Below are 113,913 nucleotides of genomic sequence, written 5' to 3'. Positions count from 1 at the left end.
CTTGGCTGCTAACCGAAAGGTCAGCCATTCGAACCCACCTGCTGCTCCTCGGAGAAAGATATGGATGGTAATCTGTGTCTGTAAAGATTACAGCCTTGGAAACCCTATGGAGCAGTTGTATACTCTACTATAGGGTTGCTATGAGTTGGAATCTACTTGGTGGCAATTCTTAGGAGTCCCTGGGTGGCTGTTCGAGTTGGCAGTTCACACCCAGAGGCACCTCGGAAGAAAGGCCTGGCAATCTATTTCCAAAAACAGCTATGGAACGCAGCTATAACAAACATGGGGTTGCCATGAGTTGGAACTGACTCTATGGCATCTGACTTTTAAAAGGTCTCTGTCATGGATTGAATTGTGTACCCCCAAAATTTTTGTTAATTTGCCTAGGCCATGATTCTCAGTATTGTGTGATTGTGCACCATTTTGTGATTTTTCCCTGTGTGTTGTAAATCCTATCACTATGATGTTAATGAGATGGATTAGCGGCAGTTATGTTAATGAGATCTACAAGATCGGATTATGTGTTAAGCCAATCTCTTTTATAAAAGGGAGAGGCGAGCGGAGAGACAAGGGGACCTCATACCACCAAGAAAGCAGTGCTGGGAGCAGCACATGTCTTTTGGACCTGGGGTTCCTGTGCAAAGAAGCTCCTAGACCAAGGGAAGATTGATGATAAGGACCTTCCTCCAGAGCCAGCAGAGAGAGAACGCCCTCCCCTGGAACCGATGCTCTGAATTTGGACTTGTAGCCTACTGGACTGTGAGAGAATAAATTTCTCTTTGTTGAAACCATCCACTTGTGGTACTTCTGTTATAGCAGCACTAGATAACCAAGGCAATCCCTTATGTTGGTCAATCATCCTCGGGACCCCGATCTGTGTGAGAAGGGTTGAAATGGATTAGGGGCCTGACTTCTGCTCCCTGGAGACAGAAAAGGCTTTGAGGGGAAGCTCTTCCTATCCCTCAAGGCAGGATTCTTAACATTTTTTTCTGAATCAAGAGGCCTTTGAGATTTCAGATGGGAAGCCATTGTCCCCTCAACCCAGAAAAGTACGTGTACAGCTCATATTGATATAGTTATGGGTGGGGAGAATGAGCCTTGGTGACACAATAGTTCAGTGCTCCGGCTGCTAACTGAAAGGCTGGAGGTTCGAACCCACCAGCTGCTCCAAGGGAAAAAGACCTGCCGATCTTCTTCCGCAAAGATAAAAAAAAAACCATTGCCGTTGAGTGGATTCTAACTCATAGTGACCCTATGGGACAGAGTAGAACTGCCCCACAGAATTTCCAAGGAGCAGCTGGTGGCTTCAAACTGCCAACCTTTTGGTTAGCTGCCAAACCCTTAACCACTGTACCACCAGGGGTCCCCATAAAGATTACAGCCTAGGAAACCGCATGAGGCAGTTCTAGTCTGTCCTGTTGTTGTTGTTAGGTGCTGTCAAGTCGCTTCCGACTCATAGCGACCCTATGTACAACACAACGAAACACTGCCCGGTCCTGCGCCATCCTTACAATTGTTATGCTTGAGCTCATTGTTGCAGCCACTGCGTCAATCCACCTCGTCGAGGGTCTTCGTCTTTTCTGCTGACCCTGTACTCTGCCAAGCATGATGTCCTTCTCCAGGGACTGATCCCTCCTGACAACATTCACAGGTAAGCATCCTTCTGGTATTCTCTGCTTTCAGCCAGGATCCATCTGACATCAGCAATGATAGCCCTGGTTCCACGTCCTCTTCTGAAACCAGCCTGAATTTCTGGCAGTTCCCTGTTGATATACTGCTGCAGCCGTTTTTGAGTGATCTTCAGCAAAATACTCTGTCCTATGAGTCAGAATTGACTTGACCACACACAACACAACAACAACAGAGGTGAGGAAGGGCGTGGTGGTGTTTCAGTGGTAGAGTTCTCGCCTTCCGTGCAGAAGACCTGGTTCTGATTCTCCGCCAATGCGTGTTGCTATGATGTTGAACAGGTTTCTGGGCAGCTTCCAGACTAAGGTGAAAATCAGCCAGTGAAAACCCTATGGCTCACAATGGTTCAATCCGTAACCAATCGTGGGGATGGTGCAGACCGGGCAGTGTTTTGTTCTGTTGTGCATGGGGGCCCCATGAGTCGGGGGCCAACTGGATGGCAGCTACCAACAATGACAAAATTGGTGGGGGGTTCACAGATTCCGTGAAGCCAATCGAAGATTAAAACTCGCTGCGGTTGAGTGGATTCCTACTCATGATGACCCTATAGGAGAGAGGAGAATGGCCCAAGAAGCAGTTGGTGGATTTGAACTGCTGACCTTTTGGATAGCAACCATAGCTCTTAACCACTATGCTACCAGGGTACACAGTGGTGGCCAAAACAGTCCTGGTCTCCTTTCTCATGGGGCTGTCTGTGCAGTGGAGGAGACAGACCTGTCATGAGACACTAAAAAAAAAAAAAAAAAAAATCAGCCATGGAAAACCCTACCGAGTGCAGTTTTTCGCTGAAACACATGAGGTCGCCACCAGTCAGAACTGACTTGAAGACAACTTTTTTTCTTCTTTAGTTCCAACATTAGGTTTACTTCTGGGGAAACCGAAGTTCAGCCCTGGGCAGGGCTTGCCTAAGACATTTTTGTAGACTGAGGTGGACCCAGGATTCTTCAGTTCCTAGCCAGGCATTCTCCTCACTAACCAATGCATACTTGTCAAGCTATGTGGCGTTCTGAAATCCAAATTTGGAAGGTAGCTGTCAGTCCCCACCCCTCAACCTACAGAGGGAAGAAACTGGGAGCCAGATGTCTTACAGCTGTCTGGTACAGCAGCTAGTACAGAGGCCAGGATCTGTGCAAAACTCTTTTCTTACAGGGCGATTCTAAGGCCTTTTAGGTCCAAGTTACTCCATAAAAAATTTATATGCCATAAAAAAAAAAAAATAGTGTGTCATAAAAAAACCCAGTGCCGTCGAGTCCATTCCGACTCCTAGCGACCCTATAGGACAGAGTAGAACTACCCCACAGAGTTTCCCAACACCCCAGTGACGTGGAGATGATTGTTCCCATTTTGCAGATGTGGAAACTGGGGCACAGAAAGTGGTCAAGTCTTCGGCCCACGGTCACCTGCAAGGAGGAAATTCAAATCTGGGTTTGTATGGCTTCAGAGCCTGAGCTCTTAACCATTACGGACAACCTGAAAAGACAACCTCTCCTAAGGCCCGCTCCCGGGCTCTTTAAGAGTCTCGGGTCCTTCCTTGAGTAAAGGCCAAAAGAGAGTAAAACGAGATCAAAGCGTATGTAAATAAGGACCAGGGGCTGCCGGGATACAATCACTTCGGCTTCCTTCACGGGAAAGCCGGGGTTGGAGTCCCACTGCGCATGCGCAATACTGTCTCGCTTTTCGGTCCTGCACCTGCGCAAGGCCCTTCTACCCAGGCCGGCCCAATCTTGCCTAATGTACGCAAGCACCCTGCTCAGAGCTAGCGCTTTGTCTCTGCGCTTGCGCTCTAGCACGCTCTGACCCCATCCCTCGCTCTTCATACGTCAGTTCCGGTTTGTGGCTGGAGAAGGCGGTATTTCCGACCAGAGGGTGGGAGGGGGCGGTAAAGTGGGGGCTGGGGGGAGGGGGCGGGGGGGCCGCGCCGCGCGAGCCGTTGGGCCTGGCTCTGAGAAAGCGTCGCCTACTGCCGCCGCCGCCGCCGAGGGACAGAAGGAGCGGGAGCAAGCGCAGCGTGGCGATGGGCGGGAGTAGAGCCCCGCCGGAGAGGCTGGGCGGCCGCCGGTGACAGGTGAGTGCGCCAGCGCGTGTCCCCGAGTCCCCCCTCCTTCCCGATGGTCGCGTCCGGGTCCCCCGCGGCGCCGCGCTGGGCCGTACCACCGTGCCCGCCGGGTGGGGATCTCGGTCCTCGAGCCCCCCCGCTTCCGGGACTAAGTGGGGTGGCTGGGCGGGGGCGGTGGGACTATCCCTGAGGGGCTGGGGCCGGGGCCGGGGGCGGTGGCGGCGGGCCGTACCATTGAGGCGGTAGGGGACCTTAGCAAGAGTGAGGGGGAGGACCGAACCACTGAAGGCCCGTGGGTTCAGATCCAGCGTGTGCGGGCTGGAGGCTGAGCCAGTAGGGCGAGGGGAGGTCGTGCCTGGTGTGCGAGGGGTGAACCGATGGCGGGGCGCGCCGTACCAAGTGGAGCAGGGGCTGTACCTTTTTGGGTCTGTGAGAGTCCTTCTAGGATTGTTTTTAGAGGGGAGGGGGCTGTACCAGGTGTGCCCTATGGAGGGCTGTCGGGGTTATTCCACTGAGGCGCTGGAGAGGGGAGCCGTCGAACGCCGAGGGGCGCAGTATCAGCGGAGGAAGGCTGTGATAATTATAATTTTAGAGGAGTTGGGAGGGGGCAGGCCTAAGTGGGTGTTTACTCAAAAACTCATTGCTGTCGAGTCGATTCCAACTCATAGCGACCCTATAGGACAGTAGAACTGCCCCATGGAGTTTCCAAGGAGCACCTAGTGGATTCGAACTGCCACCAGGGTTTCCCAAGTGGGTGTTTAGGGGCGTTTTATGGGAAGTGTTAGGGGCTTATGTCTCATGTATTTGATGGAGGACTAGGGGTTTACATTAAGCTGCGGAGCGGGGATGCTTACCCATTATTAAACTTTTCAATGATTTTTGGGGAAACTGAGATGGTTACTGGGGTGCTTTGGAGCATGGTGTTGCCTGCTTTTCCCAAATTATTTCACCTAATTTTAAGGTGTGTGGGACACCCCTCTGGCAAGTTCTTTTCTTCCAGAGGCGGGTGGGCAGAGTGTTTTAGAAGCCACTGTCTGAAGTTTCCTGAACTTTCATCTCCATAGTACTCTGAATTAAGGAGGGGAAGAGTATCAGGCTTGGATTTGGGGAGCTGTGCTCTCCTGACTGACTTAAGGCTTGGGGCCACTTTTCCCCCATGGCAGGGCAGCTGGGGACCTCTTGAGACTTGAGATTCTGAGGACCCCCTTCCTCTCCTGGCATGGGGTTCAGTAGGCCTGGGATGGAGTAACTAGGCAACCTATGGGCTGCTTTTCAACCTTGTCTAGTCTTCCCAGAGAAGCAGCGGGTGGCCTGGCCTGGTCTGGCCCAGGTTGGCAGTGCCCTGAAGGGGCCCGGCACCAACGCAGACCACTGCAGGTCCTGCCATCATGGGTCACAAGGCTGTTTGTGTCTCCAGGTTACCAGTCCAGCCCATCATGTTTACGCTCACCACCAGGCGGTAACAGCTGGCTGCACCATTAGCTGTTTTCCCAGCTGTTCCTCTCTTCATAGGCCAAGGGGACTTGGGGTAGGGGGCGGTACCCCTGGTCCAGCCTGGCTCAGGGAGAAAGGCCAATCTGAAGGGCTTGGGATAGTTAAACTCCCCACAGGTCTGGTTTCTCAGTGAGCTAGCCACAGACATGAGGCCACCGCCCCCTGCTCCCAGGCCAGCTTTTGGCCTTGCCTTGCTCGGTAACCTTTGCCCGGGGTCTGCAGTTCCCGGAGGGCTGGCCGCAGTCCCTCATTGACCCAGTCAGTGTGGGTTGGTGTTGTGGTCAGAGGGAACGTTGCTCCTGGTCTGCAGTGGCAGCTTCCAAACTGGCGTGCATGGGTCGTGGTTCTCTGGGAGACAGTGGTGGTTCTATGGAATTTCTCTTCACTAGAGGCTTGTTCCCCTGTTTTCTCCCTCTGCCAGCTTGTAGCAGGTTTGCCTGGTGATGTTCACAGCGGTAATAAAAACAGTAATCATGACAACAATGGTTGGCATTTATTGAGTGCATTTTGTGTGCCACACACTGTTCAGAATGCTTTATGTGGATAACTCGCTGAGTGCTTACATCCTAGAAAGGTAGGTACTGTTGTCATGATCTTTGTTTGAGAAGGGGAAGCTGAGGTACAGAGGCAAATTAGTTCATAGCTAGGGAATAGCTGTTGTTTTTGAGCTTTTACCCCATACCAAAGGCACATGATAGGGCTTTTGCACACATGGATTTATTTGAATCTCAGAACACACCTATGGGTTAGATATGGTTATGCCCAATGTTAACACTCTTGGCTGCTAACCAAAAGGTTGGAGGTTCAGGTCCACCCAGAGGCGCCTCAAAAGAAAATTCTGGCAATCTACTGCCGTAAAACCAGCCGTTGAAAGCCTTATGGAGCACAGTTCTACTCTGACACACGTGGGGTTGCCATGAGTCAGGGTTGACTCAGCAGCAGCTGGTAACTGGCATGAGGCAGGTAGGGGTACTCATCTTACCAGTGGGGAGACAGTCGCTGTAAAGCGAAATGGCTTGCCCAGGGAAACTGGAAATGGTCATGCTGGTATGTGAACCACGGGCCTGGCTTGGCCTCAGAACAATCCTTGTTCACAAGTAACTGGAACTGTGGCTTCTGTTTGTGAGCATGTACTCTGCCCGGCCCTGGGCTTGGGGCTTTGCACAGCTCGTTGCACTCGGGGGGTAGATATGATGGTCAGAAGTTGAGGCTTCGAGGGGTAATCGGTCTGCTGGAGGTCTCTCAGACCCCAAGGGGCCAAGCTGGGGTTTGAACCCAGGTCTACTTACCCCTGGTGTCACGTGCCCTTTGCTTACGAGGTCCCAGGCTGGAGTGGGTCTCTGTCGCCCTGAAGCCCCTGCCGTGGGCCCTGCCAGCTGTAGCTCACCCTTGGCATGCTTGCCCCGTGTCCCCCCCACGTGAGCACCTCCGTTGGCAGCCAGTCCAGCAGTGATGAATGTCCCTCCACAGAGTAGAGCTAGGACATCTTCTAACCCTGGACAGGGTGTGTGCTGGGAGCAGGGAGAGGACAGACAGCAAGGGAGACATGCAAGAGTGGGCACGGCTACCAGGGTACACGAGTTAGAGGCAGGGTGGTGTGGTCGGTACATGTGCGCCCTCTGACGCTTTTCCAGCTGGCTGTGTGACCTTGGGCCACAGTGTCCACCTCTGTACAGTGGGCTGAGGGGCACCTCACCACCTGTGAGGGTTAAATCTGTGAGTCCATGAGAAGCTCCTGGGACAGTGCCTGGTGCCAGGTAGGTGCTCAGTCAGTACTCGGGATTGGACGTTACAGACTGGGCATCCGCCCTCGCCTTAGCCGTCTCGGGGGTTCCGGTATCCAGTCCCCCAGCCAGGATCCAGGAATCTGGTGTCCTTGTTTCCAGCTTCTAAGGAGCTGCGCTGGAGTGATTGGATGCACAGGGCTCCAATGCAGCCCTGCCCTGCTGGCTATGTGATCTTGAGCAGGTTCCTTAACCCCTCTGAGCTTGTTTTATCTTCTGTGTCCTATAGGGTCACTATGAGTCAGAGTCCACTCAACGGCGATGGGTTTGGTTTTATTCGGTATCATGCAGATGATGATAATTCTCACCTGACAGGCCTGTAAGATTAAATGGATTAATTTGTGGAAAGCATTTATACCATGGTGGCATAACAGTAAGTCGACAGTAAATGCTTACTGCTTTCACTTTTTAAGAAGAGTGCCTGACACATGGGGAACCCTCAGTATGTCTTCTTGTTGTCAGGTGCCGTCCAGTCGATTCCGACTCATAGTGACCCTGTGTGTAACAGAACGGAACACTGCCCGGTCCTGTGCCATCCTCATAAACCGCTGCTCCATTTGAACCCATTGTCGCAGCCACTGTGTCAATCCATCTCATAGAGGGTTTCCTTTTTTACTGACCCTCTATTTTACCAAGCATGTTGTCCTTCTCTAGAACTGTTCCTTCCTGACAACATGTCTAAAGTATGTGAGACCCAGTCTCACCATCCTTGCTTCTAAGGAGTGTTCTGGATGTACTTCTTGCAAGACAGATTTGTTCGTTCTTCTGGCAGTCCGTAGTATATTCAATATTCTTCGCCAACACCATAATTGAAAGACATTAATTCTTTAGTCTTCCTTATTCATTCTCCAGCTTTTGCATGCATATGAGACGATTGAAAATATCGTAGCTTAAGTCAGGCGCGCTTTAGTCTTCAAAATGACATTCTTGTTTTCTAACACTTTACAAAGGTCTTTTGCAACAGATTTGCTCAATGCAATACATCGTCTGATTTCTTGACTCCTGCTTCCGTGGGTGTTGATGGCGGATCCAAGTAAAATGAAATCCTTGATAACTTCAGTCTTTTCTCCATTTATCATGATGCTGCTTATTGGTCCAGTTGTGAGGATTTTTGTTTTCTTTATGTTGAGGTGTAATCCATACTGAAGGCTGTGGTCTTTGATCTTCATCAGTAAGTGCTTCCAAGTCCTCTTCACTTTCAGCAAGCAAGATTGTGTCATCTGCATCATGCAGGTTGTTGCTGAGCCTTCCTCCAATCCGCTGCCCCGTTCTTCTTCATATAGTCCAGCTTCTCCAATTAATTTGCTTAGCATACAGATTAAGTGTGGTGAAAGGATACAACCCTGACACACACTTTCCCTGATTTTAAACCATGCAGTATCCCCTCGTTCTGTTTGAATGACTGCCTCTTGGTCTATGCATCTGAGCACAATTAAGTGTTCTGGAATTCTCATTCTTCGCAGTGTTATCCACGATTTGTTACGATCCACAGTTGAATCCCTTTGCGTCATCAGTAAAACACTGGTAAACATCTTTCTGGTATTTTCTGCTTTCAGTCAAGATCCATTTGACGTCAGCAATGATATCTCTTGTTCCATATCCTCTTCTGAGTCCGGCTTGAATTTCTGGCAGCTCCCTGTCAGTGTACTGCTGTAACTATTTTTGAATTATGTTCAGCATAACTTGACTTACATGAGATATTAATAGTATTGGTCAATAATTTTTACATTACGTTGGATCACTTTTCTTTGAAATAGACGTGAATATGGGTCTTTTCCAGCTGATTGACCGGGTAGATGCCTTCCAGATGTCTTGGCATAGGCGAGTGAGTGTTTCCAGTGCTGCATCCGTTTGCCGAAACATCTCAGTTGGTATTCCATCAATTCCTGGAGCCTTGTTTTTCACCAATGCCTTCGGTGGAGCTTGGACTTCTTCCTTCAGTAGTATCGGTCCTTGATAATATGTTACCTCATGAAATGGTTGAATGTCGACGAATTATTTTTGGTACAGTGACGCTGTATATTCCTTCCATCTTTTGATGCTTCCTGTGTCGTTCAATTTTTTGCCCATGGAAGCAGTACGTATTATTGATTGTAAGGAAGTCTTATTATTTCTGCTAGGACTTTGAGGTGGCTGGCAGCTACTGAGCCTTGTCAGTTAACACCAGGAGGATGGCAGGGCCAAAATTAGCACCTCCATTCTCCAGATGAGGAAACAGGTTCTGGAGGGTGGGGTGGAGGGAACATATAAGCAAGTAAAACTTAGCAAACACAGCTTCCAGACAGGTCCTCTAGCTTCCTCTCTCTCCCACACCACTGGCCTGAGCCCTCCAAGGTAGAAATTATAGATCCTTTCCAGATGTCAGGCTCTGTGCTAAAGCGAACCCCCTTTCTACAGGTTCTTTTATTGACTCTCTGGCACTGCCTTGGGAGTGATGGGAGGGCCTTGACCCAGGTGGAGAGAGCAGTGGGGTGGGAAGGGTTGGCTGGAGTGGGCGAGTAGCAGGAGAAGGGTTTGTGGGAGGTGGCAGGGCTGGGTCTTGCAGGGCCTCATAGGCCTGGACAGGGAGTTTGGATTTGATCATGAAGGCATTGTGGAGCTGAGGAATGGTTTTCACGCATCCCATCACCATTATTGAGCACCTTCTGTGTTCTTCGTATTGCTCCAGGTGCTGGGGATACAGTGGTGCACCTGGCAGGGACCCTTATGGAGCCGGAGGAGAGCCAACCCCTCAACCAGGTGAATAGACAAGGAGCAGGATAGAGGGGAGGTGCTAGGCTGGGAATGAAAATCAGGTGTAGTGCTAGAGACTAGCTGGATGCTTCTTTCAAGGGGGTGGCAGGGAAGGCCCTTGAGCAGGTGCCTTTGAGCTGATCCCAGAATGACAAGATGAGCCAGTCATGTGGGCTGTGAGGAGCAGGAACAGCCTCCCGGGCAGAGGGGACCATGGTGCAAAGGTCTGAAGGGAGGACTGAGCTTGGTAAGGTGCAGCAGTCAGGAGGCCCAGTGAGTGAGGGAGCGGGAAGGAGGTGACCCTCCCCATCCTGTCACTCGGAGCCTTGTAGACTGCCCTGTGGAGCAGTTTGGTGTTTAAGCGGGAGCGACCTGGTCAGGAGTCTGGGTGGTGCAGATGGTTAATGTGCTTGGCTGCTGGCCAAAAGGTGGGAAGTTCACGTCTACCCAGAGGTGCCTGAGAAGAAAGGCCTGGTGTTCTACTTCAGAAAAATCAGCCACTAAAAACCCTTTGAATCACAGTTCTGCTCTGACACACATGGGATCACCAAGAGTTGGCGTTGACTCGACAGCAGCTGGTGTTTCACCTGGAGATTCAGGGTTTGGATGGTGACCCTTGCTATTGGGGCAGGCCTTAGTATTCTGCGGAGGGCAGATTCTGCAGAGCTGGTCACGGCGTTTCACACCTCTCCCATGTCCCCCGGGTGAGAATCGCTGCCTTAGAACCAGCAAAGGCCCACATGCTGGTGGGCCTCCCCTTCTGTGGTTCTCATACCGTGTTCCTGGAGCCCCTGGCTGTCACCTTTAAGGAGAGATGTTGGGGGGCCTCAGTGGGGTGAGTTTCTGACCCTTCTTTCCCAGCCCAAGCAGCTGGGCCAATAACAGATATCCAACAACAACGCATAGCCGCAGTGGTGCCTGATAAAAACAGCACCTGCTGGTTCTGCCTTCCGTTCAGCTGGTGGGCCTGAGCCGAGGGCCTGCAGCTTTCCCGCTGGAGAACTGGAAGGAGACCCGGCCTCCTGAGCCTACCCGCTAATGAAAACAGGCCTGTGGTGACAGATCTGTGGTGGAGCGTGGAATCCTAACGGGTGTCCACCCGTTGTCCTCCAGTGAGTTCCGACTCCCGGCCCCCCCGGGTCTGTGGTGACAGATCTGTGGTGGAGCGTGGAATCCTAACGGATGTCCACCCGTTGTCCTCCAGTGAGCTCCGACTCCCGGCCACCCCGGGCCTGTGGTGACAGATCTGTGGTGGAGCGTGGGATCCTAACGGGTGTCCACCCGTTGTCCTCCAGTGAGTTCCGACTCCGGCTGCCCCGGGCCTGTGGTGACAGATCTGTGGTGGAGCGTGGAATCCTAACGGATGTCCACCCATTGTCCTCCAGTGAGTTCCGACTCGTGGCCACCCCGGGCCTGTGGTAACAGATCTGTGGTGGAGCGTGGAATCCTAACGGGTGTCCACCCATTGTCCTCCAGTGAGCTCCGACTCCCGGCCGCCCCGGGCCTGTGGTGACAGATCTGTGGTGGAGCGTGGAATCCTAACGGATGTCCACCCGTTGTCCTCCAGTGAGCTCCGACTCCCGGCCGCCCCAGGCCTGTGGTGACAGATCTGTGGTGGAGCATGGAGTCCTAACGGATGTCCACCCATTGTCCTCCAGTGAGTTCCGACTCCCGGCCGCCCCAGGCCTGTGGTGACAGATCTGTGGTGGAGCGTGGAATCCTAACGGATGTCCACCCGTTGTCCTCCAGTGAGTTCCGACTCCCGGCCGCCCCAGGCCTGTGGTGACAGATCTGTGGTGGAGCATGGAGTCCTAACGGATGTCCACCCGTTGTCCTCCAGTGAGTTCCGACTCCCGGCCGCCCCAGGCCTGTGGTGACAGATCTGTGGTGGAGCGTGGAGTCCTAACGGATGTCCACCCGTTGTCCTCCAGTGAGTTCCGACTCCCGGCCGCCCCGGGTCTGTGGTGACAGATCTGTGGTGGAGCGTGGAGTCCTAACGGATGTCCACCCGTTGTCCTCCAGTGAGTTCTGACTCCCGGCCGCCCCGGGCCTGTGGTGACAGATCTGTGGTGGAGCGTGGAGTCCTAACGGATGTCCACCCGTTGTCCTCCAGTGAGTTCCGACTCCCGGCCGCCCCGGGTCTGTGGTGACAGATCTGTGGTGGAGCATGGAGTCCTAATGGATGTCCACCCGTTGTCCTCCAGTGAGTTCCGACTCCCAGTCGCCCCGGGCCTGTGAGGGGAGAGCTGCTCTGTGGGGTTTTCAGCGGCCAATTTTTTGAAGTAGGTCACCAGCTCTTTCTTCCGAGGCACCTTTGGGTGGACTTGAACCTCCAACCTTCCGGTCAGCAGCCTAGCACATCAAACCCTACACCACCCAGGGACTCCTGATTGATGTTATGCAGGCAGATGAAATGGTGGTCAGGGAATCGAGAGTGGGGGTGCTCTCATTCTGGTTGGGATAGCCAGGGAGGGTCTCTCTGAGGAGGTGACATCTGAGTTGAGACTGGAAGGCAGTGAGGGAGCCACGGAGGACCTGCGAGAGACCTGCAGACCGAGGAGGAACGAGCTCTGGTTCCCAGTCTCCAGCAGTGAACGCTACGACCCTGAGAGGCCCTGTAACCTGGGCTGAGTCCCCAGCCAGGAAGTGTTGGGGATGGGGTCTCAATTTGGGCTGCCTGGCTGCAGAGTTCCCCAACACCTGAAGGCAGTCAGCGAGGGTTGCTTTTGAGCCCGTCATCAGCCATACCCTCAGTGCTTAGCGCAGTAAGCAGCAGGAGCTGGGCTTTTGTTTCTCCAAGTCCTGTTCTTGGGGGTTTTCCTAGAAGGAGCAGGCCTCTTTAGAACAAACCTAGGGTCTCCAGAAGTCCCCTGGGGTGGGGGGAGATGGAAATGAGTGTCTGTCTGGGTTGATCTCCAAGCCTCTTAGAGACCCAGGGACACCCCGCCCCGGGCCCCTCTCCTCGGCTTCCCAGAGCTCTCCGCGGAAGGTGCTTCACCACCAGGCCTCTGGGCTGCACGGTGGGGTGGTTCCGTGGCAGGCTCTTCTGGACAACCAGCCAAGCAGTGAGAGGCCCAGCTGGGGGAGCAGAACCAGGAGGGAAGGAGGAGCGTGGGAGGGGTGGCTGGCTGGGATCTCAGCCTGGCCCCCTTGGGGCAGGACGGGTTGCCAACACTGCACCCATAGCAGGGCCCGGGCGGGCTGGGTGTGTAGAGCCCGGGTCAGCAAGCTGGGGCCGGCCGAGGGGAGACCTGCATGTCAGAGGTCCCTGCAGGAAGTTTGTCGAGCCCAGTCATCCTGCCTGAGAAGCCCGTCTGCAGATGTTTCTAAGGGTGAGGCCAGAAATCCAAGCCTGCCTTGCTTTGCCACCTCATGGGCCCTTCTCTGAAGGAAGTGGAGCAGCTGCCGCTCCCCTGCCCTTCCCGGCCTGGCTTTAGGATTTTCTTCGTCTGGTGGTTAGTTGGTCTACCCCCACCCAACCGGATGGGGTCAGGCTGCCACTGTTGAGTAGTCCAGGCTGGGGGGCAGCCAAGGTGGGTTTGAACCCTGCTTCGGGCTCCTCCCAGTTGCCGTGGGTGCCTTGTTTCATACATGTGTTTTGTATATGTATTTCATCTCTCTGAGGTACGGTTTGCTTAGCTGAAAACGGGAACATTCCTGCCATGTGGGGCCGTGGGGCGCATGCGGGGAGTGAATGTGCCGCAGGGTGCTCATCGCGGGGCCTGATGAGGAGGCACGGGTGCCTTTGAGCTGCTGCCACTGGGGACGCAGTCAGGCTGGGACTTGACGGGCCCCTTGAGAGCCGAGAAGGGGCTCTGGGGGACCAACCTGGGCTTGGTTGGCAGAGTGGGCTCCTGTCTGGGAGAGGGTGGCAGGCCAGTGAGCTGAGCTTCCTGCAAAGAAGGGCTCTGGACAGAAATATTAATCACTTCTGTTCCTGCTTGGCCAGACACTGCCCTGAGCACTGTGTGTCTTAGCTCTGTGAAATAGGTAATAGTGTCGTCCCCATTTTGTAGTCACAGAAAGATAAACTGTTATCCCCATTTTACAGGTGAAGAAACAGAGGCACAAGGGGGTTATTGGATTTGCCCAAAGTCAAAGTGTTAGTAAGTGACAGAGATGGGAATTGGATCTAGCCATATCTGGGTTCTGGAGTCTTCCTTTTAAAGACTGGCTTTTCTCACCCTGACTAATAAAGTGGTCACCGTGACCATACATGCCATTGCTGCTGTTACAATGATTTCTTCCTTGCTTTTTCTTTCTAGACAGAGCTGGCACAAAATAGGCCTCAGTCATTGGGAGTGATTGGATTAGCCACTCGAGTTGGGGTGTGCTGGCCTCTCTCCGCCCTCTAATGGAGACCTGGCCTTGGCCAGCGCCTTCCCTTCCCCTGAGAAGGGAGGAAGGGATGAGCGTGGGAGGCACCCGCCTCCCCCTGCCTTCAGGTCTGATTCCTGAATGGACTCAGACTCAGGAGCCTGCCCTGGGCTGATTTTGTCCTTGGTGTATTCCATTTGTTCACCACATATTTGTTAAGGGCCTACCTCGTACTGTGCGCCCTTCTGGATGCCGGACAGTGGAACCCAGTCTAGCTGAGGAGCAGAGAAGTAGCATTTGCCCTGCCAGTGCTCAGTGCAGCCAAGGAAAGGAACAGGGCTGGGGGGCTTGGAGAAGGCTCCTGAGGAGAAAGCATTTAAGGCGAGATATGAAAACCGAAGGAATAGGCCAGGCAGAGGTATGCCATGGACAAAGGCCCTGAGGTGGGAGAGAGCCAGGCAGTGGAGTGGGAGCAAAGTTGGAGGCCTGTGAGCGGGGCGTGAGCCATGTGTGAAGGTGGGTCATAGGGGCCTAAATGGGGGGCCTGGAGCCCAGGGAGACGGGAGAGGACGGGCTGGACTCAGGTGATGGCTGTGGGATGGAGAGAAGGGCGAGGAGCAGAGAGACCGTAGCGGCTTTGGAGCTGCATCTCTCAAACTGCCGTCCACAGGCCTCTGGGGGAGGATGTGGTGTGCGCTCTCTGGTAGTGTCTGCAAGGTGTCTACTATTTTTTAGCTGTGTGTTTTCATTTGGGTGATCGTCCTGAAACGTTGATACAGGCATGTTGTGAGTCAGCTGCATGGTTCCTTTATGCCCACGTGGTGACAGTTTTAATGTGAGTTGCCCCTTCCGTGGCCCTCGATTTCACAGCTTGCCTCTGTGTAGCTGCAGCCTCTCTTCCCACGTGCTGGCGTTACCCCAGCTGTGTACGGAGCACCTCTGTAGGGTCCCCAAGACAACCCTGAGCTGCCAAAAAAAATTATCTTTTGAGGTAACGTAAGTATGTGCTTGATCAGGTTGGTATTAAGAGCCTAGTTACTGACGAGGAAGCTGAGGTTCAGAGAAGCTGAGGTGCAGCCAGGAAGCGGTAGAGTCAGAATTTGAGTCGACCGGGCCCAGAGGTGTGAGCCTGGGCCTCCCAGCCCTGTTCGAGCCTAGCCTCAAGAAGGGAGGTGGCTCAGTCTCTTGAGAGCAAGGTCAGAGCGGGGTGGGAGAGCCTCAGGGTTCAGATAGACCTGAGTCAAGTCTGCCTGCATGGCCTTGGGTACCCACTGAGTCCTTCTGGTTCTCGGTTTCGTCATCTGTAAGATAAGGGTCGTCATGGTACCATGAAGGAGACCCAGGTTCTGTTCGTGGCTGCATCTCTTGTGCAACCACCACCCATCCATCAGTGGAAGCTTGCACGTTGCTGTGATGCCGGACAGGTTTCAGCAGAGCCTCCAGACTAAGATTAGGAAGAAAATCAGCCATTGGAAACCCTGTGGGTCATAGTGATCTGATCCACAACCAATCACAGGGATGGCACAGGACTGGGCAGTGTTTTGTTCTATTTTCCATGAGTTGGGGGCTGACTCAACGGCATAGTTCGCAAATGAGCTGGATGGTGGGAGTGTCAGGCTTTGCCAGCACGGGGCTTATTTGGGGGATAACTCCTGGAGAAGAAGGTTGTGACCCAGCCCCTGCACTCGGTTGAGGGAGAGGATTCCATGTGTTGCTTCCCTCCTACCTCAGCCTTACACCAATAGCTCCCCATCTTGCTCCAAGTAAAAGCCACAGCCCTCATGGGCCTCCAGGGCCCTGCGCAACCAGGCCACCTGCTTCCTCGGAAGCCATCTTACCTGCCTAGTTCCCCCTCACCACTCCTGGCTGCTCCTCAGGCTGGCCACACCTCAACCCTGGCCCTTCCCTCTCCCTGGAACCTTCTTCCCCTAGGGCTCCACATAGCTCCCTCATCTCTCTCAGGTTTCCCTCAGATGTCACCAGTTCAGTGAGCCCCTCTGACCACTCCTTCCCACATGCCTAATCCTCCACATGCTACTTTATTTTTCTCCGTAACAATTGTCAACTTCATGTATAGTGTATAATTTGCCTATTTATTTTAATGCCTGTCTCTGCCCCCTCTCGTTGCAGGGAGGGGCAGTCAGGGAAGGCTTCCATGTCTGCTGGAACCTGAAGGGAGAGGGGGATGTGGTAGGTGAAGCTGGGTGGGGGAACAGCATGTGCAGAGGGCCTCGGGTGGGCGAGGACCAGGGGTCTTCAGGGGACCCAGGGAAGGGGAAGGGCAGCAGGGTGTGAGCTGACTGATGAGGCTGGAGAGCGAGTGGGCAGGGGCCGGGGAGGTGGACCCGGCAGCCTCCATAGGGGTCTTGGCTGGGATCCTGGAGGTACTCGGGGAGGGGCAGGAGCAGAGCTGTGTTTGCAGGGGTCCCTCTGCTGGGGCATTTGGAGTCTGCAGCCAGCCAGACAGGAACATTTGACATGATCTCTGTGGGTGCCATAAGGCCCTGCGGGCAGTGGCTCCAGGGGGAGAGCGTGGGGTGGGGGGTCAGGGAAGAGAAGGAAATCTGTTCCAGCACTCATTCCTCTCCCAGTTTCTTTTACAGCCTGCCCACGTCTTCAGCCTGCCTCCAGTCCTACCTGCTCCAAGTAGACAGATGGGGGCAGGTGGGAGGGGTGTGATGTTTAAGAGGCCAAAAAAAAAAAAAGCAATGTCCGTAATGCTGTTTTCTTAAACTGGGATAGGTAAAAATTCACGTGCTACAGAATCTAAAATGCAGGGAGTGACATTCCCCCCATGACTCCACCTACCAGAGGAAATTAATATATGTTGGGTGTCCTGGTGGTGCAGTGGTTAAGAGCTGAGCTACTGACCAAAAGGTCAGCAGTTTGAATCTGCCAGCTGCTCTTTAAAAACCCTATGGGGCAGTTCTACGCTGTCCTATAGGGTTGCTATGAGTTGGAATCAGCTAGATGGCAGTGGGTTTGGCTTTTTAATGTGGGTTCAGCAATTCATGTGTTGGACTCTGTTCTGAAGCTTTACGTGAATTCACTCATTTAATCTTCACACCAGCCGTAGGAGGCATGGATCGGTACTATGCCTAATAGACAGACAAGGAAACTAAGGCGAAGAAAGAAGTGACGTGTTCAAGGCCACCTAGTCAGCAGGTGGCATAGCTGGGACTGAAACCTTGGCATTTGGTTTCAGCAAGGCCACTTGGCTCCTGCATCTGTTATTTCGCTTCCCTTAGCTCTTTGGCACAATTCCTTCTGATGTTTTTTCTACGTATGTGACCTTTACACATACATGTGGTCATGTCCTCAAGTCTAAGACAACATTCCCCAAAAGATCCCTTACTGGTTGTGTGGCTGATTTCCGAAAAGAACACTGCATATTATGGGTATACGTGGACCGCGAGACACATGTTGGCTTCGGTAACGCCAGCATGTGGAAACTTAAACATGGTAGAATCCAGGTGACGTGGTTTGTATCTGTGCTTCAGAAAAGGGGTCACGTTGTACGTTCTGTTGTGCAGTAAGCCTTTGTCACGGAATGCTCGTGACCTCAGTGTTGGCATTCTAGGTTGATTTTTGTCCTTAGGGTGGTTGTGGTGTGTTCTGTTGAGTGATGGACCCTCTCCACGGGAGGGGGTGTGTGTGCTGTGCTGAGCCCTTCACATGCGTGAGCCCCGAGATGGAGGTATTGCCCTCGTCCCCACCACACAGAAGAGGAAACTGAGGCTTGGGGAGGTGATAAAGTGGTGGAGCTGGCACCCAGATTGAGGTCAGCGTGACTAAAGGCTGTGTGGTACTGTGAGGTGAAGCCAGGACCCTGCAGCCAGGCTGCCTGGGACTGCTTCCAGCTCCATTCTTCCTGACCAGGTTTGGGGCAAGTAGTTTAACTTCTGTGCCTCAGTTTCTTTATCTTTAAAATGGAGACAGTACAGTACCTACCTCATAAGGTTGCTGTGAGGGTTGGATTTGTATTTATAGAGCCCGTAAATGTGCATCCTACAAGGATTAGCTCTCTTCAGTGTAATCACCATACTCCACCACTGCTACCAGTCACTGTCTGTCGATCCGACTTATGGCACCCCCATGCGTGTCGGAGTAGAACTGTGCCCCATAGGGTTTTCAGCGGTTGATTTTTCAGAGGTGGGTCACCAAGCCATTCTTCTGAGGTGCCTGTAGGTGGACTTCAACGTGTTGTTGTTATGTTGTTAGGTGCTGTCGAGTTGGTTCCAACTCATAGCGACCTGTGTACAGCAAAACAAAACACTGCCTGGTCCTGTGTCACCCTCACAGTTGTTATGCTTGAGCCTATTGTTGGCAGCCGCTGTGTCAGTCCATCTTGTTAGGGTCTTCCTCTTTTTCGCTGATCCTCTACTACCAAGCATGGTGTCCTTTGCATCGTGCTTGGTCCCGCCTGATAACATGTCCAAAGTACTTTCCATCCTCACTTCCAAGGAGCACTCTGGCTGTACTTCTTCCAAGATAGACTTGTTTGTTCTTCTGGCAGTCCATGATATATGCAGTACTCTTCACCACCACCATAATTGAAAGGTGTCAATTTGTCTTCGGTCTTCCTTTTTCCTTGTCCAGCTTTCACATGCATGTGAGGTGATGGAAAATATCACGGGTTGGGTCAGGCGCACCTTCGTCCTCAAAGTGACATCTTTGTTTTTTTAACACTTTTGCAGCAGATTTGACCAATGCAATACGTTGTTTGATTTCCTGACTGCTGCTTCCACGGCTGTTGATTGTGGATCCAAGTAAAATAAAATCCTTGACGACTTCAGTCTTTTCTCCATTTATCATGATGTTGCTTATTGGTCCAGTTGTGAGGATTTTTGTTTTCTTTATGTTGAAGTGCAGTCCATACTGAAGGCTGTGGTCTTTGATCATCAATAAGCACTTCAAGTCCTCTTCACTTTCAGCAAGCGAGGTTGTGTCATCTGCATATCGCAGGTTGTTGATGAATCTTCTACCAATCCTGATGCCACACTCTTCTGCATATAGTCCAGCTTCTTGTATTATTTGTTCAACATACAGATCGAATAGGTATGGTGAAAGGATACAACCCTGATGCACACCTTTTCTGGTTTTAAACCATGTAGTATCCCCTTGTTCTGGTCAAACAACTGCGTTTTGGTCTATATACAAGTTCCTCATGAGCACAATTAAGTGTTCTGGAATTCCCATTCTTCGCAATGTTATCCATAATTTGTTATGATCCACACACAGTCAGATGCCTTTGCATAGTCAAAAAAACACAGGTAAACATCTTTCTGGCGTTCTCACTTTCAGCCAGGATCCATCTGACATCAGCAATGATATCCCTTGTTCCATGTCCTCTTCTGAATCCGACTTGACTTTCTGGCAGTTCCCTGTCGAAATACTGCTACAACCGCTTTTGAATGATCTTCAGCAAAATTTTACTTGCGGTGTGTATTAATGATATTGTTTGATAATTTCTGCGTTCTGTTGGATCACCTTTCTTTGAAATGGGTGCAAATATGGATCTCTTCCAGTTGGTTGGCAGGTAGCTGTCTTCTAAATTTCTTGGTATAGACTAGTGAGCACCTCAGCACTGCATCTGCTTGTTTAAACATCCCAGTTGGTATTCTGTCAATTCCTGGAGTCCTGTTTTTCGCCAGTGCCTTCAGTGCAGCGTGGGCTTCTGCCTTCAGTACTGTGAGTTCTTGATCAATATGCCACCTCCTGAACTAGTTGAACATCCACCAGTTCTTGTTGGTGTAGTGACACTGTATATTCCTTCCATCTACTTTTGAGGCTTCCTGCATCAGTCAATATTTTGCCCATAGAATTCTTCAGAATTGCAACTGGAGGTTTGAATTTTTTCTTCAGTTATTTCAGCTTGAGAAACGTCAAGCATGTTCTTCCCTTTTGATTTTCTGTTTCCAGGTCTTTGCACATTTCATTATAAAACTTTGTCTTCTTCAGGTGCCCTTTGAAATCTTCTGTTGAGCTGTTTTGCCTCATCATTTCTTCCATTTGCTTTAGCTGTTCTGCGTTCAAGAGCAAGTTTCAGAGTCCCTTCTTACACCCATTTTGGTCTTTTTTTTCTTTCCTGTCTTTTTAATGACCGTTGGCTTTGTTTTACGTGTGATGTTCTTGATGTCTTCCCACAGCTCGTCTGGTCTTTGGTCATCAGTATTCGGTGTGTCAAATCGATTCTTGAGGTGGTCTCTAAATTCAGGTGGGATATACTCAAGGCTGTACTTTGACTCTCCTGGACTTATTTTAATTTTCTTCAGCTTCAGCTTGAAACCTGCGTGTGATCAATTGATGGTCTGTTCTATAGTCGGCCCCTGGCCTTGTTCGGACTGATGATACTGATCTTCTCCATTATCTCTTTCCACAGATACAGTCGATTTGATTCCTGTGTTTTCCATCCGGTGAGGTCCACGTGTGTAGTCACCATTTATGTTGTTGAAAAAAGATATTTGTAATGAAGAAGTCATTGGTCTTGGTTGTCATACTGTAGGTTCCTCTTGTCTTTGAAGTTATTTCATGAAAAAGCCCTCCTCTGGGAGCTGTAGGTAAGGCATGGATTAAAGGGCAGATGGTAGAGGCTCCTGGGGGGCTGCCACCACCTTGGCAAGCCTTAGCAGCACCAAGAAGGAGGCCTCACCCCAACTAGTCTCCTGCCCCAGATCCTCTGCCATTCCGCCTGCCCCCGTCCCTCCTGTGCTGCCTGGCATGGAAACTAGGTTGGTGAGAGGGGGCGACAGAAAAAAGGAGTCAGTGGCAAGGAAAGGAATTGAACTTACTTTGAGCCTGTGCTGTGTTCTGGGTGCAGGGGACCAGTGTATACACATTCATCCCACAACTGTTTATTAAGCACCCACTGTGTACCCAGTGCTGCGTGAGCTCTGGGGATCCAGCAGTGACCAGGACAGAGGAGACACTGCCCTCATCATGCTAACCTTGTAGTGGGAGAGAGGTAGACAGTGAACCAACAAACAAGTAAACGTGTACAGGTGATCCCCAGACCCCCAGCTTCCAGTGTATCTGAGTTATAAGCAACCACACTTACGACCTTCCTCCGCTCCCTTCTGTCCTGAGCTGCTAGTCCAGGCCCTGCGGCATTATGTTAGTTGCCCCTCGAGAATCTGAGATGAAGCTTCTGAGGGGGCCGCAGTTCTAGACCATTGTGAAATAAGACCCCAGAGTCAAACAGATGGAAAGAAAAATGTTTTAAAATCATTTGCTGTAGAATGTTTGAGACAGATGGAATAAGTTGGAGTTGCCTGTGCGCTCAGGCCCAGTGCCATCAAGGCCCCTCAGGTGCCCCTATTCCAGGCACCCCCTCCCCGCTCAGAGCTCCCTCATGGCCAGCATGCTTGCGTTCCGTTCAGCTTTATTCCCGCCGAGGCTGATTGAGGACCATGGCTTTGGCCCGTGGCTGGTGTGCTGCCAGTGCTTTCCTTCCCATACTCCAGCCTTCCCCTGGTCAGGCTGCAGGCAGGAAGCGTCATTGCACAGGTAAGAACACAGTGGGTGTCACTGACCGGGCCACACAGCCAAAAAGCAGAGCCTGAGGCTGAAGCTCATTTGTTAGACTCTGGATTTCTCTCTCTCACCTGCTAGTGACAGCCTTCTTGATGGGGACATCGAGGCAGGTCAGCCTTCCGGGGATGGGACGAGCACAATTTGGGCGCCCCCATATCTTCTGGACTCTTAAACTCATGTTATTTTTCACGGTTACTTTTTTTGTCATAAAATACACAGAAATCCACCAAACACATTGTGCGTGGTGCAGTATACTGAATAACTGTATAGCGAAGCCCCGTGCAAACCGCCACCCAACAAATAGAAATGGAACGTGTCGGCTCCCAGAAGCCCCTTCTCCTCCACCCCTCAGTACCCTCCTCCCAAATATAGCCGGTCTTCTGACCTTTGTTTTCTTGAGTTTCTGCACAGTATTACAAGCCAGAAGTACATCCCTGAAAAAATAGTGTAGTTTTGCCTGTTTTGAGCTTGATACAAATAGACCTGTACTCCATGTGTTGTTTTGTGCCCGGCTTCTTTCTCTCAGTGTAATGTTCCTGCACTTCACCCCTGCTGTGATACCAAACTGTAGTTTGTTCTTTTTTTATTGCTGGGTAGTATTCCACCGTAGGAATTGAGCACAGCTTGTTTATCCATTCACCTGTTGGTAGACATGGTGAGTGTTCCCAGCTTGGCGTCACCGTGAACGTGGCTGTGTAGACATTCTAGTGCGTGTCTTTTGGTAAACGTATTTACACGTTTCTGGTGGGGGACTATAGAGTAGGTGTATGTGGTGCTTTAATGCTCACTGTTCTCACAGTGACTGTGTGAGTGTGGTGGTTTTCACTCCCACTTAGCTTCATTTCTGGTAACACTGCCCCCAGTAGTGAACAAGAGTTCTGGCTCCTCCACTTCCTTGCCAACACTTGGCATTGTCGGTTTGAAAAATTTTAGCCATCCCTGGTGGGTGGTTTTTGGAGCCCTGGTGCTGCAGTGGTTAAGAGCTCGGCTGCTGACCAAAAAGTTGGTAGTTCGAACCCACCAGCTGCTTCTTAGAAACCCTATGGGGCAGTTCTTCTCTGTCCTGTAGGGTCATTATGAGTTGGAATTGACTCCACAGCAACGGGTTTGGTTTTTTTGTTCTGTTTTGGTGGGTGGTTTAATTTGCATTTCCCTGTAACTAATGAGATTATGTGTGTTCCTTGGTTGAGTGGGGGGGTGTCCTCTCCTGGGAAGCATCCTTGGTCCTGTCACATTGCCTCCCAGGCTTCTTGCTGCTAGCCTACAGCTACAGCCCAGGCCCGCAGCAGACTCAGGGCCGGATGCCCTAGGAGGCAGCGAGTGGGGTCAGAGCCTCAGAGCCACTCCCTGCCATGGGGCATGCTGCCCGCAGGCTGGGCGGCCGGGGCGGGCCCCTGCATGCTGGCACCCAGACTCCAGAGGCAGCGTCTCCTCCAGCCTGGGTGCCCTCCGTCCCCCACCGGCAGCTCCCCCGTGAGCAGGCCATCATCTTGGCCGCAGTGCTGGTGTTTCATCATCGCAGGACTGCGTCACAGACACCTCCGTGGAGGCGCCACCCTCAGTGGGAGGACAGAGCAGGATCCAGGCGGGACACAGGGGATCTTCAAGTTCCTCCTTCTGCCCTTGCCTCAGCTGCCGCTCGCTGCTTTGTGGCCGAAATAAGAGTGTGAAAAGTAGCTCTGGTGCATCAAGCAGTGGCCAGGGCCTCCGCCACTTCCCGACTGGGCGACCCCAGGTAAATAGCCGCCCTTCTCTGAGCCTCCGTCCTCACTTGCACCTGGTCAGGGCTCCTCTGGCTGGGTGGTGGGGCGCTCTCAGGAGAAAATTGTGGAAGCGACCGGCACCCTGCCCAAGGCCACCCAGCAGGCTGGTATCTCTTGGACTCTGGAGCCCTAGCCACTCTTGGCCACACCCACTGCCTTCACATCCATCTTTGTGATGGTGGCAGCCGTGTACCTGGGTGATTACCAGGTGCCAGGCCAGAGGCCGAGCCCTCTGCTTACAGTGTGTGGCTTGGCGCTGAGGGCAGCCCTGGCGCCGCAAGATACACGGAGACTCCGAGAGGTGAAGTCACTGGGCCAGTGAGACGAGGGGTGGGTTGAGACGGGACACCAGGCCCTGCTCCCTGCCTCCCAGCCCTTTGAGAAGTAATCCCAGCTTGTACCAGGAAAGTTTTGTGGTCTGGGGAGGAATCCCGTCCCTCCTGACCACAGCCCACAAGGCCCTGCGTGCTCTACCCTGCCCCCCACCCCTCACTTGTCCCCCTGTAGCCACACGGGCCTCCTTGCAGTTCTTGAGACTCACCCAGCTCCTTCCTGCCTCAGGGTCTTTGCATTTGCCGTTCCCCTGCCTGAAATTCTCTTCCCTGGATGTCTACCTAGCCCCCTCCCTCCGTTAATTCAGGCATATGTACAGTGCGGCTAAAACAGCACCGTTCCTCACCATCTTTTTACCGTTTGACTTTCTTCTCCCCCCCGCACGCCCCGGACGTTGTGACGTGTGCATTGGTGTGCTGGTGCGTTGCCTTCCTCCCGCTGGAATGTGAGCTTCTGGAAGGCAGAGGCTGTCTTAGTGACTGCTCTGTCTCCAGCACCCAGGACAGTGCCTGGAGCTCTGGAAAGATTGGTGGCGTGAATAGACTGGACGTGTTTCCGTGGCTGCATCTGGTCCCAGGCCGGGCATCTGTAGGGGAGATGTGGGCTCATTCCTTGTGTACTCAGCAGATGCCCAGCCGTCGTGTTGGCCCGTTGGATCTGTGTTGGAAGGTTACAGTGGGGAGAATCGTCCTGAGCAGGGGTGCGCAGAGAGCACCCTATCGTGAGTCAGGAAGGCTTCCTGGAGGAGGTGGCTGGTTCACCAGAGACCCCAGGAGGAGGGAGAAGAACCACAGAAGGTGCAGGTGGCAGAGGCCAGAGGGAAGGGGCTGAGTGGCACAGGCTGAAATAGAGAGTGGGGTGGGGGGAGCCAAGGCTGGAGAGAGGATGGCCAGGGTGTGGGGTTCTGGGAGCCAGGTGCTGTGCCACTCAGCGTGTGATCTGGGCTCACGCAGGGCCTCCTTTGCGGTGGGGAAGACTCGGTCTTGTGTTGCCAGGGCACTGGGGAGCCATGGAAGGGTCTTGAACAGGCAGGACAGGGCCACATTTCCATGGAGTACAGATTAGAGGGATGGAGAGCAGAGTCTGGGAGTCCAGGGAGGGGTGGGGTTTCAGGCAGTCCAGTGGACAGGCCACAGGGCCTGATGGGCTGCGCAGGGTGGGAGGTGCGCAGGGTGAACAGGCGGGAGGTTGCTGGAGAAAGCCAGCAGAGCCAGCCCCTGAAGGGCCTGGAATCCAAGCTGAGGAGCTTGCGTTTTTTCACTGCAGATGGTGGTGAGTTATGGGAGGTTTTTGAGCAGTGAAGGCGGGGCCAGACTTGAGGGTCCCTCTAGCCACCCAATCGGACAGGTTGGAGGGAGTGAGAGTGGGCGGGGGGGGAGTGTACAGGAGGAGGTGGGGGTGAGTCAGGCCTGAGGAGGAGGGGCAGGATGGAAAGAGGTCACAGTAGAGAGAGAGAAACAGATGGGCTATTTATGGTCGAGGGTTCTAATTGGGGCACAGAGTGAGCCCATCAGGGTGCCAGTCATGCCCAGGGGAGGAGGGAGCCCCAGCCCCAGGTCCTCTCCTTTGTCATCACTCGGAGTCCCGTCGTGATTTCTCACCCTGGTTACTTCCCGACACAGTCTGTCTTGTCTTCCCACCCACTTCCTCCCACTCACCTCCCTTCCCTCTGCCCGCCCGGGCAGCCTGCCACTGTCACATGCCAGGCAGTAGCGTGTCCGGCCCATGAGCTCCCCTGGGGCACGAGAAAAAGCTGATGCCCACGGTGTCCCTGGAGCCAGCTGCTCCTTCTCAGGGGCCGAGGTAGCTCCTGACCTGCTGTCTGCAAATCACCCCAGGCTGGGCAGGTGAAAGGCCCTGGGGGCTCATTCTTAGTTATCTAGTGCTCTTATAACAGGTATACCACAAGTGGGTGGCTTTAACGAGCAGAAATGTATTTTCTCACAGTTTAGGAGGCTACAAGTCCAAATTCAGGGTGCCGACTCTAGGGGAAGGCTTTCTCTGTTGGCTCTGGAGGAAGGTCCTTTTCCTGTCTGAGCTTCTGCTCCTGGGTGATCTTCACATGGCTTGCATCTCCTTTCCAGCGTCTCTGCTCTGCTTGCTTTTAATCTCACTAGTATCTCAAAAGAGATTGACTCAAGATACACTTTGCGCTAATCCTGCCTCATTCACGTGACAAAGACAGCCCGGTCCCAAATGGGTTTATAACCACAGGCACAGAGGCTAGGATTCATCGTGTATATTTTTGGGGAACACACTTCAATCCATAACAGGCTCCGTGGCCCCTGTCCAGGCCCGCGGCTCCAGGTGGGGGCCCAGCTGGCAATTGCCTGGTGCCCTTCTCTCCTCCACTCTGGAAACCTGACAAGAAGCAGTGGCCTTGGCGTCTGTCAGTCTGTCGGCTGCTGGTCCCCGAGGACGGAAGCAGAGGTTTTGGGGAAGGGACCAGGGCCTTGGTCGAGCCCCCAGGACTGGCTCCTAGGCCCCAGACAGATGCAGACGCAGTAGGTGGCTTTCTTGTTCCCGATCCTGGCGCATCTGAGGCCTGTCTGTCCTCGGTCACCTGGTGGGGGCAAGGAGGGAACTGTGGTTCAGGGAGTGACATGGCATGGGGGAGGGCACTTGGTTTGCTGAAGGTGGCAGACTGGTGGCTCCGTGGCCTAGAAAAGAGTGAGAAAGAGAGAGAGTGTGTGTGCTTTGGGAGCAGGGTGGGGAGGAGGGCGGTAGGGACATGTTGGTGGCTTTGAGCACCTCCCTCGGGTGCCCAGGGCTGTCTGATTCATCCTGGGTTACCTCAGCGCTGGGGCACGGGAGTGACGCAGGGGGCAGAGCCGAAGCCACCTTGACATCGCCCAGTCAGACGTAAGGGGGGTGGAGGGGGCGCATCCCCTCAGCATGGGTGTTCTGAGTGCAGGGTCTGGCCTGTGCAGACCCCAGGGAGCTCTGCTCCCCTCAGACTGGGGCCCTGAGAGCAGGGTCATGTCCGTCCATCTTCCCCACAGACTGGGGCCCCTGAGGGCAGGGCTCTCCCCCACCCTCATGGCTCCACCCTGTGCAGAGCACAGAAAAGCAGCCGGAGCAAGGATGTCCTGAGGGAAGGGGCTGGGGCGGAGTCCTGCGTACTCTGACTGACGGGCTCCCCTCTTGTCTTGCAGATTCTTCTCTGTGCACAACGCCTCCTGCATGTCGTGCTGCCTCAAGGTGCCCTGAGCTAGGTGCCAGCGTGTCACGCTGCCACCATGAACGAGGTGTCTGTCATCAAAGAAGGCTGGCTCCAGAAGCGTGGTAAGGGGCTGCTTTTGCCCACAGGCTCGCCTGTCTCCCCCCAGCCCCGGCTCTCCTTTTGGCAGCTGGTGCCCTGAGAAGCAGAAGTGTAGGGGCTTCACCAGCATTCCACAACGTATGCCTGCCCCCGGGCCAGTAGCTACCTGCAAGCCCATTTCGTGGAACCTTTCAGAGGTCTCAGCAGGGAAGCTGCGGCTCTGCCTGGGGCAAGTACCTGGACACCCGGTGTGAACCCACAGGCCAGGCCTCAGGCTCTGCTTTTGCTTTAGTGATCACTCATAGCCCCATTTTATAGATAAAGAAGTGAGGCTCAGAGAGGGGAAGTTACTTAACTAAAGCTACACAGTGAGCATATGTGGTGTGCTGGCCCTCCGAGGCTTTGAGAATACGATGGTGCCCTCGTGGAGTGTACATTCAGTGAGGGGGCAGGGGGCATGAACCGTTAGATAGGTAAATAAGTAGACATATAATGTCAGGTGGTGATAAGCGCTGAGAGGAAGGATAGGAACTATGTGAAGAGGAAGGGGCTAGAGAGAGATGGGAGGGTGGGGGGGGGGGTGGGGTGACATTGAATAGAGGCCTGGAGCAGGTGAGGGAGTGAGCCAGACAGGGCCGGGCAGGGCTGTCCCAGGGGGAGGGGACAGCAAGGACAAAGGCCCTGAGGCAGGAGTGTGTCTGATGTATTCTAGGAACAGTGAGTTGGCCAGTGTGGCTGAAGCAGAGCGAACGAGGGAGGAGTGGAGGTGGAGGGACGGTGTGGCCCTGCAGGCCCCAAAAGGTCCTTGGCCTTGACTCTCTGTATAGTGGAAAGCCCTGGAATGTTGTCAGCCAGGGTGTGGTGTTTTCTGATTGTACAGATGAGGAAACTGAGGCCGAAGAAATGAAGTCATTTATAGGGAAGAGATTCAAACCCCCAGGGCTGTCTGTCCCCAGAACCTCTGACCTGCCATGGGACACCAGCCAGCTGATAGCAGTAGCCTGGGCTGAGAGTCGGCTTTGTCCTGGGTCCCAAGGAGTGAAGGAGACAGCGTTCTGGTGGGGAAGGGTGCCAGGCCCAGTGGTATCTGCTCTTTGTGCCAGTCACTCATTCAGCAAACATTTATTGAGTGCCTCCTGTGTTCCAGGCACTGTCCTAGGCCCCAGGGACACAGCAGTGAACCAAACAGGCAAGCACCCTGTCCTTGTGTTGCTCTTGTGTTCTAGTGGGGAGGGCAGAGAGAGCTCGTGTGGACAAGGGTGCTGGTGAGGAGCTATGGAGCTCAGTCAGGCAGGAGTCCGAGGCAGGGGCCACTCTGAGAAGTAGGATGTCAGGGAGGGCTTTGCTGAGAATGATCTGAGTAAGCAAGGTACATGGCTAAGTGGGAGAGAGCATGTGGCCAAGGCCACGGCCAATGAGCCCTGGGCGGGTTGGAGAGGGCCAAGGAGGCCCTGCAGGAACCTGGGAATTGTCCTCCCTCCTGCCCTGTCCCACCCCGCAGACCCCAAGCAGTGACAGAGGGGTGGAGATGACTCCCTGGGCCCAGGTCTCCCTGTCAGACTGAGCGGAGGGGCCCCATTCCTTCTGCCCTTGCCAGGCAGGCGTGGCATTCCAGGCTCAGGCTGGCCTTAGGCCCCCAGACTGAGCCCTGAATTTGGGGCTGTTGATGGAGCTCTCTCAACCTCGACAGATGTCAGGGTTCCAACCCTGGGCTCTGCCACTTCCTCTTGGTGTGACCATGAGCATGCTTCATCACCTCTCAGAGCCTGGTATTTGGTTTCACATCTGCAAAATGGGTTAATGATGCAGGCCTCTTCCAGTGTCGGCTTCATGAGGGTGGGGGCTTTGCTGGCTTGTTCACCATTGTAGCCCCAGTGCTTAGGAAAGTGCCTGGCACCCAGTCGGCACTCAGTAAATGTTTGTGGAATGAGTGAATAGGATTGTGTGGGTGGGTGATGTTAGGGTGTGCGGAAGGTTCTCAGCTTCCAGTCCTGCAGCCTGAGTTTCCTGAGACACTCGGCTCACTAGGCTGGGTCACCAGGAGCCAGGGGCCAGCACGAGCGCTGTGAGGTAGGGAGTTTGTCTCTAGTCTAGGCTCAGGTGCTGCTGTGGGGTGGGTCTTGGCCCCTCTTAGAGCTTCACTGTCTCCATTCGTGTTACAAAGGGCCAGATGTGTGAGCCACAGCCTCCCCTGTCTGCTGCGGGGGCCTAGCCTGGATACAGCTCCTTTGGTTTGCACCATACGCAACGGCGTGTGGGCATCCTGAGCAGCGGCTGGCAGAAGTGGGTGAGGCGAAGCAGGCCCTGCTGACTGCAGTGGTTTGGGCACCTGTGCCAGCCCCCTTCCATGGTTATAATTGCAGCTCCTGTTTCCAAGTGCCCGCTCTCTGCTGGTCACTGGGCTGTCCTTTAGGCCAGCCTGACTTGGTTGAATTCTCTGACGCCCTGCAAGGCGGGTACCGTTTTACCCCAGGAAACCAAGGCTCAGCAGGGAGGATGACATGTCTGTCCAGGGTTTCAGCCAGCTGAGGGCAGAGCTGAGGCTTGAACTCAGGCCCTTTGACTCCTGAACCCGTGTTCTTGAGGCCCAGCCCACATGCTGCTTCTGCTGAAGGAACAGGCATAGCCAGAGCAGGACTAACTGGGGCCACCCATGCCATGCGCCAGGCCGTTTCCTACATGACCTTTAGTGGAACCCACGTCCTGTGCCCAGTCCCTGCCTGGCCCTATCTGCCAGTTTAGAGGCAGACAGCTGGTGGCCCAGAGAGTGGCTCTGGACTCAGAGCAGACCTGGGTCCTAGTTCCAGCTCTCCCTGTTCAGAACTGTGAGCCTTGGGCAAGTGATGGAACTGCTCCGTGCCTCAGTTTCCTCATTTGTCAAATGGGTGCAATGATAGTATCTGTCTCTTAAGACTGTTGAGAGGATGTTTTTCTCTTCTGGGTTTCTTTTTGTTCCTAGCTTGTTGTTGATAGAACACATACAGACAAGTGCCAGTATCATAAGTTCACCCCCATTAAGCCAGCACCAGATCAAGATGTGGAATAAGACAGCCCCCAGAAGTCTCCCATGCCCCTCCTAACTTCATAGGTGATTTGCTAGTTTTTTGAACTTTATATGAATGAAATCTTCAGTATTTACATTTGAAAGACTCTAATAAGTTAAGATATGTAAGACACTTAGTGCCTGGCACATACAAAGTAACACTGTATCATCATCAATTAATACCAATTAGTAGATACCCCCTTAAGAGGAAACTAGGGCTCAGAGAAGGGAAATGACTTCCTGGAGGTCACACAGCAAATACAGCTCAGAGCCCCTGCTGCCATCCTGCCTCCCCGGGTACCATGTGAGTCAAGGGTCTGGCACACTCTTTGCTTGCACAGTGGACCAGTGATAAAGAACATTATTGGAAACCGTTGATAGGCTGGGCCCTGTCCTGGCTGCCTCATGGTTGCCATCTCTCTCTCTCTCTCTTTTTTAATAATATTTTATTGTGTTTTTGTTGAAGGTTTACATAGCAGTTTAGGTAACCATTCAACAATTTCCACACGAATTGTTCAGTGACAATGGTTACATTCTTCACAATTTGTAAACATTCTCAATATTTCCATTCTGCTTCTGTTTTGCCATCTCATTTTTTTTAACCACTTTATTGAGATACATAGGAACTAAATTGACTGTGTCTGTGGAGAGAGACGATGGAAAAGCTCAGTATCATCATTCACGGTAAGGCCAGGGGCCAACTACAGAACAGACCATCAGTTGCTCATATGCAAGTTCACATTGAAGTAGAAAAAAATTAAAATAAATCCACGAGAGCCAAAGTAGAACCATGAGTATATCCCACCTGAATTTAGAGAGCATCTCAAGAATAGACTTGACTCAGTAAGCAATGATGACCAAAGACCAGACAAGTTGTGGGATGACATCAAGGAAATCATACATGAAGGAAGCAAAAGGTTATTATAAAGATAGGAAAAAAAGAAAATACCAAAACGGATGTCAGAAGAGACTCGGAAACTTGCTCTTGAACGTAGAGTTGTAGCTAAAACGAATGGAAGAAATGATGAAGTAAAAGAGCTGAACAGAAGATTTCAAAGGGCAGCTCCAGAAGACAAAGTATTATAATGACATGTGCAAAGACCTGGGGATAGAAAACCAAAAGGGAAGAACACAGTTGATATTTCTCAAACTGAAAGAACTGAAGAAAAAATTCAAGCCTCAAGTTGCAATTTTGAAGAATTCTGTGGGCAAAATATTGAATGACGCAGGAAGCATCAAAAGAAGATGGAAGGAATACACAGAGTCATTATATCAAAAAGAATAGGTCAATATTCAACCATTTCAGGAGGTAGTATATGATCAAGAGCCGAAGGTACGAAAGGAAGAAGTCCAAGGTGCACTGAAGGCATTGGTGAAAAACAAGGCCCCAGGAAATGACGGAATACCAATTGAGGTGTTTCAGCAAATGGACGCAGAGCTGAAAATGCCCCCTCATTATGCCAAGAAATTTGGAAGACAGCTCCCTGGCCAAGCAACTGGAAGAGATCCATATTTGTGCCTATTCCAAAGAAAGATGATCTACCTGTATGTGGAAATTATCAAACAATATCATTAACATCACCTGCAAGTACTTTGCTGAAGATAATTCAGAAAGCAGTTGTAGCAGTACATCGACAGGGAACTGCCAGAAATTCAGGCCAGATTCAGAAGAGGATGTGGAACCAGGGACATCATTGCTTGATGTCAGATGGATCTTGGCTGAAAGCAGAGAATATCAGAACGATGTTTACCTGTGTTTTACTGACTAAGCAAAGACATTTGACTGTGTGGATCGTAACAAATTATGGCTAATGTTGCGAAGAATGGGAATTCCAGAACACTTAACTGTGCTCGTGAGGAATCTGTACTTAGCTCAAGAGGCAGTTGTTCGGACAGAACAAGGGGATACTGCGTGGTTTAAAGTCAGGAAAGGTGTGTGTCAGGGTTGTATCCTTTCACCATACCTATTCAGTCTGTATGCTGAGGAAATAATCTGAGAAGCTGGACTCTATGAAGAAGAACGGGGCATCAGGATTGGAGGCAGGCTGAGCAACAGCCTGCAACATACAGATGACACAACCTTGCTTGCTGAACGCAAGGAGGACTTGAAGCATTTACTGGTGAAGATTAAAGACCACAGCCTTCGGTATGAATTATACCTCAATATAAAGAAAACAAAAATCCTCACAACTGGACCAATGAGCAACATCATGATAAATGGAGAAAAGGTGGAAGTTGTGAAGGATTTCATCTTACTTGAATCTGTAATCAGTGCCCATAGAAGCAGCAGTCAAGAAATCAGATGCCATATTGCATTGAGCAAATCTGCTGGAAAGACCCGTTTTGAAGTGCTAAAAAGCAAAGATGTCACTTGTAGGACTAAGGTGCACCCAACCCAAGGCATGGTATTTTCAGACACCTCATGTGCATGTGAAAGCTGGACAGTGAATAAGGAAGACCAAAGAAGAACTGATGCATTTGAATTACGGTGGTGGCAAAGAATATTGAATACATCACGGACAGTCAGAAGAACCAACAGATCTGTCTTAGAAGAAGTGCAGCCAGAATGCACCTTAGAAGCAAGGATGGAGAGACTTTGTCTTGTACTTTGGACCTGTTATCAGGAGGAACCAGTCCTTGGAGAAGGACATCATGCTTGGTAAATTACAGGGTCATTGAAAAAGAGGAAGACCTTGAACGAGATGGATTGACACAGTGGCTGCAACAATGGGCTCAAACATAGCAACAATTGTGGAGAATGGTGAAGGACCGGGCAGTGTTTCATTCTGTCACACGTGGGGTCACTATGAGTCGGAACTGACTCAGTGCCACCTAACAACAGCAACAGTTGAGGTATAATTCACATATCATACATTTCACCCATTTAAAATATATCATTTCGGTGGTTTTTATTTCGCAGAGTTGTGACCATTTCATTGCCCCATAAAGAAACCCTGTACCCCTTAGCTGTCACACCCCGCAGTTTCCCTACTTCCCCCAGCACTGTCTGCTCTCTGTCTCTATAGATTTGCCTCTCTGGACATTTCACATAAATGGAATCACACAATATGTGGTCTTTTGTGACTGGCTTCTTTCATTTATAAATTAAGGTTCATCCATGTCGTGTCCTGTATCAGTACTTCATTCCTTTTTGTTGCTGAATAATATTCTATCGTATGGATGGATATACCACATTTTATTTTCCATTCATCAATTGATGGATATTTGGGTAGCTTCCACCTTCTGGCTATTAGGAATAATAGCCACAATGCTGTGGACATTTTTGTACAAGTTTTTGTGTGGACACAAGTTTCTCTATCTCATTTTTTTAAAAACTTTTCCCCTTTAACATTTTTGCTACACATTGTTCTGTTCCATTGGCTACAATTTTTACAATGTGTCAGCATTCTCATTTCCATTCTGTTTGTTCTGTTTCTATCGATCTACCTTCCCTCCCCGTCCTTGCTTTCTCCTCTTTGCTTTTGGGTGAATGTTGACTGTTGTGGTCGCATATAGTTCATTGTTTAAGGGAGCACATTACTCACAAGTGACATTGTTCATTTCATAAGCCAGTCTATTATTTGGCTGAAAGGTGACCGGCAGAAATAGCATCAATTCCAAGTTCAAAAGGTATCTTGGGGTGATAGTTTGGGGCTTCCTCTAGTCCCTATCTATTCACTAGGTCTGACCTTTTTTAGGAATTAGAGTTTTGTTCTACATTCTTCTTCCATTCTATCTGGACCTTCTTTTGTTTCCCTGGTCAGAACGGTGGGCAGTGGCTGCTGGGCACCATCTAGTTCTTCTGGGCTCAGGTTAAAAGAAGTTGTGGTTCAAATTCTCTTAAAAAGACCAGACTTAATGGTCTGACTGAGACTAGAGGAATCCCGGCGGTCATAGTCCCCAAACCTTCTGTTGGCCCAGGACAGAAACCATTCCCGAAGACAACTCATCAGAAATGGAAGGGACTGGACAGTGGGTAGGAGAGAGATGCTGATGAAGAGTGAGCTACTTGTACCAGGTGGACACTTGAGACTGTGTTGGCATCTCCTGTCTGGAGAGGGGATGGGAGGGTAGAGAGGGTTAGAAACTGGAAAAATGGTCATGAAAGGAGAGACTGGAAGGGCTGACTCATTAGGGGGAGAGCAAGTGGGAGTACGGAGTAAGGTGTATATAAGCTTATGTGTGACAGTCTGACTTGATTTGTAAACGTTCACTTGAAGCTCAATAAAAGTTAATAATAAAAAAAAAGAAGTTGTGGTTCATGTGGGCCGTTAGTCCCGTGGACTAGTTTCTTCTTTGAGCCTTTGATTTCCTTCATTCTCTTTTGCTCCATATGGGTAGAGACCAGTAGCTTCACTATCTCATTTTAATCCTTAACACCCCGTGAGGAGTGGGTCCTTGTAGTGTGTGTGTGTGTGTACATATGTATAGTCAGAGTGACACAGCTCCCATCTAGTCAGAACCAATGGAACAAATCCTGGAGGCCTGCTGGTCCCAGGTAGGGCCGAGGGGGCACCCGGAGAGCCTGGCCCAGAAGCGTTTTGACGTTTGATCTCCCACACAGCTTCATTGCTGTATACCAGCCCTGCTGTGAGTCTTGGGGCTGTGATTTGGCAGTTAGGAACTGAGAATGTCTGAGTTCTGGCCTGAGCCTTTCAGCTTCCCACCCCGCTTCTATCTCTTAAGCCTCTCGTCCTCACCACACCCCCTCCCTGGGGTTCAGACTTAGAGGGCCACAGGGCATGTGTGTTCGGAAGCCTAGGCCTCCCCCAGGACTAGGCCATGCGCTGGCAAGGAAGGCGTGCTGCTGGCCACAGGCCGAGGCTGCTGGTGCCCTGGGGCCCTGTACCAGGCGCCTTCTTGCCAGGCATGACCTCTGGATCACTGGGCCCAGCCCAGCACCCCAGCCTGCGTCAGCAGGGGCTGCCTCGAGGGTTCCCTGGGAGAGGCGCTCTCCTTCCCACCCTGTTGTCCACCCTCCTCCCACCATGGTCCTCTTGTGAGCCTGGCCTTGCCTTGACCTTTTTTTCCCCTCCTGCCTTGTTTCAGGCGAATACATCAAGACCTGGAGGCCTCGCTACTTCCTGCTGAAGAGTGACGGCTCCTTCATTGGCTACAAGGAGAGGCCCGAGGCCCCCGACCAGACCCTACCCCCCTTAAACAACTTCTCTGTCGCAGGTGTGTCTCAGGGCCAGGGGCCAAAGTTTGGGCGCTCAGCAGGTCTTGGGGGCACATGGGACTTGGCTACTCTTGAGAGCTGGGGTCCTGTCCTGGAACTGTCTGCCCTCAGGTTCATTTCCTGCCCTGCCCTGGCCTGCGTGGCCTGGGTGTCGCTGGGCCTGGATGGTGGGTGATAGAGAGCAGGAAGAAGGGAGAAAGCCAGGGTTTTCCCACACTCTGCCCTGGGCATCGTGTCCTCCGTGGCTCCAGCTCCTGTCATCCAGGCCCCTGTGGTTCTAGCTGGTGGCAGCTGCCTCCGGCTTCTGGGCCTGCTCACGGCCTTTTTCCTGCTGCCCCTCAGCCCAGCTGCTCACGATTCTGCTTCCCACCCGAGCTGACCTCGGGATTGACCTCACAAGATCTTGGGCTGGACCCAGCCCAATGGAGACATCCCAGGCCCCCAGCCCTCCGCCTGGGCGTCTCCCAGTGCCCAGCCCTGTCTGGGTTCCCCTTGTCGTCCGCCCTGGCAAGGGAGAAAATAATCATAATTAACAAGAGCCTCCTTCCTGAGCAGTTACTCTGCACCAGGCACAGTCTAAGCCTTCACACAGGTTATACCACTTAGTCTCAGAGCAGTGCCACTGAAGAAGCTGATACTTTATCCTCATTTGACATGGGCAGCCATGAGGCTCAGCAAGGTGGAGTCATTGGCCACAGTTACTAAGTGGCAGAGCCAGGGTCTGACCTGGAATCATGGTCCTGCCTCCCAACTCCCCACCCTCTGCTGCCCTCCTCTCCTGCTTAGCCTATCAGACACCAAGCCCTCAGCGCACTTCAAAGGCCACCCCTCTCTCCTCGCCACTCCCTTAACCCAGACCACCGCCTTCATCCACCAAGGTCCCTGCTCCTGCTGCTTCCCAGCCTCCCCATCATGGCTGTCTCAAGAAGGCTGCCCAGTCACCTCTCTGTCCTGTGTAAGGGTGTCCTCCCTGTGGTCCCCTTGGCACTGGTTACCCCAACATCTCTTACCAGCCCCAGCTCCTCACCTAAACTCTTGACCTGTCCCAAGCAGCTCACTGGACGTCTCTCCCTGGGTGGGATATCCTCTGGGCCCCTTAGCCCCATCATGTCCCAAACTGGCCTTCTCATCTCTCCTCCTCTCCCCCAACCTTGTCCTATGCCGTCTCATCTCAGGGTCAGCCCTACCTGTCCCCCAGCTCCCAGACCAGAGACCTCCCCTGTGGCCTGTCTGCCTTCCCTTCCTTCCCTTCCCCATGGTCCCATGCTGGCCCAGCCCCATCCTCTCCTGCTGGGTCCCTGCCTGGGCTCCTGGCTTCCCATTTCAGCATCTACAGGGCAGCCAGAGAGATCTGTCTAAATCCGTTTGTGGCCCCCCCTGCATAAAAGCCATCCACAGCTCCCTGCTGCCCTTGGGACAAAGTCCACATTCCGCACTGTGGTCTCCAGATCTCTGCCTGGGCTGGCCCTCACCTCTGCAGCCTTGTCTCACATCTTCCACCTCACATTCACGGCATAATTAGCCATTCACTGAGTATGTCAGGCCCCTCTCACCTGCAGGTGTCTGTCTGACTAATGAAGTTCCTTTTTTCCTTCAGGGCTCAGCTCAGGTATACCTCTTCCTCTGAGAGGTCCTCCCTGTCCCCCAGGCTGGGTTGGGTGCCACCTCTGGGCCGCTACATGCCTCTGGGTTTTCCCTCATCATAGCCTTAACAACTGAAAAGTCCCTCTCTGGTGACAGGCCTGTCTTCCCCACTGTACCTTGAGCCCCATGAGGGCCAGGCTGGGGCTGTCCTGGTCACCAAAGTGTCCCCAACAGCATCTGGCACAGGTCTGGACCCATAAGAGGTGCTCGTGGAATGTGGGCTGCCGGCTGGCAGGGCTGTCTCTCACCCTGCCTCTCTCTTCCCTCTGCCCACAGAATGCCAGCTGATGAAGAGGGAGAGGCCACGGCCCAACACTTTTGTCATACGCTGCCTACAGTGGACCACCGTCATTGAGAGGACCTTCCACGTCGACTCTCCAGATGAGCGGTGAGCCGGGGCCCCTGTGGGCTGTCCTTTGAAAGCAGCGAGGCCTGGTGGGAGGAGAAGGGGCGCGGGAGGACAGATTCCCCCAGGACCGTGCACAGGAGTTTCCGGTCCATGCCCTCTTTCAGGTGTCTCCCAGCTGAAACTGAGAAGAGCTGGGGTGCTTAGTCTAAGGACCCCACTCCACGTCTTCGGAATCACTGTGGAGCTTGTCAGCAATACAGACTTCCAGGTCCAGCGTCCGGCTCTGGCCGCCTGGGTGCTGCCAAGGGCCGGGGGCTGCATTTGTGATGGGCATCCCCGTCGATTGTGCGGCAGGCCCAGAGATCTCCTTTCAATTTAGAAAAGAGAAAAATATCGGGATAGATATATATTTACCTAGGTAAAAAATCATACGGTGTAAGGAGGTTTATGGTGGAAAGCTTCATTCCCACCTCTGCCCTCTGTCCAGTCCCCCCACAGAGCTAGCTGCTGTTCTTGTGTCCCAGCAGAGTCTCTCTGTGCAGGCTTTTGCCCCCTCCCCCCTTTTTTCTGTCTACACAAAAGTTTGCGCTTACGCACATCATTCTGATTTGTTTTTTGCACTTAACAGTCTGTCACAGAGAACCTTTCCGCTTTAGAGCTTTGAGAGCTGCTCCTTTTTTTTTTTTTTAACAATTCATTTAGAAGGTTTTTTTATTGTTGTGAAACTATATACATAACATAACATTTGCCAGTTCAACCTTGTTTTACACATCAAGTTCAGTGTCACTAAGTACATCAGTCGTGTTGCGCCACCCCCGCCAGCATCTGCGGCCAAGTTTTCCATTTCCATGAACAGGAAGTCGCTGCTTCGTCAACAGTGACTCTGCTTTCCCCGCCCCCTCAGGCACTAGTACGCCGTGGTTTCTATACGTTTACCTCTTCTAGATGGTTCATGTAAGTGGAGTCACACAGTATTTGTCCTTTTGCGATTGACCGACTTCACTCATGGTGTTTTGGAGGTTCTTCCGTGTTGTGGCATGTATAAGGACCTCATTTCTCTTTACGGCTGAGTGGTGTTCCGTTTTGCGTGTGGGCCACGTTGTTTATTCCCCTCCTCAGTTGTATCTACCTTTTGGCTATTATGAATATGCTGCAGAGAGTATTGGTATACATGTGTCTGTTTGCATTGCTGCTTTCACGTCTCTTGCGTGTATTCCTCAGAGTGGAATTGGTAGGTCATGTGGTAGTTCTGAGGAGCCCTCGTAGTGCAGTGGTTAAAGTGCTCAGCCGCCAACTGAGTTAGTGGTTCGAACCCACCAGCCATACTGCAGGAGAAAGAAGTGGCAGTCTGCTTCTGTAAAGATTTACAGCCTTGGAAATCCTATGGGACAGTTCTACTCTGTCCTGCAGGGTCTCTGCAAGTTGGACTCCGCTTGATGACATCAGCTCAGGGCTGTTTCTAGCCCTTTGTTCATTTCAAGCAGTGCTACAGTTAAGTTCCTTGTTCTAACCTTGTTTTATGTGTGTGCAAGGAAATCTGTACAGTGAATTCCTAGATTGCTGGATCACAGGGAATATGCATTTGTAATTTTTTTTTAATAATTTTTATCGTACTTTAAGTGAAAGTTTACAAATCAAGCCAGTCTCTCACACAAAAACCCATATACGCCTTGCTGCACACTCCCAGTTACTCTCCCTCTAGTGAGACAGCCCCCTCTCTTCCTCCACTCTCTCTTTTCGTGTCCATTTCACCAGCTTCTAACCCCCTCCACCCTCTCCTCTCCCCTCCAGGCAGGAGATGCCAACATAGTCTCAAGTGTCCACCTGATCCCAGAAGCTCACTCCTCACCAGCATCCCTCTCCAACCTAATGTCCGGTCCAATCCATGTCTGAAGAGTTGGCTTCCGGAATGGTTCCTGTCCTGGGCCAACAGAAGGTCTGGGGGCCATGACCACCAGGGTCCTTCTAGTCTCAGTCAGACCATTAAGCGTGGTCTTTTTATGAGAATTTGGGGTCTGTATCCCACTGCTCTCCTGCTCCCTCAGGGGTTCTCTGTTGTGTTCCCTGTCAGGACAGTCATTGGTTATAGCTGGGCACCATCTAGTTCTTCTGGTTTCAGGATGATGTAGTCTCTGGTTCATGTGACCCTTTCTGTCTGTTGGGCTCGTAATCACCTTGTGTCCTTGGTGTTCTTCATTCTCCTTTGATCCAGGTGGGTTGAGACCAATTGATGCATCTTAGATGGCTGCCTGCTAGCATTTAAGACCCCAGATGCCACTCTTCAAAGTGGGAATGCGTTTGTAATTTTGACATGTTTCTTTTAGGAAGGTGCTCTGGTAGCATGGTGGTTAAGTGCTCGACTACTAACTGAAAGGTTAGTGGTTTGAACTCACCAGCTTCTCCACAGGAGAAAGATGTGGCAGTCTGCTTCTGTAAAAATTTACAGCCTTGGAAACCCTATGGGGCAGTTCTACTCTGTCCTGTAGGGTCACTATGAGTCAGAATTGAGTCAACAGCAGTGAGTTGCGGGTTTCTTTTAGGGGTTGTGCTAGTTTATATGTTCACCAGCAATATCTGAGAGAGTTTTCACAGTTTTGTGTTTTTAGACATTTGGATTTTATCAGTGTGATGGGTGGGAAAGTTTTAACTTGCCTTCTCTATTTCTCAGTGCGTTTGAGCATCGTCACATATCGCAAGGGCTTTTTGAGTATCCTTTTCTGTGAACTACGTGTTCATATCATTTGTCCATTTTTCTGCTGGGTAGTGGTCTTTTTTTCTTATTTATTTCTAAAAGCTCTTTACATATTAGGGAGTTGAGCCCTTTGTGATGAGTGACAAATGCTCTTTTCTCCGCTTTGTCTTTTGGACCATGTTTTGAGAAACATTCCTCTAGCAAGTCTGTTGGACGAGGCTTCAGCTGACTCTCTGGAGATCCCTAGAGCAATGCCAGCCGATAGAACTTTCTGCTTTGGTGGCGATGTTCTGTATCTGTGCCATCCAGTACAGTAGCCACTGGCCATATGTGAGGACTGAGCATTTGCAATGTGGCTCCTACAACTGAGGAACAGAATTTTTTGTTTTATTTATTATTTAAATTGCCACATGTGGCTGGTGGCTACTACCATCTTGGACAGTGAATTTTAGACCATATACAAAATGATATTGCGAAACGTGTTACTACATCTATACTCTATTGTTTCATACCTTCCCAAGGTTAAAAATACGCTTGCCCCACCAAGGGAAACAGTCCCCTCTCAGGCAGGCCTGAGGTATTAGTTGAAAACTGGGCACTACAACATGACTACCATTAAAAGCAAATTGAAACCTGATTGGGTGTATGTATAGGGGAGTCCCTTGGTGGTGCAAGTAGTTCACACGCTCGGGTGCTAACCCACAGGTTGGCGGTTCAAGTCTACCCAGAAGTGCCTCAGAAGAAGGCCCTAGTGAGCTACTTCTGAAAAATCAGCCACTGAAAACCCTGTGGAGCACAGTCCTGCTCTGACACGCATAGGGTCGCCGTGAGTCGGAGCTGCCTTGACGGCAGCGGGTGGTGGCGGGTGTGTAGGACCTGGCGCTGGGCTGAGTTTTGAAGAAGGAATAAGAATCGGCCCCACCAACAGGAAGGGGAGCATGCCCCCAGGAGAAGGACTAGCATATGCAAAGGCCTGGAGGCATGAGACAGTGAGTGCGTTCCAGGGACCACAGAGGGTTCCCTGTCACCAGAGACTCAAGAGCCTGGGGTCTAGGAGCAGGGCAAGCAGGGAAGCTTGGAGCTGGGGATCCCAGCAAGGGCTTGGACTCCAAAAGGCAATCCCCGCAGGGCCTGGCAAGTGGTTAATAAAGTTGGGGTTTGTCACAGGGTTATTAGAAGATATAGGGGGTGAGAAACAGGAAGCTTGATTCATAGGACCTGGCACACAGTTTGAAAAAGGAGCAGTGGGGTGCCAGCTGGGTGTTCTAGTAGGCGAGAGACACTCTTCAGTATGGAGAAATTCCTTCATTACCCCTGCCTTTCTCCTTTTTTTAGAAATTGTACTTTAAGTGAACGTTTACAATTCAAGTCAGCTTCTCATACAAAAACTTAAACACACATTGTTATGTGGCCCTAGTTGCTCTCCCTACAATGTGACAGCACACTCCTTCTCTCTACCCTATATTTTCCGTGTCCATTCAGCCAGCTCCTGTCCCCCTCTGCCCTCTCATCTCACCTCCAGACAGGAGCTGCCCACTTACTCACATTCGTCTACTTGAGCTAAGAAGCACACTACTCACCAGTATCGTTTTGTATCTTATAGTCCAGTCTAATCTTTGTCTGAAGAGTTGGCTTTGGGAATGGTTTTAGTTTTGGGCTAACAGGGTCCAGGGGCCATGACCTCTGGGGTCCCTCCAGTCTCAGCGAGACCATTAAGTCTGGTCTTTCTGTGAGAATTTGAGGTCTGCATCCCACTTTCCTCCTGCTCCATCAGGGATTCTCTGTTGTGTTCCCTGTCAGGACAGTCATTGGTGGTAGCCCTTTCTCCTTTTCTTAGCACTTGCTGCCAGGAGAAAAGCCTGCTAGGGCTCCCCTGAGAGATCAAACCCCAGATTCCTGCCCTTAACCCGCAGCCAAGACGTAAACCAGAAACCCAGCAAGAGGGAGCCACTCTGCTCGTGGCTGGCCAGTACTGTCCTCACCGCCCCTGCATGGTCCTGAGCTCTCTGGCTTCTCTTGAGCCTGGGGGAAGGTGGGGAAGGGGGGAGGGACACGGAGGGTGGGGCAGGGAAGGTACGTGGTCAGCGCCCTCTGCCCTGGCTCCTGGTCTCTCCTGCCCTTTCCTGTCACCTCTGCCCTGTGGAGAGGATCCCCCACCCCCACCAGCTTGTTGTTTCAGAAATGTTGAAAGAACAGTATATGGAACGAACAGCCACATGCACCGCACCCAGATTCAGCAGTTCAGTGTTTGCCTCACCGGGCTACGTTGTTGCTGAATCTTTTGAACTTCTCCTCATACATTGTGATGCTTTACTCCTTAATACTTCAGCAGGCTTCTCTTAGAAGCAGGACTTTCTGCTACAGGGTCCTGATACCGTCATCACCCCTGTGATGATGATAATGTCTTCACTAATAGCCTCTCCATGTCTGTGCCATACTTCAGTCTCCCCACAGTGTTGCTTTTCCAGCTGGCGTTTTTCAGTTAGGATTCACTCATGGTGCATGACTTCTCTTTGGCCTGTTTTACTCTACTTCAGCCCCTTGTCTTTTTGTCCCCCAACAACATTATTTTGTTTTTTTTTTTTTGACGGGACCAGACTAGTTGTAGCATGTTGTGCATTCGGGCTGCGTCCATCACAGTGCTGCCTCTTGGTGCCGTTTGCTTTGTTCTTCTATGCTTGTGTTTCCTGGAAACTGGAAGGTAGGTCTAGAGCAGGCTTGGCAAACCACGGCCTCCTGTCTCTGCAAAGCTTTCTTGGGACACAGCCGTGGCCACTTATTTATGAATTGTCTGTGGCTGCTTTCACCCTGCCATAGTGGAGGTGAATCAGGGACCTATAGCCTGTAGCCCACAAAGCCTGAAAGATTTGCTCTCTGGCCCTTTACAGAAAGTTGGCTGGTCCCTTGTCTTGGCAAGAATACTTAATAGTGCATCCCGCTGGTATGATCTTTTTAATGTAAATTTTTGTGTGTGTATGTGGTGCTTGTTGTTCATTGCCATTGAGTTGATTCTTTTTTGTGTGTGTGCGTGGTAAAAATATATGTAACGAGATATTTGCCAATTCACCAAGAGACAAAAGGCCCACATAAAGCAGAGACTCCATCAGCCTGGGATCAGAAGAACTAGATGGTGCCCGGCTACTGCCAGTGTTGCTCTGACAGGGAACAGAACAGAGAGTCTCTGACGGAACAGGAGAAAAGTGTGGTACGGAACTCAGATTCAAGTAAAAAGACCAGACTTAATGGTCTGACTGAGACTAAAGGAACCCCAGAAGACATGGCCCCTGGACTCTCTGTTAACCCAGAGCTGAGACCGTTCCTGAAGTCAGCTCTTCAGACAAAGATTAGACTGGACTATAAAACATAAAATAATACCCATGAAGAGTGTACTTCTTAGTTCTGGAGGCAGGATGAGAAGGCAGAAAGGGACAGGAGCTGATTGGATGGACATGGGAAACTTGGGGTGGAAAGGGGGGTGTGCTGTCACAGTATAGAGATTGCAGCTAGTGTCACATAAAAATATTACCAATTTTTGTATGAGAATTTAACTTGAGCTGTGAACTTTCACCTAAAGCACAATTAAAAAAATAGATATTTGCCAATTCAACCATTTTTATGTGTATATTTCAGTGACATTGATTACATTCATCATGTTGTACAATCATTACCACTGTCCTTTTCCAAATTATTTTACCACCATGAGCGGAAACTCAGTGCCCCTGGGCAATGACTCTCCCTTTCCTCCTCCCTCCCACCGTGGTAACCACCAATAAGCTTTGGGCTCTGTTCCAGTTGCCTCTTTCTTATAAGTGGGATCATACAGTATTTGTCCTTTTGTGACAGACTTATTTTGCACAGCATGTTTGCAAGGTCCGTTCATGTTGTAGCGTGTGTCAGGATTTCATTTCTCTTTATGGTACGGAATGGGTAATGTACCACATTTTGTTTATCCGTTCATCTGTTGAGGGACATCTCGGTTGTTTCCGTTTGGCTGTTGTGAAAAGTGCTGCAATGAACACTAGTGTGCAGGTTTCTGCTTGTGTTTCTGCTTTCAGTTCTTTTGAGGATATACCTAGGATTGAGATTGTTAGGCCATCTGTTAGTTCTCCTCACCCCTTTGAGGAACCAGGGAACTCTTCTCCACAGTGGCTGCGCCATTTTACATTGCCATCCACAATGGGTGAGGGTTCTAATTTCTCCACATCATCGCCAGCATCTGTTATTTTCATTTTTGTTTTGTTGTATCTTAGCCATCCTAAGTGGGGGTGAAGTGGTAGCTCATTGCGGTTCTGATTTGCATATCCCGAATGGCTAATGGGGGGCTCTGGTGGCACAGTGGTTAAGAGCTCAGCTGTTAACCAAAAGGTCAGCAGTTCGAATCCACCAGCCGCTCCTTGGAAACCCTGTGGGGCAATTCTAGTCTGTCCTGTAGGGTCACTGAGTCGGAATTGATTCACTAGCAATGGTTGTTTCGGTTTAATGGGTAATGGTGTTGAGCATCTTTTCATGTGCTTGTTGGCCAGTGTGTATTCCCTTTGTTGAAATGTCTATTCAAGTTCTTTGCCCCCATTTTGGGTTGTTTGTCTTTTTGTTAGGAGTTCTTTATAATATTCTGGATTTTAACATAAACCTTATCATGTAATTTTGCTGCTCAAAACTCTGAGTGTCTTGTAGTCCTACTCAGAGTAAACGCCAAAGCCTGTGCCATGCCCTACAAAGTCTTCCGTGACCAGGGCCCCTCCCACAGTCATTTCCCGCCACTAGTTGCTTCACTTCAGCTGCGCTGGTCTCCTTGCTGTTCCTTAAACACGCAGGCACACTCCCACCTCAGGGCCTTTGCACTTGCCGTTCCCTTTGCCTGGGGTTCCTCTTCTCCCAGGTATCAATCCGGCTTTATCCTTAACTTCCCTGAGGCCTCTGGTCAAATGCCTCCTTCTCAGAGTTCTGCCCTGTCCCCCAGCACTCTGTCACCCTGGCCCTGCTTTGTTTTTCTTCATAGCACCTACCTACCTGGCGTGACGTTTAATATTTGCACCTGGCATATAAATAGGTATTCAGTAAATGCTTGTTGAATGAATAAAAGAGTAATTACAAGTAATTCTTTGGTGAGCCAGGCCCTGATCTAAGTACTTTATGTATATGAACTCGTTTTATTCTTTGAACATATTTAGGAAGTAGTTCCTCACCTGTTTTTTTCTTAGTTCCTCATCTGTAAAACAGGGATAATGATGGTAAACTGAGGCACAGAGAATGGTAGAATAAAACAAAGAAGAATATCTGAAGGGCCTGGATTTTCCCCACCAGGAGGGGCTGGGCCAGAGTCAGGCAACTTAGGAGGATATCTGAGCAGGGAGGAACCCCAGATACCATCGGCTCTGGACCGGAGCAGGGGATGCTTAGGGAGAGGGGTCCTCTATCCGCCCTCAGGCCTGGCCACCTGCTGGTGGTTCCTGGAGCTGCAAGGGGGGCAGGCTTATGCACTGAGGGCAGAGTGGCACCTCTGCTCACCACGCGTCCCTCTGGGGCTCGTGCAGCCCTCTCAGTGGTGCACCCAGGGTGGGCCCGGGCCCTGGAGTCAGACTGCTGCTTCCTCAGTGGGTCTCAGTGCCCCGGCTTGTCGTGTGAAAGTGCTAGGCTGGGCCTGCTCGTGGGGTCGTCGGGAAGCGTGCTTGTGGGTGCCGTTGCTCCCTCCAGGCACGAGGACTCTGTTGGCCCTCACGCTGTCCTGTGCGCTCTCTCGCTACCCCCACTCTGTGCCTCACCCAGCAGCCACCGACTCACAACAGAAATGGGATCCTCCCATCCCCCCATAAAATCCTTCTGTGATGTCAAGGATTGAGACTTGGATCTGCACATAGTAACACGTAGCACCTGGTGTGGTCTGGGCCTGCCTTCCTCCCTGCACTCATCTCTCCACTCCTCTGCTGGCTGCAGGCTCCCTCTGGCCCAGGGCCTCCACCACGCCGCCCCTCCCAGCACTCTGCACACTGGCGCCTTCCCACCGGTTATTTATTTCACAGATACATGCCACGATTGTGGAATATGGGGGTGCCTCATATTCCAGTGACATCCTTCATGTCCTGGCTGAAATGCCCCCTCTCAGAGAGGCCTTCTTTGACCACCCTCAAGGAGGGGTTTCCTCTCCTGTCCCTGCCTGTGTACTTCTACACATCTGTCTTCTCCTTTAGGCAGTGGCCCTGTTGGGCTTGTTCCCTCCTGCATCCTCCAGCGCCCACAACTGGGCTGGCACACAGAAGGTGCTCAGTACATATTTGCTGCATGAATGGATGGATGGGTGAATGGATGGATGAGTGAGTGAATTCCCACAACTGTTTTAGGTGCTTTCTCTCTGCCAGGCCTTGCTCTGAGTGCTTTATTTCAGGGCTTCCAGCTGGTTTGAAGCCCTGCTGAGAATTTGTATTTCTAACAAGTTCCCAGGCATTGCTAATGCTGCTGCTTAGGTACCAATTCTGAGACCCACTGAATCAGTAGTGGTCGAGTTGATTCTGGCTCATAGTGATCCTGTAGGACGGACTGAGTAGAACTGCCCCATAGGGTTCCAAGGAGTGGCTGGTGGATTCAGATCGCCGACCTTTTGGTTAGCAGCCGAGCTCTTAACCACCGAGCCACCAGGGCTCCGATGGTAGAGCCCAAACCAGACCCTTTGCCATGGAGTCGATTCCGACTCATAGCGACCTATGGGACAGAGTAGAACTGCCACACAGGGTTTCCAAGGCTGTAATCATTGTAGAAGCAGACTGCCACATCTTGCTCCCACGGCCGATGGGTTCAGACCACCCTGACCTTTTGGTTAGCAGCCGAGCACTTAACCACTGAGTCGCCAGGGCCCCACTAGTAAAGCAGTGGTTCTACAATTTATCATACATGAGAATCACCTGGGGATCTTTCAGTGCAGGTTCCAATTCATGTGTCTGGGAGGGGAAATATAAGTTCTCAGCGGGGGCTTGAACTGAAACGAACAGTTGGAATCCAGATTCCTTATCTCACCCTCATCTGACCCTGTAGTCCCCGCTTAAGTATGGGCCAGCCGAGGCCCAGGGAGTCAGATAGCTGGCCCAGTGTTGCCCACCAGGAAGGTGCAGAGCTAGGATTCATGCCCAGACTCTGTGCTCTCGACCACTTTTGTGACCCCTGGTTTACATGGGAGACCAGTGGGCCCAATGAGTTGGGTGCCCAGCGGCACACGGCTGCTGTGCAGTGGAGCTGAGGCCCACGCTCCCGGCCACAGCCTGTGCTGGCTGTTGCTCAGTGCCCTGCCTGGTGGTGTTCGGGCAAGTGTCCCTCCCTCACGCCCTCCCCCTGCCCCGGAGCCCAAGTGAGGGATGGGAAGGTCCCTGAAAGCACCCTGATGGGAGAATGTTTTGGGGGTGTGGGAAGGACGTTTAGGTTCATATCCCTGGGCCTCTACTTACTGGCTGAGTAACTGGGCAGCTCTCTGCTTCTCTGTGCCTCAGCCTCCTCGTTTGAAGACCAGTACCTGCTTCGTCGGGTTGTTGGGTGGACTGAAGGAGTTACATTACAGAAAGTGCTTACAACAGAGTCTGGCACGTGGTGAGCACTCTGGAAGTGGTGGTGGTTGTTCGAGGCTGTTGAGTTGATTTCTGATTCCTGGCGACGCCATGTGTGCGGAGTAGTACTGCTCCATAGGGTTTTCAAGACTGACCTTTTGGAAGCAGAACCGAGGCACCTCCAGGTGGGCTTGAACTGCCAGCCTTTCAGTTAGTAGTCCAGTGTTTAACCATTGTGGCACCCAGGGACCCCTCTAAGTGGTAGGCGTTATTGTTGTCATAAAGGAGACCCTCCCTAAACGGCGGTCCAGGCCAGCAGTTCTGAGGGAGACCTATCTTTGCTTGGCTTCTGGGCTCCAGAGCATGGCATCCCTTGGTCCACGACCCTTCCTGAGAGAGCGCGCCTGCTTGATCCTCCTGGGCCTCATCCGGGAGTTGGGAATTGAGGCTGTAGCTTTCCTCAGCACCCCGCTGGCACAGGGGCAGGGTGGGTAGGGGTGAGGGGGGCCGAGAAAGAGCAGAGTGTCCCCAGGCGTATGTCTCAGCTCCACCGTGTCCTGGCTGTGTCCTCTGCAGGTGACTCCACCTCCCTGTGCCTCAGTTTCCACACCAGTGTTCTTCAGGAGGATGAAATGAGGGGGTGTTTGTGGAGTTGGCTTCTCAGTGCGGCTGTTTTTCTTGTCATGTCTTGGAGGTGAAGAAGGTTGAGTCCCCTGTGGGGAGGTCTCCTTTGGGGGGGGCGCAGGTGCTTCAGCCCTAGCCTCAGTCCCGGGTGGGAGCTCCCCTCTGCCCCAGACAACCATGTCGCAAACCCTTGAGGAGTGTCCTGGATACAGGCCCTTGCTTTTCCTCTGGAAGCTGAGTGCTGCAACCTTGCAACCTCGGTCCAGTTGGAACAGGACTGGGGACTCATCAGGCGGCAAGAGAGCCCCAGTTAGCCCCTACCAGCCTCCTCCTGTGTCCTGGGGGGTGGGCCATGGCTCCTTGTCATTTGGTAGCTTGAATAGGCTGGATGGGAGAGGTCCTGGCAGCCCCCCACCCCAGTGTCGTTAACAGCTCCCTTGACTTCAGCACTTTGTGCCAGACCCTGTGCTCAGTGCTTTGCCCACAGCTGCTCCCCAGCGTCTTTGTGGCCCCGGTCTACAGGGCCAGCAAGCCTGCCCGTGCGGCAGAGTGGTATTTGAGCCTCAACCCGTGTGCCTCCGGAGCCCTGCTCCTGGTCACCGTGCCCATGGCCTTCGGAAAAGGCTCTCCAGAGTAGCCCTCTGAGCTTCTTCAGGTGTTTCCAGGTGTGGACGAGCCATCATTTTATTCAGGCCTCTGTTGATGAGCTGTGTGTGGTGTTCTTCCTGCCCTCTCTTTATAAACATGACATCACACTATGCATCTTAGGTTTTTTCACGCCACAATCCCTCATTATTTATATATATTACATCACTTCATTGCCTATTTTTCCTCCTAATATATTCATCATATCTTTCAGGAGCTCTGTGATTTCTCTGAGCCCCCAAGTTGGCACTTTTAAATTTCTAAGAGGACAAATATAATTTGATAAAGCATATCACAGAATGTGTGGAGACCTGGTGGCGCAGTGGTTAAGAGCTCAGCTGCTAACCAAAAGGTTGGCAGTTTGAATCCACCAGCTGTTCCTTGGAAGCCCTGTGGGGCAGCTCTACTCTGTCCTATAGGGTCACTAGGAGTTGGAGTCGACTTGACAGCAGTGGGTTTTTGGATCACAGAATGTTGTCTCCTTTTGGGGGAAAAAACAGGGAGATTAACGTAGGAGTTGGTATGTAGGCTGTGACTCGTTCCAAAGGGGACATGGGGCAAAGCCAGCTGAGCAACACCAGCCTGAGGCAATGGCTCAGGCGGAAGAGGCCAGCCTGGCCCCACGTTGGAGCGGACTTGTGCCACCCCCTTGATCCCTTCCCCACACACCTACTGAGGACCTGGCCAGGTGCTGGGGGCACATCACTTATGGCAAACAGAAGTGCTTTCCCTCCCGGGCAGACACACCTGAGCTGTGGGGTCAGCAGACTGCCTGGACTTGGGAGAGTCTGTGCCTGGAAGGGAGGGAAGGCAGTGTGCCAAGCCCCGGTGGTTATGTCCACATGTACGAATGTGGGTGTCTCATGAAACGGGGTCTCACGAGGGGTAGGCCACTTCAGGAGCCTTTTTGTGGTAAAGGGGGGCCCTTGAGCTTCGTTCTCAGTTGCCACTCAGTTTAGCATACCACTGAGCTCAGCAAGAATTGCCCTGACCCTCAGCCCTGTGGGAAGGTCTTTGTGATTCCAGCTGCCAGGCCTGGAGCAACTGCTGTGATTTACTGGGATTTTGTGTTTGAATCTGTGCCTCAGAGCCCTCGTCTGTAATGTGGGAGGAGGGGGTAGGTTACAAGAGGGCGGTGGGATTGAGATTCCCACTTCCCCTGCCTGGAGGCAGCCAGGGCTCCAGCTTGCTGACAGCCCATCCAGAGACACTCCTGCTTCTAGAGCAGGGGGTCTGCAAGAGCATCCTGCCGTTTTCCAGCTCTAGTAACACAGTCCTGCACACAGTTCTACATCTGACTGAAGAGGCCTGACTCAGCTGTGTCCTACTCAGCACAGAGACCTGCCGGTCCTTCCTCTCAGCTGCCAGGTGGCACCTCTCAGCAGCCCCAGGGGTTAGCCTAGGGGTTAGATATTGTTTCATCGGCTCTGAGACTCCATCCTCTGGAAGACACTGTTCTTTTATATAATACTAAAAACCCCAAAACCCAGCGCCCAGTTAAACCAGCATAGGTTTACAGCAATTGTAAGAAGCACCGGGATTCCAGCAGTGTTAAGCATGGGAAACTGTGCACTGCTGTACTGGTGGAACACAGAGTCAGCCCCACTGGAGAGAGAAGGAAGCGGAGACTTGGAGCAGTGCAAGGGGGTATGGCGTCAGCTTCACACTCCTGAGTCCCAGTTCCAGCCCCCTGTTCCCTGCGTGACCTCGGGCAGGGCCTTGGCTGCGTGGAGCACAACAGGAACGATGCCCTCTGCCCCCTGGGCTGTGGGGCAGATTCAGGAAGGTGTGTGTGAGGGGCTTACCCTGTTCTGACTCCCATCAGAGCTGGATGAAGGCACAGGGCTTATTCGCATCGTTGTGACTTGGGAGGTTGCCTGCTCGTCCTCTTTGGATTGTCTCCTTCTTGGTGAGCATTCTGTTTTTCTCACTGGTCAGGTGGTTGTTTTAGAGACAGAAGCAAAATACATGGGGGATTGAAGATGTGTTGAGATGAACCACCTAAAACTGTGGTGTGCTAGGTCAAAACGGGGGAATGTTGGCAGTTTAGTATCATTCAGCCAAATATGTTTTTCTTTTTGGTCTCTGGCCATTTTCACTCCTTTTCCTAGCTACAGACAGAACAGTTGGCAAGTATCAAAAGAAAAATTTTCCCCAGTGAGTTCTAACTCATGAGTGACAGACAGAACTACTTTGTTCACCAAACCGGTCTCCCTTTTGCTAGGGCCCGGCTCTCTGTCAGCTGATTCCTTCTATGTCCTGTCCTGCTGGGACCCTGTCCCGACCCCCCTCCTCGGCTACAGGCCTCAGAGTCCCATCAGCCAACTCTGGCCTCGTGTGAGATCTTCAGCTTCTTTGGCTAATGAATGCTTCCTTCTACTCTTGGTTTTCTCTTACAAAACCTTTGTGGCTTGTAAACTTGAGGTTGTTGTTTGTTCTGAGGAACTCTGAGGAGGGAGCCACGGCTCCCTCATTTAGGGCTCAGGGTGGCTGCTCATTGTCAAGAGGCTGTGAAGAAAGGTGCCTTGAAGTGCACCTGCTGGGCCCTGGCCAAGCCAGTGCCGGCAGGTAGATGGCCTCCCTCCTCGTTCCACTCCTGCCCTCTGCCACCCACCACAGCCGGGCTGCCCTAGTCCCATCAGCTCTCCCTGGCTCAGGGGCCATTGGGCCATTTGCTCACCCCCTGGAGGATGACAGCTGCAGCTGAGCTGACACTCAGGGCCCCCCGGGGTGCACGTGTCCCCACAGGGAGGAGTGGATGCAGGCCATCCAGATGGTCGCCAACAGCCTCAAGCAGCGGGGCCCAGGCGAGGACCCCATGGACTTCAAGTGTGGCTCCCCCAGCGACTCTTCTACGGCTGAGGAGATGGAAGTGGCCGTCAGCAAGGCGCGGGCCAAGGTGGTAAGTGTTGGGGCAGGTGACCAGGGGGTGGGGGCTGCTGACCTGCAAGCACCCCCTGTACAGGTCCTGCCGGTCGTGGGTGTCCATACAAAGTGTGCAGTGGCCCAGCAGAGAGACTTCGTGACTGCCAGGCAGAAGGGGTCGATTCCAGGAGGTGGATGCCCTGGGGCTGCTCTGTGTCCATGGGGCATGGGGCAGCCTGGGTAGAGCCGCTGCCATGGCTGTGTTCAGTTTGTGCACAGGGAAAGCCCCAGCCTCCTTGGGGCAGGGTGCCGACCTGCCCCTCCCTGTCAGTACCCTTGGTCCACCCTCGCGGGCCCATGCCGGGAACACCAAGGCCTGAAGGCTGCTTCAGCACACACAGTTGCTGTCCAGAGCCTCCCTTCCGGCCTCTAGCCTGAGCCGTTCGGCAACAGCGTCCTTTGCTTTTTCTCTTTCTTTGTGAAAATTTCCTCCCACGGGGTATGTGGCAGGCGCTGACTCCCCCATCTCCCTTTTTTTCCCTCCTGGGCAGACCATGAATGACTTCGACTATCTCAAACTCCTTGGCAAGGGCACCTTTGGCAAAGTCATCCTGGTGCGGGAGAAGGCCAGCGGTCGCTACTACGCCATGAAGATCCTGCGGAAGGAGGTTATCATCGCCAAGGTGGGCGCTCCCAGCCCCTGTGGGAGTCACGGTCTGGAGGCTGAGCACCCACCATGCCTTCCACCACCCCTGTCTCCTCTCCCCCTACAGGCTGTCCCCCTTGGGCTCAGTCCTGCCAGGGCCGGTCAGGGAATGGGGGGTGTGAGGCCCAGAGACCGCAGGCAGGCTCATGTGGAGTCCCCCACCCCATCCTCTGGGGGCTGAAGGGCTGGAGAGGAGGTCCCAGGAGGCGATAAAGGGCCTGTGGGAGGCTGGGGAGGGTGGGGCTCGGCTGAGGGTGGCCCAGGGGGAGGGCTGGGCTGGGAGTGGAATTCTGTTTCTTTCTCTTTCACCTTTTTAAAGTTTTTATGATGGAAAATTCCAAACCTATACAAAGTTTTAAAAAGAAAAATAAATACACTGAATTCCCATGTAATTATTATCCAGTTTCAATAGTCACCAACGTTTGGCCAATCTTGTTCATTAGCTCTGCCCCCTCCCCCGTTTTATTGTTCTGGAGTATCTTCCAGCGTATTCTAGTCATATCATGTCACCTTTACATACCTAGATACGTATCTTTAACACGTAAAGATTTTAAAGAGTATAGTCATGGTACTGAAATCATACCTGGAGCCCCCGGGTGGTACAAACTGGTAACATGCTTGGCTGCAAACTGAAAAATTGGAGGTTTGAGTCCACCCAGAGGCACCTGGGAAGAAAGACCTGGCGTTCTACCTTTGAAAGATCACAGCCACGAAAAACTCTACGGAGCATGGTTTTACTGTGAAACACATGGGTCACCATGCGTTGGAATTGAGTCGACTGCAGCTGGTTACTGGTTATTATCATACCTAACAAAACGAACAGCAATTTCCGGTGCCGTTGGCCCAAGGCAGGGTTTCCCAGCTTCAGCACTGTTGACGTTTTGCCCCAGATCATTCTTTGTATAGGGAACCATCTTGTGCATTGTAGGGTGTTCAGCAGCATCTGTGGCCTCGGCACATTAAAGCCAGCAGCATCCCACCTCCTGCATTTGTGACAATCAAAAAATGTCTGCAGACATCACCAGCCATCCCCTAGGGCTAGCACTGTCCCAGTGGAGAGCAAGGGGTCTGAATTGTCGCAGGTGTGCAGCTTGGCAGCTCTCCAGGTAGGCAGGCTGTGTAAACAGAGGTCAGACGAGCCTGTGTCGCTTGGAGGGCCTGTGAGTCAGCGTGGACCCAGCCCTAGAGTGGCGGCGGAGTCAGTGGGTCAGGTTGGGCTCAAAAAGTTGCATTTTTCACAAGTTCCCAGGTGATGCTCATGCCACCGGTGTGGGGACTCGAGTCTACAGCCTTGAGTGGATCGTTTGTTCTTTTGGCAAGGACACTCCGTAGATGGTGACCCCACATCCTGTGGCATCACTGCAGGGGTCTCTTCATGTCTGGTGCCCCCCTGCAGTGATGTTACAGTTGATCTGTGGGTCCCAGTGGTGGGATGGTGGCAGCCTGATCCTTCCATCGTAAAGTTCCTATCGACTTTTCATCTCCTGGGTCTGGGAGCCGCCCAGGATCCTCGTTGGGCTCCATTGTTTGATTAGGGCTTGTGAATGGTAGTGTTTGAATCCTGTCGTTCCTTCTGCATTTATTGGCTAGGAGTGGACGTGCTTTTCACCAAGACAGGGCTCCTCACCTCCCTCAGGGTGGGGCGGGCAGCCTGGTGTTGGCCACCAGTCTCGCATCCGGCACTGTCTGTCTGCAGGATGAAGTCGCCCACACAGTCACCGAGAGCCGGGTCCTCCAGAACACCAGGCACCCATTCCTCACTGTGAGTTCCACGCCCCCTCAGGCAGGGCCTCCAGGCCAGCCCGTTTGGACAGAGCTCAGGGAGGGCTGAACCTGGCCACTGTGGCACACAGATGGGATGTAGGCCGGCGGGGGGCTCCCCAGGTCAGTGGGGTAGCAGCTTCTTCATAGCCAGTGACGTCATGTAAGCGCCTCAGCCGGCTGACCTCCCACGGTAGAAGACGGTCCCGCAGAGTATGACTGCTGTGAATTAGGGGCACCACGCACGGCGGGTCACGGTGGGAACCTGTGTTTCTGCCGTAAGATGTAGTCCTGGGAGCAGATGTGTTGTCACTGTGCTGCTGTTGCTTAGGCCTGGTAGACGCCCCTTTGGGCTCTTCGCTCCATCAGGGCCAGCAGCCAGCAGTTAAATGGCCCAGGCTAAGGATGACATGTGGGTCGTGTCTTCAGGCTCAGTTGCTGTACAGATGTCCTACTAAGCCACAGTCCTTACTCAAGTGAAGTCTTACCAGGGACCTCAGTGTAAAGACAGGTAACAGAGTTGTCATGTGTAGGGTCCACTCAAGGGCCTCTGAGGAACTCGCTGTACGACTTCTCAGAGCCGAGTCACAACTAGTGTTTGTTGACTGACAACGTGTCTGTCCTGGTGCAGGAAGCCATCATGCATTGTGTGTGTGTGTGGGTGTGTGTGTAAATTAACACATTTTACTGTTAAGACGAGGAGGAGAGATGTAAAACAGCTCTAGTTGCTCAGAACAAAAGTTCTCCCCGGCCGGCCTCTAAAAGGCTGTGCTGGAGGCGGAGGATGAGATAGGTCCACATAGTAGGCCTTTTCCTGCCCGCTGAGCCAGGCATTCACTCAACATCCCCCAGAAGGTGAGGTTGGGCAGGTCAGGGCTGGGGGCATGTGCAGAATTAGCTGTGCCCCGCCTCCCGGGCTTGGCAGAGCCTCCTTCCCGCCTCCCACCCCTCAGGCGCTGAAGTATGCCTTCCAGACCCATGACCGCCTGTGCTTTGTGATGGAGTATGCCAACGGTGGTGAGGTGAGCGGGCTGCCCCGCCTTGCTTTTGAGTGTCTCCTGAGAGTGGGGGAGGCCGAGAGGGAGCTGTGGGTGAAATGGGGGGCCCGCGGGAGAGTCAGAGACATCAGAGACTTGCTGAGGGTCATCTTGTTTCACCCTCCCCACAACCCCTCTGCGCAGGCGGGAAACCTGAGGCTCAGACAGGTTGAGTGACTTGCCCCAGTTCAGGGTCCAACCCAGGTCCAGAGGTGTGGAGAGGACAGTGGGATGAAGAGGGTGGTTGGCTCATAGTTTGCAAAGGCTGTTCTTAAAGGTCCCAGAGAAAACATATGAGGCTTGAAGCCCATCAGTCCTCTGTTTCCCCGGTTCCTCCTGTGCCACTTGCTGTTGCTGAGTTGCTCTGGCTCCCTCCCTGTCACCCCTGCTTGTCCCTCACCTCCTCTGTGCACTTGGATATGACAGCACAGATCAGATTGTTTGCTCCGTCTGCCCAATTGGATTTCTGCTGTCTGCAGCTCATGGTTGTGGGCTCCTTTTTGCTTGCTTGCTGTCACCACTTGTCCCTCCTGCCCTTCTTCCCTCCCTCATCTTCTGTCAGCACCAGCTGGCTGTCCATTGCTCCTCACCCCTTGCTGGGTTGCTCTTGTCTCAGGTAAGCTCCTCCCTGCTTTCTGTCCCTCACTCTGTCCCTTTCACTGTCACTTGCTGGTTCATGAAGCAGGTATTGCTCTGTCACTGGGCTGGGAGCCAGGGTCTGGGAGGGTGAGGGCAGGTCGGTAGGCTGGGCACCTGACCTCACCCACCCCCCTGGCAGCTGTTTTTCCACCTGTCCCGGGAGCGTGTCTTCACAGAGGACCGCGCCCGGTTTTATGGCGCTGAGATCGTCTCGGCCCTCGAGTACTTGCACTCTCGGGACGTGGTGTACCGCGACATCAAGGTGAGACATGGTAGCCTCTCAGCTCTGCTCCCTTGGGGTGGGGAGGGTCGAGGCCATGGAGGATCCTGTTCTTATCTGCCAAGCTTCCCGGACATGTGCCCGGGGGCTGGCTCCCTCTGGGCCCCTAGCCCTCCCCACCCAGGGCCAAGGTGGTAGCTCTGGCATAAGCAGCCATGTGGTGGGGACCATTCCGAGCCTCTTGTGAACACTTCTGTGCTGCTGGAGGGTGGATAAGTTGTTACCCAAAAAAAAAAACCAAACCCAGTGCCGTCAAGTCGATTCCGACTCATAGCGACCCTATAGGACAGAGTAGAACTGCCCTATAGTTTCCAAGGAGCACCTGGCAAATTTGAACAGCTGACCCTTTGGTTAGCAGCTGTAGCACTTAACCACTACGCCACCAGGGTTTCCAAGTTGGTACAGCTGCCTCAGAAGATGGCTTGGCAGTGCCCACTGAAACTGAACACAACGTTTTCTAGGACCCTGCAGTCCCACCTCAGTAACATGCACGCGCTCACAGCAGGTGGTTCACAACCCCCTAACTGGATGCAGCGCAGATCCCTGCTGACTGCAGAGTGGGGGGTGTGTTGTGGTACAGCCACTGGGGGGCGCTCCATGCAGCAGTTCAAACCAGCACACCACAGCTCCACGCCCCAGCGTGGTGGCCTTTCCCAGGCGTCGTGTTGTGCGGAAAAAAAACCGGACAGACCGATGAATCTATGTTGTTTACAGGCATATGCGTAGCTGGTAAAAGCCTGAAAGAAAAGCAAGGAAGTGAAAGTTGCTTCCAGGTCGGGGGGATAGTTAATAACTGGAACACGTGAGGGGCCTCTGGGAACTGGCAGCATTCTTTCTTGACCAAGTGGAGGTTACACAAGAGTCTACTTCATACTGTTTATTAAATTGCATGTTGGTGTTTTTGTTTTGTGCTCTTTCCTGGGGTACATTTCAGAATTAAAAAAAAAAAAAACTAGAAAAACAATAAAAGGTAGTGCTCCTCCCACCTGAGGCTGGGAGAGTATGGCCAGTACACTCCCCCCTCGCTGCCCAGCAGCTTGGGACTGGGCCTGGCTTCTCTGATTTCCCCCTGCTCTTTTCTGGGCTAGCAGGCGGGGAGGTGTAGGTCCTGATGCCCAGAAGCTGCTGGCATGGCGGCTGCCACCCCAGCCACAGCCCCCTCTAGGAAGGGGCTGGTGCCGGAGGCGCGGCGGGAAGCCCTGGAAGAACGTGCCCCTGACCCGTTGACTTTTCCTACAGCTGGAAAATCTCATGCTGGACAAAGACGGCCACATCAAGATCACTGACTTTGGCCTGTGCAAAGAGGGCATCAGTGATGGGGCCACCATGAAAACCTTCTGTGGGACCCCGGAGTACCTGGCGCCCGAGGTTTCTGGGGACGGGGGGCGTAGGGACATGTGAGGCCCGGCTGAGATCCCTGCTCCCCCGCCGGCCCCTGTCAGCACCTCACGGCCCTCCTCCCTCAGGTGCTGGAGGACAATGACTACGGCCGGGCCGTGGACTGGTGGGGGCTGGGCGTGGTCATGTACGAGATGATGTGTGGCCGCCTGCCCTTCTACAACCAGGACCACGAGCGCCTCTTCGAGCTCATCCTCATGGAGGAGATTCGCTTCCCGCGCACGCTCAGCCCCGAGGCCAAGTCCTTGCTTGCTGGGCTACTTAAGAAGGACCCAAAGCAGAGGTGAGGGCTGGCGCCTGCCCGCCCGGCCACTGCCGCCTCTGATTCCTGGGCTGGACAAGGCAGTGTCTGCAGGCGCGCACTCGTTCTCTGCGTGCTCCACACGTGGATGTGCATCATTCCCGCACAGCTCCCGCAGGGAGGCCTCATACTCCATGCCACCTGGTTTTATGGTGGGACGCTGAGGAAGGAACAGGGCGGTCCCCTGGTCTGGGGTCCCTGAGTTGTTGGTGGGAGAGCCGGGTGTGAACCTGGCCATGCGGCCAAGCCGCCTTCACCCATCATTCTACACATAGGTGGGAGGGTGGGCTGCAAGGCCACACAGGGCTGAGTTGCAGTCTCCCTGGCTCTGACTCTGGGCTTGTGAGTTCCCCTCTCTGAGCCTTGGTTTCCTCATCTGCGAAGAGGGCATTTATGGCGCAAACAGATTCATTGAAGGCTGTTCAGGGCCCACACATAACAGGCCCAGGCCTGCCCCGAGTGGCCGTCTCCCAGAACCTGGCTGCCCTGGGGGTTGGGTGCTGACGCCCATCTCTGCCCAGGCTTGGCGGGGGGCCCAGTGACGCCAAGGAGGTGATGGAGCACAGGTTCTTCCTCAGCATCAACTGGCAGGATGTGGTACAGAGGAAGGTGAGCCCCACAGCCGCCCACCCCAGCAGGAGCTCCCCAGGGGCCCAGTCCTCCCCTCCCAGGGTCCCTGAGTCTGAGCTCCTCTCCTCGTAGCTCCTGCCACCCTTCAAACCTCAGGTCACATCTGAGATCGACACAAGGTACTTCGACGACGAGTTCACAGCCCAGTCCATCACAGTCACACCCCCGGACCGCTGTGAGTGTCGGGGCCCTTGCCTGGTGGCCTGGGCTGTGAGGAGGGGTCGGGTCTGCTCTTGGCCCAGCTCCCCAGGAAGGGAACACTCTACGTCTGGACAGTTTGCCCTGTGGTCTGCTCGCAGGGCCTCTCACTGTTGGCCCCCCTTGGACTTGGTGGGTGAAGGGGCCAGTGGGATACAGGAGCCATTGGCCGTAGCACATTCTGGGGCTCTGGGCTCCCGGCGGACAGCCTGGAGCATTGTCACTGGTGAGATGACACACTTAATCGTTGTCTTCCTAAATTGCCTGGGTCTTTGGGGCTGGCCAAGTGCTGGGCAGTGCTGACAATAGCAGTGACCAAGACTTGTGGAGCCCCAGGCCAGATGGGGAGATGGACCTGTGTGCAGCGTGACAGCCTAGAGCGTCAGGACTGGGTGGGGGCACCCAGAGGAGAAAAGCTGACCCTGCCTGGTGTCAGGAGACTTCCTGGAGGACACATGTCCACTGAGCTGCACTCCAGGCTGAGGGGATGTGCAGACACCCTGAAATGGGAGCAAGCATTGCATAGTCAAGGAACAGAAGAAGGCAGGGGAAGGGGAGGAAAGGGGGGGTCAGGGCCAGAGGAGGCAGGACCTGGGGGCCACTGTGAGGAGTGGGAGCATTTTCCTGAGGGTCTTGGGGGGCCATGGTGGGTTTCGTACAGAGGAGCACCAGGGTTACCTCAAGAAAGTTCCCCGGCCGGGTTGGAGAGCGGATTGAAGCAGGCGAGAGCTGAGGCCAAGGCTGGGCACTGGCCGAGAGGCCTGGGGTGGACCAGGGGATTCACTGGGGGGAGGGGCGGGCTGCAGGGCTGAGGAGCTGGGCTCTGGCCTGAGGAGTGGCCCACACTGAGGTGAGGTCTACCAGGAAGGAAGCTCCTCAGCCTTCCTTGCCCTTTCTGACGGGCCTGCCAGTGTAGTTCCTCCAATGGTCTGACCACAGTCCTTCCTGTGGCCCTTTCCTTTGGTGTTCCGCTCCCCCGACCAGGGAGTCTGGGCCCCCTGAAGGCCAGCCCCCTAATCTACCTCCCCAAACCCCACAGATGACAGCCTGGGCTCCCTAGAACTGGACCAGCGGACCCACTTCCCCCAGTTCTCCTACTCAGCCAGCATCCGCGAGTGAGCAGGCCCCGCCAACTACAGGAGGCACGGGTGGCTTTTTTTAAAACCTTTTTATTTTGCTCTTCTTTGTGTCCTCGCCCCTCACCTCCTCACCCCATTCCCAGCTCTTTGTTCAGCCCTCTCCCAAACTCCTCAGCCATCCCAGCAGCCCTTGCCTCCAAGGGAGTGCCTGTCCCCCCTCACCTTTCTGTCCAGACTAGTGTTGGGAGACTCTCCAGCTCCTGCCCCAGGACTGGGCCTTTGGAGTGCTGGGAAGATTATTATTTTTTTAACCAACACAAGCCCCGACGAGGGGTGAAGCGTGGAACGTGGCCACCCATCTACGCGCTGCTGCTGCTGGACAGAGGAGGTGGCCTTCTCGAGGGATTCCGTGTCCAGCAACGGCCCTGGTGCTGCCTGCTGTACTGTGGCTTAGGTTCCGAGTGACCTGACATGAGGCAGTCCGGCCTACCCCCATGGGGGCAGAAAAGCAATAATGTCCAGGACCTGGCGGGGGCCTGGGGAAGCTGTGGAAGCAGAGGGTTTAGGGCTCCCTCGGGTGGATGGCACTGTGTCCTCAGCTCTACCCTTGGGGAACCAGGAACGGCCTGGGGGTGGGCACTGCCTCCTGGCCCTGCTTTTGCCCTGCCTGCCCGCAAGCTGCTGTCCTGGCTTTGGGGATGAGGCAGGAGGAACATTTTGGGGCAACCCCTGCCCCCAGCTCTGTGCCTTACCAGGGTTTCCCTTCTGCTGGACCCTGGGCGTGGGCCCGGCCCCATCGGAGGGCGAGGGCAGGGATTACCTGTTCTCTGCCTGAGGCAGAGGGGCGCCCGCCTTGGCTGTTACACATCTCACACCAAGACAGTATTGGGCCCGTAGACAGGTGGAGGAGCGGGTGGGGGTGGGAGTTTGGTCTGTGTTGGGGTGGGTGGCCTCTGAGAAGGGAGGTCACCTCCCCTCCCCTCCCCCTCCGCCTGTCCAAGGCCCCACGTTCTGCAGCCTTAAGGTGAGCATGAGCAAGTACACGGCTGTGCTGTGGGCACTTGGTGCCTGGACGCGCGTCAGGGACACGGATGCACACAGGTGTGCGTGCTTGAATCTGCACGAGTGTGCATGTGTGCTGTGTGTGTGTGTTTGTGAGGGCAAGCGTGGCCAGGCCCTCAAATGTGTGTGTGTGGTGTGTGTGGCTCAAGCATTTCGTCCCTTGGGGTGGCGGCGGGAGGGTGCTGACCTAGTGGGAGGAGCCATGCCTGCCCTGCCCACGTCTCCCCTCCTTTCCCTTCCTCTCCCACCCAATATCTCCAGGTGTTTGGAATTTGATTTTTGTGGTTTTGACCCTCCCAACCCCCATCCTGTACTAGACCGTTCACAGAAGGGCATCATGGGGCGGGGATGGGATAGGTTGGTTTGGGTGGTAGGGGGTCTTTTTCCTTTTTGTGTGTGTGTCTTTTCTCTGACATCTCCCCCGCCCTCTGGCCTTTCTGAATTTCTTCTTGTATTTGTACGGTACAAGCAATAAAGACCAGGGCCCAGCCTGCATTTGTGCTGGCCTGACACCTGGGACCCTCCCTTGCTTATGGAGTCCAGTCCCTGCGCACCAGCTGTTCCCATCCGTTCTTTTCAGAGGGCCCTGCCCAGCCAGAAGGTGGGGTAGCAGGTGGGGGAGGCCAAGCAGAGGCTGGAGGTGGGAGCAAGCTAGGTGTGCCTCTGGGCTTGGGCAGCTTGGGGTTGAAGTGTGCCCATTTCTTTCTGGTGTACAGCTTAGTGATAACAGCTACATTAATCAAGTCGTGTAACTGTTACCCCTAGTCGATGCTCATCACCATAGACAAAAATTTACTACTTCCCAGAGGGAGATTTCATCTCTCCCTAATGGGCATCCTTGTCTCGTTCTTATTCCCAAGGGGGAGGTTCTCAGTATTTCACCATTGAGAATAATGTTGGCTGTTAGTTTTGCATTTATCCCCTTAATTATGTTAAGGAATTTCCTTTCTGTCCCTGTTTTGCTGAGAGATTTTATCAGGAAAAGGTTTTGGGTTTTATCAAATGCCTTTTCTGCATCTATTGAGATGATCATGTGGTTCTTTTCCTTTGTTTTATTAATGTGTATTACATTGACTCATTTTCAAATATTGAACTATCCATGCATTCCTGGAATAAATCCCACTTGGTGTATAACCCAGAACCCAGTGCCGTCGAGTCGATTCCGACTCATAGCGACCCTATAGGACAGAGTAGAACTGTCCATAGAGTTTCCAAGGAGCATCTGGTGGATTCAAACTTCCGACCCTTTGGTTAGCAGCCGTAGCACTTAACCACTACGCCACCAGGGTTTCCAGTGGTGTATAATTCTCTTAATATAGATTTCTGTTCACTAGAATTTTGTTGAGGATCTTGGCATCTGTATTCATGAGGGATATCAGTCTGTAGTTTTCTTCTGTTGTCTTTATCTGGTTTTGGTGTCAGGGTAATGTTCCTCTTCTGTATTTTGGAAGAGTTTGAGCAGGGCTGGTGTCAGTTCTCTGAACGTTTGGTAAAATTCCCCAGTGAAGCCATCTGGTCCTAGGCCTTTTGTTGTTGGGAGGCTTTTGATGACTGATTCAATCTCGTTATGGGTCTATTGAGATTTTCTATTTCTATTTATGTTAGTATAGGTAGGCTATGTATTTCTGGGAATTTGTCCATTTTGTCTTTTCAAGTTTGTTGGAGTATAATTTTTCATACTATTCTCTTGTGATCCTCTATTAATATCTCAGTTGAATCTGTTGTAATGTCTCTAATTTCATTTTTTATTTTGGTTATTTGCACCCTCTCACTTTTTTCCTTTGTCATTCTAGTCCAGTGGTTTGTCTGTTTTTATTGTTTTTTTTTTTTTAAAGAACCAACTTTTGGTTTTGTTGATTCTCTTGTTTTTCTATTCCCTATTAATTTCTGTTCTGATAATTTATTATTTTCTTCTAGTAGCTTTGGGCTCCTTTTGCTCTTCTTTTTCCTTCAGGTTGTAGAGTTAAGCTATTGATTTGAGATCTTTTTTTTTAATGTTGGCATTTATTGCTATGAATTTCCCTCTGAGCACTGCTTTCCCTGTGCCTCATAGGTTTTGGTGTGTTGTGTTTTCATTCTCATTCAATTCTAGGTATTTTTTTATTTCTCTCTTGATTTCTTCTATGACCCATGGGTTTTTTTAGTAGCGTGTTGTTCAGATTTACCCTTTTTCTTCCTGTTATTGATTTCTAGCTTCATTCCATTATGGTCTGAAAAGATGCTTTGTATGATTTCAGTCTTTTTAAATTTATTGGGATTTGCATTGTGTCCTAAAATGTGGTTTATTCTGGAAAATGATCCATGTGCGTTAGAGAAGAATGTGGGTTGTGCTTCTGTTGGGTGGAGTGTTCTATATATGTCTGTTAGGTCCAATTGTTTAATAGTGCTATTCATATCTTCTGTTTCTTTATTGAGTGTCTTTCTAGTTGTTCTCCGAAAGTGGTGTATTAAAGTCTCCTACTATTATCGTAGACCTGTCTGTTTCTCACTTTAATTCTGTTAGAGTTTGCTTTATCAGTTTTGGGGCTCTATAGGTACTTATAATTGTGATATCTTTTTGGCAAATTGTCTCTTATAATAGATTTTGACTTAAAGTTTATTTTGTCAGATAGTGGTATTGCCATACCTGCTCTCTTTTGGTTAGTGTTTGCGTAGAATTTTTTTTTTTCCCATCCTTTGACTTTCAGCCTAAAAAGCCTGACTTCGTATCTAAGGTGTGTCTCTTATAGACATTCTGTCTATAAGACAGTGACGTTCTGTCACTCCTTGTCTTGTTTGGAGTGTTTAATCCATTTACGTTCACTGTCATTATCGATAGGGTAGAATTTACTTCTTCCATTTTGTTATACTTTGTGAGAATTTTGGCTTCTTTAGTCCTCTTTTTTCCCCATTGTTGACATCTTTTTATCTATAGATTGTCTTTTCTTTCTTTCTTTTTTTTTGTAGGTGCTGAGCTATTTTGTTTTCCCTCATTTTAATTTTATTGTATAATTTTATTATTTATTTGTGGTTCTCATGGGCAATTTACATTTAAAACTACCTGTTACATTTTGATACAAACTTAACTTTCTTAACATATAAAAAGTTTGTGTCTACACCAATCCCCCCTCTTTTCTTTGGATGTTATCATCAGTTGCATCTTTGTAACTTGACTTCCCTGTAATTTAAATTTATTTTACTGTTATATGTATTTAGTTATTATTTTCACTTCCCCCCCCCCGTATAATCTTGTCATTGTAAGTGTGAAGGACATGCCCACTGTATTGACCAACCTCAAATATCTTAGGTCTAATTATATTGTCAGTACTCTCCTTTTAATGGAATCACCCCTTTTTATGTATTGCTTCACGTTGCTATCTGGTGCTGTTTTTCTTTTCTCTGAAGGACTCCCTATTGCGTGACCAGTCTGGTGGTAACAAATTCCCTTAATTTTTGTTTACCTGGAAATATCCGAATTTTGCCCCCCTTTTTAAATGACACTTCTGCTAGGTATATTATTTTTGGTTGACAGTTGTTTTCTTTCAGCACTTTAAATGTGTTGTCCCATTGCTTTCTTGCCTGCATGGTTTCTGACGAGAAATCAGCACTTCATCTTACGGAGTCCCCTCTGTATGTGGTACTTCGTTTTTCTCATGCTTCTCTCAAAATTCTTCTTTCTTGGTTCTTGACAGTTTGATTATGATATGCCTTAGTGTATTGCTTTTAGGGTTTATCCTGTATGGAGTTCATTGAGCTTCTTGGATGTAAAATTTCTTGTCTTTTGTGATATATGGGAAGTTTTCTGCCATTATTCCTTCAAAAATTCTTTCTGGGCTTTTTTTCCTTTTTTTGCCTGGAACTCCCATAATGCCTATATTATTTCTCTTGATAGTGTCCCCCATATGCCTTAGGCTTTGTCCATTTTTCTTCATTTTTTCTGTTTGCTCCTCAGACTGATCAGTCTCAATGGCCCTGTCTTCTATTTTGCTGACTCTGTCTTCCATCTATTCAGTTCTATTCCTGAATCCTTCCATGGCTCAGTGTGGGGGAGTGGGGGACAGGGCCCTGGGCACTGGGTGTACAGTACCAGTTGGCCAGGGCTCTTTGGAGGACAATGCTGGTGGGGCAGGAGTTTCAGCTCACTGTGTGGTACTGGGAGGTGGGGCCCTTACATGAGGCACACAGCACTGTGGGGTCAGTGCCCTTCTACACCAATCAGCACATGGCACTGGTGGGCAGCACCCTTCTACACAGTGTGCAGCACTGTTCGGGTGAGCCTCTTCCACACAGCGCACTGCACTGGGGGGCGGAGCCCTGGAGGCTCAGCGCAGAGCGCTGTGCAATGGGACTCTTCTGCACCGAGTGAGGCCCTGGTGGGGCAGGGCCCTTCTGTGGCATACTGCAATGTGGGGGCGGGGCCCTTCGGTGGAGTACTGCGGTGTGGGGGCGGGGCCCTTCGGTGGAGTACTGCGGTGTGGGGGCGGGGCCCTTCGGTGGAGTACTGCGGTGTGGGGGCGGGGCCCTTCGGTGGAGTACTGCGGTGTGGGGGCGGGGCCCTTTGGCGCCACTCCACACGCAACTTGGGGGGCAGGGCCCTTCTGCATGGAGCGTGGTGCTGGGTGCCGGGCCCCAGGTGATTCAGCCGCCCCTGCTGACAGGGATTCACTTGGTTTCCAGTTTGTTTGCTGCTATCAACAGAGCTGTAATAAACCTCATTAACAACCTGACTTTGCTGCACTTACGTTTTAATTTCTGTAGCCTAGATTCCAGGGTTGCTGTATTTTAATACATGTCAGATAGCTTTCCAGAATGTAGCGATTCACTTTTTTTTTTTTCCCCACTTTTAAGTTTGGAAGTTAATTGTAGACTTTCAGAAAACTTTCAAAAATTACAAAGATGATTCTAGGGCTGGGGCTAGAAGTATGCAAGATGAGCCTAGACTATCTTGTAGTGCCTAATAGTAAAGAAGTGCTGAAACCCTACAATGGTGGGGGTGTGTCAGAGGGACCCAGGAGCCAACTGAAAGAGCCCCCAGTGGCCAAAGCTGAACAACTTGAGCAACAAAGTAGACTGCATTGGATTGTAACCCAGAGTATAAATATCTGAGTTTATACTGATATAAATATGTGACTAAAAAATGGGAGAGAGTACACATCTGCGCAGAATTCCGAATAATGTATGTAGGTACTCTGCCCTCCAGGAGGGGGAGCCCACCCCAGGTGCTTTTGTGTGGGCTGTGCACAGCGACTTCCTTCCAAAGAGTGCACAATGGAAGGAGGGGGTTGGAGGGAGTAACTTTTTAGTGGAGAAGCCTACAAACTACCTCAGCCAGAGGACCAAGGTCACCATCAACTGATGAGTCATGTGGATAGTATGTACGATGTGATGAGAATGGCATTTTACCTCAAAAATCCATAACCCCAGTCTAACCATGAGGAAGTCACCAGACAAATCCCAAATGAAGGACATTCCACAAACTACCTGACCAAACCAGTCCTTAGAGCCTTCAAGGTCATCAGAAACAAGGCAAGTCTGAGAAACTGTCAGAGGTGATGTGACTAAATGTAACGTGGTATCCTGGATAAGATCCTGGAACAGGAAAATGACAGTAGGTAAAAAGCAAGGAAATCTGAATAAAGTAGGGACTGTAGTTACAGGTATCAGGATTGGTTCATTAATTGTGACAAGTGTGCCATGCTGATATAACCAAAAACAAAACCAAACCTGTTGCCATCGAGTCGATTCCAACTCAGAGTGACCCTGTAGGACAGAGTAGAACTGCCCCACAGGGTTTCCAAGGAGTGGCTGGTAGATATGAACTGCTTCCTTTTTGGTCAGCAGCAGAGCTCTTAAGCACTGCGCCACCAGGGCTCCATGCTGATATAGGATGTTAATCATAGGGAAACTGGGAGAAGGGTGTATGGGACTCAAAGTTTCCTGCAAATATTCTAAAATAAAAAAGTTATTAAAGTACGAAGAATTGTGGTATACCTTTCACCCATATGTCCTGTAACGTTTTAGCCCACATTTTCTTCTATTTGTCTACACACGTATGTACACGACACACACATTTTTTTTTCACTGAACCGTTTGAGAATGTTAGAGACATAATGCATATCTATTCTAAAAACAAGAACATCCTCTTAAATGCAGTCCAATTGTGAAACAAATAACACAGAAACAACACTCTAACATTTTATTCAAATTACAGCAATGGCCCCACTGTGTTGCCCCCACCCCCATTTTTCTCCCTGTGTCATGACCCAGTCCAGACCCACGCGTTGCATGAGTGGCAGATATTTTGCAGAAGGTTCCTCAACCTGGGCTTGTTGCCTGATGCTTGCTCATGGTCAAGTTCAAGTTCTGCATTTTTGGCAGTAATTCCCAGAAGTGTATGCTCTCAAGGCCCACGATGGTGAATTGTCCCCCTTGGTGGTGATGTTAACTTTTACACCTTGTATAAGTAGCTGCCTGTCAGGATTTCCCCCTGTAAAGTGACTGTTTTCCCCTTTATAGTTAGTAGCTTGTGGAGATACTTTGAGACTGTAAATTCAGGAAGTTCCAGGCTTTCAATGGGGTTGCATTCCAATAGTTGGTTCTGACATAAGTCAAATACTTTTTTTTTTTTTTTTAAGTTTTTGTTGTTGCCTTTTGTTATCAGTATCTTTATAAATTCAATTTTTGTCTTTTGGAGTTAGAAACATTACATATAAACTTAAATATATTTTAGCATTGTATGTAGTATATGCTGCTAATGATAACATGTACAAAAAAAAAAGTTCATAAGTGGATTTTATCCTAACTCAAATGTGTCCTAAGTCAGGGACTACCTGTATTGTTTTTCATCAAACATTCACTGACTAGTTGTGACATCTATTGATATCACCTGCCTAAAACAGTTATTACAATGGTGATTGCCAAATATGATTTTTTACTTTTATTGCTCCTCCTACATTTATTAGAGGGTAGTGATGTTTCAGTAAGGAGCCCCAGTGGCACAATGGTTAAGTGCTTGGCCGCTAACCAAGAGGTCGGCAGTTCAAACCCACCAACCACTCTGCAGGAGAACTGTGTGGCAGTCTGCTTCCATGAAGATTTATAGTCTTGGAAACCCTATGGGGCAATTCTATTTTTCCTATATAGAAACGGGTTCACGGGTGGTTCAGCGGTATAATTCTTGCTTTCCACGCAGGAGACCCACGTTTGATCCCCAGCCCATGTACTTCATGTGCAGCCACCATTTGGCTGTCAGTGGAGGCTTGCATGTTGCTACGATGCCGAACAGGTTTTGGTGAAGCTTCCAGACTAAGATGGATTAGGAAGGAAGGCCTGGGGATCTACTTCCGGAAATCAGTCAGTGAAAACCTTATGTATCGTAACGGTCTAATCTGAAACGGATTACGGACAAGGCCCAGGACTGGGTAGCGTTTTGTTTCATTGTGCCTGGGGTTGCCATGAGCCAGGTGGCCACCTTGATGGCAGTTTGCAGCAAACAATCTACATTTATTCATATTCTAAGGTAAGAAGAATTCCCCCCACTCCTAAATCAGAATGGATTTGTATTCTAATTTTATCCAATGGCTTATCATTTATTTATTTTGGTGCTCAAATTGTCCCTAGATTTGACTAGTGACTTGTGTCCATTTGATCTTCCCAGTCATTGGAACACTTAACTCTCTGCCACAAAAAGATGTTCCAGGTTAATCTTTTGCTTTCCCTTCACCATCCCTGGAATCAGCCATTTCTCCATGTATTTCCTAGCCCTGATTCCTTTGCGTGAAGAGTGGTATGTAGAAGCCAAGGTCTGGGCACTAGGGGTGTTCATTACTGTTAGGGTGTCACTGCCCCTTGGCCCTCTCAGTGGATTGGGCTAGGAAATGCATGTATGCCTAGAATGCTCTTCCCCCAGAGAAGAATGGTTCACTCTCTCCATGTCGCCTCCACTTAGAGAACATTATTTCTCTGTATTAACAACCCTATGTTCACACAATTTTATTTCCAACTCCATTGCAACACCACAAGGCTTACTCTAACCTCTTTCCATATCTGTACATCCATTCTCTCTGACTGTGGAACCTGACTCCCGTTACACAATGTATGTATTTACGTGCCCGGTCCTAGAATACAGCTAAAAGTAGTGGCAAAATTGCTGACCTGCACCACTGCAAAAACAAATAAAACGACCCTACTAATTAGAGTTCAGTTTGCGTATGGTTATTTTTGTCTTTAGTTGAGGATGTAAAGTCAAAATACTGTGCTCCAAAATGACTTGAGTTAGTTCCCTGTCTTCCCTACCCCACCACATGTGGTTCTGTTATATATGTGAAAAAAAAAAGGTTCATTTGTTTCATAATTCACAGCACGAAATTGAAAGCTCTTCTCTATGGCAGTGTTCCAACCCTAACAAAAGTGTCACCCAGCTTCAAATGGCCTTTTCTGTGGGGTCCCCTCAGAAGAGTCTGATACATGCAGAAGCTTCGATCACCCCTGAGATGTCTGCAGGTCCCAGGGCTCCCTCCTTCCCCCCACACACTTTCAAGAGAAGGAAACCAAGGAAGGGCAGGTGGAGGGAGATTCAGGGAGAAATTTGCCCAAAGCTGGGCTATGACTCAGCCCTCCCCTTTGGCCTTCTGAGGGGCTTAAGGAAGAGCAGGGCCAGGCCCTTCACTCAGTCGTTTGATAAACGTCTGCTCTGCACCAGCCATGGGGATTCAAGGATGAATCAGACTAGACTTAGCCCAGGGTCCCAGGGTCGTGTTTCTGGTTTGTCTGAGGGTGCAGTCCCAAATAACCTGGCTCTCATTCAGCAAAGATGCTGAGTTCCTGCTGAGTTGTCCTGGATGCTGAGGTCAAGGCCACAAACAAGATGGATGAGACGAAGCCCTGCTCTTGGGAAGGGACACAATCTATCAACGGTGTCAGATGCAGAGAATTAAAAGAGGATGATTCGATAATGACTGGGTGGCTACTGGAGCCCTGGTGGCGCAGTGGTTAAAGCACTTGGTTGCTAACCAAAAGGTCGGTGGTTTGAACCCAGCAGCTGCTCTGCAGGAGAAAGAAGTGGCAGTCTGCTTCCATAGAGGTTGCAGCCTTGGAAACCCTAAGGAGCAGTTCTACTCTCCCCTATAGGGTCACCATAAGTCGGAGTTGATTTGACAGCAGTGGGTTTGGTTTTGGTTTGAGTGGCTACTCGAGACAGGAAGTCAAAGAAACCCTCTATGGGGAGGTGACATTTGAGCAGAGACCTGAGAGGGAGTAAACCATTCTTCTCTGGGAAAAACATTCCAGGCAGAGGGAATAGAAAGTGCCAAGGCCTGAGGCAGTCAGGTGCCTGGTGTCTCTGAGGATCATGATGAGGCCAGGGTGGCTCAGATGAGGTGCAGGAGGGGGGAGGAAATGAGGTCAGAGAGGTAACAACAGGCCAGAGGGACCTTGTAGCCAAGGTAAAGAGCTTGGGTTTTAGTCCAAGTACTACAGGAAGCCATTGGTCCAACATCCCACTTTGCTCACTTTCCCAGCCTCCCTGACCACTCTGTGCCTGAAAATAGCAAGCTCTTTCCTGCCTTGGGGCCTCTGCTCATGCTCTGCCTCCCACTTGGAATATTCTCCCCTTTGCATTCCGGGCTCCTCTTTCAGGTCTCAGCTCCAACATCACCTCCTCCGAGAAGCCCTCCCAGACCACTGTCTAAATTACATTCAGCCTATTTATTGCTCATTTATTCAATAAAGACTTACTGATTACCTACTATGTGCCAAACCCCATTCTAGGTAACTGAGAATACAGCAGTGGGAACAACAACAAAAAGACAAAAAGCTCTGCCTTCTTGGGGTTTGCATTCTAGTTGGAAGGGAGACAAGAAACAGTATACAGTTGGTTACAAGGCACTAAGTGCTTAAAAAAAAAAAAAAACTGAACTGAGTGCTGTCAAGTCGATTCTGATTCATAGGGACCCTATAGGACAGAGTAGAAATGCCCCATAGGATTTCCAAGGAGCGCCCTGATGGATCTGAACTGCCAACCTTTTGGTTAGCAGCCAGAGCTCTTAACCACTGTGCCACCAGGGCTCCTTAAGTGCTAATTAGAGAATAAATGCAGGGAAGGGAGACAGGAAATACCTAGGTAGTTTCTGAGTAAAGACCTAAGGGAAGTGAGGGAGAGAGCCACAAGGATCTCTGGGGGAAGAGCATTCCAGGCAGAGGGAACAGCCAGTGCAAAGGCCCTGAGGTCAGTGTGTGGTGTGGATGAGGAAGAGCCAGGGGGCCAGTGTGGCTGTAGAGAAGTGAATGAGGGGCAGATGGGTGGGAAATGAGCTCAGAGAGTTGTGTGTTGTGTGTGTGGGGGAGAGATGTAGGGCCTCCTGTGCTACTGTGAGGAGTTTGGCCTTTACATTGAGGGGGAGGGAGCCACCATGGAGTCCTGAGCAGAGACAACATGTGGCTGGACATAGACGTTCACAGGACCCTTTGCTGTGTGGGGATGGGAACAGGGAAGGAGTCAGCTGCACTAGTCCAGATCTGCTGATGGTGACGTGGCAGGATCAGCCTCTCAGCTCTAGACCACAGACTCGGGAAAGGCAGGAGCCACAGCGGCTTTACTCACCCGGAATACCCACTAAACAGAACACACCAAACAAACAAACCCATCGCCATCGAGTCGGCTCCAACTCACTGTGACCTCATAGGACAGAGTAGAACTGCCCTGCCCCATAGGGTTTCTAAGGCTGTAATCTCTATGGAAGCAGACGGCCACATCTTTCTTCCTTGGAGCGGCTGGTGGGGTGAATGGCCCGCCAACCTTTCAGGTAGCAGCCACGCGCTTAACCGCTGTGCTACCAGTGCTCCTTTGCACAGAAAACACACTCACAAAACAAAGCCGTTGCCGTGGAGTCGATTCCGACTCATAGAGGCTGGTGGCTTCGAATTGCCGACCTTTTGGTTAGCAGCCAAACGCTCTTCCTTAAATCTTTGCTAAGTGATTTATAGTTCTCAGGTGTTGAGCTTCTACTTTATCAGGCCTTATGTGAACACTAAACAGACACAACCTCATAAAATCCTCACAACATCCCTGTTGGCTGAGTTTTGAAATAGTCCCTAATTTACAGGAGAAAACTGAGGCTCAGAGGCGCTGTTTCTGGTCACGATTAATACTGTTGGGATTTGACTTCAGCTGTCTGATCTTACGTGGCCGGAGGGGGCAGAGCCAGCCAATCACGACCTGGAAGGCGGAGCCTATTTATTAACACTGCATATACACCTGCCCAGGTGAGGCGTGCGCAGCGAACCTTTAAAGCGCACGTCGAGGGCCCCTCCCTCCAGCGGGAATCAGCCTACCGACGCCAGCCTGGAGGATGCTGGTGAGAAGCAGGGGCCCAGGATCCACATTCCGGGTGCGGCCTCTCTGCTGACGCTGACCCCAGGCCCCTCTCCCTCGCAGAGTCCGGCTGCGTCCCTCGATTCAGAGCCTCCGAGCGCCTCCCTCTCCGACGGCGTCCCTGCGGCCACGCGTCTGTCCCCAGGAGGCCCCGCGAGGCCGCCGGGACCGTGGGCGCCGCCGGGGCTGGAGGAGGCGCTGGGCGCACTGGGGCTGGAGGGAGAACGCGAGTACGCAGGGGACATCTTCGCCGAAGTTATGGTGAGCGGGTCCGGGGCACAAGTCCGTGACCGGCGGCCCTGGGGTTAGGGTTAGAGAAGGCGAAGCTGGCCCACCTACCCAGTAAGCATTTCCGGACTCCCACCTGGCCAGCCTCCTCTCCCACCTCTACCCACTGGCTTTCCTGCTTCCCTGGCCTTCTTGACTGGTTCTCGCAGTTTCCACAGCTCCAACGCCCTTTCCCGCTTCGTGCCCCTCACCATATTCAAGCATCTCCTAATCTCCCCAGACTGCTCTGCCCCTCCTTTGCTTCACAGCCTCTCCTATGGGTCCCTCACTTTTATTCATTTGACAGGCAGAGATTCATTTAACAAATGTTTCTGAGCACTGTTCTAGGGACCAGAGATACTGTGATGAGCCAGCCTGTCCTCATTGTAGGGAGACAAACAAGCAAATAGGAGATAATTTCAGAGGGGCCACAAAGACCCAAAACAGGCCATGGGACCATCAGATATCTGTATGAGATATGTCACATTGGAAGAAAGACTGAAGGGATGAATTCATTGACTGAGCATCTTGTGTGTGTCTCTCCTGGGCTGGGTCTCTGTTAGGAGCTGAGATCCAGCTGTGAACTGGACTGAAGTCCTTGCCCGTGTGGTATGGGCAACTCTAGGGGGTAAGCAGGCAAAATGCAGAGAAACACTGGACACCTTCAGAAAGAAAGTAATGAAACAGTGATAAGGTGGAGGGAAGAGTACAAAACAAGGGAACCTTTAGCTGAGACTTGAATGACAAGAGAAGGAACCAGCCATGCAAGGAGCTGGGGGCTGGGGAAAGGCCATTTCAGGAGAAGGAATAGTAAGTGCAAAGGCCCTGGGGCAGGAATGAGTTTGGCATGGTCTTGCAGCCAGAAGAAAGCTGCTGTGGCTGGAGTGTGAATTATGATGGGAGAGATGGAGGAGGGGATTCTGGAGCAGGGGCAGGACCTGAAAGTGTGGGAAAGGAATTAGGATGTTATTCGGAGGGTACTGGGAGCCAAAGAAGGTTTTTTTTTTTTTTTTTTAATTTATTGTTGTAGGGGTTGCTATGAGTTAGAATCAATTCTTTGGCAACTAACAACAAATGTGTGTGTGTATAAACATTTGCCGTTTCAGTATTTTTTTTTTTACACATACAATTCAGTGATGTTAATCGCATCCATGTTGTCCGACCACCACTACTGTTCCCAGGTTTTCATGGAATGCTCTTTTTTTTTAAGTTGGGAAGTTCCTTGGTCAGATTTGAACTTTAAAAAGTCCCTCTCAGAGCACTGAGAAGGGTTGGTGGGTTAGGGTTGGTGGCCAAGTTTGCTGTCCGGGAGCCCAAGGGGAGACAATCAGGAAGTCAGACTGGAGAGGTCGATAGGGATCGTCCAGGGCAAAGCCCTGGCTTCTAGGAGGGGACAGGGAAAGAGGAGCCGATTTGAAGGCCCAGTTTGGGTGTGGCACCGGTGCGACGTCTAACTGGAGTCCAGGAGGCCGCTGCACCCAGGACTGGAGCTCAGGAGAGAGGCCGAGGCACAGGTGTGGAGAGTGAGGCTGGCCCTGCCCAACCCCAGGTGTGCCGCGCGCTGCCAGGGAGGGCCTTGCCACCTGCTGTGACCCCGGAGATGCGCGCGCTAGTGGTGGACTGGCTGGTCCAGGTGCACGTATGTACCAGGGAGGGGGTGGGCCCGGGCCCACATCGCAGCCTGGGACCCCGGTAGTCACCCATGTCCCTCCCCAGGAGTACCTGGGTTTGGCGGGGGACACGCTGTACTTGGCCGTGCATCTGCTGGATTCCTACCTGCGTTCAGGCCGAGTGCGCCTCCATCGCCTGCAGCTCCTGGGCGTGGCCTGCCTGTTCGTGGCTTGCAAGGTGGAAGAGTGCGTGCTTCCCGAGGTACTTCCGGGGTGGGGCGCCTACTGTGTGCCAAGCACGTTGCTCAGTGCTTCACCTACTCTTGGAATCCTAACATATCTGTATGAGGTTGGGACTGTCAACATATCCCTTTAACAGAGGAGGAGCCCGAGGCCCAAAGTCAAGTGGCTGGGATTTGACTCGCCCTTGAAAAGTTATAGTCCGTCTTGAGTACTTAGAGTTAAGACGTGTGAACGCAGTAACATATCAGAACTGCCTGTTGAAGTAGACAGTAGTGTTTCTGTTTCACAAATGAGGAACTGAGGCTCAGATTGCTTAGATGAATAGCCTTGTGTCACAGTGAATAAATGGTAAGGTTTGAACTCAAACCCCGGTCTTACTGACACTGAGGGCAGTGCTCTCCACGACCTCCAGGCACAAAAATCAATGGCCCATTTTACAGACCAGGAAACTTAGTTAGGTCCAGGTTGGGAACTGAACTGATCCTAGGCCCTCCAGGGCAGGGAGGGGAGAGCTGGGGTCCCGCGTCCCTCTCTTCCCCCGCTCCCTCTGCAGCCTGCCTCCCTCTGCCTCCTGGGGGCCGGCTCCTTCTCGCCAGCCGAGCTGCTGCGCGCAGAGCGCCGCATCCTGAGCCGCTTGGATTTCCGGCTGCACCACCCCGGCCCGCTGCTGTGCCTCGGACTGCTCGGTGCGCTGGCTGGGAGCAGCCCCCAGGTGTGGAGCGGAGGGGCGGGGCTCGCGGGGAGGGGCGGGGCTCGTGGGGAGGGGCGGGGTCGGACATTTCCACCTGCGTGCCGGCAGGTGATGCTCCTCGCCACCTACTTTCTGGAGCTGTCCCTGCTGGAAGCCGAGGCTGCAGAATGGGAGCCGGGTCGTCGCGCAGCTGCCGCGCTGAACCTGGCGCACCGCGTGCTCGATCGGACTGGGCCCGAGCCAGCGTTTTACAGGTATGGCCGCGGCGGAAGGGGTCTCTGCGGCTTCGGGAGCATCCTTTCCGGGTCTGTCTTTACTGCTTCAGAGAATGAGAGACAACTGGGGCGCGGAAGGACTAGACTTGATTTTCCTGGTCGTGGGAGAGAATGGTGTATCTGCCCAGCCTGGGGATCCCATGTTGTTTTTCCTCAGGGGTGTCAGAGAATAGGGTGTCCAGATTTAGAGACCCTTTCTCAGACCTGGAAGTTGCCCTAGTGTTCCTGGCTTGATAATGAGGGGTCTGCCAGGCCTTGAGTGCCCCAGCTCCACAGCCGGTCGCGGATGCGGTGCCCTTTAGCTGCTATAACCCCCCACCTGCCCATTAGCCAGGCCATTGGTGGCAGGGCAAATCCTCGTTGCTCCCAGCCCGTGCTCGCGCAGAGCTGTTCGTCTGCCTGTCTTCGGGCTCCCTCTCCTGTCCCCGAGGTCCTCTCCCACGTGCCTCCCCCCGTCACTGTCTAGTTGAGGCTGGTCCACCTGTCCGACCTCGAGAGCCCCTGAGCCTCCCCCGGCATCCAAGTCGGGGACCCGAGTCTCAGCTTCGAGCCTCTATTTCCACCGCCCAGCCCAGTTTCCCCGTCTCCCCACCGCAGCCCCGCGGAGCTGGCGCCCCTGGAGCCGTGCATGGCCCGCGCCGCACTCCGGGGCCCCGCGCCCGGCCGCGCCGCCGTCTTCCTCAAGTACGCGCGGCCCCAGCGTCAGGGCACCAGCCTGGCCGCCGCCCGCCTGCTCCGCCGCCCGCAACCCCGCCGCCCCCAACCCGGGCCTCCCTGAGTCGGGAACCCGGTCAAAAAAAGACTCCTCTCTGCATGTGTACGTCTTTCACTTCATTAAAGAGTTTCTTTTTATTCCCAGCGCTCTGAATCCTCATTGGCCGAATGCGCTCCCCTCCTTCGCGTTTGATTGGTCGCTTCCGAGGCCTCTCATCCCTCTGCAGGTTGTCACCGAGTCTCTTAATGGCCGCTGGGAGATGAGAGTCGAATCCCGAACTTCTCCGCGAGAGGGCGCTGGCGGACTTCCCCAAAGTGCCGCTCAGCGGGAAAAAACGCGGATCGCAAACTGAAATGCTTAGGGGAGACGCAGCAAGGAAAATCACAGTGCAAACTGAACAACCCTCCGGGCCTTACGTTTGGGAAGAAACGGGGAGGGTTGGGGACTGTGGGGGAGTGAGCATGCCCATCCCAGTCATGAGGAATGCCGCCCTGATGTTGCCAGGTTTTCAGATTTTTGTTCAAGTGAAGCTGAAAACCTGGAATTCCATAAAAATCTCTGCTTTTTTATGTTGACAACTAATTCAATATTTTTTAACGGTTGTGGAAGTCCAGCACATCACATAGGCTGATATATGCTGGTCACAAGTTTGTGATGTAAGGATCTTTGATAAAAAGAGTTGAGTAACTGCGATGGGATTTCTTAGCCTCTGAAGAGCCTATGTTTCTAGGGGGCCGATTATAACGCCAGCCTGACGGGGTGTGTTGAGGCTGTGAGTTCACATATATGTGAAGCGTTTAGGACAGTGCCTGACACGTGGTAGGTGTCATCCCAGTGCTAGCACTGCATCGTAACAGCACTGTGAGTTAGGCACAGTTGTCCTGTTTGCTACTGTGTCCCTAGCACCTGGGCACTTAATAGGTGCACAGAAAATATTTGCAATATATCAATGGCTGTCTACTTTTTAAAAAAAAAGTTTTTGAAATTGTGTTAAGTATATAGATGACAAAACATCTGCTCTTTCAATGATCTTCACACCTGAATCTCTTTTAATTAACACACACACACACACATACACACCCATGAGGGGCAGAAAGGTGACCACGCTGCTCTGAAATTCAAACTGAGGAATATGAGACTCTTAACCAAGCCTGGGTTTGGAGGTGCAGAGGGGAGGAGGTTTCCGCCCCTGAAGTGCTCAAGGTTGGAGGACCAAGGGTGGGGGAGAGACTCACTCAGCAAATGCACTTTACAGCAAAGTACAAGGAGAGACAGAGGCAGATGCTGCTGCTGGGGTGGGAGGTGCTGTGTTCAGGTTTGGGCCTGTTGGGTGGGACCTGGGCCTCCAGGACCTCTTTTCTCACTGGTGGAACTGGCCTGCCGGATAGGCCTCCTGAGCTTCATCTATTCACTCTTCCAGCAGTTATGTGTGGATGGCAGCTCAGAGCGAGGCACTTAGGATCATGTACTTCACAATCTGATGGAAGAGAAGAAATGCCAGCAGTTGTTGGTAATTGCCCGTTGCTGTACCAGCCCCTGTTCTAAGTGCTTTCCCTGCATAATATAGTTCAGGCCCTAGCTTGCCTATTCTCCTCGAGACAGAGAAGGAAGTCAAGGTGGAGGAATGTCAAAGTGCTTGGTCAAGGCCCCACAGCTAAGGAAGCAGCTAAGGTGGATTGGAGGGCTATGCCCTCATTCGCCCTCAGTTTTTCTTTGAAAATCCTCCCACATGTTTTTTTCTTTGTGCACTCTGTTATTATTGTACAACTCAGTCTGGGTTGCCACTGACTGGTGACTTGTCCAGATGGTGTGTCCGATGAGGGTAAGAAGATCTGTCATTTACACAGAGTTACGCCCTCGTCCAGGCAGTCTTCACTCACTGCCTTAGCCTAGGGCGGGTGCCTCTTACAGCCTGTGGCACTTTTCCCATCTTGGCCCCAAACCCTTCGCCTGTGCCTCTCCCAGCCCAGCCGGACCCTTCTACTTGTGCTTCCCTTGATCACTCTGGGATGTCACTGTCTGGGAACCGGTCTGTCTCCCCCGCTGGACTGGGAGCGCAATGGGGGCAGGGCTGAGGGATGAGTCTCTGCTTCGTCTCAGCATCATTCAGCACAGGGCTGGCCACAGAAAAGGCATGAGAGGGTATTTGTTGTATAAATAAATGAATGATCTCCAAAGCTGATACTGTCCCATGTTACAGACGAGGATAGAGTTCCAGGTAACTCTGTGTGATTTGTCCAAGTCATACAACCGGTGAGAAAATAAGCGAGGATTTGAATTCGGGCAGCTTGAGTCCATATCCTGTGTTCTTACCCAATACGCCAAATGGTTAGTGGGCTGAAACCAGCTTCCCACGAGGTTGAAATCTTTCTGCTTCTTTCCCCAGACTTGTCCTATCCTCCTAGAAAGCCTCGGGTTTGGGCATGGGGGAGGCGAGCGGGCAGCAGGGTGTGGAGGATGAGGGGCTGGGAAGAGGGACAGGCTGGCTGCAGAACTAGGACTGGGGCTGATTTGAAGGTGGGAGTGGGGACGTCTTGAGGGGCTTCTCTAGACCCCTAGGGGGCAGACAGAGTCGGCTGCCGGAGGCGCGGGGGCGGAGGGAGGGTGGGGACCGGCCCTGCGGGGGGCGATGCGGTAGCTGCAGCGGCCGCGGGAGTTTCCCACAATGCAGCGCGGCGCGCTGTCCCCGGCGCTGATGCTCAGCGCTGCCCCGGAGCCTCCGCCGCGCCCTCCTCCCGCCCTCTCGCCGCCGGGCCCGGGCCCCCGCCATGGCTCGGCTCGGCCCGGTGCTGCTCCGGAGCCGTCGGGGGGCCTGGGCGCGGCGCTCGACAGCAGCCTGCGGGCCGCCGTGGCGTTCAAGGCGGAGGGCCAGCGCTGCTACCGCGAGAAGAAGTTCCGGGAAGCCATCGGCAAGTACCACCGGGCGCTGCTGCAGCTGAAGGCGGCGCAGGGGGCCCGCCCTGGCGGCCCGCCCGCCCCCGCGCCCGCCCCCGCCCCCGGGCCCGCCGCCAGCCCCGGGCCGGCCCGCCTCAGCGAGGAGCAGCGGCGCCTGGTGGAGAACACGGAGGTGGAGTGCTACGACTCTCTCACCGGTACGGCGCCGTCGGGGGGCTAGAGGGGCACGCGTGGAGGGGGCTGGGGGCCTGGGGGGGCCAGGGCTGCGGACCGTGGGGGGAGGGCTTGGGGGTGCACGGGGCCACAGGGGTCTCCTGACGGAGGGGCTCGGCGCCGCGCTTTGGACTGGGTCTTCAGGCCCCACGTCCTCTGAGTGGCTTTTTCCTCCCTGCCAGCCGCGAACCTAGGGTGAGAAAAGCCTGCCCTGGGTGGGCTATTCACGGCCCGGTCCCTCACCTCCGCGCTTAATACTCGCGGCTCCCGAAACCGCCCAGCTAATCGCCGTGTTTTTGGCGCCCTCTGGCGGCGGCGCAGAATGATTCTATTCTGGTTGGTCAGCAGATTAGCGCCCCCTGCTGGTCCGAGCAAACCCTCGGGCGGGGCTCAGCTCTGGGGAAGGGCGGGGATTCCTTGCAGGCTAGGAGCTGGGCTCCCCGAGTTCAGGCAGAGTCTGGGGATGCCGACAGACTCTGAGAGTCCTGGCCGGTGTCCCCGCAGCTTGCCTGCTGCAGTCGGAGCTGGTGAACTATGAGCGCGTGCGCGAATACTGTCTCAAGGTGCTGGAGAAGCAGCAGGGCAATTTCAAGGCCACCTACCGCGCTGGCATTGCCTTCTACCACCTGGGTGACTACCCACGCGCGCTGCGCTACCTGCAGGAGGCCCGCAGCCGCGAGCCCACAGGTGAGGAGCGGGCGAGGGCAGGGCTGAGAGATGGATTCAGGCAGAGAAATGGATCAGAGCAGACAGTATAAAGACAAGGACTATCTCACGAGGGGGTAATATAGTATCTTACGACTTGGTGAGGATTAAATGAAACGATGATAATAGTATTGTATCTCAAACATGTAGCCCAGGGCCTGATAGTACGTGGGGGGGGGGGCGCAATCAGGGCAGTGAAACAGAACCATCTTGACCCAGAACTGCTTCGAGAAAGTGCTGTTCCACCCACCCAACTTCCCCTCTGCGTCCACCTACTCCCTACACGCCACTCACCAGCTCACCACCATTCATCTTTCCATCCCTCCACCAGCCTTTTGCCTCTCGCCAGCGTTCTCCTAACCCTAACCCAGCCACCTCATCTATTCAGTCCCTGACCCAGCCATGATGTCTGCCATTCACCTAGCCAGCCGTTTACCTGTCCACCCACCCGACCTCATCTCCATTCGCCACCCCCGTTCACCTGCTCACTCGCTGCCCCATTCGCACCCTCACCTGCCGCTCACAGGGTCACCAGTGGTGAGCATTTGCTGGTGGCAGACCCCAGGGAGACAATGCCAGGGATTTGGGGGTGGGGGGACAGAGCCTGTTCCTGCCCTCTGGGAGATCACAGGCAGTGCGTCTGTATGCATAGGCAGACAGGCACGGTACTCAGTTTGTAGGCAAAAAAAAGCAGAATTTGCCTTCCCGTTCTGTGGTTTACAGAGAGCAGGCTCTTGCAGGTGTTGCTGGAGGATGAGTGGACGTGTGTGCGGCAGGGGACGTTCCTGGCGAGGGGAGAGCAAGTGCAGAAACATGGAGCTGTGGAGCGTCTCCACTCTGCTCACTGTGGCTGGGCTCCGGGTGGGGGCTCTGGCAATACGGGCTGTGTGAGGCGTGGTGTGCAGAGGGAGAAGGGGTGAGAGGTCGTAGGCCAGGTGCAGGGAGGGCTCTGGGGAGCCACTGAAGATGGGACAGTGGGGAGTGAGCGGAGGGGGTGCAGATGTCACCTCCTGCCCCAGGACGCCAGATAAGCTGCCACCCTCCCCTGCAGACACCAATGTCCTCCGCTACATCCAGCTGACTCAGCTGAAGATGAACCGGTGCAGCCTTCGGCGGGAAGACAGTGGGGCCGGGGCCCGGACTCCGGATGTAATCGGCTGAGGCCACCCCGGGGGGACTGTCCCTCTCCCCACCCTGCCTCCCCATGTAACTGCCCCCTGACTCATGTGTTCTGTGGTAAAGCACTTGTCACTGGTGACCATAACTTTTGTGTGTGGTATCCTTGTGGGGGCCGGGAGAGGAAATGGGCCTGAGGCTCACTCAGAGAGGCCTATGGAAGGAGAGTGGGCTGGGGGATGCCCATTGGGAATGAGCCAGCATCGGGGCTTGGGCTGGGGACAGACACACAGCAAAGTGCAGTAGGGGGCAGGGGTCACCTTTAATGCTGTATTTTGTGCCAAATTCCCACGATGCCCTGTCCCTGAGTATCCCTGCCCACCCCCCCCCTTGCTGCAGGTACAAAGGAATAAATTAAGTGGCCCCCTCCCCCCTTCCCCAATAAATAGAACGAGTATCCTGCCCAGGGCCTCCCCAGCCTTGCGGCCTGGTGGGCTGGGGCGGGGCCTGGGGCGCTACATTCATGGCTGCCCAGGAGGGCGTGGCGGGCAGGCCTCAGTGGGCGCCAGGGCTCCCGCACAGGGGCACAGTGTTGTCCTGGCTCTGCCCCTCCATGTCCATGTCGAGCAGCGTGGGCCGCATGCCGGGGGGGCCAGGGCTCTCTGGAGTGTCCGGCCTGCTGGGAGGTGAGATGCTGAGCGTCCGGCCGAAGGAAACCAGTTTCCAGGGGTCCAGGCGGGGGCGGCTGGCAGCCGGCCGGGGGCGCGGGGCAAAGGTCAGGGTGGTGGGACGGCCGGGGAACTCAGGGGGCCGACGGCGGGTCGGGAACAAGGCCTGGGGGTCAGGCAGGCGGGGGAAGTCCAGGGGGTCTCCAGGGCCTGGAAAGAGAATCAAGTGAAGTGAGGGGAGGGGGTAGTGCAGAGGGTGCTTCTCATGAAGATCGGGATTTGGGGCTTCTCTGGAAAGATTTGCTGCTCTTGTCGGGCCTGCTTCCCAGCAAGGGAAAATCATTCTTAGCCTCTCAGCGGTGAGGCCTTTAGCTAAGCCCCAACCACTCCTAACAGCTCACTCATCTCAGTGTGACTTTGGGCAAGCTCTTTAGCCTTTTGGAGCCTGTTTTCTTGTTGCCCCTTTAGCCAAAGCCCTCATGACTCCTGACTGCCTTACACTGGGCCAGTTCACATATATACACCTACAGTCTATACACCCAGTGTAGATATAGCAAGGTATACCATATACATAGACACCTTAGGCATAACACTGTCTCTGAAGAGGGATAATAGTACCTTACTACATTAAAAAAAAAAAAAAATCCATTGCCTTCCAGCCGATTCCAACCCATAGTGACCCTATAGGACAGAGTAGAACTGCCCTATACTAGAACTCCAAAGAGTGGCTGGTGGATTTGAATTGCTGACCTTTTGGGTTAGCAGCTGAGTTCTTAACCACTACACCACCCGGAACAGGAAAAATTACAGGCTGAAGCCCTGCTGGAAACTTAATCTCCCTCTTAGAAAACCAGGGCAGCTTATGTGTTGCATAGCAACCAAATCTCTTGCCCATTGAATTTTGAGAGGCGGAAACAGTGGTGCCCACTGAAAGGTGGTGGCTGATGGTGCCTCTCTGAATGTATGTCACTCTCCCCAGTCCAGCCAATAATCCAGTCTCATCGATTTTCATCCATTAGGCTCCTGAAAGGTCTCACTACGCCTCTTCCGAGTCTTCAATTCCAGGACTTCGACCTATAATTTTTCTAGTTTCAGTTATGTTTCGGATCACCCAAACTGTAAAAATTCAGGTCTGTTCTGGTTTCAGAGCCCTGGTGGCACAGTGATTAAGAGCTACAGCTCCTAACTAAAAGATCTACAGCTGGAATTCACCAGCTGCTCCTTGGAAACCCTATGGGACAGCTCTACTCTATCCTATAGCATCATTGTGAGTCAGAACTGACTTGATGACAGTGGGTTTGGTTTGTTTTTTTCGGTTCCCAGTTTGAAGCCCTGAGGTAAAGTATATAGAACAGTGCTTAGCACATCATGGGTGTTATGTGTTAGCTATAGTGATTACAGAGTCCCTGGGTGGTGCCAACGGTTAAAGTGCTCAGCTGCTAGAGAAAGGTCCATTCAGAGGTGCCTCAGAAGAAAGGCCTGGCAATCTACTTCTGAAAAATAAGCACTGAAAACCTTGTGGAGCACAGCTCTACACGTGTGGTTGTCATAAGTCCCACTCAGCAGCGATTGGTCTTCGGTGATGATCTCTGCTGTTAATGTCACCTGTCTGGTCCTTTGTGGACACTGGCATTTGCCACCTGGGTCTCAGTCACTGGGGGACCCACAACGCCTCCAGGAATGAAGGCGTGAGGGCACAGAGACCCTCCTTTCCCCATGCCTAGCTGGAGGCCACCCGGCACCAGTGGGTGGAGGCTGGGTTCAGACCCCACCTAGGCGGGGCACCTCACTCACCAGGGCTGTGGCCTGCGGCCTCGGGCGCCCCCCGCTGCCCCAGTGCGCCGTCTGATGGCGTCCGCCGGTGCCCACGGCTCACGGCACGTGCGGCCGTAACGTGAGTGGGCGTGAGCGACTGGCGGGGGTCCTTCTTGAAGCTCTCCAGCTCCAAGTCCACCAGCGGGTTGGTGCTGGGCGAGGGAGTGGGAGCAGGGGGCGAGGGCGGCGGGGAGGGCGCGGCTGGGGCAGCCTCGTCGCTGTCGGAGCGCAGCAGCGAACGCGTGGAGTTGCAGTCGGACACGGACGACAACGACACGAGGGTGGCCGAGGGCGCCAGGCCCGGGCCAGGCCCCGCGTCGTCGCGGCGGCCCGGGGGTCGCCCGGGTGGGCTGAGGCCGCGCGGGAAGCGGCCGGTGCGGGGGAAGAAGCCGTCGAGCCAGCGCCGCTGCTCCTCGCCATCAGCGGCGCGCGCCTCGGCCACGTCGGCGCCCAGGCCCACGGCGCCCAGCAGCGTGGCGCAGCTCAGCAGGGCCAGGTCGCAGCGCCGCCGAGCGCCATGCCCGGAGCGGGTCGGGGGCGCGGCCCCCGGCGAGGGCTCGGTGGGCAGCGGCACCGAGAGGTAGGATGGGGTGGTGTAGGGGGACGGGGACACGCTGCTGCTGCCGTCCGCCTCCGCGAACTCCTCTGCAATGGCGGGGCGGAGGGGGTCACTCGACTCTGGGCTTGGCCCCTGGCCCCGGGGGTTGGGGGCAAGGGGATGCCCCAACGATCCCTCCAACAGTGACACCACCATGTCCCACTAAGCATCATTCTCGAATCTTCCTCCCCCCAAAGCCTCTGGAAAGGTCCCTCTTGCCCCTGGGAATGACCCCCACATCCCAGGAATGGCTGTCCCCTTTTCATGGGAATGCCTCCGACCCACTGGCCTGGTGAAATCCTGACCTCCTCCTTTCCACCAGCCCCGCGGAGTGGCTCGGTTCTTGCCCAGGACAGGTTTCCCTTTGGCCAGGGCACCCCTCCCGCTCCCTCTCCCTTTTACCGGTACCCTCACCCCCTTACCCATCTCGTTGAGGCTGGCGAAGCCAGGGGCGATGGGTGTGTGTTTGGGGGACTTGCCCAGGTTGGGGGCACTTGATGACCACTGTTTGCAGCCCTCCCCCAGGGCCTTCAGCCTGCAGGGGGCACCAGAGAGAGCGGGGCATGGCGTCAGCCGTTTGGCTGCCCTGGGCGGGGAGGGGCACAGGGTGGGGGGAAGGGGGCTCCGCCCTACGGCCAATACCTCTCCTCCCCGCCAAGCCGCTCCTTCTGCAGGGTGGAGCTGGGCCCCCACGTCCGGCCCTTCTTCTTGCCTCCAACCAGCTCTTCCTTCTTTGGGGGCCCACTTCGGCTCCATGTGCCACTGCCACCGCTGTTGCTGCCACCGCTGCTGCCGCCGCCGCCACCATCCACAGGAGTCACTGGGCCGAGAAAGGCCACTGGGTTACTGGGTCTTGGAGAGTCTGCCCAGCTGGGCTCCCAGCCTCCATCCTCCGAACCTCAGATCCACCCTTCCCGGGGAGCCTGAGGGTTCCTTTGGCCACTCCTACCCCTTAGGGCTATTAGCCCTCCCACACTCCCCACTGTGGTCAGGCCACAGCCCCAGCTCCTCAGCGGGGCATCTCACACCCTGCACAGGCTACACCCAGTGCCGCCGAGTCGATTCCGACTCATAGCGACCCTGTAGGACAGAGCAGAACTGCCCCATAGAGTTTCCAAGGAGCGTCTGGTGGATTTAAACTGCCGACCCTTTGGTTAGCAGTTAACCACAAGCTAGTCCCTGCTAATTCTTCAGCCTCAGCTTCCATCACTCCTCACAGCCTAACCCTTGGATCCTTCACTTATTCCCAAATGCTTACTGACAGTCATTGGGTAGCCAGGAGGGGGTGTCGACTTGATGCCAACTGTTTTTTTTTTTTACTAAGTGGCAAGCACTGCTGTCAGTGCTGAGAAGACAGCAGTGAACAAAGCCCCTGCCCTTGTGGAGTTTCTATCTTAGTGGGCGGAGACAGACACCAGTCCTAAGAGAGAAGTCCTTTATGTGGATTGTTTGCAGGGGACACAGAGCAGGGTAAGGGGCCTGGGGCATCAGGGCAGCCTCACGTTGGAGAAGGACATCTTAGAGTGCAGATTAGAAGGAGCTGAGGGAGTGGGCCAACTACCTAACCAGGGGAAGACATTTCAGGCAGAGGGGGCAGCGATGCCAAAGCCTGTGGCTGGGCCTGCCTGGAGGGTTCCAGGAATGGCTAGTGCCAGGGAGGAGGGGAGGGGCTGCAGGCCAAGAGCACTGTGTTTTGCAGGCCCCTACTGTCTGTCTGTCTGCCAGTTCCCAGGCAGGGGCTTCTCCACCTCCATGCGTTTGCACAGGCTGTTCCCTTCACCTCGAGTTCCATCCCCTGTCTGTCCCTTCCCAGGCCTGGCTGACTACTTGCCCTTAAGCCTCCAGCTCTGGAGTCAGTTGCTCTCCCTTCTCTGTTCCTACCACACTGATAATACCAAAAACCCAAGCCAAACCCCCTGCCCTCCAGTCGATTCTGACTCACGGCGACCCTATAGGACAGAGTAGAACTGGCCCATAGGGTTTCCAAGGAGCAGCTGGTGAAATCCAACTGCCTACCTTTTGATTAGCAGCCAAGCTCTTAACTACTGCGCCACCAGGGCTCCACACTGATAATAAACCTGTTGGTGTCGAGTAGATTCTGACTCATATCGACTCTGGTGGCATACTGGTTAAGAGACACAGCTGCTAACCAAAAGGCTAGCAGTTCAGAGTCAGATGACAGTGATAACAGTATGCTGATGATAGGTATACATTGTATGGTTGTGATTTGTCTCTGAGGCCCTGCTAGACTGACCTGGGCCTGGTACCATGTAGGTGGCCAGGCAAAGGTGTCTAGCGGAGCAAGGTGGGGGCAAGGCCAGGGTGAGTGATGGGGCCATACAGACTCAGGAGTCGGCCTTGCCTCCTTCAGTCCATCACCGAACCCTGAGAGCTTTTCCTCTGCCATGGAGCCCCCATCTGTGGCTCACTCTCTCTCCAAAGCCCCCACCCTGGTCCAGCTACCATCATCCAACTGGCCCCTCTGCTTCTACTCCTGCCCAGCTACAATCTAGACTCCCTGCAGCAGCCAGAGGGAAAAGGGAATTTTATCACGTCACTGCCTTGCTCAGAGCCTGCTGGGGTCTCCCCACAGGCTTATAAGGCATGGTGTGATCTGGCCCCCTCTGACCACAAACCCACGCTCTCCCACACATTCACTCTGTTCCAGCCAAGCTGCCCTTCCTGGAGATACACAGGCCTCACTTGTTTCCACCTCAGGGCCTTTGCCTGTGCTGTTCCCTTTGCCAAGGACACTGTTCCCTCAGCTCTTGCGTGTTGCATTCCTCACCACGTAGACCCGTGTTCCCAGCTCACCTCCTCAGAGAGGCCTAAATGAAGACCCTTCTCTTTTATTCCTTCCTTGATTTCTTTTCTGGTGCTTACCACTCCGGGAAGCATCCTGCTTACTGGTGTGCTTGTGTGCTTATTGTCTGTCACCCCCTGATGAGAATGGGGAAGGGACCGTGTGTTCTTGTTCTCCACTGTCTCCAGCTCGGTGAGCGGCATGCACTCAGGGAAGTTTGGTGACTGACTGACAGACTGGCTGGGGGCTGGGGGACACTCACAGCGAATGGCCCTCAGCCGGGGGATGATGCTGGGGCTGGCGGGGGGGCTGGCCCCATCTGATCCTTTCCGCTTGTCCAGAGTTGGAGAGGCCTGGACCGTGATCTTATGCTCGAAGCCTGCAAAAAGGGAGAGAGACCTTAAGCAGACCGTCCTCTTTGGAGAAGGGCAGAAAGAAGGGTAGAGTGGGCATGTCGCCATTTTGCATTCCTTTCAGTGTGCCGGTCTCAGGGTATGGTCTCCACACCAAAGGCAGCAGCAACTGGAGACCCGCTGGGAATGCCACTCGGTGGGCCGCCCCTGAATCAACAACTCTGGGGGAGAGGCCCAGCAGTCCATCTGTTTTCACCAGCCCTCCAGGTGCCTGGATGACGTTCAAGGCGGACTAAGGATCTAGGCCTGCGGGTCCATCACGGGGCCATGAACCACATGTGGCCACTGAGCATTTGACATGTGGCTGGTGTGACCGAGGAACTGGACTCCCAAGTTTTTCTGAATAGCAATTAATTTAAATTTAAAAACCGATACTTCGATTCGGTTATTGGAGGCATCTAAACATCTTTGGAACAGCTTGGATATGTGAATCTACTCTTCCAACTGTAAATGTTATGAAATCGAAATACAGGTCATGTAGTTTCAACCAAAGTTTAGTGTCTGGACTGAGAGGTGCTGTAAATAGAAAATACACACTGGATTTCAAAGATTTAGCTCAGAAAAAAGAAGGTGAAAGATCTCATTAACAATTTTTTTTTTGTATTTACTATGAAAGGATAACATTTTGAGTTAAATAAAATATATCATTAAAGTGAGTTTCACTAGTTTCTTGACCTTTTTTTAACGCGGCTACTAGGAAACTTACAATTATACGTGTGGCCTGTACGGTATTTCTATTGGACATTATTGCTGTAGGTACTAAACATCAACGGCTGTAGCAACATAGAGACAGACCCCCAGACCTTCTGTGCCTCCTGAGGGATGGAAACACCACCACCTAGGAAGCAGCCTTTCTAAAAAAACCCAAAGAACCTGAATCTGATTAAGCCTGGAGATTCCAATTTTTAGGGTTAACCATGAGAAACTGCTGTTTTGGCAGGTCAAAAAGGGTCGAACGTCAGCAATATCACATGGTTTAACCTACTATTGGAGTCCCTGGGAGGTGCAAATGGTTAACGTGCTTGGCTGCTAACTGAAAGTCTGGAGGTTTGACTCCACCCAGAGGCACCTTGGAGGAAGTCCTGGCAATCTACTTCCAAAAGGTCACAGCCACGGAAAACCCTATGGAGTACAGTTCTACTCTGACACACATGGGGACGCCATGAGTCAGAGTCAAGTGGACGGCAAGTGGTTTTAATCTAAAGCCAATTTTTAGGGAATCCAGGGGACACAGGGGCATGTTAAATGATACTATGGTGTTATGGATTGAATTGTGCCCCCTCCCCCCAATATATGCTATAAATTCTAACCACTATACTTTTTTTTTTATACCTGTGGTCGGGAGCCCTGGTGGCACAGTGGTTAAGTGTTCGGTGCAGGGGTTAAAGGTTGGCGGTTAGAATCCACCAGCTGCTCCTTGGAAACCCTATGGGGCAGTTCTACTCTCTCCTATAGGGTTGCCATGAGTCAGAATCCACTCAACAGCAATGAGTTTGGTTTTTATACCTGTGGTTATAATCCCACTTGGCAATTGGTTTTCTTTGTTATGTTAACTAGGCAGGATTAATGTATAACCCAAACCAAACCAAACCCACTGCCGTCGAGTCGATTCCAACTCATAGCGACCCTATAGGACAGAGTAGAACTGCCCCATAGAGTTTCCAAGGAGCACCTGGTGGATTTGAATTGCCAACCTCTTGGTTAGCAGCTGTAGCACTTAACCACTACGCCACCAGGGTTTCCGGATTAATGTATAAAAATGTATAGTATGTCTTAAATCAATCTCTTGAGATATAAAAGAGCAGACTGAGCAAGCAAGGGGCAAGCAAGCACAGGTGGCGGAAGATGGATGCCCCACAAGATCTCCAAGGAACCAAGAGAAGCTGAAAAAAAACAAGGATCTTCCCCCAGAGTCGACAGAGACACACAGCCTTCCCCTAGAACTGACGGCCTGAATTCGGACTTCTGGCCTCCTAAACTGTGAGAAAATAACTTTCTGATTGTTAAAGCCACCCACGTGTGGTATTTCTGTTATAGTGGCACTACGTAACTAAGACATACAGGAACACAAGCCGCAGAATGTAGACTATGAGTACTCTACAGGACAAAGCCTCTCCTCTACAAATTACTAGCAAAGGAAAACAGAGGCAGATTGAAAAATTAAATTTTAAAAATAGTTTGCTGACAAAACCATAAATATAAGAAAGTGGTTACCCCAAAAGTCACCATAGGGGGCACATAGCTGCAAGGTTCTTTCTGCTTTCATGGGGTTGTTCATAATAATTCATTAAGTTGTACTTTTTTGGGTCATTTCTGTATCTGAGATATATTTAGCAATAAGTAAAAAAATAAAGATCTCCAAGGAACCAGGAAGCAGAAGCTGAAGAGACAAGGACTTTCCCCCAGAGCTGACAGAGAGAGAGAGCAGGGCTGGCACCCTGAATTTGGACTTCCGGCCTCCTAAACTGTGAGAAAATAAATTTGTTTGTTAAACCCACCCACTGGTGGTATTTGTTATAGCAGCCATAGATAACTAAGATGGAATTAGACGTCAATCCACAGAAAGCGAGACCCCGGGGTAGCACACTCCGGCAGCCGGGGGTGGAGCGCAGGGGTGTGGGCGGTACCCGAGGGCAGGCTGATGTGGCTGCTGCCTTCCCGCAGCTTGAGCAGGCGGCTGCGCTTGAAGTTGCCCTTCCGCTTGCGGACCCTGGGCTTCTCCTGGCTCAGCTGGGACATGAGCAGGTGCAGCTCCCGCTCCACGATGTCCATCTCGCGCTCGGCCAGCTCCTGCTCCCGCCGCCGCAGCTGCTCCTCCTGGAAGCGCTGCTCCTGCGCCGCCCGCAGCAGCTCCTCCTCCCGGCTCCGGAGCTCCTGCGGAGAAGCGGTGGATGGGACGCGGTTGGGGGTAGGGGTGGGGTTGAGCTACTTGGCCCCGGGGAATGGGCCCGGGGCTGCAGGGTCTGGTTGGTGCTCTGCGCAAGGACCCCTGCTGTGGGGTGAGTTGGGGTCAAGGTCCAGCCCACACTTCACTAGCCAAGTTGGGTGCCAGGCAGGGGACTGTGTTAATCTGAAGAAAGGGGTCCCTTTCCTTTTCCTCTTTTATTTTTAATTTTTAACTCTCCATTTAGGAAGACCTCAAACATCCACAAGAGCAGAGAATGGTGAATTCCCCCCCCCCATATACCCATCATTCAGCTTCAACAATTATCTATACTTTGCCAATCTTGTTTCATTTACCCCCTTCTTCTTCCCTCCTCCCTCTTCATTTCTGCTGTAATATTTCAAAGCCAATCCCAGACATCATGCAGTATCACCTGTAAGTACTTCAGTACCGGGTGCCTTTTTCTTATTAATCCAACAGGAGGCTGCCCTCTCTTAATATGCAAAAATCTCATTATCTTTGCATGGACTCAGAGCCTGGAGCTCAGGGGAAGGGACTCTGACCCTTCCAAGGCACCAGAACTCAAGGATCTGGCTCTCTACCCCCTACTGTGCCCCGCCCCACCTTCTCCTTGGTCCGGAGGTCGTCAAACATGTGCTGAATCTCCAGCTTCCAGTCTTCTTGCAGCGAGTGGAAGGACTCCAGTGGCATCTGGAACAGGGCTGACTGTTCGATGACTTCAAGCCGCTTCAAGATGCTGCCAAAGTCTGGCCGCCCATGGGGGTCTGGGTCCCAGCATTCTGGGGTGGGGATGGGAGTTGTGAGAGACCATGCTCTGGGAAATCAGCCTGCTCAGCAGAAGGCAAGGCCTCAGGGAACTGTGGACAAACTGCTTCCATGGAGCTTGGGGAGGGATTCAAAGCCAAGCTTCTGGCAATACTATTTCACTCAGTGCAGAGAAAGCCAGGGACCTGCTCCCTAAGGTGGGACTAGTGGTAGAATCAGAGATTGAGGGGAACTCCGGGCCAATGACTCCTAATGAGTTGCTCTCAAGAGCTATGGGCTGGGCCAGAACAAGGATCTGGGGGACCATGGAGCCAAATGGGGGGAGACTCTTCACAGTCTGATGGGTTCCAGCCTGTTCTCCCTCAATCCTGGGCCCACTGGTGTGAAAATAAGAAGTCTGGGCCCAAGGACTCCTGCCACCCTAAGCTGAGCCTACATCTCCACGGGGCCCTGGCTCACCCTCCAGTAGGCGGACAAAGGGCTCGGGGCACGTGGAGGGGATGGGCAGCGTCAGCTTGTTCATAGCCACGCCATACGCCACGGCCAAGGCGTCGATCTCACGGTAGGGGACCTCACCCGTCAGCAGCTCCCACAGCAACACTCCGAAGCTACAGGTAGATGACAGGGAGGGTGATGCTTAGCCCACACCAGTCCTTACCTGCCCTCCAGCCTTGTCCTCTTCCCATGGCAGGTCTCCCCCACCCCTGGTGGATGAGGCCACAAGAACCTGATTTGACCTCCAGTGGCCAGTGGGGTGGGGCTGGTTCTCCGATGTTTCTCCTTTGCTGTCTCTCTTCCCTCACTCCTGCCTGAAAACTTTTGGTTAGCCCCCCATGCCTACCGGGCAAACCCACCCTTCTTAGCCTTGACCTCTGATGACCCCTGCATCCTTGCCTCTAAACATTTTCAGCCCCCATACCAACCCCTACTCCATCTTACAGCCAAACTGAGCAACTGAACAAACCTTATCTTTCCTAACCTCTGGTCTTGGTACATGCTGTTCCCTTTGTCTAGAACAGTCTTCCCTTTGAGTAATTATTTGTTCTTCAAGTCTCAGCTCTGGTGACTCCTCTGCTCCCACTGCCATCGAGTCAATTCCGACTCATAGCAATCGTATAGGACAGAGTAGAACTGCCCCATAGAGTTTCCAAGGAGCGCCTGGTGGATTCGAACTGCCAACCTTTTGGTTAGCAGACATAGCTCTTAACCACTATGCTACCAGGGTTTCCAGTCCTCTGCTAGGAAGCCTTAATTCCACAGTCTCCAAAGCCGGGTTAGAGGCCCCGCCTCTATATTCTCACCGAACTTGCGGCCCTCACCTCTAAAAACATGTTAATGCTGTTTAACATTAAGCACTTACTCCAGGCACTGTGCTAGTAATTCTCACAAGAGCCTGTGAGGCAGAAGGTATTGTGTGGCTCCATTCTGTCTGGTGAGCAGGTGTGGGCTCAGAGAGGTTAAGCTGCTTGCCCAAGGTCACACAGCTAGTAAGTGGCGGAGCCACATTTGGATTCAGGGCTGCCTGCCACCCATGACAGAGCCCAGGCTACACAATACCAGGGCGTGGTGCATCACTGTACTACAATCCCCCATGTCCATCTTCCCCAGTAAACTGTGCACCCTTCAGATCCGGTTCACCACTTTGTGCCATGCCTGACAAGTAGTAGATTACTGTTCTCCCCCAACATTTACCCATTCATTCATTCAACATCTACTTATTGAGCACCTACTGTGTGCCAGGCACTGTTCTAGGCACCGGGGATACGGCAGCGAACAAGACAGATACACCCCCTGCCGTGATACAACTGACACTCTTGCCTTCTTCCTGGGTCACAGCACTGGTGAGTTTGTGTGGGCATATGCTTCCAGAAGGAATTTTCCATCTTCTTTTGCAGCTGTATGTGGCTGTATGACTACAGTTCTGGCTAGTAGGATGTAGGAGGATGTGTGGTGTTCAACCAACCTCTAGAAAGTATCTTTAGAGAGAAGGGGTGCTCTCTTCTCCTTTCTACTGGTTCGAATGTGAACATAAAAGCTGGAGCTCAAGCCACCATTTTAGGCCGTGAAGTGAACTTGGGATCAAGGCCACACAGAGTGGAGCAAAACAACACTGATTTTTCACCTGGAGGTGGCATGTCCCCCACCTCTCCCATGTCCCTGGAAACCTGTGGAACGTTCTTTTTGTGACTGGGAGTGCTACAGACATTGGTGGCTGAAGCTATGGACACTTAGGGTCCCAAGAAGCCCAGGACAGGACCACACAAGGAGGAATTGCCCTGCTCAAATGTCCACCATGCCTCTGTGGAGGAACCTTACTAGAAGGAGCCTGAATCCCTGATGCCAGGATTGCCATGTCAATCCTGGGCTTTACAGGAGAGAGAAAAAATTCCAGTCTTCTTATTTTGGGTTTCCCGTTCCTTGCCGCTGACATACAGCTCCACTGAATGCTTGGAACTATAAATGGACGCTGGCCATAAAGCCCTTTCTCCCAAAGGGCTGCTCTGCTCTAGGATGAGCCGGGAACTCCCTCTTGGATCTGTCTGTGCCTCAAACCTGTTAATTTGCTGCTTGGTCCCTCTGGAGCCTCCGTTGGGGACTGATGGGAACAGTAAGCGGGGAGACCTGGGTTTGGCTCCAAACAAGCAGGAGGCCTTGAGGTGAAGTTCTCACTGCCACCATCAATAGCCCCCTCGTGGCCTCCGTGTCCATTCCTGTCCCCTCCAGCCCATTCTCCACACAGACAGGGGAGGCTTTAAAATGCTAAGTCAGACTGTGTCATTTGTGACTGCCCCTAATGGCTTTCCACTGCACTTAGGATAAAGCCTGAGGCCTGTCCCCTCATCGCCAGTGGCGTCCGGTTCCTTCCTACATTGTTTTCCCCTGCTCTCCTGCTCTGCCTGCTCTGGCCCAGCCACGCGGGTCTCCTTGCTGCTTCTGTAATCCACCAAGCTCGTTCTCACGTCAAGGCCTTGGTGCTAGCTGCCTCCTCTGCCTGGCAAGCGCCTTCCCCAGACTTTGCATGGCTGGCTCCTTCCTGTCACTGGGAACTCAGCTAGAACATTACTCCTCAGAACACCCTTCCTGGACCATCCAACCAAAAGTAGCCTCCAGCCCTCTCAGTTCCTTTCAACCTCCTAGCTCCTAACGTTACCTTTTTCTGGTGTTTTGCTTCCTATCTTTAAAAAGATTGATTTTCTTAAAAAAGGCTTTTTTTTTTTTTTAAAGCTTCTTGTGTACTTATTACTTACTATCTCTGGTGGTGCACTGGTTAAGAGCCTGGCTGCTACCAAAAGGTTGGCAGCTCCAATCCACTGGCAGCTCCAATCCACCAGCCGCTTCTTGGAAATCCTATGGGGCAGCTCTACTCTGTCCTATAGGGTTGCTATGAGTGGAATCAACTCCATGGCATGGGTTTTTTTTTTTTTTTTCTTTTAAATCCCAGAGGGCAGGAAGTATGTCTGTTTTTGTTCACTGCCGTAACCCCAAAGCCCAGCACAGTTGGATGAATGAATGAACGAATGGTTGCCTCCAAAGGCCTCAATTTCATGGTTTGACAAATGAGGGCAGTGCCCTGGCTGCTTCCCTTTCAGTGCTGATATTCTACCTCTGTATCTTTGCAATTTTTACATTTCATTTCGAGTGGCTCCTCAGTTGCCATTTCGAATAGCAGAGCAAGTAACTGCTTTGGCTCTGTCTGCAAGTCTGACCTCAGGGGCTGGCCCCGTTGCCAGGCGGCCAGGGTCCTGGCTATAGTGGAAGGCCGCCCCTCCAGTCTGCCCTCGCCCCCGTCTGCCCTCCCCCACTTCCGGAAGGCCTCCCCTCCAGTCTGCCCTTGCCCCCCGTCTGTCCTCCCCACTTCCGGAAGGCCGCCCCTCCAGTCTGCCCTTGCCCCCGTCTGCCCTCCCCCACTTCCTGAAGGCCGCCCCCTACTCTGTCCTTGCCCCCGTCTGCCCTCCCCCACTTCCGGAAGGCCGCCCCCTACTCTGTCCTTGCCCCCGTCTGCCCTCCCCCACTTCCGGAAGGCCGCCCCTCCAGTCTGCCCTTGCCCCCGTATGCCCTCCCCACTTCCGGAAGGCCGCCCCTCCAGTCTGCCCTTGCCCCCGTCTGTCCTCCCCACTTCCGGAAGGCCGCCCCGCCAGTCTGCCCTTGCCCTCGTCTGCCCTCCCCCACTTCCGGAAGGCCGCCCCCTACTCTGTCCTTGCCCCCGTCTGCCCTCCCCCACTTCCGGAAGGCCGCCCCTCCAGTCCGCCCTTGCCCCCGTCTGTCCTCCCCACTTCCGGAAGGCCGCCCCTCCAGTCCGCCCTTGCCCCCGTCTGCCCTCCCCCACTTCCAGAAGGCCGTCTCTCCAGTCTGCCCTTGCCCCCGTATGCCCTCCCCACTTCCGGAAGGCCGCCCCTCCAGTCTGCCCTTGCCCCCCAGTCTGCCCTCCCCCACTTCCGGGAGGCCGCCCAGGTCCGCCTTCTCAGCACCTCCAGACGTCACTGCTTTTGGAGAAGAGGGAGAGGCGGATAACCTCTGGCGCCATCCAGGCGTATGTCCCCGCTGCGCTCATTTTGGTGGTCTTGTGCCACTCGCGGGCGAGGCCGAAGTCCGTGATCTTGAGCACCGTGTCTGCGAGGTTGTGGTTCTCGATGGCCTCCAGAATGAGGACTGTGGGCAGGGAGAAAGGTGGGTCACCCCAGACCTGCTGGGCTGCAGACCTGAGCGTCTGGGCCTCATGCGCTCCCCCACTGTGCATCAGCTCCTTTCCTGGCTGGGACCCCTGTGTCTTTCCATGTGGGTAGGTGGCCTCCCCTGGGTCCCCCGCCCTCCTGACTCCCACCTGGGCTCCAGGAGCTCAGTAAAAGTTCACTGGCCATGGTCTTGGCTCTCCTTGGTCCAGGCCTTGAATTCCCAGCCACCCGAAAAGCGGGAACTGCAAACCATGAGCGGGAGGGCTGAGCGTGGCTTTCCCTTCATCTGTCATCCCCTCTGGTAGACTGCACTAATGGCCTCAATTCTTTACTCCTTTCTGTGTCCATGCTCTCCGGCACGTGACTGCAGCTGTTCCCACTAAAGGGCAGAGTGACTCTCCCCAGCCCTTGACTTTGGGCAGAGTGCTGGTGGTGCAGTGGTTAAGAGTTTGGCTGCTAACCAAAAGGTCTAGAGTTCAAATCCACCAGCTGCTCCTTTGAAACCCTATGGAGCAGTTCTACTCTGTCCTATAGGTCTCTATAAGTCGGAATCGACTGGACGGCAACGGCTTCGTTTTTTTGGGTTTTTGACTTTGGGTCGGTCACACGACTTGCTTTGGCCAAGAGAATGAGGCAGAAGTGACTGAGTACCAGTTCCAAGGCTAGCCTTCGGGAGACCTTACACGTGTCTGCTTGCCCTCTTCTGCTTCTCCCACCACCAAGAGAACCCGCCTTGGTTAGCCTGCTGGTCCCAGACAGAGGAGAGACTTAGCACACAGCCTCCCCAGGTGGGCCCAGCCTAAATCAGTTTACCCTCCAGCAACCGGCAACCTATGAGCAGTAACAAGTGATTGCTGTCTTAAGCCACTGAGCTTTGGGGGTGGTTTGTCACATGGCAGTATTGTGGCAAAAGCTGATACATCTCTCAGACATACTGAATGGCTCCAGTTTGTCTGCTGCCTAGGATTATTACTAACAGTAATAACGATCACAGCTAATGTTTATCACCCTGTTGCCGCCAAGTTGATTCCAGCTCATAGTAGTAGAACTGCCCTGTAGGGTTTCCAAGGAGCGGCTGGTGGATTCAAACTGCCAGCCTTTTGGTTAGCAGTAGAACTCTTAACCGCTGTGCCACCAGGGCTCCAACGTTTATCAGGGGCCTATCATATTAGGGTCGCTATGAGTCGGGATCAACTCGACGGCACTGGGGATTATATGCCAGGAACTGGGCTAAACCCTTTATGGAGTCCCTGGGTGGTACGAATAGTTAAGGTGCTCAGCTGCTAGCGGAAAGGTTAGAGATTTGAGTCCACCCAGAGGCACCTCGGAAGAAAGGTCTGTCGATTGCTTCTGAAAAATCAGCCATTGAAAACCCTACGGAGCACAGTTCTATTGTAACGCACATGGGATGGCCGTGAGTCGGGGCTGACTAGACAGCAACTGGTTCAACACTTCCTGTGAATTAACTCACAGGGAACCTGTTTCATCGACTAGGAAACCGAGGCTCAGAGAGATGAAGTCACTTGGCCACGATCACACAGCTCGAAAGTGGTGGTCGCAAAGGCTTGAACTAGGTCTGTCATCGGAGCCCAATCTCTCAGCGGCTGACCTGCTGCTGCCTTCTGCCTGAGGCCCTGCGGTGCACACGGTACTGCCTGCGTTTGAAACGCGGCTCTGCCATTTATCAGCTGCATAACCTTGTATCCTTCCTAGCGCTAAGCTTTCTTTTCCGTTAAATGGGGATAACAGTATTTACTTATAAATAAATTTTATAATAGTTATTACTTATTTATTTTATAAGGCTGTAGTAAAGATTTATTGCCTAAGCACAGTTAGGTCCTTTAAAAGTGTTAGCTCTTAGTGTGTGATGTCTCTGTAACTGTGTTCCATTTCTCACCTTTATCTTTTACCACCCTGGTTCCTTCCCCACTAATAATAAGAATGAGGTAATTTTATTATCGTGCCATTTGGCAGATGAAGAAACTGAGGGTTAGAAAGAACAGTAAATTACCCCAGGCCATGCAGTTAGAGATCTTGCCCATTCTTCCGGCTGGACTTAAATGCCACCTCCTCTAGGAAGCCTCCTCTGACTCCCTAGCCCGTGACTCCAGCTCGCCTTCCTGTGCGGTGACCCTGTGATGGACAGAACGCTCCGTGGTCTTACACTTTATTTCTGCATTTATTTCAGGCTAGGCAGAAGTCAGCTGCCTTTAAAAATACGTATCTGATTCCATCACTCCCTGCTTAAAGCTCTCTAATGGCTTCTACGATACCGAATAAACGTCCTATGTGACCTGGCCCCTGCCTACATTTCTGACCTCATCTCCTTGCACCTCTGCCTCACACCGGCTGCTCCAACCCCAGTGCCAACAAGGCATGCTCATTCCCAACACAGGGCCTTTGTCCTTGTCCCTCCCACTTTGCCCAGATCTTGTAAGGCTGGGTCCTTTTCATTCAGGTCTCTGCCCTGACCACCCAATCTAAAACTACTCCCTCTAGGGCACAGCTGTAGAAACTACTCAGACATGGGGACTGAACTACTGGACTTGAAGGCCAAGGACCTTGGTCTCAGGGGACATTTAGGCCAGTTGGCAACACACAGTTCATAAAGACAATGTTCTACATCCTAGCCTGATGAGTAGCATCTGGGGTCTTAAAAGCTTGTGAACAGTCATTGAAGAAACAACTACTGGTCTCTCCTCATGTGGAACAAAGGAGAACGAAAAAAACCGAAGACTTGTGGAAGCAATTAGTCCAAAGGGCTGATGGCCTACATGAACCACAGATTCCTCTAACCCGAGACCAGAAGAACTAGATGGTGCCCAGCTACACTACTGACCACTCTGACTCGGATCACAACAGAAGGTCCCAGGTAGGATGGGTAAAAAATGTAGAACAAAATTCAAGTTCCAAAAAAAATAAAAAACGCCAGAGTTACTGGCTGGAGAGAGACTGGGACTCCCCAGGACTGTTGCCCTAAGGCACTGTTCTAACTTGAAACAAGACTCACGGAGGCCACCTTTCAGCCAAATAATAGATTGGGCTATAAAATAAACAATAACACCTGTGAAAAACGTGCTTTTTAGAACAATCAACTATATGAGGCCAAAAGGGCAACATGTGCCCAAAACCAAAGATGAGAAGGCAGGGAGGGACAGGAAAAGGAGACTAATGGAAACGGAGAACCTAGAGAGGAAATGCGCAGAGTGCATTGTGGGGATTGCAACCAAGGTCACAGAACAGTTAGTGTAAAAATCATTGGTTGGAAAACGAATTTGCTATGTAAACTTCCACCTAAAGCACAATACAATGTTCAAAAAAATAAATTGCTCTCTCTGCTCCATCCTTAATCTGCTGTATTTTCTTGAGAGCCCGATACTGTCTGAAATTTTGGTACGTATGTAATCTCTTTCTTGTTCACTAGGATATATGTTCCTGGAGGGTGGGAATCTTATGCCTTGTTCACGTCTATGATCCCAGAGCCTAGAACAGTGCCTAGTACCTAGCAGGTGGTTAAGACTCAAAGAATGAGTGACACCGGTTGAGCGGCTCCTTGGGACAGGGTGAGTGGGGTAAGCTGTGTGTTCCGTCTCGGCTGTGGAGCAGTCCCCTTGCTCTGGCAGGAAGCCCTGGCCTCAGGTCTACCAGCCCTTTGTGAAGGTCGCATTGGCTACAGAAAAACCTGGAGCTGTGTGATGTCCTCATATCCCACCTACTGGATGTGAATCAGCAGGGGTGACGACGGACCGAGAAGGGGCCCAAGACATCAAAAGGAGCACACGGGGGATGGGGGTCCTGCCTCCGTTCATAGGGCATTTCAGGGAGTTAGAGCATAGTGGTGCAGTGGTTAAGCACTCTGCTGCTAACTGAAAGGGCAGTGGTCTGAATCCACCAGCTGTTCCTCAGGAGAAAGATACGGCAGTTTGCTTCCATAAAGAAGACAGCCTTGGAAACCCTATGGGGCAGTTCTACTGTGTCCAGTAGGTTCGCTATGAGTCAGAATAGACTGGACGGCAATAGGTTTTTAGAGCACAGGTGCAATGGTTAAAAGCTCAGCTGCTAACTGAAAGATCAGTGGTTCGAACCCACCAGCTGCTCTGCAGGAGAAAAGACCTGTCAATCTGCTCCTGTAAAGATTACAGCCCAGGAAACCCTATGGAGCAGTTCTACTCTGTCATATAGGCTCGCTATGAGTCAAAATCGACTCAGCAACAACGGTTGGTGGTTTGAACCCACCCAGAGGCCTGGGAAGACAGGCCTGACAATGTGCTTCTGAAAGGTCCCAGTGTTGAAAGCCCCATGGAGCAGCTCTGCTCTGCACACACGGGGTTGCCATGCATTGGAGTCAGCTCAGCAGCAACTAACCCCAATGGAGCCTGCGTATCACAGCAGATAGGGACTGTGTCTGTCCTGCTCCCTTCCCCATACCTGGCACAGGCCTCGGCACACTGGGTACCTGGTACTGCCAGCTGACGTCTGAATGCTGGGCCTGGGAGATAAGGAAGACTCAGCGCCACGGTTCAAAGGGCTTGCAGGTGGTGGAGGGGTACGGAGGGGTGGGGTGGGGTGGGGTGGGGTGGGGTGGGCCAAGGCGTAGCAACAACCATAGAAATAGTGGGATGAATTCAAACACATTTCCAGAGGGAGAATGGGCAGATTCAGGCAGATGAGATGTGAGGGTTTGGGGCAAAGGGGAGCCCAAGAATGCACCTCACACTTCTGGGCTTGGGCATGAGCTACATGAGGGAGAGAAACATGCTGGCCTCGTTGACTGCTGTTCCCCTCTGCTTAGCACATGATCTAGCCCATGAACGAAGAATGAATAAATAAACCCAGAACTGAAAGGAGTGTGATGGGGTAGAGGAAGGACAGAGAGCCAGGAAGGTGGGACTTCCTCCTGCTGTATCCCTAAGGCCCAGGACAGGGTCTGGCCACAGTGGGCTCTCTGGAAATACCTGTGTGATGAATGAATTGCTAATTCGTGAGGCCTGTAAGGGCAGAAACCCTGGCTGTCTTGGTCTCTGCTGGGCTCCTTCTTAAGAGATGCTCAATTAATATTTGCTGACTCAATGAGAAGCTTATTGATCTAGATGTGGGCCCTGGGGTACCTTCCCTTCCATTTGGATTCATTTATTAATTGGTTCATTTATTCATTCAAACAACCAATCAACTCTTGAGAGCTTGTGATAGGCCAGGCAGCCTGGAAGCTTTTACATAAGCCTCTCCCACATCTGTCCCTCCTCTCTCATCCTTCCCAGTGCCTGAGAGGCTGAGGAGGACTTCAGGAAGTGGTTCTCACTGGGGTCAGTTCTGCCCTGAAGTGGACATTTAGCAATGTCTGAGAACGTGTTTTTGGTTGTCATAACTGGGAGAGGGAAGGACGCTAATGACATCTAATGGCTAGAGGCCAGGGATGCTGCAAAACAACCTACAATGCACAGGATAGCTCTCACAACAAAGACTCATTGGGCCCAAAACATCAACAGTGCCGGGTTGAGAAACCCTGAGTCCAGGGTAGGCTCTGTCTGCCTCCTCCTGGTGGACTGGCAGAATGGGCTGGACAGTGAGCGCCATGATGGCAGACGCTGCATCTGTCCTAAGGGTGGAAGGTAGTTCTTGAATAAATATTTATTGAGCTACTGTTGCAGTTGTTGGAGGTAGGGCATGCTATGGCTGCTCATGAAAAGGTCAGCAGTTCAAATTCACCGGCCGCTTCTTAAAAACCCTATGGAGCAGTTCTACTCTGTCCTATAGGGTCCTTACAAGTCAGAATCGACTTGACCGCAATGGGTTTTGGGGTGACTCTACAGCCATGGAGCAGGTAAGGCTTTCACTCCCTCTGAGCCTCCTTTTTCTCCCTTAATGGGGGCACGACTTGCCCACCCAGCCCTAAAGGTAGATTGCAGCCTCCTCTTGACTCACATGGTCTTCCCGTGTCCCTCCCCAGTTTCCCACCCCCGAGGCTGGGCCTCACAGGCTCTGGGAAAGGAGCTTTGTGGGAGGAGGACCACTTACTGTTGATAGACTTGAGGTCCCGGTGGATGATGGGCACAGGAGCATCATTGTGTAGGTAGTTCATGCCCCGGGCAACCTGCACAGCCCAGTTGACTAGCACGTGAGGGGGCACCCGGCGCCCAGCCAGCACCCGGCTCAGTGCGCCCCCTCTGGCATACTCCATGACAAGGCAGAGGTGTGGGGGGCTGAGGCAGGCGCCCCGAAGGGCAATGATGTTGGCATGCTGCAAAGCTCCGAAGAGCCGGGCCTCCTGGCGCACCTGCTCAGCTGTCACTGCCGGGTCCCGCTCAGGGTCCAGCCGGGCGGCCTTGACAGCCACCTCCTCGCCACGCCACAGGGCCCGGTAGACTTTGCCAAAGCCCCCCACACCGATGATCTCCTCCAGTTGCAGCTCGTGGAAAGGGATCTCCTGGGGCAGCTGGAGGCCCGCGGGCGCGGCGGGCGCCCCGGGGGCCACGTAGTTGCTGGGGAAGACACCCACTCGGCCGCTGGGCAGCTGCCCGGTCCACCAGCCCTCGTCGCCGGACACGGCACAGTCCTGGGAAAGCACCTGGACGCGGTCGCCCCTCCGAAGGGTCAACTCCTCCTCGCCCGCCGCCTCGTAGTCGAACACCGCGGTCCAGACGGGCCCCGCGGGGGTCGCGCCCCACTCCTTGGCCGCCGCCCCCTCCTCCTCCTCCATGGGGGAGGGGCCGGGGGCTGCGGGAGGCCGCTTCACACAGGCTGCCCGCTTCACACAGGCTGCCCGCTTCACACAGGCTGCCCGCGGGATGCTGAGGGCGGGCCCCGGCAGCCGGGGCGGGGGGCAGTCCCTGTGGGCTCTGGTGGGCTTCTGGGGGCCATGGCTGGGGAACCCGCGGCAGGAGCCAGAAATAGCCTCTGTAGAAGGGCAGGATCGTCCCTTCTGATTCCCGCTGCCCAAGCGGGGCGGGGTGGGATGGGGAGGGGTTCACCTGTCTTCCCCAAATGTCAGGGCGCTAAAAGCGCCTGGTCGCGCAGCCCCCTAATTCCTGCTGGGGCCCGCCGGTGGGGGCGCGGGCGAGGGACGCTGGCAGCCCCCTTCCCCGCGCCTCTCACCCCGTGCAGCTCCACCGGCGGCCCCCGGCTCCGCATCCCGGGCCACGGCCACCGGGAGGGGCGGGGTGGTGGGCCCGGGGGCGCCCGCCCCGGGGCGGGGAGGCGCGCCCCTCGGCCTCCTCACGCGCGGGGCGGCCGGGCAGCCCCCATCCTCGGCACCGGCCTCCCGGTTGGCCCCTGCCCCTGCCCCCGCCCGCGCCGCTTCCCGGGGCCGCCGGCGGTGCCCGCGTGACGTGCTCGCGGCCGCGGCCGCGGTGCGGCCTGGGAGTTGTAGTCCCCGGCTGCGCGTCCTCGACGCCCGCCGCCAGACCCCTGCTGCCCAGCTCGGGCTGCAGTGGGGGTTCCGAGGGGCGGGGAACATTCTCCTGGAAAGGAAAACCCGGCCTCGGGCCGGCTGGGCCGGGCGCCCGGAGGAGGGAAGGATGAGGGGGTCAGCGTTGTCCACACCCTGCAGGGGCCGCGACCCATGGTGCGATGACAGTAAATGACGCGCTGCGCAAAGCGAAAAGTACGAGCTACGAAAACTAGGGATAACTCCGCGGAGCATCGATGGTGGCCGGGACGAGGCCCGGCGGTGGGGCCGACCCTCGGGCCCCGAGCCGAGGTGCACACTGGGAAATGTAGTCCGCCGTCGGCACCCGGCGTTGCGGGAGGCGAACCCCAAGCCGCCGGCTTCAGGGAGCCGGCCGATGGCTTCAGCAAGCTAGGGGGTCAGGGTGGCGAGGCTTCTGCAGGGCAGCGGGGGCTGGGAGGATGGGGTAGTTGTCCCTGGGGATGTGCAGCCACGCCTCCTTTCCACACCTGCTCTGGGTTCCTCTGCCTCGGCAGTCAGAACTCGAGAATTCCCCGCCTCCCATAATATGAGCTTGAATTTATTAGGGCTTAATCGTATGGTGTCATTAAATACAAAAAGTCCGGTTTTATTTAGTTAGTTATTATTGAGACTGTACACAGCAAAACATACACCAGTTCAGTTTCTACATGTACCGTTTAGTGACATTGATTACATCCTCCCAGTTGTGCAACCGTTCTCACCCTCCTTTTCTGAGCTGTTCCTGCCCCTTTAATAGAAACTCACTGCCTCCTAAGATTCCTATGTAATCTTTCGAATTGCTGTTATAAATTTGATCCCATATAGTTTTTAAAAGAGCATAATGCTCAAGGCAGACATCTACTAAAAACCCTAAGCTAAATTGTTGTTTGGTTTTAAGAGGACTTCAGGGACATTTTTGCCTTAAGGTTTAGAGATTATCTCAGGGCAATAGTTTCAGAGGTTTATCCAACCTTCATGGCTCCAAGAAATCTGGAGTCCATGAGAATTTTAAATTCTGTTCTGCATTTTCCTTCTTCTGATCCGTAGTCTTCTATAGAATCTTTGATCAAGATGTTCAGTAATGGTAGCGGGGCACCATCCAGTTCTTCTGGTCTCATGGCAGAGGAGGCAGTTGTTCACGGAGACAGTTAGCCACACATTCTATTTCCTCCTCCTATTCCTGATTCTCCTTCTTCTGTTGTTCCAGGCGAATACAGACCAATTGTTGTGCCTCGAATGGCCGCTTGCAAGCTTTTAAGACCCCTGGCACTCTGCAAGGAACTAGGAGGTAGAACAGAAGTGCTGAACATGTTACTAGGCCAGTTAAATGGCATGTCCCATGAAACAATATCCCTAAACCTTGAAACCAAGGAACCAAATCCCATGACATGTTCATTTGTACATAAACAGCTTCAGCAGCTACCCTTTTTTGTTGTTGTTGTAAGTATATCACACAGCTTTTGTCCATTCGTCTTCCTACAGGTGTACAACTTATTGACAGCAATTACAGTAATGGTCTGTGCACCCCTCCCTTAATCAATGTGATTTTTCCATCACCATTAACCTCCCCTGCTCCTTCTCTGTCCTGTCCCTGGTATCCACTAATAAACTTTGTTCTCTATGCATTCGTTTGTTCTTGTCTTTTTATGTAAGCGAGGTCATACAATATTTGTCCTTTTGTGATTGCCTTATTTTACTCAGCATGATGTCTTCCAGCACCAACCATATTATAGCATGCATGTATCAAGACTTCATTTTTCCTGCTGACTGAGTAGTAGTCCAATGTATGTATGTACCACATTTCATTTATCCATTCATCCGTTGATGGGCATTTAGGTTGTTTCCACCTTTTGGCTGTTGCGAATAGTGCTGCAATGAATATTGGTATACAAGTCTCTGAGTCTCTGCTTTCAAGTCTTTTGGGTATATACTTAGGAGAGGAATTGCTGAGTCATATGGCATAACAGATTGAATTATGTCCCCTCAAAAATGTGTGTATCAGTTTGGCTGGGCCATGATTCCCAGTATAGTGTGATTTTCCTGTATGTTGTAAATCCTGCCTCTATGACGTTTATGCAGGAGGATGGGCCGCAGTTGTGTTGGTGAGGCAGAACTCAATCTACAAGATTGGATTGTGTCTTCAGAGAGTATGGCCCCCGGACGCCCTTTCTGGAATTACGAAGGAAATAAACATACTTTATCCCAGAGGAGGAAACCCGGGTGGTGTAGTGGTTAAGTGCTATGGCTGCTAACCGAAAGGTCAGCAGTTCAATTCCACCAGGCACTCCTTGGAAACCCTATAGGGCAGTTCTACTCTGTCCTATAGGGTCACTATGAGTCAGAATTGACTCGATGGCAATGAGTTTTTTTTTTTTTAGGTGAAAGCTTACAGAGCAAATTAGTTTCTCATTCAACAATACACAAAATTATCTTGTGACATTGGTTGCCCACCCCGTGATGTGTCAACACTCTCCCTTTCTCCACCTTGGGTTCCCCGTTTCCATTCATCCAGTTTTCCTGTCCCTTTCTGCCTTCTCTTCTTTGCTTTTGAGCTGTGTGTCCATTTAGTCTCGTATACATGGTTGAACTACATGTGTTATTGTTTGTTTTATAGACCTGTCTAACCTTTGGCTGAAGGGTGAACCTCAGGAGTGACTTAATTACTGAGCTGAAAGGGTGTCCCGGGGCCATACTCTCAGGGTTTCTCCAGTCTCTGTCAGGCCAGCAAGTCTGGTTTTCTTTTTGAGATAGAATTTTGTTCTACATTTTTCTCCAGCTCTGTCCTGGACCGTCTATTGTGATCCCTGTCAGAGCAGTCAGTGGCAATAGCCGGGCACCATTTAGTTGTACTGGACTCAGTCTGGTGGAGGCCGTGGTAGATGTGGTCCATTAGTCCCATTAGTCCTTTGGACTAATCTTTCCCTCGTATCTTTAGTTTTCTTCATTCTTCCTTGCCGCCGAAGGGGTGAGACCAGTGGAGTTTCCTAGATGGCTGCTCACAGGCTTTTAAGACCCCAGGCAGAACTCATCAAAGTGGAATGTAGAACATTTTCTTTATAAACTGTGTTACGCCAATTGAGCAAATGTTCCCCAAGACCATGGTCCCCACAGCCCCGAGCCCAGCAATTAGGTCCCTCAGGGAGTTAGGATGTGTCTATGGAGCTTCCTTGACCTTGCCTTGTAAAAGTTGTTCTGGCTTCCCCAGTATTGTGTGCTGTCTTACCCTCACCAAAGCTATCTCAGTGATGGAGTTCTTGACTTCCATACTGGAGACCTGGGTTTGATTACTGGCCAATGCCCCTCATGCTCAGCCCCCACCCTTCTGTCAGTGGAGACTTGGGTGTTGCTATGATGCTGAACATGTATTGGGTATTGCCTTTACCTTCACCAATATTAACATGTGCTCCTATCTAGTTAGTAATTTTCCCTCCGCCCCATCCCATCCCTGGTAACCATCATAGAATTTTTTTTTCCTATGTGTAAACCTTGTTTTTTTATAATAGAGGTCTCACACAATATTTGTCCTTGTGTGATTGACCTGTTTCACTCAGCATAATGTCCTTGCAATTCATGTTGTGAGATGTTTTGAGGATTCGTCGTTAATCTTTTATTGTTGTATAGTATTCCATTTTTGATTCATTTTTGACTACTTTCAATTTTACTAGGTTCATACTTCATACATTCCACGTTCTGATTATTAATGGATGCTTGCAGCTGTTTCTTCTCATTTTGAGTCTTGCCACATCAGCAAATGAAAGTCCTGAAAACTTTATTCCATCCACGTCATTAAGGTCAACTCTACTTTGAAGAGGCAGCTTTTCTCCAGTTGTATTTTGAGTGACTTCCAACCTGAGGGGCTCATCTTCTGGCACTATATCAGACAGTGTTCCTTTGCTATTCATAAGGTTTTCACTCACCATTTTTTTAACAAGTAGATCTCCAGGTTCTTCTTCCTGTTCTATCTTAGTCTGGAAGCTCAGCTGAAACCTGTCCACCAAGAGTGACCAAGCTGGTATTTGAAATACCTGTGGCATAGCTTCTGCAAGCCACCGTAGTAGGACAGACTAACAGACGAGTGGTGGCCTAATATTATGGTGGAATTTGAAAAGCAGTTATATCAAGGATAGCTAACACACACACACACACACCCATCTATATATACATATGTATGTATATAACTCACATATCCCCTTTGAATGCATGAGTAAGCAGAGGAGGGGGCACCACAGATTATCAGTGTTTAGGGCCCTCCCATGCCTTTAACCCAGCCCTGGTTTTGTTGTTGTTGTTAGGTGCCATCGAATTGGTTCCGACTCATAGCGACCCCACACACAGCAGAACGAAACCCTGCCTGGTCCTACACCATCCTCACAATCATTGTTATGCTTGAGCCCATTGTTGTAGCCACTGTCAATCCATCTGTTTGAGGGTCTTCCTATTTTTTGCTGATGCTCCTGAATTTGAGGATCTTTCACGAATTCTGAAAACTTTTTAGGTATTATTTCTTCAAATGTGCCTCCCCTTTTCTATTACCTTAAAACAACAACAGCAACAACTCTAATTGGATGTAGGTTGTACCTTCTCACTCTGTTCTTCATATTTCTTAAGCTACGGTTCATAATTTCCATCCTTTTTCTCTCTCTGCTTTTTCCTGTGTAATTCCTTCAAGTATGTGTTTCAGCATCTTCTCCTTTCAGCTGGATGTAATAGTCTATTTAACTTTCCCATTGAGTTTTTAATTCTATTGTTATACTTTTTATTTATATAATTTCTAGTTTTCTCATTCAAATCTTTCTCATTAACTTTGATAGCTTATTTTTCCTTTAAAAGCCAAAAACCAAAACCCATTGCCGTTGAGTTGATTCCGACTCATAGTGGCCCTGTAGGACAGAGTAGAACTGCCCCACAAGGTTTCCAAGGAGCGGGTGGCGGATTCAAACTGCTGACCTTTTAGTTAGCAGCTGAGCTCTTAACCACTGCGCCACCAGTAGTCTTTAAACTCCTTTAGTATTCTTTAAACTCCAGTGTTCATTTCTTTTGAGAAGTAAATATATTTTAGTTCGTGTTCAGGTACCTGAACCATCTGTTGAGTCTGATTCTGAGGTTTATTGTTGCTGCTTATGTGGCCTGTTTCCTTGTTTGCTCAGGGATTTTTAGAATGACAAACTCATGTTCTTTGAGCTTTAATATGTAGAAATTACTTAAAGCCTGGGTTTAAAATACATTCCTCTGGACATAAGTGTTCATTTATCCCATGTACCTGTGGGAAAAGCAGACTTGGGATCACTCTAAATGTTGTCTGGAAGTTAGGATACACAAATAGTATGAATTTAGGTTTCAAACTCACAGGAGTGTGGACTTACAGGAATACTCAGGGGAAATTTTTCTTTTGCTTTGCTCATCATAAAGCCCTCTGGGGGAGGGCCTTTCTGCTGTACCCACTGAGGGTTTGAGGGTTCTGGATTTTTATATATAGGCCTATGATTTTTTTTTAATGAAAATGAAAGAGATTTATTGATGGATATCACAAATGCAGTTGGGCAACAATTTGCGAAATTGCAACTTGTTCCAAGGAACAGAAAATGAGGAAGGATTTTATACAGGAGAAGTCTAGGGAAACAGTAATTATCAGTCATACATTAGTAAGTCTAAGGCATACATTAGTTGATCTTTGGATGTCCCGTCCTGGAGCTAGCTTGTGTAAGCATTTTGCAAAAATGGTTTTAATGATCTTTCCAGGATATGGGCAGCTTGTACAAAAACATTCTTTTTAAGAGTAGTTACAGTTCTGTCACTCCTCCTCCCCTTTCTCCCTCAGTCAGTGCAGAATAACCCATTACTGTGAGCTTGGCTTAAATGGCTCATATTTTTCAGATCTTTTAGCACAACACAAAAATGGAGTTTGGCCTGCGCCCTGAGTAGAAGCCTCTCCTATGCCAAGCACCTAGATTTTTTGGAGGGCTCTTTCATGATCCTAGGAAGTAATACACAATTTTTTGTGTGAGAAGGATTTGAGATTAATTAATTAATTTTTTTTTTAGGTCAAGACAAGTTTAGATTGGTCTCTTTATTCTTTTTTTTTTTTTTAAATGTGCTTTAAGTGTAAGTTTACAAATCAAGTCAGTCTCTCATAAAAAAGCTTATATACACCTTGCTGTGTACTCCTCATTGCTCTTCTCCTAATGAGACAGCACGCTCCTCCTCTCCACCTAGGCCTATGATCTTTTAAAGAGCTCACCTACTAACTAAAAGGTCAGCAGTTCGAATCCTCGAGCCACTCCTTGGAAAGCCAGCAGGGGCAGTTCTACTCTGTTCTATAGGGTCACTATGAGAATCAGTTCGATGGCGATGGGTTTTTTTTTTTTAATGATCTTTACTCTGCCGTTCACTTGGGCCTCATGCTTTTTCTTCTGTGTAAATAGCCTATTAAATCCCAGGCTTCAGGCAGGTAACCACAGGAAAACTGCTGAATAGAGAGCTCACTTCACTTTTCTGCATTCATACTCTCTTTTTTTTTGGTCTGCAAGAAATTGCTACCAGCTCACCTATGCATTAAAAGAGATGTTATTTCTATTTCACCAGCAATTTTAGGTGTACTGTACTGGACTTTCTCAGATATTCAGTCTGTCTCAATGCCAAATTTGAAGTCACACCATTTAGATTTCTTATAATTACGATTATATCAAGTCTTTTTTTCTGCCTCCTATTCTTCAATTTACCATCATTTCTTTTTGTCTTTCTCTTTTCCTAACTTCCATAGATAGATCGATTTTTTCCTTCTGCTGATTTGAAAAATTATACATCCTTTCTTTCTTCTAGTATTTAATCCTAGTTAAGACTAATTTGTGTTTATTTTTTCCTATAAATTTAGCTTTGTCCACATAGCTTTCTCTCCCTCCTGTTCTCTTTTACCCTCAAACTGCCATTTTGGTATTTCTTAGAATTTTGGTTTTGTATGGATATACTTTTCTGGCATTATTTATTTATCATTACTAACTTTGTTCACTATTATTTCCTGTCTTAGTTATCTAGTGCTGCTATGACAGAAATACCACAAGTAAATGGCTTTAGCAAACAAATTTATTCTCTCACAGTTTTGGAGCCTAGAAGTCTGAATTCAGGGCACCATCTCCAGGTGAAGACTTTGTCTGCTCTGGGGGAAGATCCTGGTCATCAATCCTCCCCTGGTCTAGGAGCTTCTCAGTGCAGGGACCCTGGGTCCAAAGAACATGCTCTGCTCCTGGCTCTTCTTTTGTGCTGGTAGGAGATCTCTATCTTTCTACTCACTTCTCTCTCCTTTTATCTCTTACAAAAGGTGATACAGGCTACACCCCAGGGAAACTCCCCTTACAGTGGATCAGAGATATGACTTGAGTAAGGGTGTCTTATTCCACCCTAATCCTGTTTAATATAATGTAATTCTGCCTTATTAACCATGGGCAGAGATTAGGACTTATAACACATAGGATAATTACATCAGATCATGAAATGGAGGACAACTACACGATACTGAGAATCATGGTCTAGCCAAGTTGACAAACATTTCAGGGGAACACAATTCAATCCATAAAAAGTAAAAAACCACTATAATAAAAATAGCACTCCTTTATTTATTCTTTTTGTGTGCCCTAGGACAACATACTACACCTCTGTCCAAGTGTAAAAAAGAATAATTTGACACAGAGAACTTAACTTTTTGAACCTTGCAACCAACCCTGCCATGTGATATAGATGTATTCTAATTTTTCCATGCCAGTAATATGTACCTACCACACCTGTCTCAAAACAGTGTATCAAATGCTCCTGGAAAACATTACACAGAACCCTCACATATAGGGCTAAGAAAAGCTGAGACTGATGAATTTTCCCATTGGGACTCTCCCTTCTTGGCAGATACTTAGCTTTGACTGCTCCTCGAACTAGTTTTACGTATCTAATTTTCTAGCTATCCCTTCAACACAATGTGCAATGTTGAATGCTCCAAGTTGGAAAGTGAAATTCTGATTTCTATTGGGTATTACTACTGCTTTTATTCCCCACACACCTGTCAGTTTGTTGTACTGTGGGGGCTTGCGTGTTGATGTGATGCTGGAAGCAATGCCACTGGTAATTCAAATACCAGCAGGGTGACCCATGGCAGACAGGTTTCAGCTGAGCTTCCAGACTAAGACAGACTAGGAAGAAGGAATCAGCAGTCTGCTTCTGAAAAGAATTAGCCAGTGGAAACCTTATGAATAACACCAGAACATTGTCTGATACAGTGCCGAAGATGACCCCCCAGGTTGGAAGGCACTCAGAAGACGACTGGGGAAGAGCTGCCTCCTCAAAGTAGAGTAGACCTTAATGACATGGATGGAGTCAAGCTTTCAGAACCTTCATTTGCTGATGTGGCATGACTCAAAATGAGGAGAAACAGCTGCAAACATCCATTAATAATTGGAACATGGAATGTACAAAGTATGAATCTAGGAAAATTGGAAATTGTAAAAAAAATCAACTGGAAGGCATAAAGATCGATATTCTAGGCGTTAGTGAGCTGGAATGGACTGATACTGGCCATTTTGAATCGGACAATCATATGATCTACTATGTTGAGAATGACAACTTGAAAAAGGAATGGCATTGCATTCATTGTCAAAAAGAACATTTCAAGATCTATCCTGAAGTATACAATGCTGTCAGTGATAGGATAATATCCATAGGCCTACAAGGAAGAACAGTTAATATGATTATTATTCAAATTTATGCCAAAGATGAAGAAACTGAAGATTTTTACCAACTTCTACAGTCTGAAATCAACCAAACATGCAATTGGGATACATTGATAATTACTAGAGATTGGAATGCAGAAGTTGGAAACAAAGAAGGATCAGTAATTGAAAAATATTGTCTTGGTGATAGAAATGACGCTGGAGATTGCATGATAGAATTTTGCAAGACCGGTGACTTCTTCATTGTAAATACCTTTTTTTCACCAACGTACACAGCAGCTATACACATGGACCTTGCCAGATGCAATACACAGGAATCAAATTGACTACATCTGTGGAAAGAGACAATGGAAAAGCTCCATACCATCAGTCAGAATAACTGCAGAACGGACCGTCAATTGCTCATATTCAAGTTCAAGCTGAAACTGAAGAAAACTAGAACAAGTCCACAAAAGCCAAAATATGACTTTGTGTATATCCTACCTGAATTGAGAGACCATCTCAAGAATGGATTTGACATGTTGAACACTAATGACCGAAGACCAGACAAGTTGTGGAATGACATTAAGGACATACGTGAAGAAAGCAAGAGGTCATTAAAAAGACAGGAAAGAAAGAAAAGGCCATAATGGATGTCAGAAGACACTCTGAAAATTGCTCTTGAACGTCAAGTAGCTAAAGCAAAATGAAGAAATATTTAAGTATAAGAGCTGAACAGAAGATTTCAAAGGGTGTCTCGAGAAGATAAAGTATTATAATGAAACGTGCAAAGACCTGAAGATAGAAAACCAAAAAAGAGGAACATGCTTGTCATTTGTCAAGCTGAAAGAACTGAAGAAAAAATTAAAGCCTCGAGTTGCAATATTGAAGGATTCTATGGGGGAAGTATTAAATAATGCAAGAAGCATCAAAAGAGGATGGAAGGAATACACAGAGTCACTGTACCAAAAACAATTGGTCGACTTTCAACCGTTTCAAGAGGTAGCACATGATCAGGAGCTAATGGTACTGAAGGAAGAGGTCCAAGCTGCTCTGAAGGCATTGGCAAAAAACAAGCCTCCAGGAACTGACGGAATATCAGTTGAGATGTTTCAACAGATGGATGCAGTGCTGGAAGTGCTCATTCATCTATGCCAAGAAATTTGGAAGACAGATACCTGGCCAACTGACTGAAAGAGATCTATATTTGTGCCTATTCCAAAAAAAAAAAAAGGTGATCCAACAGAATACAGAAATTATCGAACAGTATCATTAATATCACGTGCAAGTAAAATTTTGCTGGAGATCATTCAAAAGCGGCTGCAGCAGCATATTCACTGGGAACAGCCAGAAATTCAGGCCGGATTCAGAAGAGGACGTGGAACCAGGGATATCATTGCTGATGTCAGATGGATCCTGGCTGAAAGCAGAGAATACCAGAAAGATGTTTACCTGTCTTTTATCGACTATGAAAAGGCATTCGACTGTGTGGATCATAATGAATTACGGATATCATGAGAAGAACGAAAATTCCAGAACACTTAGTTGTGTTCATGAGGAAACTGTACATAGATCAAGACGCAGTTGTTCGAACAGAACAAGGGGATAGTTTGTGGTTTAAAGTCAGGAAAGGAGTGTGTCAGGGTTGTATCCTTTCACCGTACTTAATCTGTATGCTGAGCAAATAATCTGAGGAGCTGGACTATATGAAGAAGAACGGGGCACCAGGATTGGAGGAAGACTCAGCAACAGGCTATGACACGCACATGACACAACCTTGCTTGCTGAATGTAAAGAGGACTTGAAGCACTTACTGATGAAGATCAAAGACCACAGCCTTCAGTATGGATTGCACCTCAACATAAAGAAAACAAAAATCCTCACAACTGGATCAATAAGCAGCATCATGATAAATGGAGAAAAGACTGAAGTTGTCAAGGATTTAATTTTACTCGGATCCACAATCAGCACCCATGGAAGCAATAGTCAAGAAATCAAAAGACGCATTGCATTGGGCAAATCTGCTGCAAAAGACCTGTTTAAAGTGTTAAAAAGCAAAGACATCAGGCTAAGGTGAACCTGATCCAACCCATGGTGCTTTCTTTCACTTCATATGCATGCAAAAACTGGAGGATGAATAAGGAAGAATTGATGCCTTTGAATTATGGTGTTGGAGAAGAACATTGAATATATCATGGAGTGCCAAAAGAATAAACAAGTCTGTCTTGGCAGAAGTACAACCAGAGTGCTCCTTAGAAACAAGGATGGCGAGACTGCATTTAACATACTCTGGACATGTTATCCGGAGGGATCAGTCCCTGGAGACAGACATCATGCTTGGTAAAGTAGAGGGTCAACGAAAAAAAAGAGGAAGACCCTCAATGAGATGGATTGACACAGTGGCTCCAACTATGGGCTCAAGCATAATAATGATTGTGAGGATGGGACAGGACCCCGCAGCGTTTCATTCTGT

General features: G+C 51.7%; 4 protein-coding genes across 8 annotated transcripts; 3 read left to right on the top strand and 1 right to left on the bottom strand.

The window, feature by feature from the left end:
- Positions 1–3,616: 3,616 nt before the first annotated feature.
- Positions 3,617–63,065, top strand: AKT2 (AKT serine/threonine kinase 2). 3 transcript variants are annotated; one of them, XM_003420778.3, is made up of 14 exons: positions 3,617–3,754; positions 26,858–26,987; positions 35,057–35,185; positions 37,107–37,218; positions 51,418–51,571; positions 52,086–52,217; positions 53,937–54,002; positions 54,955–55,023; positions 55,817–55,939; positions 57,197–57,325; positions 57,424–57,638; positions 58,178–58,265; positions 58,359–58,461; positions 59,524–63,065. In XM_003420778.3, exons 2-14 carry the CDS (start codon positions 26,942–26,944, stop codon positions 59,601–59,603), a joined length of 1,446 nt encoding a protein of 481 aa, XP_003420826.1. In that variant the 5' UTR covers positions 3,617–3,754; positions 26,858–26,941; the 3' UTR covers positions 59,604–63,065. The 3 variants fall into 3 exon arrangements, with proteins under 3 accessions (XP_003420826.1, XP_023395680.1, XP_023395681.1); XM_023539912.2 differs by lacking the exon at positions 54,955–55,023; XM_023539913.2 differs by lacking the exons at positions 53,937–54,002; positions 54,955–55,023; positions 55,817–55,939.
- An 8,819-nt stretch (positions 63,066–71,884) lies between these two features.
- On the top strand, positions 71,885–75,839 carry CCNP (cyclin P). The gene is given in 7 exon segments (XM_064293483.1): positions 71,885–72,010; positions 72,013–72,236; positions 73,792–73,881; positions 73,959–74,114; positions 74,649–74,807; positions 74,895–75,040; positions 75,659–75,839. Coding segments are annotated over 7 exon segments (1,014 nt in total). The 5' UTR covers positions 71,885–71,952.
- A 2,602-nt stretch (positions 75,840–78,441) lies between these two features.
- TTC9B (tetratricopeptide repeat domain 9B) lies at positions 78,442–80,865 on the top strand. The gene is made up of 3 exons (XM_064293652.1): positions 78,442–78,868; positions 79,389–79,571; positions 80,641–80,865. Exons 1-3 carry the CDS (start codon positions 78,442–78,444, stop codon positions 80,748–80,750), a joined length of 720 nt encoding a protein of 239 aa, XP_064149722.1. The 3' UTR covers positions 80,751–80,865.
- MAP3K10 (mitogen-activated protein kinase kinase kinase 10) lies at positions 80,803–102,469 on the bottom strand. Of its 3 annotated transcripts, none has more exons than XM_064293650.1 (11): positions 101,361–101,525; positions 99,774–99,834; positions 95,142–95,322; positions 91,132–91,280; positions 90,511–90,686; positions 89,630–89,876; positions 86,852–86,968; positions 84,429–84,606; positions 84,209–84,321; positions 83,168–83,833; positions 80,803–81,583 (listed from the first exon to the last, which is right to left on the bottom strand). In XM_064293650.1, the coding sequence occupies exons 1-11, from the start codon at positions 101,406–101,408 to the stop codon at positions 81,261–81,263; spliced, it is 2,259 nt and encodes a 752-aa protein (XP_064149720.1). In that variant the 5' UTR covers positions 101,409–101,525; the 3' UTR covers positions 80,803–81,260. The 3 variants fall into 3 exon arrangements, with proteins under 3 accessions (XP_064149720.1, XP_064149721.1, XP_010598701.2); XM_064293651.1 differs by lacking the exon at positions 99,774–99,834 and adding an exon at positions 97,357–97,478 and having other exon boundaries at positions 101,361–101,475; XM_010600399.3 differs by lacking the exon at positions 99,774–99,834 and having other exon boundaries at positions 81,090–81,583; positions 101,361–102,469.
- Positions 102,470–113,913: the final 11,444 nt, after the last annotated feature.

This window comes from Loxodonta africana, chromosome 11 (assembly GCF_030014295.1).
Source record: "Loxodonta africana isolate mLoxAfr1 chromosome 11, mLoxAfr1.hap2, whole genome shotgun sequence".
In the NCBI taxonomy this organism is placed as follows: Eukaryota; Metazoa; Chordata; class Mammalia; order Proboscidea; family Elephantidae; genus Loxodonta; species Loxodonta africana.
Note: the sequence above shows the minus strand (reverse complement) of the source record. Positions and strands in the feature narration are given on the sequence as shown.

Bases quoted from the DNA above. Each gene is read 5' to 3' on its own strand.
- MAP3K10 (XM_010600399.3), bottom strand. From the start codon at position 102,042: ATGGAGGAGGAGGAGGGGGCGGCGGCCAAGGAGTGGGGCGCGACCCCC. The intron at 84,607-86,851 runs GTGAGTGTCCCC...TTCTCGGCCCAG, and splicing joins CCGGCTGAGGGCCATTCGCT to TGACTCCTGTGGATGGTGGC. The intron at 81,584-83,167 runs GTGAGTGAGGTG...TTCTCTTTCCAG, and splicing joins GGCCGCAGGCCACAGCCCTG to GCCCTGGAGACCCCCTGGAC.
- AKT2 (XM_003420778.3), top strand. From the start codon at position 26,942: ATGAACGAGGTGTCTGTCATCAAAGAAGGCTGGCTCCAGAAGCGTG. The intron at 51,572-52,085 runs GTAAGTGTTGGG...CCTCCTGGGCAG, and splicing joins GCAAGGCGCGGGCCAAGGTG to ACCATGAATGACTTCGACTA. The intron at 52,218-53,936 runs GTGGGCGCTCCC...GTCTGTCTGCAG, and splicing joins AGGAGGTTATCATCGCCAAG to GATGAAGTCGCCCACACAGT.
- TTC9B (XM_064293652.1), top strand. From the start codon at position 78,442: ATGCAGCGCGGCGCGCTGTCCCCGGCGCTGATGCTCAGCGCTGCCCCG. The intron at 78,869-79,388 runs GTACGGCGCCGT...GTGTCCCCGCAG, and splicing joins GTGCTACGACTCTCTCACCG to CTTGCCTGCTGCAGTCGGAG. The intron at 79,572-80,640 runs GTGAGGAGCGGG...CCTCCCCTGCAG, and splicing joins CCGCAGCCGCGAGCCCACAG to ACACCAATGTCCTCCGCTAC.